This window comes from Agelaius phoeniceus, chromosome 1 (assembly GCF_051311805.1).
Source record: "Agelaius phoeniceus isolate bAgePho1 chromosome 1, bAgePho1.hap1, whole genome shotgun sequence".
NCBI lineage: Eukaryota > Metazoa > Chordata > Aves > Passeriformes > Icteridae > Agelaius > Agelaius phoeniceus.
Window position 1 is genome coordinate 50,832,478 of NC_135265.1, and position 144,179 is coordinate 50,976,656.

A 144,179-nucleotide genomic window follows, 5' to 3' on the forward strand; every position below is an offset into this window, starting at 1 on the left:
GAACTTTCTGCAAGAAGGGGTTTACAAAAACAAAACAGCATCTTAGGAAAAGAAAAAATTAAGAGGCATCACTAGTTCCGTTCTTCTAAATTTCCAAAAGCAACTTTGAGCAGCAAGATGCTTCTATTTCCCCTAATAGCAATCTTTAGCTCTTTTAGAACAGAAATAGCAAGAGTACAAAATGATGACACCCCTCTCTTCTAGCACTGCTCAGGTTTTTTTTTTAACCCAGAGTTCAACTGTAACCATTTCCCTCAAGAGAGAAACATTAGCAACACAAAGCCTGGCTCCTTTCCTGCGAGAAGAAACACTGAACAAAATCACAGTTTGCATAAAGGGTAAAATGACTACAGAAGTTCTTTTCATGATCAAGATTAGAAAATATAGATTACCAATAGTGAGAGCTGTGAGGATGGCAGCATTGTGCTTGTAGCATATGAACGCCAATACTCATTTCATAAAATGTTGTGAGAAGAATGGAATGAGGCCTGGTCAATCAAGGTATGTCTAGTAACACTTTAAAGTATTTTAATTCCCATCAAAGGTTGCATTTAATGGGATTTGTTCTTCAAGAACACACTCAATTTTCTGTTCCAGTCAAAGAAATGGGCAGCCTAAACCTCCTTTGTTCTAGGCAGCATTTATGCAAGGGTGATGCACTTTATAGCACAATGAGCAATATTAAAACCAGCTCCAAGTTCAGATGACCAAGCATTGCCACATATATTTTGAGCATTTTTCTGTTCTGCATATCTTGTGAAATCATCACAAATTTCTTTTATTTTCAAAGTGCAGACATTTCCTCTTCAAAAAGAAGTAACATGCACAGATAATGATAGGTGACAGTATCTTTAAGAACACTTTGTTCTCTGAAGCACCAGAAAATGGGGAGGAAAAGCAAAACGAATTTCTAATAGCTTTCATAACCATTATACCTTTTATTTACATTTAGAAAGATAAGTCATGAAACTTAAAACAATAAAACCAAATGCAACTTGTACAGAAATCTTTTAAATTTTTTTTATTATTTATCACACATTAAAAAATGAAACACACTATACAAATGGTTTTTCATAGCAGATTACACATGGGTCCATTCAGACTCGCTCTCCAAGTGCTGCCAACATGTATAAGTGCTGCCTGTGATGGCAGCTGTTTATCATATAGCCAATGTATTGATTTAAATGCAGTAGCATGCAACCCTTAAATGAGAAGGGTCTGATTCCTTTCTGTTCTTAAATTAGGTTAAATGGCATTGGTGTCCATATTTACATACTTGAAATGTATCAATCCTGAGCAGTTCTGATGTAAATCTGAGACTGGCTGATGGAGTCCTGGTCTCAGTCATTAAAAAGGGAGGTCCAAATGGCAGCAGGGTGGCTGCTATGAAGTTCTGTTGCTTTCATTCTTTCCATCACATACCTACTTGCCGAGTGTCACACAGTCAGGTCATTGCTAATAAAAATGCTAAGCCAAGTAACTGTAGGTGTCCTTCTCACCATCTACACGTTCCAAGTATTCCTTCTCAATGAGGATGTCGATGCATTTCTGTGGGAGGAACAGAACAGAGGTAAGCTGTGGGACACGGGCATAAAAGCCCCCTCTGGGGTTGCTCCAAACTTTGATTTTGACCCCCCAAGGGAGTTCGCTGGCAAACAGAGGATGGGAATAGGCAAAGGACACAAACCACAGCAGTTCACTCTCCTCTTTCTGACCACATCCAAGCAGAAGGCTTTGCTAATCCACTAAACTGAACTGCACTTACTGGATGCCATTCCAGGGGTGTGACTGGGAGATCATCAGTATGCTGAACAACTTCATAGTAAGACAGCAAATAAAGAATTACACCAAGATGCAGAGAGCTTATGTAAGGTCATGAAAGAGCAGCAGCAGTAGGGGCTCTCTGTGTAACTGCCCTGGTGCCAGTTTACGCAACTGCTGTCACTGCCTGTCCTTTGCCTCACCTACCCCTTAGCTGTGGATATAACAACTGCTGGTGAGCTCACTTAAACAAACTGATGAAGAAATTAATATACATAAATGAATAATTAATATAATCAATATAATTATGAGTAAATAATTAAATACAATGCCCCCTTCCCCAGTGTTTTTACTGTAAAGGAAAGCAGGAAACTTCTATTGAGCTAACCCCAAGGCTGTCTGTTGTCCCACAACTGGGAGAGCAGAACAAAAGGTAAGCCTGGATCAAGGGCTATGGTAAGCTGCCACTGATGTAAAAAGACGCAATCTAGCTACTATTTTACCACCACTGTCAACAATGTGAAACACGGATAGTACTCCAAGAGAAATGCAATATTTCTGGTTAAAATATTTCCTACTTGCAACTCAAATCTGTCCTTGCCCCTCCCATCTCCTTAGCTTTCCTTTTTAATTCAGAAGCATGTGTTTTGTCTGTGTATATACTCCTCACCTCCTGGAATCCAGGTTCAGAGATGTGGGTCTCACATACCTTAATTACAGGAACTCGTGGCTTGAACCTTGAGGACAGCTGTGTTAGCACTTCTCCAAGCAGTTGCTGGTGTTTTAGAACCTTCCTCATTTTCATGATTCTCACAATAGCAGCCTGTGCAGCAAAGTTGGGAAGGTGTGTTTAGGAGCAAAGTACTTGTCCCTCTGTGTAGAGCCATTTAACTCCTCTAGATCATGTCTGCCCCTGCAGAAGCACCACCACCACCAACTCGAGCACCAGACAAGGAGAAGCTTGCCCATGAGTGTCAGCTACTCACACAGACTTCAAGAACTCAGAGTCTCCACAGCACACAGTCATCAAAAGTGGTTTTGACACATGAATTTTTAGAACTGTGCTTACAGTCAGTCAGTCATAATAATAATAGCACCAACTGGTAACAAGAGCCACACAAAACTGCTTGTGTAGCAAAAAGTCTTCTTTATATATTTAACCTTACTGTGACACTGTCTTAGTGGTACATCTCTATTTCCTTCCCCTGCCTCTCAAGTGGATTCCAAATGAGCTGATATAAAACCACTGCTGATTTCCTACTACCTGGGTATTACTATTTTTTTATTATTCAGTTTTCACCCAGGACAAGGTCTGGTGAATGTGTATCCAAGGAACCCAAACACTCATCAACATCAGGTTAGAACAATGTGAATGAACACATCCTGTCTGTAGAAGTGCCTTCCTCCAGTTTCTACTACAGATCCAAATCGCCTTTAAGAATATTTTAAATACATTTTTTCAACTCTAATGTAGTTAGAGCAATGTAGTTGTCTTCTATAAAAGTTAGGAAAACCCTACAGAGTAAGCTTCATTAAATGATTACACAGATGTGATTCTGAGTTCATGACAGCATTCTGCAATAAAACTCACCTGAATCAGTAGTTTCCTGTCTTCCTCTATATTTTTGTGTGTAGTTTCTTGCTCCTGCTTCTGTTCAGTCTTCATTGGCACATTGATGTTTACCCTTAATTTTTTGCTGTAAAGAAAAGCAGAAGTTAATGAACAATTAGACTGTTTAAAAACCTAAGAAACACAGAAAAAACTCCAAACAAAACCCAACTCCAGAATAAAAGCCACAGCATCATTAATTACTTTACAACAATACAGGACTTTAGCTCTTCTGAAAACTTCAGATGCTCTTCTTCAAGATAAAAAACTTAAAGTAAAAATAAAGAATAGTCACAACCAACCAATGAAACAAAATACCTTTCTGGTGGGTCCCTGTGTATCTCACAGCTTAGTGAGATGCTTACTCCACCCTAGTGATCTGTGTAACTAGCACTGTACAGTTACGCTGTATTCAAAATATTTCTGTGTGTAGTAAGAAGCTTGGAGTCAGTGAAAGGGCAAAGGAAGTCAACGGGAACAGAATCACCTTTCTGATTTACAGGCTGATTCTGACCATAATGTGGAGAAATCTGTTTGTTCTGTGGAACTGGGCTCTGCCTTTCTTTCAGACTCCCTGGCACTGAGCTGTTCTGAGGGGAGCCCACTGCCACATGTGGCCACTCAAGACAAGGTCCTGTGTCACAAGTGGGGAGCAAACCTCAGCATCAGAGCACCAGGGAGCACAGGGCTCTGCTCAGCCTGTCAGCTGCATTGTTATTTATTTAGCACAGTGCTCTCCATCATAAATTGGGAACCAGCTGCTGCACAATGCAGCAACACTGAGCTGTTTCCATCACTGCATTAATGCAACAGACCATGAATTCTCAAACCTTTAATTTGGTAAAGGGGGACAGAAAGCAGATAAAGGGTGAGGTACAAGAAAAGGTTTTAAAATGTTTCTTTCACCTGAGATCTTATCTTCAGGAAGCACTGAACTCCTCACTGAATTTATGTGTGTTTATATCTATGCTCTGGTAAGCATGATAAGAAGTACCACAGTGCTGTAAACAGCTTAAAATACACAACTGTTTAAAGTAAGTAATAAAACCTACTGAAAATTGTGTTTATTAAGTCTTCAAATCACTGTATACAGTGTGGTTATAAAACAAGCCTGATCTTCTCATGTTAGCAGTAGTGGATGAACATTTATGTCTTTGACCTTTGCTGGTCACTGGACACTACTGTAACCTTATAAAATATCATGGATTTGCTGAGTGCTTGTGAGTAACACCATGGCAAAATAGCAGCACTTGAATAAATTATTCAAGAATTAGACAAGAATCGAGGAACAAAAAGGACACATGAAAATACATCAGGCCTTGACTTTATTTTATGACTTAATGACAAAGTCAAAGCCTAAGGGCTGAAATCACACCCATCCCCCACCACTCACGAGCCCCTTCCCTTAATGCTGGTACATATTGGATCTACATTTGAATTGGCACTTGAACCCCAAAGCTTTCATCCCAAGTATATTAGGTTTCACCCAGATTTTGAAAGCAGAGGATGCTACCCATTACATTGAAGTGATGCATGCTGCTTACTTTTTGTAACCAAGATACAGTTTTATTAAAGTATCAGGTTTTAACTCCACTTCATCAACATTTGCATTTTCATCTTCCAAAACCTGCAATAAACAAACAAATAAATAAACAAATAAATAGTGTAACATATTTCACTGTATGTTAAGGTCATAACAAAGCAAGAGTACTTACAAGCAATTTTGATTTCAATAGTATCTGTAGAACTTGTGCCAAGATATCCTACAAAATTATAAAAAACATTATCAGTACAGATAGACAGCACCTTTGTCTAACTTAAAAACTTCAACAAGAATGAACATATTTAGACTAAGAACTAACGAGTGCAGAGCACTGCAAAATGAGGGGGCAAGAAAAAGCAGTAAAAACTAAGTTCACAGAAATAAAACAATGTCCTTTTTGGGTGTTATGACATATCCCCCTTGTGGTTGGCCAAATATCATAAAATTTTTGAGAAATACTAATTCCAAGCAAGAGATCTTTCCAGTTGCAGCTTTAGAAACTATTTTGAAAGCAGATTTATATGCCTAAGAAATAATTTTTCCCAAACCATGCAAATATACATACCATGGCAAGCTTAAACTTCAGAAAGCAAGCACTCTCTGCTTTCTGATTAACATATTTTTATTTTAACAGGGATCAGTTCTGGTTGCTGTTGCTGGTTGCTCCCCCAGAAGGCTACTGGAAATATTCTGTGCAGGCCTGCAAAGCTGCTCTTTTACTACAGTCTGTAATAAATGGCAACCCCCTAAGACTTCTGGGTTTGCTGTAATCCATCAGCAACAAAAATTTCTAGGTATGCATTTCTAGAAGTAAAGATCCTACTGAAGAGGAATACCTAACTTTCCAGAAGTCAGAGCAGACTTGATTCAAACCAACTGCTAAAGGTCAAATAAATGTCAAATTGTGGGCCACAAAGCCTGCTTGGGAAGAAAAGGAGGGAACCTTTTCCACAGGAGAGAGTTGGCCAATGAACTGCAGATTTACTATGTTCACGTAAAAAAGCCTTGAGATATAAAAGAATGACAGATGCATAGATCAATCATTTAAGGAAAATGCTGGTTTTGCTAAAATGTTGTCTTTTAACATTAAAATGTATGCATTGAAACACTGAAAACTTCTACCCAGAGCTCAGCAGGAAGCTAGACAATTCACTCCAGTCATGAAAAGGCATGTACATGCACTAAGACTCATTAGAAGACCAGGCAGTTATGATTACAGGAAAGTAAACCAGGAAAGTGAATTGACCAAGAACAGAGCACATCTGTCTCCTTTGGGACAGAAACTGGTTCTGGCTCCAAGCATGTGTAATCCAAATTTCTTATGATAGCAGGAAAAGCCCTGAAGACCAAAACACTTGCTCACAAGAGTGTGGTAAAACATGCAAAGTCACTACCATTTTTATTTGAGTACTGTCTGTCAGCTGCTGCACGGTGTAGGCATCTTCTGTGTTGTACTGCAGTAAAATCGCCATCTGGAATGTGGATGCCTGACAAATCCAAAAACAAAGAACAGAGGGGAGAGGGGGGAAATCAAAAAATGAGAACTTACAAACACTTTCTGAATTTGAACAGCCTGAAATACACCAGTAAACATATATACTGGAATATTTGGACAACAGAGAATACCCAAGTGGTGCTAATAAAAAACAAAAATAAAAAATCAAATGTTGCTTTTACAACCAGAACTCCCCCTTCCAGCATTATCTAAACATGAACCCCAGGATTAGAATCATTTAGCTTGCTTCAGACACTCCATCAAATTGTCTATTATGGCATCAAAGTATTGTCCTTTTATTTGCCAATATAGTTTTAAGTTGTTTTCCTCTGTCACTCCAACTCTTGCCCATTTAATCTGCATTATACCCAATATAGACTGTTGAATTCATCCTCACAACCCTCCCAACTCGAGCAGAATAATGAAACTAAATTTATACACCAAGCAGCTATCAGTAGCTTATCCACCTCTACCATCACAGGGTTAACCTATGATGACAAGGTCAAAGTCTGACATTATCTTGTTTCTTCTCCCATCTACTTTTTGAGAGAAAGCAGACAGGAAAGTGTAAGCAGCATGAGATCCTAGGCAAAGACGTTGCATTTATCTCACAAAATGCATTTCACTGCCTGTTTAAACCACAGGCAATGTGCTCCATTTCCTAAGTCCTAATTTTAAACACAGATCTTTAGTATCAGTATAGTAAATAAAATAAACATACAATAAAGGTTCTACTGGCTGCATCCAGTCCTCTAAAAACAACCATCATCAAGTGTTTCTATTGCTATAACTTGTCCTTACCTGTAATGTGTATCTATTTTTGAAACAGTTGGTAACCAATTCCCCTTTGGACAGCTGATACAACCATGTTAATTTTCTGCCACTGTGACGACTGGCATAAAATGCAGTAAATCTCTGATAGCTCCGTTCTAACTGTATAAAAACATCAATAAATAAATAAATTATTATTTACCTTCCTTTACCATTACTACAACATGATATGGAAGCAAAAGGGGATCATCAAATCTGATCACCCTCAACCACCACGTTGTCTAAATAGCCCGAATGGAAACTCAAAGTATTCAAATTTGGCAGACTGGATGAAAAATTTCCCTCTGTTATAGATTTCCCCTTTAGAATATCATTAACAGTACAAATATAAACAGGCATTTAAGGTTCATTCTTCCTTTTATGATACATTAAGCATGGCTAGAAAAGCAATTTGTTTTAACCACCTTCATCCTCCAAGTAACAGCATTACATTTATTTCTCATGTTAAATATTCATGTCTTTTTTCTGGAGAAGCACTCAGCAGAAAACTGATTATAATATCTAAAGATTTTACTGGGCAAAGCTGATGCAATGGTATGAAAAGGTTTCTTAAATTAAGTAAACCCAGAAAAATGTACTAACAAAGATTTGCTTTCGTTGCTGTTGAGTATTTTGAAGAAACATTCATTAACCAGGGAGTTTTCACGGGAAAGATACGAAAACACATATTTCACACAGTTCCCTCCTACTACCTTACTCAATTATCTTGTTCCAAATATCCTCAGGCCAAATAGGCAAATAACAAAGTCTTCTCTGATACATAACAGAATGGAAGGAGACAGCCTTGTAAAAAAATTTCTCTCATGATCATTCCATGCTCAGATGAACCAAGAGCAAGTGCCTCACCTCAGATGGCAGAGCAAATGTACAGGACTGCTGGAAGGGCCACGATCCAGAACTCAGCACTTGGATGCTGAAATCCACTGAAAGAGAGGTGAAGAGGATGAGCTGCATTATCCCACTTTCTCCTAACTCCCTCTTCACACACAGTCCCAGTTCTAACACAGACATGTTTCTGGCTCACGGTCAAACTAACATGGTAAAAAATCATTAAGCACTATTTTATTTTTGTCAGAGCATAACCAAAGCTACTCATGAGAGATGTCACTAAAGTTGGAGAGCAGCGAGTTGGAGAGCAGATTTACTGTTACAGGCACTCAATCTTCTCTTATTTGGAGAAGTCACTACTCTGTTTCTATCACTACAATGAGTTTCTCTTTTAACACAGAAGTGTGAAAATTTTAAGTGTTCATCATCGCTCCACAATACACAACTGCAAGAACAGACCTTTCACAGCTTGTAAGGCATTTTGGTCAAGTATGAATAATACAAAAACTAAGTAAAATTTAAACCTGATGATACACAACTCTAATTGTAATCCAAGAAATAATTATCAGTTCTTGACAGAATTTGGTTTAATGTGCTTCAGTTGAAAAGGAAAGCATAAAAAGGTGATAGGGGCATCTAACAACCTAGAACACAATATACTTTCATCCTTAATACTTTCACATAAATCTAAGTATTAAGCAGCTAAAAATCAAAACTGTTTAAAGAAAAACATCTCTCCAATCAAACATAAAAAAAGAAAAAAAAAAAGATGAGACAGTATTCAATTTAATTTAGTTATGTACCTAAACATGAGCTCTAAAATCAGGAGAAGGCTACTCAGAAAATAAATAAAGAGCTACTAGAAGACAAAGAGCAGACCTAGAATTTAAAGACCTAATTTAAACATCCCAGCTATCATGGTCAGAAAAACACTAATTTGTGGCAGTATGAGTAAGTCAAATATTTCCCTCACACACTTAGTTCTGCAGAAATAAGAGGAAGCTGTACTATGCAACAGTAACTTAGGTAAAGGTGTTACTTACAATCTAATGGTTCTGAATTGGTCAGGTGCTTTTTAAACTGCTCATTCAAATCCTTGCTTACACCAATATCTTGGAACATCCGCTGCAGCTTGGAGGTATACTCAAAACCACAAGCTTGCTGTATTTAAAAGCACAGATACATCAGCAAGACACATTTTGGACACTGGCTAATGACGAGAACAAAGTGTTGGAACTTATTTCCTTAACAGAAGATGTACAAAGTTCCACATTTTCCTCACTCAAAGTGCCCATCCCCCCTGGAATATGTGCTTTACCTGCCATTGAAAACTGACAAAAATTTTGTTTAAAAATTAAGCAAAACACAATGAAACAGACTACTCAAAGGGTAGTCAACTGTATTTTGCTTAACTCTGCCTAAATATGATTAAGAAAATTAAGCTACTTTTCAGTACTCATTCCCTTGAATAATTAAATCCATGTCATACATTTGGCTAAGAATAATTAAGCTTAGCTCCAGCAGGCAGACATGCACTAGAAGTTCCTATGACTTAAAAAAACAAACAAACAAAAACCCATAGGTTTTGTATTTTTCTGTGCATAAAATAAACAAATGAAAGGATGCATGTCAATGCTTTCCAAAACAGTGTGAAGATCTGCAAGGCAGTAGATCATGGGACACTCATGGAATACTCACTTTTAGTTTGGAGATCATGCTTGCCTCAGCATCATCACTAGCACTGTTTTGATGCACAAGTCTCTTTGCCAGCATTTTAGCATAGAATTTTTGAAACACATCCTTATCCTCAATGTACTTGAAGACAACCATCTGGAAAAGCCAAGATAATTTGTAAGGGAAAAATATTTAAACATTTGTCTTGAAAAAGATGTAGCAGAAACTACTTAATTTGCACCTAAATCTTAAAGACTGGGGTTGTTTTTGGCTTTTTTGAGAGAAGGTGGAGGGACTGGTGGAGTTTGCTTTAAATATGGATACTATTTTAAAACACGAACTGTATATTCCACATGTAGAGCATATTATATATATGTGGATATATAATGATATAAAAAGATGTCATGGAAATTATACATTTTATATGCATACACAGAATAAGCAAAAGCATAGCTTCAATATAGCCACTTTAAATCTGCTGTAAAGGGTTTTTTAATAAACAAAACAAAATAATTTTTATATTTTATATGTATTTATAGACATCTTACCACTTGATTGAGTGTATCTTCCAATTCTGCTTCTTCTGGATTCTTTGAGCTGCAATTAAAGAAGTGCATTTTTAATGAGTCCCAAACCAGAATTAAACCAACATATGGATGCATATGGAAGCTTTAGAAATAAAAGAATGCAAATTTGAGTAGTTCTGGGATCAAAGGCTCTTTAAAGAGAAAACAATGTAATGAAGTGAACAGTTGACTGCTCCACCTGTCAGTAATTCAATTCTAAAGTTCCCAAATGTCACAGGCTGAAGTCCTGGACCATGACTTGCTTGGGACTTGCTGGTGGCCTGGTATTTCTCAGGATTTATGAGCTTAAACATGGACTTCTCTCTTCCTGCTGCTAAATGCTATCTTTATCTCTTATCTTAGATAGTACAGTGAGAAGAAACCAGGTCACAGAGCTGGGACTTGACTGGGTAAAATCTCAGGTGGCACCACATTGTCTTCCTCCATCTCACATTTGTTCACCAGGTAAACCCCAAATCTACCCTGCACACAGTCAGTAGTTGTACAGGAGAAAAGAAACCCTTTGCTGAATGAAGGAGGAGATGGGAAAGAGAAAAGTGAGCAAGTTCTCCCATTTTTGGGTTGTTTGGTGGTGGCTTTTTTTCCTCTGCCAAAACAACTAGAAATGGGACAAAACTGACACCAATTCAGTATGAACTGAACTGATACCAACTCAGCGTATGAGCTACTGAATCATTTAAAGCCAAATACCTTGAATTAAAATATGAACTATGAAAGCAGTTAGAAAGCAGTTTTTCTCCTCAATTTCTGCCCAGACAGAAGAAGATATAGAAAAACAAAAGGGGGGAAGCAACAGTTTTAATGGAAAAAGGAAATGTGTATCTCTTTACAAGGTACAACCCAATTTAAGTTTTTCAGTGTAAAAACCCCTACCTGAAACCCCTCCTTCAAGTTTTACTGAAAAACAAAAACTTAAGATTCCTATAAGGCAAGAAAGATTTGCTTATTTCCTCCACTTTTCCTTAAAAAGAGTACCAAACAACACAACGTTTAGGAATGGTCCTACTGAAATTTTTGCATCCAGAATTTGATAAAATTAATTTCTTGCAAAGTGAAGTTGTGCTTCTGAAGACAGTATAAAACTTCATAGGCTAAAACCTTTTAAAATAAAAGTCAACACGAAATAATCATTTGTCTTTGAGGACATACCTTTTCTTTAGTAAAGAGTCACAGTATCGTGCCAGTAGCTCTGGGGATTTACTGGATGATTGAGCCATTTTTGTTACAGCATTATTATTTATAAATCGACCACAAGCCTATAAATCACAAAAGACAGTGAAATTTTGGGAGACAATTTTTTTTATTTTGCATGGAAAAAAAACCCAAGTCCAGTATCTGCCACTACACACACTTACTTTGTCTAGTGCAGCCACGAAGCCAGCATCATTGTTGAATGCAGACATGACTAAAGCGTTGTACTTCTTATGGACATCCAACACTGTCTGTACATACATTTTTGGATCCTGCAATAAGGAGAGACTGGATTTTGCAACCTGTTGACTTTCTGCTTTCGACTTCCTCCAGAATGGAGCAATTCACTGGCCCAAGAAAATTTGTGTGGAGAAAGTCTATGAAGTATTAGAAACATTTTAAAGGTAAGGCAGTACCCAGACTAGTTCAGGTCCTATGTCCAGGACTGACTCATGTTACTGCAAGCTTTCATTTACACCAAGCAGAGTGCAGAGTGTACCACATGACACAAAAGACAACAAAGTATTTACTCAACCACTGCAAACATTTTCAAGGACCTAAACTTGCTTCAAATCACACTTCTGAGAGCTGGACAATCATAAAGTGGCAGCTGCTATAGAGGAAAATCTCTGTAGTAAGAATGTGACTAGTGTAAATCCAGTTGGTACAACTTAGTACAGACACCTCAGTCATTGGCAGCACTTAAAAACGATGTGCTCAGCACCTGGTGGCAGCCAAATGCCAATAAATATCAAGCTTACTGTACTCAGACTGAGTTCTTTGTGCAGTTACTGATCTTTGCTTCTCAATAAAGATGGAGTGGAGGCGAGGAGTAGGGACAATGATGGGCAAGTAAATCATCAGGCACACAGGACAGCTACTACTACACAACAGACCAAAAAAGGCTAAAAGTCTTCATTTTGGAGATCAGAAGTTCTTGTTGGCTAGAAATGGTGGAATATGAGCAGGGTTTTATCAGGATCCTGAAAAACATTACCTGTTGCCACTGAAGACAGACACAGACTACCATGGACCACCAATCTCATGCCACGCTTGAGGCAAAGAACTGAGATTATTGAGAACTTCTGAGATAAGGAATGCAAGTGGATTTGAAGGACATTCAGAAAAGTACTGATTACAAGGACTAAAAAAAACAACAAACAAAAGGCACAAAAAGCAGCCAATCTTCTGACTGAAAAGCAGTCTTGTTAATACAGTTAACAGAGACTAGAGCAGAACTCCTTCTGCATTAAAGTCTAAAATAGGTGAAATGAGACAGGCTGGTATGACTATTTCTCTGCACTGACTACAGAGAAAGTGAGAAGCATTTGTTCACTTGATTATCTGTTTAGACACAGTACAGGTAAATGAGGTTGGGAAGAATCAATCCTAAGTGTGATAGAGGACTAACAATGCAATGATGAATAGCAAATACAGTGGTGTGTGGGATATTGCAAGAAAAGGCAAGATGGTTCCCAAGGGTAACAGCCAGAGATACTACTTCATATGAAAATGAAGAGCAAATGTGTGGAATAAGGAACAAAAGAGAAAGATGTGGAAACAAGAAAAAGTGTCAGAGGCAGGAAGAGTTTTGTAAATGGTTGGAGTCAACTAATACATGCAAATCTTAGACCTCCTCTCTCTGAAAGATGAAATAATTCCTGGAGAAAGAGCTTTCATTTTTTTTTTGGTGGCCTAATTCTTCAAGGCCTAAGCAGGAAAAAACCTCAAGAGTGATGACCACTAGGGGATGTATAAACCATGGAGCAGATCTGATCTCAAAATTCACAGAGACACCTACAAATGAAACTGAAGATTCCTGAGCTTGCTTCAAGATTACTTTATGATTCATAAAAGATCAACACTGCTAAAAAGCTGTGCACTTCAAATGACAGAAAAGAACAACAGACACTACACCCTTCAATACAGATTACTGCTTTAGTATGAAGCTATTTCAAGAACTCTCAGGAAAGCAGTAAGTTAAAATAAACTTTGTCAAAAATCAAAGTTAATCATAGAATCATAGTGTATAGGGACCCACAAGGATCATCAAAGTCCAGCCTCTGGCTCTGCACAGGATCACCCTGAGAATCACACTAATGATGGTATTATCAGTGACAATGCCTGAGAGCATTTTCCAAGCACTTCTTGAATTCCACTTTAAATGAAATTTACCAGAATCTATATTCTATCCTGATCTTGCTTTGTGCCATGTTTCGTTCTTTCTTTTCCCCTGGGAAACATCATATTGTCCATAGAGAAGAAGGCTGGCAAAAGGTTTAAAAAAACTTCATGTTGCCAAGATGAAACCCTAATCAATACAAAATCAAGTTTGAAATTACAATTATGGGATAAAAATTGAAAAAGCAGCCTTTCCAAAGACCTGATCTCCTCCTTATATTGTGACCTTTCCAACCATTTCAGTTCCTTCTTCTTTTTCTATTTCTCATGCTGTTCCAAACAGAATAAAGACATTATCAAAAAACTCAAACCAACAGAAAATTTCTCTAGATAGTCCCATCCAAGTCAGAATTCCTTAAGACAATGAAAAGAATTACAGTGAACTGGAGATAATGCTTCTTGAAACAGTGGACTTTCAGGTGTACTTGTATTGTAAGTGCTGGGTATTGTATTTGCACAGCCAGCTTTCCAAGCAGCATGACATCCTGACAGAGAGCAAAATCTCAGAAGGAAACTCACCCTCCCCCTCAAAACCAAACCAAAAATCCCCACAACCCACCCAAACCAAACGAAAACCAAAAAAAAAAACACCCCAAGATGCCCAAAATTTAAAGAGTAGAAACAGAGTGAGGTAAATTTTGTTTTAAACATTCTATTCTAAACATTTGAGAATTGCCAAGTCCTTACAAATTAAATTAGCGAGAGGGAAAATGAACAAACTGGAAGTTTTATCAGGAAACATTCACTATCCTCTAATACAAGTGGCAGCACACAGAGACTTGTTTTGATGGGATACTTGCATTTAGTGCAGCTTCTCCACATTTCTCAATTGCAGCTAGACCCTGATTATGAATGTGAGTTTCCAAAAGTTTTTTCAGCTCTCCAAGGCCATCCTGGATTCGAGATACAAGGTTATACATGCGACCCAAGTCTGTAAAAGAGGAAAAAAAAAAGGAAAGCTAACATCTCCCATCTGTACTGGCTATTCAAATTCTCATTTACAAGTTGTCAATAGGAGCTAAACATCCACTGTCAACAAAAACACATATGCAACTGCTCCTGTAAAAAGCCAGAAAAAACAACAGTAAACGATTATACAGTACAGCAAACCTTTGCACTCACCTGGAAAGCTAACACTAGTTAAAGAGAAGATAACCTGTTATACTAGGATCTACTTTTTACCTTCAGAATGCAACAAATCTCAAGAATAAAAACCCACAATTTGAATGGCAGAAAATTTACTTCTGATTTTTAGTTTTTGCAGGTTTAAAGCAATGATTTAAAAATAGTGTTAAACCTCTCTTATTTAAGTAACATTTTGAGGTGCTGCCATGAATTTGAGACTCTTATTAATGTTACTGCTGGCTGTGCTACGAGTATAACAGCTGACCACTGTTCTTTAAATCTTATTCTGAACAGCTCAGTTCTCAGATATCTAACTGACTTGTATTCTTGTACTCTAATTACTTGTAGCCCTTTGTATACCAACACTCTTAATTTGGGCAGCATCAGTGGTAACAGTTGGAAATTTAAAGCAAAATATTATGTGTTGATACGACCTTAGCAGGTAAATTGAAACAGTATAAATCAAATTTCCTTCAATAAAGCACTGTCAGTAAGAGACATCTCTTCAAAAAAAACAACTTGGACTGATTACCAGTAGTAATAATTGTATCTGGAAGAAAAAAGAGGTTCTGAAAAGCATTACAACAGAACCAATGACAGTAAAACTGCATGTCATTTCCTGTATGTTAAGGCTTCATATTAAAATCTCACCAGTTTTCAGCCAAGACTTTCCAAATCAATTAGCAATTTTGGAAAGTCTAATACTGAAGAGGGTTTTGGTTTTTATTATTTAGTTTCAACAGGATAGATACTTTGTATTTTCTGAGAGCAGAATTCTTAAAAAAAAAAAAAGCAAACATTGAATTGGCCATAAACCAGGTCCACAAACCTGCCAGTCACCTCTTGCAATCTTGCCCTCACTGAGCAGGCACTCCAGTGAAACAGTAAACAATCAGATTATTTACTGTAAACTAAGGAGGATATTTCACCTTGTGGAACACATGGAAAGGTTGACAGCTGCATCTAGCTCTTCTCAGGTGCAAGGACTTCTCTGAAGGGCTTGTGAGCAATTTATTACCACCAGAGGATTATCAGATTAAACAAAACAGAGCAATCAATGAGCTGCTGCTCTGCCTAACTCTGAAATACAACACAGAGTGTGATGCCTTCTAATACTGAAGGGATGACATTTCAGCTCAGTTAGGTTTCTGTATAACACTTTTCTTTCCTTAAAACTTCATCAAACTTAAACTTGCAGATTTGAAAACGAAACTTTTTTTTCTCTCTCTGAAAAACCATGATTGCAACCTGATGTTAACTTTTATAAGAACATATGAATACCCTACATAATTTTAGAAAAAAGGTAGGAAAATAATGCCACGCATAGATACAATAAGCTGCTGCTGTATTTCCCACAAACAAGTGTTCACAGGTTGGTTTATCAGGATGTCTGTGTTAGGTGAAATAAGGAAGAGATGCTACAAAGTCTCATGGAAGATTTGCATAGTAACTCCACCTACATCATTACAGCCTTCTCCCAATAAACCTAATTATTTCCTACAGCTATTATACTGATGTGAGTATGTAACACATGAGGAATGTGTCCCACAACCTTTATAACCAGTTTATGCATTAGCTGCATAATGGATTAAAAAGTTACAGAACACCAACAGGAGTGCCTGTAATATGATATTCTCAAACACAGTTTGCATGGAAGGACCTCAAAACCAGTGTATTTTCTTTTCAAGAGCAAAGCAATAAATATTTTAATCAAGAGCAACCTTTTATTGTAAGTTTAGGATAGTCTACCAAAGGCTATGCTAGTATATCACAAATTGGAGAATGAACTGATTACTGTGATTAAAGAGTGAATTATCAGACTGGCACTGAAAATAAATTTTCTAATCTTGAAACCTCATGAATCTTAAAAAGGGCAAGGGAACTGCTACAATTTCCATAAGTGAAGCTTGATAACAGAAGAAAAAATATTTTGAAAAAGAAGAAAAAAATTAAGCATTTTAAAGAAAGTCTAGTTAATCTTAGAAATAATCCATATGAAAGTAAACCCAAAGATACAGAACTAGACAGTGCCCAAGACACAAGATACTTCTTTTCTTTTTTACCCTGACAAACTTATGGAATTGCATCACTATGGTAAGTGATTGTACTAAGGGTTCACATAACCTATGAGCTTGATAAAGTAGGAGGAAAAAAAAAGTCTGTGAAGTTGTCCTGTGTCCAGAAAAAACTTTCTTTTTTGTTCTATTGCTATTTCAATTGTCAGAAGTCATTTAGTCATTTATGAAGTCATTTCACAAACCAACACCCATTAAAATCTCTTCCAATTATGGAGTAAATATTTACCAACACAAACAACATCTGACTCAAATACTAGTACAGATTATTTACATTTGAATCAGCCAACTTCTGACCCACTAATCATGCTCAATTGCCCTTTTTGATTTCAAAGCATCTATTCATTATCAACATGACTATTTTAGATAGTAATAATTTGTAGTTGCTATTTTAAGACCAATATACAATGAGACAGAGTCATAGTTACAATTTAAAACTCTCAAATGAACAATTTTATCGTTAGTTACTAAACCACAGCTCTTTCCTTCTGCCCCTTTCATAAGAGCAGTATTTCAGCTATACAGCCATACTCAGACTTAAAATACAGATTTAATTAGTTCCCCAACTGGGAAATCAGAATAGTGATTCATCCTTATCATCTGCATGATCCACAGGAATTAGTTCTGGCTGTTATTTTGTGCTCTCTACAAACTCCTGAAGAAACTAATACAAACCAACACAATTGACAATTCCTTAAAGATACCTAAACTCTGATAATCTTCACTTATTTCAGTGGAAGTGTTGAAGAAGTCTTTATTCTATGTGTTCTCTATGACAACATATAAGAATCATTTTCATAGCCAAAATTAACTCATCAATTAATAATTTCCACCCTTTCCTTGTGCTCTAAATGCAATATTATGTATTTTATATATTCTATTTTAAAAGCTACTTATTTGCATCTACTCCTCTTTAAACATTTCCAATACATACTTCTGAACACTTTGGATTTTAAAATTCTCAGTGCTGACTCAGGAAGATCCACAGATTAAACTGAAAGTACTGGAAAGAGTACTGGTCTGTTTTTCACCTCCCACCTCTCCCACACAAGCTTCAGCTCCTGCTGGAAAAATGGCTCAAGTGCTCTTGAAACTCTTCCAGCTATGTTAAGAAAAATCAAACTGTCTGATTGTGCTGTTCTGCCTTAATATCTGGGATTGGGGTAGGGTCCTTGAAGCAGTATCATCAGCCATGCTGATTTAATTAAAACCTGCTTGTCCATCAGTTTAGTGACTATCTTCTCTCTTACTCTAATTCCTGAACACAAGACATTTAGCTAGCACCAGATTTTACATTATTCACAATTCATCAGGGAGGAGAGCTCTAAGCCTAAAGCCAGCGTTTGAAACTCCTTACCTTCATTTTTGTCAGCATCCAACAAATTCTGAAACTCTGTGTGAAATATCTCCAGATGTTTTTCGATGAGTACTTGCTCACACTTTCGTGCTAACTCATCTTGTGTGCTCTCATGGAGATATACCTGAACTCTACGCTGCTCCTCAAGAAGGCGAGCTTCGGCCTACAGAAACACAGACATAAACATGAAACCCACAGGGAAGGCAGAACACGAATCCAACAGCAGAAAACAGGTGACTGTTCAGTCCATTCTTCTAGAAAACAACAACAAGAAGCAAACTTCTCTCTACTCTGGTGTTGTGAACCACCTACTTTAGCAGTTATTTTTCCAGGAATCATAATATACATTTGGAATTGATGTTTATGTTGATGAAAATACAATGTGCTGTTTAAATGGCGGGGGAGAATCACAGCAGAACTGTTTTCCTGTTGCTTGTGAATAAGGAGTTTACAGATGGAAATCTGCTGTCAGAAAAAGAGAAAGCCTCTGACATGAGATGCTGGCAGTTTTAGGATCAGCAAGTTCTCCAGCTACAGAGGTAGTTTTGTTTAAGACAAACATGAATGTATTTCACGGCTCCACAAAACTAAAAGGCAGGAAACTACAATTTAACACTATGCCCATGACAAATTTATTTGAATAGTCTCATCTACATTCTTTTACACAGAAAAGCTTCCCAATAAACTACAGTCATTTAAATTATACTCGCATTTAATTTGGCATATGAAATGCTACATATGCGTATCTTCCTGGCAAACTAAAATTCTAAATGTCACTCAAAGAATAGAACTTATGCTGAAATGTAAAACTGAAATTGTTTACATAACAATTACCTCTATTTCATTTGCAAAAGTGTTAAGGATTCACATTACAAACCATTTGTAACTGAAGCACATTATTAGGGATAAAGGGCGTATGCCTTCTTATCAGCCCGAATTATTTAAATTAACAACATCATCAAGAATATGGAATTAGGTTAATTCATTGTCTTAGTATGCTAGAGTAACAAGTAAGCATGAAAGATCATATTCTGGACAATAAAAAAGGAACAGCTACACTGCAAGTGCACTGCACCACACATAGACACTTTAAATCATCTAAGTCACTGTTAGCTTCACTTGTTCTGCAATGATTTTGCACTTATGTCCTGTGAAATGGTCCTGGATTACTGTCTCCTAGAGCTAAACCAGTACTGATCAAAAAATAGGAAATGAAATCAGTAACTTGAGAAGGGATAGAAGCTCCAGCTCCAGAGTACTTGCCAATTTCTTACCAGTAAGGAATAACAACTTCCTTACTTAGAGCAAATAGAAGCAAATCTTTCTCATGAACATTGGAACTACTTAGCCTGTATTTAATCAATTCTGTATTTCTGTAGTTCAGGAAATTCCACCACTTCTGATGCTGCTTCTTAAAATATCCTTAGACTTTCGCTTTTAATGTTAATGGTCAGCTCTCATTGTGAACTCTTCTATGAAAAGAAATATTTACTCCAACTTCATGTTTGCTTATACTCTCTGTTTTATTTGGTGTTCTTATAACTCCATTTTCCTTTTAAAGTCACAATTCAGAAACAAGGGAAAAATAATTAGTTCACACAACAGTATCTTCACTTGTGTCAACTATAAAGATGAGAAGTTCAGTGGAACACTATATTTCAAGGAACAGTCTTAAAAAATACTGACCTTTTTCCCTACAGCACATCAGGCTATGCCAGCTTTACTCATGAGTTCTGGCCTGAGAAGAAAAATTCACAATCCTTCTAAACTCAGTAAGTCTGCCTATATAAGCACATACACAAATCCTAGCTCTAGTTAAGATTTCATTAACTATTCTACAAGACACTACCACAATTCTCCTGTAATAGGGTAACAGTCATGCTATGCTGGTGTGCCCTAGGGTACTCCAAGGTTTCTTTTTATTTTGCAATGCTATTTATTGCCAGACAGAACTCAAAGTACAGTGCTCCAATGAGAATGTCAAGTAAGTGTACTAACAGCAGATTACTCTGTTCACAGTTCATGCTTCCATCAGATTACTTGTAAGATCTTACAGCCACTAGTGTGTAAGGAGATGCCAAGAGTGCCCAAATGGCTTGTATACATCTCCAATATATTAATTTGAGCAGATACATAAGGCTACATACACACTTTCCTGCTGAACATTTCCCCTGCTGCCTGCTAACTTTGTATGTGCTTTCAGCATCAAGCAAAGCAAGTTGCTTTGTGTATTTCTGAAGCCTTGAGGATTGTTTGGGGTACTAATCAGTTATTTCTACTTGCCTGTAATCTCTAGTTCTTGAAATAGCAATGACCTTCAGACAGCTTCTTACTGTCCTGTACCAAGGAAGTCTGGATGAGCCAGTCATTCAGGTTCTGAATGACTGAAATTTCTCTTTATACATACATTAGGATGAAAGTTAAAACAAGAACTTGAAAGGGAAGTAGCAAAAAATAATTAATTCAACATCAGAAAAGTAAACATAGGTGGGTCTGGTAATTATTGGGAAACTACTAAAGGCACAATTCCTTTTACAGTGTTATTTCTAGGACTTCCCCTCCAATCTTTTTTTTTCTTTTTGGGTAATTAATTGACTTTAATGCCAAGAGTTAAGAAAGGATGTGTTCTGTGGTAAAAAGCATTACACAAAGAATATTGCAGGGAGGGATGTGTATCTGCACATTACATACTTGAAAATTTCTCGTATTTTTTAACTAAGCTGAAAGGGAATAAAAAAGCAGCAATTCTGAAAGTGAAGAAAAGTACTGAGAATAAAACACATGAAGCAGCACTTGTCCAAGGTGGAAGATGACCTATCTACTACCGGGTCAGTAGGACTGACCTAATAACCAGGCCAGAAATAGCCAAGGTTTATCCTGCTTGCCCTTAGTTGCCCTGTCTGGGATCCCCAAAACTACAGACAGGTTCAGAATTTAAATCTGGCCTCTGTTGATGAGAAGTACTTTGAAGGGGTTCATGACACTAAAATATTCTGAGAGAACTAAAGCTAATTAATGATGTATTTCCTTAGCCAGCTTGCTCAGGAAGGTACTTCAATAAATGTGTCAACACACTGTTCCTTGTACATGAATGGTAAACTTGTGGTATTAAAGCAGAATTATTGTTTTGGTGTCTGGAAGTCTAAAAAAATCTGAATTTATTTTAACTTAATCTTCTGTTTTGACTGTTCAGAAGGTTCCATACTCTCACTGTACTACTAAAATGTGGTAAGGAGACAAACTTCAGACCAGATAAACAGAGAAGCAAATCACTACAAGGAAAAGCTATCTGTTTCTGCAAAATAACCATCATTTTAAGCAACTGAAAATAAAAGCCCAGAATTTATATTCCTTTGTCTCTAGAAAAAATTGGTATCCAGAAAAACAAAAATCACAAAGCAGATTAAGTAATTTACCTTCTTCATGTACTCTGTGACTGGGTTCTGTTGCAAGAATTCAGTACTTTCTCGTGTATAAAATCTCTCTGTGTCAGCAAGAAACTGAGATTCAAAGGATTCTTTATAGACAGTTAGTGTAGGTCCTTTTGCAAATGCATCATCTTCATTCAGCCCCAGCTCCACTAAAGGAAAAAATCACAATCAAACAAAAAAGACCAAGAAATAAAAAAATTGGTTGTTATGAAGTGGTCTCCTGCAAATAAACAAGGACACTCCTCCTAACTTAGATGAAAGAAATCAACTGGGACTGCATCAGCACCACTTTTTAAAAAGTACATTGATTTTGCATTTTAAAAATATCAGCACAAGACATTACTAATGTCAACTACACTTTTAGATACATTTCTTAAATGCAGGATTATGGGGTTTGGAAAATTTCACTATCTCAAATGCTAGTTCAAATTCTCCTTTCATTTTTCCCTCTTAAGAGTTCCAGATTATATGCTTTTGCTTTTATTAATGAAACTAGTCAGTAATTTGGATGGGAATGCTCTCAATATTATACAAAAGGAAAAAGCAACCCCACTCTGCAATGCAAACTACCATCCTTCCCCACTTCCAGATGTAGCTCCTTAATAACTGATTTGGAAATGATGAACACTCTTGTCTATCAGTTGCACTCTCAAGTTTCACAAATACGGTATAATCATCTGTTATTGTATAAAGTATCAGTCAAATGTGAAGTTAAACAATACAGAACTGCATTGACATTACCGTAAAAAAAAATCTTTACTGGACATATGAAGAGGTGGGATATTACTTCTGGGCTCTGATAGGGTACATAAATTTATTTATTTTTAAGAAAGTAACAGAATCTTAAAGAAATCACATTTACCATAGGATTGTACAACTCCACTGATCAGCCTTGTATTGATAGTTTCACCATTTCTTTCCTTTTCAATCAATTTCAACACTGCATTTGTTACCTTAGGAAACAGGGATTAAAAGTTAAGTCAAGCACAGAGAAAGCAGCTGGTAGATCAAGCACCATACTTAATTAGGAGTCTATTTCCATATTCAAGAAAAGTCAGGCACCTTGGGAACAACATTTAAGGAGATCTGAACATATAAAGTTCCTACAGAGAATGATACTCCTTTAAGTTATACAACATAATTACAGCCTGATTAGCGGTAAGGTGTATATGGATATTACAGTGCTTAGTATTTTTTTTTCTTTAATTTCAAAAAAACACCTTCAAAGCCAAACTTCTCTTCTTTTTATACTGTAGCAAGACCTGAGCTAACCACCTGTTCTTTGGACAAATAATCTGCTGCAACCACTTCATCATGAAGTACTGACAAGAAGTGAAATTAATCTACACATGTACCCAAGACTTGTGATGGAATGCCTTGTGTTGTATTGTGCTGATTCACTAATTTTAAACATTTAGCTGACCTGAGTCTCCCAGGCATCAGTGTAAATTCAACAACCCACAGTAAAATCCTGGCCTGTCCCTATCTGTTCTCATCCAATCCTGACTCCCAAACCTTAAGACATGACTGTCATCAGCCTGTACTCCTGCCTAGCTTAGTAACCACTGAAATTGCTACTTCAAGTCCCCTTACCTTTAAAAAAAAAAGCCAAGGGTCCTCTCAGCAGAGAGATAACAGAACAGTCTTGGTATCAAGGTTCAATCACACACACAAAGGCTTATTCCTTCAAATGTCTATCTTTTTTTAGTATCACAAAGGAGAAGCAGAAGTCTCCATTTATTTTCCAGGTCTGTGCATACCCTCATCCCCCCAGGCTCCTTGAAGCAGTTACTTACAATATATGAAATTAACCCTATAAAATAACACTAAAATATATTAATATACACATACCTGCTTATTTAATGGCCTGAATAAGCAGTCTCTCCAGGTCACCAAGGCAAGCTAGAGGTAAAAGAGGGGAGAAGGAACATGGAATGAAGAAAATATTTACATATACACATATACATGTAGGGTAACTCCCTTTAGGGAAAGCTGATGTATGCAAGTATGCAAGCTAATGAGAACTTCTAAAACTATATTTTGGCACACACATTTCTCAAGCAATGAGACTGTTTCACAATAAAATTACAACTGGGTTTATCACTACCTTTACTAAGTTGTTCCTTTTTCTACCAGGGGATCCACTGCCAGCTCTGGAAACTAACAAAACCCACTTTGAGTGACTTTGAAAACACACAGCTTTTTTTGTTGGCAGTTTTCAAGCTGACATAGTCCCTTAGCATTAGGCTGCTAAAGTCAAGAGAAAGGGAACTAAGGATACAAACTGATTTTCTACCATATGCAGAATTATGAAGTGAAGCAGGAAAACAGAACAGCACTTTCCTAATGCTTCACCAGTAAGGACAATAATTATCTCCTTTATTTAAAAAAACGCCTTTTAGTTATCTAGGATACAGAAGTACTGTTAAGTTCTTATTTATATTACCTCACATTACAAAAAAATTATCAAGATCACATATCAATCTTTCAGAACTGCACCAAAATAACTTACACTACAAACCAAATGTTGTCTGAATCTTAGCAGCTTGGATGCTAAAAAATTTGTAGAAATGTATTGAAGTCAGAAAAAAAAATATTATTTACTGCTTCATTTGGTGTTTGAAATGCTTGGCTGAATTTTAAGTGGGATGACAAGGCCATGCTGAGGCACACAGATAACACTAAGCAGCAAATTCAGACATTTTAAACATTCAGACAACCCTCAATAGTCTACTGCTGAAGTCCCAACAAGGCAGATGAAACATCTCACAGACTTAGACCCTGGAATTTTTACAAATATACCGAGGTAGGAGTAGGGAAAGGAGGGAGGATGCCACTTTCCCCACTTCTACAGAATGTCTATGCACCTCCTACAAGATTCAAGGAGTGATCTATAGAATGGTAACGCAAACATGGCAGATGGAATGGACAAATCACTCAGTTCAAAATCTACTTACTGAATAAATTTCATATATTCCTTTACGACCTTCATCGCACTCACGACGAACCCAATGTCGATTGAGGTAGGCACATATCCCATTCAATACTTTGCTTGAAAACCTATAATCTTCCCACTGTTGAGTGTAGAATTTCAGCACACTCTCATCCATCAAATCTTCACCATCCTGAAATTACAAGTTTATTAGTACTGTTGCGTGATTTTAAGGTACAACCAAGGCATATCAGGGTATGCAAACTGACTGTGTAATAAACCCACACCATTTACAGGAAACACATTGCTAATACATTTAGTTCTACATTAGTAAAGCACAAAGCCAGTATGAGATTTTGAAATTAAAAGGCTGGGAAAAAAATGCATAGCACAGATGAAGCTCCAGAAAACATCCCCGTCCCTCTGGATGCAAGACAATATCTGGCTCTATTAGTAGTTTATTTATTAAACTAAAATAAAGGCTACCATCGGGCATTTTCAACATGACAGGCATCCATTTTTTCAGCATTCCTAATATGCTGGTTAATTGCTTGGAAAGCCTAGCTATTCTTGCTCAAGTGCAGGACAGCTTAAGATGTCACGTAACATTACTTCTATAAAACACAGGAATGTTGTTTTGGCTTGAAGAGGAAAAGCAGCTCACAGGTGCAAACTTAGGGACTGATCTATGTCTGAGGTAAAGCCAACAAAACATTCTAATGGCTATGGAGACAAAAGCACCTTTTAAGATTATTCAGTTTACTTCCAGCGGCTGCATACACCTCTAGCCTTACAACTTTTCTTCTCACCCCAGTTTATGTTACTACAAGTGCAGATCCATCTCATACCCCATCTTACCTTAAGGAGATTAGTCAAGTAGTTCTTCAGAAATTCTTTTAGCCGTTTGTACAATTCCAAGCCAACAAACTGAGCACCTCCAGGTGTCTGGCCCTTTTTCGATTTAGAAGGAGGTACTCCAGCTCCCCGTGCTTGATTAGATTGGTGTACACTGGTACAGTAGTTATAAACATGACTGACAGGAAAGTTAAGGAATCCATGTGCCACCATAAGATTAAAAACACAATTAAAAAACAATGCTAATTTCAATAAGCTATTATCTATACAACTGTGAATGACCTAAACATAATGCATTACAAGATGCACTAGCCTACATCAAATCAAATCACAGCTAAGAAAATTAAGTAACTTTCAGCAGAATTATCTGCAGAAAAATTGTGTCAGACTGAGAGCACTGCAAGTACTGACCCCAACATTAAATTAATTTAACGCTTATTTAACAAGACCATCAAGAAAACAAAGCAGTGGAATTTGCTGATAAGATTATTTAAATGGAATTTATTTGATCTATTATACTGGTCTTCTATAAATACATAAGCTTTCATTTGAACTGAAAGAAATTTCAATACTAGCCTCAAGCAACATTCAGTAGTTGAAAACACAAGAGAATACTTTTGCATTCTTTCAAATACCAGTCTCTATAAAAGATTTGGCCACTTAAGATTGGCACACAGGAGGAACCTGGAAAGCAGTAATGGTGAGACACACACACATTTAAACACACATCATGAGATGAGATTCACTATAACCCAATTTTAGATTACAAATTAATCCCAAAATTTGAGTGTAAAATCACAGAGTCATAGAATTGTTTAGATCAGAAAAGACTTCTAAGATGAGTCCAGCCATTAATATAGCACCACCAAGTCCACCACTAAACCATCTCCCTAATCACCCGAAGGGTCTTTGAAATACCTCAAGACATTGATTCCACCACCTATCTGGGCACATCATTCCAATGCAGGACAACACTTACAGTAAAGAAAGTTTTCCTAATATCCAATCTACATCTCCTCTGATGCAACTTAGGGCCATTTCCTCTTGTCCTGTTGCTTATTACATGGGAGAAGGACATGACCCTCATCTTGCTACAGCCTCCTTGCAGGTAGTTGTAGAGAGCAGTGAGGTCCCCCCTGAGCCTCCTTTCCTCCAGGCTAAACACCCCCAGCTCCCTCAGCCTCTCCTCATCAGCCTTGTGCTCCAGATCCTTCCCCAGCTCTGTTGCCCTTTTCTGGACATACTCAAGCCCCTCAATGTCTTTCCTGTTGTGAGAAGCCCAGAACTGGACACAGGATTCGAGGTGCTAAGTATAGCAGGGTCATCACTGCCCTGGTGCTGCTGGCCACACTATTGCATATGATATATGCATACATATCACTGTATGGCTGATACAGGCCAGGATGCCATTGGCCTTTTTGGCCACCTGGGTGCATACTGGCTCATGTTCAGACAGCTGTTAGAGCAGCACCCCCAGGTCCTTTTCCACATGGCAGCTTTGCAGCCACTCTTCTCCCAACCTGCAGCACTGCCTGGGGTTGTTGTGGTTGAAGTGCAGGACCCAGAACTCGGCTTTGCTGAACCTCGTACCACGGGCCTCAGCTCACTGGTCCTGCCTCTTTGGACCCCCCTGCAGAGCAGATCCCCCACACACTCCAGCAGATCAGCACCCTCAGCCAACTCTGTGTGCTCTGCCAAACCACTGAGGGTGCACTTGATCCCCTTGTCTCAGGCACTGCTGAACAGAACTGGCTCCAGCCCTTGGAAAGAAGGCTTGTGACTGGCTGCCTGCTTGCTACCTTGCTGCATGCATTCATACAAATGCACTTGGTTGGGCTTTGTTGATCCCACCATCTCTTTTTTTGGCTAGAAGCCCTAATTCTTATGTGACCAGGCAATTCTGTGTTTTCTAACACAGGGACCCTTTTTTCTTTGCTGCCACATGGATCTCCACCACCTACCTTCCCTGAGATATCAGATTGAAGGACCTCACTAGCACACCATCCCCCAAACACTGGCATGCTTCCCCCTGGTTTTATCCCTTTTCCTTTTCAAATCTCTCTCTAGAAGACCTGGTAACTCTGGTATCTGCAAAGATATGTTTCCCTTTTTGAGACAGGTGTACCATGTCTGTCACCAGCAGGTCTGATGCCATATAAATCCAGCAATAGGTTGTTTAAAAAAAAAAAAAAAGCCACTGACACCAGGCTCAGAGCCAAGTATTGATCTTTCAGCTCTTCCTGTTTATTCCTTCATCACTTCTTGGAACTGGAAAGAGAAAGGTGTGAAAACTACTTCAACTTCTGATCTCTTAACCAGTAATCCCAAGTCCCTGAAGTCTCTTGATTACCTTTAGAGTTCTTGTTGCAACTTCACTGCTGTCTAGCTGAAAAGTCTGAGAATTGTCCCAGGGTAGGAAGTCTGCTCTTTACACCTTTAAGCCAGGTATCAGAGATGCAGAAGATGACCCTAGCAAGTGGCAGCAATATTTTTTCCTCTTATACTACTATAGCCTGGCAGACTTGCTGTAACAGTAATGTAACATTTCAGGAACATATTCTGTTTTCTGATCTAAAAAACTCAAGCATTCAGAATTCTTCCAAAGTAGTAAGTGGAAGTCACATTGCCCCAAATATTTCAAATAAGAAGGCATCCTTAAAGAAGCTGCATTCCACAAGCAAGAAAAATAAACTAGCTAGGTACCACCTAGATTGAACTCAATGAGAACTCAGATCTGACAATCAAAATCACCCTAGTGACTCACACAAACAAAAATCAGCCAAAAGGAATGAAGCTACTGAGTGCTCACTCTTCTACTGCCAGTCCAAGGACAGGCTTTTAAGTCACATCCTTGTTAGAAAACATTGTATCAACCATTCAAGAATGTTTAACTTGGCTTTGTGTTTCCACAAAATCACTAGGTTGGAAGAGACCTTCAAGATCCAGTTCCACCCATGCCCTAACACCTCAACTAAACCATGGCACCGAGGGCAACATCCAGTCTTTTCTAAACACATCCAGGGATGGTGACTCCACCACCTCCACCAGCAGACCATTCCAGAACTTTATCTTTCAATACAAGTGGACCCAGCTTTAACCACTAGACAGGTTTCCTCCACAGCACACGATGAACTAGGAAATTAATATATTGCAGAGACTTGACTTTCATCTTTCCCTTCACAAAGCCCAGCACAATAAAATGGCAAGACATCAGCAAAAATAAATACCAAGAAAATAAAAAATAAAAAAATAAAACCCACAAATATATGATGCATTACAGTCATTATAAACAGATTGCTTCTAAGTAGTAAAGCTCAAGAATTGTCTCCAAATATCCAGTTAACCTCCTTGTAATAATTTTATAAAACACTTTGTAGACAAAACATACCCTTAAACTGGGTTTAATGATCAGAGTATCCTGCATGCCACCAGGAACAAGGCTCAGGGTCTTCACATCAAACTGCATGGAAAGCATGCTCACAGTCTATATTTACATGCTTGTTTATAAAGTCACTGCATTCTGTGCAAAAAAGTAATGCTCTTCGCCTAAGATTAACCCTTTTTGAAAATACACAGGGTATGTTTATTTCTTATCTGTTACTTCATCCAGATGCCAAGTAAGTAAATTTCTCACAATGCCAACCAACAACATAAAGACTTCATTTGTATTGAATTGAAGCAACTGAACTTTTAATCAGCCTCTTATCAGCCTCTTATCAGCCACTAATTTCCTGGACATTAATGATTTCTTCCACCTCCTAATCATTTGTTTGGTCAAATTCCCTGGCACTGTTGCTACTTTTACTATCTACACTTTGATTTCAGAATTTTCTGTTCAAGTGAAGAACAAGAACAGCACAACCATTTTCCTCAAGATATGCAACTTACTTTCTTGCCACAAACAAGAAAAGCAGGTTAAGAAAAGCAGGTAACCTGTTACCCAACAGGGTAATTTTAAAATAGCTAATATATAAATTTCTCTAAATTGTTTATGGAAAACCTCTCCATCATGATACTAGGAAATCAGGGCTGATTCACAAATACCCCCTTGACAGTCTTGCCTCCTTCCCCTCTCTTATCCCAAGTGGCTTTGAGCAAGCCTGAAAATAGGAAGATTGACCAGATAAAGGGTAATTCTTGCAGTTTTGAGAGTACTGCCTGACAAAAACATTTTATTCATCTCTACAAACAATCAAAACAGCCTTCAGAAAAATAAAAGGCCAAGATTAGAAGACATAAGCCTTTTTCTTACCCCATATATTTTACTATTAAACCCAGGATTCATTGTAAAGTAAACACAGAGACTGAGACCTTTTGTCCATGTCTGACAGTAATCACCTCAGAGCTGCAACAAAAGTAATTCCAGTAATGCTCATCTTTACCTTTTATTCTGACTTGAGATTTGCTAGCCAAAGGGTCCAAGACAGCACTGTTGAAGTGCTCTAGTTTCATTGTTCCATACAAGTCAAACTGAAGTTAGTTTGCAAGTGTAACTCTTTGACATATTCTACATAAAGCATGCTCTCTCACACTTTGTTTACAATCTGTCCCCCCATCTGCTGGAGCCAGCAACTGACAGAAAGACTGACATATTCAAAACAAAATCAGATTTGTGCTGCTTACAACAAAGTGTATGACAGTCCATCTGAGAATCACAAGGGGAATGCTATGAAAAGAATTCCTAGTTGCAGAAAGGAAAATAAATCCCTCAATGCATGGTATGCTGGAAGTTATATACATATGCAAACAGCTACCAGGAAACATTTTTGGGGGTGTTTGCACTATTCTGTATAGCAATTTGCATACCAAAACAAGCAGAGAAGTTAATTCATCAAAAGAAAAGTCTGAACTAGAGCGAAGCTGTGCTGATCCCCAAGCTTCGGGCTGCTGAACTTCAGATTTGGCCCAGCAGACAAACCACTTACAGGAGGAAGAGATCAAGATCAGTTTCCTCTAACCTCTACATCTTCCATACAGTGAAGGAGAAATTTCATTTACTTTTCTAAAATAAATTTGAGGTAGAAAACTGCAAGAAAGTTTAGAAAATGATTCAGCATTGTGCTGTTCAAGATGAAAAATCCTTTTCAGAATTCTCCTCCAAAAGTCTTCAAAACAAAATATAGCCAAAGACAAATTAATTTTACCACCTCTGCCACCAATATAATTTACACTACTTTTGACAGCCTTGGCTCAGTTTCTAAAGATAGGCAACAGGAAAACAGAAATCCCATGCTGCCACACCCTAAAGGATTTAAGGCCTTGTGCAAGATCACTTCCACTGGAGGAAAGGGTCCTAACACACAACGCAGCTGGAGAGCTTCCTTGCCACCTGGTTTCCAGCAGCATGGGGGTTCATGCAGGCCGTCAGTCATGAGGACAGGGGAAGGAACCAACACTACAACCAGTGGTGGTCCCTGGCCCCACACCCTTTGGTAAGCAGATCTGAACTTCTGTGCCCACACTGGGGAAGGGAAACAGGCTCTTTCAGCAGCACTGCATACATTTTTTGAGCAAGTATACCAACAAAACACAAGCTTGAGCATGCCATGGTCAACTCTCATCTACCTTCTGCCCTCATAACGTACCAAAGTAATCCATACAGGTTCTTTCCTCCAGAAGCAACTGCAAACCAAAATTATATAAGAAAAACTATCCCTTGTGTAATTCAACTCACAACAAGAAAGCACTCAGACTCTACAATGATGAGATTAAATCATTCAGTTTTGCTTAAGTTTTTAAAAGCAAACAGTTCTGCTGAGTTAATAAGTTATTCACTTTTCCCCAACACAGCCAGGTCCCCAGAGTTCTTTCATTTTGCTATGAAAAATTAACATAACTGGAAGAAGTCTGTGTGAGGAACAGAAAGTTCCTTTAATTGTAAAATTAAAGGAACTGAAAGGGAATTAACAGAACACGGAAGAAAACTACAATGCAGAGATGCTCACAATAACACAAGCCAAACAACTGTCCAATCACAATTTCTCTCTCATTACTTCTAGTCTTTTTACTATAAAGATCGGTTTTAGGCATAAATTTGCTATTTCACAGACCTTAAGCAGTAATTAACTTCAGGCTCAGTAGCTGGCCTGCAGGACTAAATTGAGATTAATTCCACTTTTGTAAAAAATCTGTATTTTCCTAGATTACACCAAAGCCATGCAAGAACATCATACAGAGAATTACTGCAAACACTGACAGGAAAATTGCTAGGGAAGGATACAGAAGCTTTGTATTATTGTAGAACTACTTCTAATACAAACAACACAGCTTATTATATTTACTAAAGAACAGCTTTACATATTTTCTTCAAAATTAAAGCCACTGAAGTCCTGGTGAAATCCAGAAGATTAGGCTGGATTACCCCAGACGTAAGAGAACCTAAGAGAAGCGGACATGCCTACATGACTTTTAATGTTTTGTGAGTCAAACGGATGAAGGAATTTTGCATGAGTTTTTGAAATTATAAGGTTGTAAAAAAACCAATCACTTTTCAGAACAAGTGCTTTGAACACTCATTTTAGCTTTGTGAGGAGCAGCAGTAAAACAAGCACCCCAGAAACCTTCATTCTTTTCAGGGAGGTATCAGCAAGAGGTTTTTTCTATGTTCAGCTCATCATCCAGTAAGTAAGGGTTACCCCCACAAAGCAATTCAGAGAAAGCAAACAAACAAAATTAAGAGCCTGTACCCAACCCCACACATTCACCACTTGTGATTAAGTTTCAATTGATATATTTTGATACATTGATACATTTAAGTCTTTATATTTGATACAACTGCTCAGCTAAATCACTCCATTTTAGACAAACCATTTTAGTCAAGGAAGGACTGAGGCAAGACATTGAGAAGCTATTACAGCATCAGTCATGCAGCTGCTATGAAAATCCAGGCATAACTCAGCTCAAACAGGTTTCTACAAGTCTGAGATCAGAGACACTTTCAGCAAAAGCCATCTGAAGACTAATAGATAACTTCTTGTTTCTCTCTCTACAGCATAAACTCATGTGCATCACAGAGAAACACTGAGTTACAAAAGCCAAATGCAAAAACAAGGTGTACAGCCTTTATGCCAGGGAGCGTAAGACCTTCCATAACTGAGGCTGCTTTTAAATTTCTTTCTTTGCATTGACAGAGGCTGGTTCTGAACAGAATATTATTGGTTACTATAAAAAGCAAGTAGAACAGCAAGCCGTCATTGTGGAAGAGTGCATAAAGAAAGGGAATGATTGCACAAATATAAACATATTCTGCCCTTCTTTCAAACTGAAGATGCAATCTTTGTAAATACAAACAAATGCATACAATTATATGTACCTTTCCACACAAGAAAAGGTCTATTATGTACCCTTTGAACATATCAACAAATAGATTTACTTCTGCCTTCATGTTTCACACAAACACTAACTGGAACATGAGAAGTCCTATGAAATAGGATATTGAATATATGCAGGACTAATACTAGCAGACAGAAGAGGCTGCCTTGATGTATCCAAAGTGACCTTAGATGATTTGACATTGAAGTGAAAGGATGGCTTAGAGTGATTGAATCTTAAGAGAAAGTGGAACAGTGTCTGAGATGTAAATAAGAAGCGCATGCCCTAACACCTCAGTATCTTTTCTGCATAAAAAGAGCATAATAATCTGTGCAGAAAGAAAAAAACAAGAACATATCATGCTGCCTGGTAACAACAGATTCATGTGATTAGAAAATGAAATATTTTCACAGTTTTAATATGCATCTGCTGATCTAAAATCCTACTAAAATACAGAAATTCAACAAGGAAAAAAGATTGCAATAGAAGCAACTACAGAAGATCTTGGGAAAGGATGTCAGGAAAAGGGCTTAATGGTTTTGCTTTTTTTTTTGGTCAATATACTACTGGTGCTGAATCTACTCACAGGGAGAAAAAAAAGTTAAATATATTTACACTTTCTATTTTATGAACAGACAGATTATCCTGAGTCATCTGGTATTTTTGAAGTGCAAGCACACTACACTTTATTTAATGTTCAACACAGTATCTTCCTATATCAGTTGCTAATGTGTGAGGAAAAAAAATCCCATTTTATAAAATGATTACAGTAACCTTTTCTGATATAGAATTACTTACATTTGATCCAACAGTTATTCAGTAGCCACCGTTTTGTTAAAATAAGTGAACAAAATTGAATCACAATAAGTAAGGATTTTTCATAAAATAATGAAATGTGACAGAACAGCATAGCCTTTACCTATCCTAGACAAACTTCAGGCAATTATTTTAAAAATATTTACAAATGATGGCTAATAATGGAATAATGTAAGAAACACATTTTTAAGATCAATTTATTGGTGTAAGACTTGAGCAAATTTTAAGTAATAATAAATTCAGTCATTTTCTTCAAATTTCCACATAAGACCTATATGATAATGATGCCAATCAACTACTCAAAGGTATTCTAGGAACCTGTTGAAATCAATAGTGTAATTTTTATGTATATAACATTTGAAAGGCCTTGAAAGCCAATCTGAACACTGCAATCTGGACATTGCAACTCATATCTTAGTTAAACAACCACATCATACCTTCCACAGTATCATAAACTCTTCTTACCAATGACAACATTTTAAGATATTCTCACGCAGATATAAGTCTCATCTGCTATAAATTAATAACAACTGGACTCTTTAAACTTATCTTATTTTTCTCAAATTTTCTTTAAATATTAAATTTGGACAAAAAGATTAATCTGTTCTGTATGGGCATAAATCAACTAGATTGTTTAAAAGAATCCCTAAAAATGCTTCTCAGGTTATGTTTTGTAAATCAGGGCAGTGAAAGCATGAATTTATGTCAAAATTTTGGCATTTCAAAGAGTCCACACGTACAAGAGAGAAGCACACCACTAACCTTTCCATTCACCAATGCTATCTGAAAATTGTTGATGTGTGCTTCTAAAAAAAAGTAATATTTTAGCAAAGTTACTCAGCTCTTTGTCTAAGTCACTGTGAAAAATTACACTACTTTGATACAGTGCAGCAAAGTTTTCTGACATTTTAGTACTTGGCCTGAGAATCTTCTTAAGATACATAAAACAAGAAAAGTCACAAACCCCTTTCATTCTCTCCATTGAGTTTTAATGCAAATGTCCAGCAAACCCCCATTCATTCTCTCATACCATGAGGTTTGAGGAAAATAAATTGCAGGCTCACTATACAATTAGTTTGAAAAATGGGAATCACTTTCTGCCAAAAGAGAAGAAAATAGCACAAGATGTATGAATATTTTATCACTGCCAAATGGAGTTAAGAAGAGGTGGCTATAAAAACAAGTGGCCTATAGCAATATAAATAAGTTGAATAAGAATAATTCTAGTAAACTAAGTAATAAGTTTTCAACCAACAATTCAAAACAGAAACCCAAAACTTGCTATACAAAATACAGTTTTCTCTTGGACAGAGTAATTGAAGTTTCCTCCAAACAGACTAAATGGCACCAGGAGATATTCTGTATACATATACCCCTAAACACTGACTTTAACAAGAGAGTCCTGTGGATCACAGCCTCCAAACTCATAATCACTAAATGGAAAACAGGGTGAACAGGCCCTTCCCTCACAATATTAGTAGTGCTGTTAGGTCTATTGTCCCTAGAAATCTAGTTAATTTTATTGGCTATTTCTCTTTTTGGCATAAAGTCAATGTTTGACATGTAATTCTGAGCTAGCTTGTAATACTGTTGTCAGATGATGTTAATTACTGTTATAGGAACGACTAGGCTCTTCAGTACTAGAAATTACATAATATCTGAGTAAGGAACAGAAAAACATCTAGATTTCATTTTCAAGAATCTCACATGTGGGGGGAAAAAATGAAACACCAAAACAACAAATCACACAAGAAGGAAATACTTGATCATCTGATCTCATAAAAAAAGGTACCTTGCAGTTAAAAGCACAAATAAATCTAAATTACAAGAAGTACAGATGAGGACCTTGGTAACCACCATTCAGAAACAAAATATTTTGTTCACGTCTTCAATATTCAGATCTAAAAAACTCCTGGAATAATCATCATGTTTCTGCTCCCTCTGAAATGAAGGGGAAAAAAACCCACCTTAAGCACAGGCTCCAGCCTGTACTCAAGAGATGAATTTACTGTTTCACAAAGAGACCCTCTGAACAAAGAAAACAAGTGCAGGTGTGACAGAGGTCTGAAATGCTTGAATTGCATACCTATTCTAATTATTTTCCAGAGGGACTTGACCAAGGCACAACAATATCTTCCACATCTCCAATCAATTTTGATTGAAAATTGATAGCAGATATAGGACTGAATGGGATATAGGACAGATATAGGACTTGCTTATATGCATGGTTCCCCCTCTTATAAATTAAAGGGATGAAATGAAATCCACATCAGGAGCAATATCCTGGCAAAAAAAAAAAAAAGGGGTTGGATGGGGAAAGAGAAAGAGGACAAAAGAGGATGAGGAAAGACTAAACTATCAATTATCAAGACATTCTTGTAAGTACAGCTGATCTTCAGACCAATTACAGCTGCAACTGAAACTCAACTGCAGCTGTTCTGCTTTCCAAACTAAGCTGGTTGATAAGCAAACTTTCCTGAAATAAACATCTACCCGACTACAAGACTTGCTGTACACAAAGACTGGGCAAATATGTCACAGTTACTGCTTTGAAAGGGGTGTAATCTTTTAAGCACAACTTTTGAACACATGTACTTGGTATAGAATGCAAAATGCATTGCTATCTTCACAGGAGATTAAATACTCAGCTTAACCAGTATCAAATATTCTGGGTTATCGAACTATTATGTCCAAAAGCTTGGACAAAAAAATCCAAATTGACCACCAAAATTACCCCCTAAATTAATTCACTTAAGAAATTAACATAAACAGTCCTTATTTTCATACCAACAACTCCTCAAAGCAGAAGCAAGGAGGAAATGAGTAACTAATAGAGAGCATATCCCTTTTACAGCTTCATTCTGAGCATCTTTGAGAACATCAGGAGAGGAAAAAAACCCATGTCTAACCATTACCCTTATAATCAGTACTTAGTCTTCAGCTATCCTGCTTAACAGAGCTCCTGAACAAGAATATATTAAAGGCACTCAGAAGAAAAAACTCTCAGAGCTTCTACTGCATGTCAAATTTCTATCAGACATTCAACTTTTACAGAGCTATTTCACTGAGTCAAAACCAACGTTGAACCTAGTGCTGCAGAAATCACTAATTTTAAATCTTAGGAAAAGTACTGACCCTATACAGATGTTATTTCATCTTCCCATTGCTATTAAAGAAGTATCCTAGAAACACTCAGCAGGCTGCTCAGGGCTTCTCCCACCACAGCCTGGAGCATGGATTCTGCAGGCACAGATAGAAAAGATTGCATGCTGAGCTAAGATTACATATACAGAGAAACTTTTCTACCTCCTTAGAAAGTCCAGGGAACTACAGAATTGACTGGTTTATAGCCTTCAAGCTCCTTTTTCTTTTATAAAAGCTCTGTCCTTTCAAAAAAATTATTACAGACTAAAATTTTACATGCTGCAATTCCAAATCAGTGCCAGCAACAGCTACAGAAATTAGTTCAGAATAATAACTTCATTAAAAAAACTCAACTCTAAATACTGATAGAGAAAAGTAGCAGAACTACTTAATGATACGGAATGTATATTATCATTTCTATCCTATGTACAGCAAAGTGTGTAGACCAGCACCTTTTTAAGCAGTGCTGACTTTACTGAGCAATACAAGCTTACAAGAGTCAAGGCAGAACAAAAGGTGCAAAACAAAGGTCATGCAATCCATTTACATGGCACCTTATAGGCGAAATAAAGAAGAATTTCCTTTCTAAATGAATCCTAAAGTCAAACACCTAAGCTGTAATACAACAAGAGACATATTTCTGCTACATATTGGTTTGAAAAAATCCTTATACACTACCTGATAGAAACAAGTTTCCTACAATCTTCCAAACAGTACCTCAGTGCATTTGAACAAGGAGGTTAACCGCCTTCCAGCATCTTATAATAACACCCAGAATGTATTTTCCAGAGATGCTGGAAAATAACTCTCTGATGCAAGCTAGGAATTAAAGCAAAATCCACTGGAGACATTCTCACTCCAGCTGGAAAATTACACAATCAAGTCAAGAGTAAAGTATTACATAGAGAATGACAACTGAAAAATTTCCAGGTAACTGGACATGATTATCAGTAACACCTGAAGCATAATGCCAGAGATTAACAGAAAAAAGAAAAGGAATTTCTGTTTTCTTTGTGTGCATTGTGGACTCAAAATTCAACCTAATAATAAAATCTCTTTAAACATGTGCTGTATTAAAGATAACAGTAATCAAACCTGAAATACAGAGGTAGCCTTAATAATTATGGAAGCCAGTTTTCCAGATAACAAAATGTTCCTGCTATTTGCCAGTAATAAATAGAAAAGGCCAATCTTCAAAACAAAACCATGAATTCTTAAAAGCCATTAAGTGAAATAGTTATGGAGCAATTTTCTGTCTAAAAAAGTAAAAAGCTATCTGTAATCTACCAGCAGTGAGAACACTAGCTATCATAGGCACTAGGATACGTGTAGAGTTCCATGTATCTGGATTTTGCCATACTTTGTCTGGTGTAAACCTGTTGAATTCCAGCTCTTAGGTCATCCCATATCTGGTCAAGACCAATCTGTTTAAGTCCATGCGGGTTCTGACTCCTATTCGATGACATTTTGTATTTCCTGTAAAGTCTTCCAGTGCAGCAGCCTGAGCTTTTGTTATTCCTCCATCAGAATCACAAGTCAAGTAACATTCTAAACTCAGTTGCAGCACCTCAGCAAGATATTCTTTATACACAAAAAATGATGTTTCCCAGGAGGATAACCTGCAATAGGAAAAGAAAACATACATGTTATATGACAGTCTAAATTTATCCACACTAAAGACACAAAATTTATTATTTCATTGAAATACTGTCATTTACACAGATGAGAAATCCATCTTAAGATGTGAAATACCAAAACTAAGAAACATAATTTAGCAATTCACCACAAAATGAGACAGTTAGTACCCAGAGTTATCCAAAGATTGTAGGTACTTAGATCAGTGCAGCTGACAACAGAACTCTAATACTAACAACAAAACATGACAGCAAAAAGCTTTCGAAGCAGCAGACACTATTTACCAGCAAGTGTAAATAGTTCCTCCCCATTCAACAGTAAAACTCCAGTACTTCTGAGCAACTCTGGGTTCTGTGGTAGCTCATTGTTTAACAAACACCCTTATGGGTATCGAAGATTAACCAGAAGATACTACAAACAAATTTTTCTTCAGTTATCAATAACTCTTCCAAACTTGTACTATTACAGGCAACCTGAAAGACCAAGGCATTTTGGTAGCAGAGAATTTTTCTATCTGGCAAGCATATGCTTACATTTATTTCTTTGCTATGTAGAAGAACACCACTTCCTTCAACATCATTTTACCAGCAAGAGAACATACAGTCAATAATGGTGGGAAGAAAGAACACAGAATAAATATTGAATGAATTGTGAATGAAACAAACAGAAAGTAAGAAAATGCACTACTCCCATGAATTTTAAGTGAACAAATTTTGGCACATAGTGAAAAGATGGCTACCAATTCATTAGCCTCATGATATTATGGTGAAGGAACATATTCACCTGGAAAGGTCCACTGAAATCTTCAAGCAGAGATGATCCATTTTTACACAAGTCCATAAAAATACATTTGCAATTTTAACATGTCTTATCCTCCAAAGCAACAAAATTAAGAACATAACAGAAAATGACAATGTAAAAAATTAGCCCACAAACAAGAGAGCTGTACTAAGGACCAACCTAATCTTACTGGAGTCTGCCCATTCATATGGGGAGCCTATAAGAAAGATGGAGAAAGACTTTTTACTAGTAACTGTAGTTACAGGAGAAGGGTCAATGGTTTTAAATAAAAAGAGGGTAGATTCAGAGTGGATATAAGGAAGAAATTCTTTACTGTGAGGGTGGTGGTGAGACACTGGAACAAGCTGCCCAGTAAAGTTGTGGATGCCTGATGTTGAAGGCCATGTTGAAAGGAGCTTTGAGCAACCTGATCTAATGGATGGTGTCTCTGGCCAAGACAAGGAAAATAGACTAGATGATTCCTTCCAGCCCAAACCACTCAAGTCATTCTGCACCCTAGAGTTCACTGACTGGAATACTCAAACCACAGTGAAACATGGCTTTCCATTTTTCTACAGACAATATAGCCTTATGATAAATCTGTCATCCAAGGTTCATATGAACCCTTCCACAATTTCAAGAATAGTATAGGCTGAGATCAAATAAATCCTATTATTTGTTCTTGGTCTCTGAGCAGCAGAAAATAAAATATATTATTTCAGGACCTATAGTTAAGTCATAGGTGCTTTGTCACAGCCACTTCTAGGCTATTCCATGTTCCACTCCAGGCTTTGCCGTTTTGAAAATTAAGTATTCTGTTATACACTCCCTGACTTCCACCCAGTTATCTGAAGTTCTCTTCTGCCTTTTCTCCTGAACCCTAAAAAGACCAGCTGAGACAGAGACATTTTTTCCAGTCAGTCACTATCTTACTACAGTAACACAGAAATTACCAATCCTCGCAGTCCTTTGCTTTCCCATTACTCATACACACTTAAATCTCCAACTCTAAGTAAAAACACCAAGAAGTATTTTTATTGTGTGAGTCTCAGCAACAAGTACTGTCTCATTTTAATCTGACATACAACTGATTATGTAGCTAGTATTATTTTTTACAGGGGAAACAGTTACTCAGAGAATTAGGTGGAAAAGCAAGAATTCAATCAATATACATCTTAGAAAACACATACCTAAATTTCAACCCTGCCATTTTTGTTTCTCTAATCACAGCAAGCTAGTTATTAAAGACACATGACAATCATGCCTCATAATGCTGAAGTGTAATCTAGATCATACCTTGCTTGTATTTAACTTCTTTAATTTCTGGAAACTGAACCTGCTGCAGTACTACTGACGATGGACTTTCAGGACTGAGCAACAAAAGCCAGGAAGAACAAAGGTCCATGAGTGGCCATTCACCTCCACTGAGGGAAATATTCTGTGCATGTTACACGCCCACAGTCTTGGACTGTGATCCTTAGTCAGCATTGCAATAAAAGCAAGAAAATTAATTCCATGTCTACAATCCAGGAGAGCAGAAACACTTTTATTTCTTAGAAGTAGTACTAAAGAAGACACAGTACTGAATCTACAACCCTACAAAAACAGCAGTATGTATAAGAATTAACTGTCATTTGCTAATTAATCTGCCAATAGCAAACAGCCTGAGCTTAGAGTGCATTTGTGTAAAACACGTTTTGGTGTACCTAACACAAAATAATTAATTGCTGTATAAGAGCTTCTAACAAAAGGCCAACCCCTTGCTAGCTAGCAGAAAGCATAACGGGCAGATGTTGAGTTTCCCCTTCTATGATGATGGAAGTATTTAACTCTCCTCTCTAACTAAACATCTCCTAGTTTTTATGTACCCTGGTGCATCTATAAATACTACCTATTCCCAGAATCTTTTCAACTCAAGGTGTTCCTCATTCACCCTCCCTTTCCCCTAAAGGAAATCTCTGTATTCAAGTCAGGATGTAGCTATTAAAAATGCTATGAAAAAGAACTTAATTTTGGGGTTTTTTCAACATGCAGTCCACTATATAAAAATATTAATTATAAGTCATAATTCCACTGCAATTGACACTACCTCACTATCCTCTGGTTGGCATTCAATTTGAATTTTGCAATTAAACACATGAATACAGAATGACAGTACCATCTTGCTAACTTCCTAGACTTAAACAACTTACTTCTTCCAGTTAATTACTACTTAATATTAATTGGAAAATAGAGGAATAGATGAATAATTCTAGAAGCCACTATCAATTTCTTCCAGATTTATTTATCTGCAGAAAAACAGAAAGGTAATTATTAATCTATTACTTTAAAAAGAAGAGAATTTCAATATGTAACAATACTTTACTACAAAAGCATGTTTATGAAAAGAACTACTTGTACTTAGTGGTTAAACTAAATTATGGAATAAATTTATAGAAAGAGCAGAGGTAACACAAGGCTTTGTTACTTGGCACAGTTGTTATTATACACAAACATATGATATTCTATTTCATGTGAAAAGTGCAATTATTTGATTCACACACAAAAACCCTTTCCTAGGCCAACAATTCTTGAAGGTCAAATTGAGTCTGCAGCAGTTACACTGCGTCTCTTCACCCAACATCCCCACTGCTAAAAAGAGGGAGAAAGAGTTCCTAAGGCAGATTTCTCAGTGCCCAGACTGCGAGCAACTGCCTGAATTAAAACCTCACCATTAAGTCATGACCTTTCAATCAGTGAGGTCTCTCCCTTGCAAAGTGCTCTTGGCAGGACTGTGCACAAGCTGGTCTTGAACTGACCATCACTGCACTTTCTCCCCCTAACAGATCAGACTTGCTGCTGACCTGCTTCAAGGATAAAATCAGCTGCCTGAGTTGCAACATCCACTCTGCAGCTTTGGACCAGAGAACCCAAACTTCATTATAGCTTCAAGAGCAGCTATATTTGCATGAGAAATATCACCCCTGCAGTTTCCGGACAATATATGCACAATTTGATGCAGCAGGATGATAGTGTTCAATGCCAGCCAATCTTTCAACCCTCACTCAAGTACTGCAATTAAAACAGTCTAAACAAAAGGAGGTAACACTTTTGCCAAAACTTTAAAACAGCCTTGAAGGACTTAAACATTACTCCCTCTATTTCATTACTTAGGGACACCCATCATGATAGATAAACATGATATGCGAAGGAAGAACACATTGCATTAGAAAATACTGGGCTTGTTTTTATTGATAATCTAATAATAGTCTTTTTTAGATATCCCACCTCTTTGGAAAATAATGTGCATGCTGGAAGAGGCCTTCAGGAAAATGTGAAAGTTAACCCATCTTTTATCTAAAAAACGTAATGGATCCCACTGGCTTTTCAGCATCCCAAGCCATCTGCTGGAGTAAATACCTGATTTTTACATCCTAACACAACACAACTTTCAGCTCTACAGCCCCAAGGCCTGTGCATCACCTGTTGTTCTCCCACAACCCCTTATTTCTAAATTACATACTTCAAGATAGTTTACTTCAGTAATTATAGATAGAATTTGAACTCGTCAGCTTCTTGCACAGTAAGAACTCAGAGGTTCAGAGCAAGGTTTCCCAGCTGATGCAAGAGCCCAGATAACACTGGTTTAAAGATGCAATAAAGTGGCACAAGCTCTAGACTTATTTTAACTCCTGTCTAACTTCAAATATGAGGAAAATTTCTTGTGATGTCTAACAGCATGAGTTTAAGTGACCGGAGTTAATCACACTACACCCAAAACCATTTGGGAAGAGAAGCAAGTTTCACTAATAAGCTATGGTGGAACGAATGTCACTAAAAATAAGTTCAAAAACCTTTAGCATTATGAAGTTTCTAAAGTATCTTGACTTCAGCTGATGCGTTAGCATTATGAGCCTTACACTGTAACATTGCTTAGCTGAGCCATGGTCCTCACATATAGCACTCACATTTCTGTCCAGAATTATTTTAGGCCACTAAATATAAAGGCTATGAGCTAGGTAGACCATTTATGCACTTCACATGACACAATTCTTAAAGCAAGACTAGGAACAAGCATAATGTCCTTGGCACTTCACATGCTACAAATGTGTAATTAATCAACATCTGGAGAATTTGCCTATAGCAGACATTTTCACTGTGCCCCAGCAAAATAACACAACTATTGTAAAAAATGGTTATTCTAGAAATCAACACCAGAAGAGAAATACTAGAATTTTTTCTCCCTTTTCAACAAAGATATTTAAGAGACAAATGACAAAAATTACAATGTTCAGTTCCTCTGTATTATTATGAAACACTGAGCTACATGTAGTGTGAAAAGCTTTAGCTCATCTCATTTTCAAGGAAGTCAAATTCAGCTCATTATGAGAAAAAACAGAGATGTATGCATGCACTCATCCCTTCCAAAAGTTGTGTTTGGGTGGTAAAAAATTCCGTACAGCATTAAAAAAAAAAAAAAAAAAAAGCAGCAGCAAGTGTGTGTAATTTGGCAGTAATGTAAGAACAAGTTGTGTAAATTTGGTGTAAATTTTGAGAGGTTAATACTGTACCTCCCTAACGATGACTTCATTTTGGGCTCCAATGTTCTCCCCACGCCCCCTCCTCTGTGTTTTACAGCTCTGATCAATGATATCTAAAGCACTGTAATTAATACACTCCTACATTACTTCATGTGCCAACGATACAGTTGCCAGCTGAACAAATAAAGCCTGGACGTGCTCTTCACAGCTAGAAAAACTCTAAAATTCAATTTTATGTTCAAATTTAAACACAATATATGTAAGTAACTTGGCATTGCAGTTTTCATGCTTTTCTTATTTACTTAAATTATCCATTGCTGTCTTCACTAAAAGCCTTTCTAACTCATGTGGTTGGTTTATCTGTATGCCTGAATACAAGGATTTTTCTAAAATATTAATAACTATTCATCAGAATAAGACCAAGAAACTTGGAGTGTGTCACTTTTTCTCTTTGCCTATTCTTTCACCGGCTCCTTAACATTCTTTATTTCTTCCTTACAGCTTTACCTTTGTCTTCCTCGAACAAACAATTCCAGCAGCTTTTGACAGGTATCTCCCTACAATAATGCCACAGCTAATACAAAAAACCCAAACAACCCACGCCATAATCCAACATATACATGCTGCCTCATGAACAGAGAGTAGACAACCCCAGCCAAAGTAAACTCTGGTCAATATTTAGAATCCCACAAACAACAGGTTTTATGGTTGTTTTACTGCATCAACATCAATTTGGAAAACAGTGCAAGGGACGACATCCTTAAGTACTACATAGGTAAAACATTTCAAGTTTTGGTTGGCCATCTTCAGAGAGAGTTCACTTTGTTGTTGACGAAATAATCCTCATGTAGAAAGTTTGCAGATTGCTCCTAAACTGAATGTCCTTTCTAACCTAAGGTCTTGCATATTCCTGTGTCAAAAACAGGACAGAGACCCTACAGTATTTTTTAACTGAACCTGCAGTTAATGTGCTTCACAGCTTCTTCAAACACTCAGTTGTACATATTGGAAAAAGGAATACTGCAGATTAGAAAAAGTACAAAAAGAATCAAGTCAAGATATGGGTGCACTGAAGAGAAGGGAGAAAGTTTTACAGAAGTGTAGTGGGTTTGTGTGGCAGGTTTTGGTAGTGGCAGGGGGAGCTACAGGGGTGACTTCTGTAAGAAGCTGGCTGTAGCTCCCCACAAGTCCAAGAGAGCCAATGCCAGCCGGCTCCAGGATGGATCTACCATTGGCCAAGGCTGTGCCAACCAGAGATGGCAGTAACATCTCTGTGAGTACATATTGAGAAGGAAAATAAATTATTGCACAGATGTAATTGCACTCAGAGAAGACAGGAATGAGAATATGTGAGAGAAACCGTGCAGACACCAAGGTCAATGGAGGATGAGGCACCAGAGCAGAGGTTGCCCTGCAGCCTGTGAAGACCATGGTGAAACAGCCCTGGCCATGCAGCCCATGGAGGAACACAGGGATGCAGAGACCCACTCACAGACCACAGGGGTGCAAATTTCCACCTGCAGCCCATGGAGGAGACCCATGTCAGAGCAGGTGGATGCCTGAAAGGAGGCTGTGAGCTCATGGGTATCCCATGCTGGAGCAGGTTTCCTAGCAGGACTTATGACCCTGTGAGGGTATCCCATGCTGGAGCAGGCTGTGCCTGAAGGACTGCACCCTGTGGAAAGAGACCCACATCAAAGAAGAGCTGCAGCCCATGGGAAGGCCTGATGCAAGATAAGTTTATGGAGAACTGTCCCCCATGGGAAGATCCCATGTCAGAGCAGGAGAGGGACTCTCCTCCCTGAGCGGTGGCAGAAACAGCCTGTGGTGAACTCACCATATCTCGGCCCCTGCCTCCCTGCGCTGCTGGTGAGGAGGAGGTAGAGCCAAGAAGGACAGAGAGATGGGGGGAAGGTCTTTTAAAAATTTGTTTTACTTTTCATTAACTTGCTCTGATTTTGATTAATAATAAATTCAATTGATTTGCCCAAGACCAGTCTGTTTTGCCCATGATAGTAATCAATGAGAGATCTGTCTCTCCTGTCCTTATCTCAACCCATGAGCCTTTCATTGTATTTTTCCTCCTCTGTCTACTTGAGGGGAGTCATGGAGGGGCTTTGGTGGATACCTGGCAAGCAACCAGGGTCAAACAACCACAATAAGATAAAGAGCCTTGAATATTCCCACTTTTCCTCTGGCTTTAATCATATATATGATACAACCTACATAAACCCAGACAAAAAAACAAAACAAACAAGAAAGCAAAAGACCAGACAAAGCCCAATGAAACCCAAATAAACATAAATAATGAAGGACAATGCACATGAAGATGCATTTCTTGATTCAGTCAGGAAGATGGAGAAAAGGAAAATGAGGGAGGAAAAGCCATGAAAATTGCTAGATACCCAATGTTCCAAGCAGAAGACAGCATAACATACCTTGTTTCCTTAGAAAGGGGGGAAAAAAACCCAAAAACCCCACAAAAAAACCCCAACCAAACACCACTGCAAAAAGCCACAAAAACAAAACAACAGCAGCAAGGAGTTAAATCCAATGCAATTCAGAAAGAAAAAACACAGAAGGGCTGGAAACTCTGAAATACCTTGGGCCAGTTTAGAGACCTTAATGATCCTGCAAGGAGAATTCTTACTCGTAACTGTTTTCCCAAAAGACCTTACCAGACATCAAAACTTGAACTAAATCCAACTTAATAAGTTGAAACATCATAATCCTACTGATCTCCACCAAGAACACAGCATTGTCTTACAGTCTGCTTCAGACACAGCATAACCTCCACCAGAACATCCAGGTCAAGCCTCTGAACCCTAACACAAATCCCCCAACATTATAACAGAACTCAATGCACCACAACACAGACTTTCACACTGCGCTGTAAAGACACAAACAGGAATTTTCACCTGCAATAATATTTCCACAGTTTTTCCATGCTCTTGGAAGGCAGCAGTTCTTACCAATAACTTTTAAAAAACCATTAACATGTTGCTAACAAGCAAAAACGAATTCTGGCTGGAATCTCTTCCCAACAGCTTGCTAATTTTACAACTTCTTCCCTCTTGTTATTTGTGCAAGAGCTCAATTGATCAAGGCAATCCAGTTTGCCACTTCAATTTATAAATAAAGATGACGGTCACACAGATTATGAATCTTGTGAACAGTCTGGTATTTTCAGATATTTGAATGTACTACAAAAGTACAGCTTAAATACTGAAGAGTTTCCTCCCATAATCACCTTCATACTAATGTTTCATTCTGAAGTGACAAATAATGGATAAATCAAGGACTGTTGCAGTTACTTACATTCATTTCCTGCATGTGACAAAATCACGACCTGTGAAAGCTGCTCCCTCTTTATTTTCTTATTTTCCTTTTAAATCGTGTTTACATTAAGTGCATGGATTGATCTTGATTCCTACTGTGGTGTAATGCTGCAAACACTGTTGGCAATGAACAGCACACCTCTCATATATTTCACTCCAGATGCCTAAATACAGTCAGCCCAAAAAGAATGAGAACTTTCTCATTAAAATCTAGAAAGGGATTTTATGTAATTCTTCTGGTTCAACTACAAAGTCTGAATTCTAGCAGCCTTAACTTACAGTAAAGAATTTATACCTAACAAAAAGTTAGTTATGCTTAAATTTAGTACCATTTCAGCAAATTATTTATCAGTTTTGATCTCTAATGACTGCAACAGGCACCCTTGGTATAGAAGTGAAGCAATTTAACTTAATTTTGTAAAAGTTAAAATTGCCACACATCCCTAACACCCACATTTAAATCCTCCTTCTTGTTGATTAAGCTTGCACCATTAAGTTTTAAAGCTAAGCCTGCATTAGAATCTAACAAAATCAATTCAACTACTTAAGGATATAAACTTTTATTTTTATACAACTCCTATTAGTGACAGCATCCTAGCATAGGCACACTTTCAGAAACAACAAAACTTCTTCAAAGTTATCTCTGAAAAAAAGAGAGTAAGAGAACAGTCTGTTTTCTTAAAAAAAAAGCAAACATTCTAAAAAAGCATTTTCAATTGTACAGTGAAAAGTTTATCCTTTGGCTACCCAGAAGCAGAGCATTTGCCCGTGAAATTACTACCATGAAAAGCAAGATGAAAAGACTAACAGCTAACAAACGATGAACTATTTCCTAAAATTCTCTTTTTTTCCCTAATTCAGTCCACCAAACTTTAGATAAAACTTTCAAGTGACAGTCTCCACTGCCTGTGAGACTAGAAGAGCTTGCAAATTTACATATGAAATTAAGTTTAAATTACAGAGCAAAACAGGGTGAACTAAGGTCACACCACAGCCTTAGTTCTGAACTCTAATCCACATTAAGTTTTTGTCCAACCTGAAACACAGAGGAACAAAAAGCCAAGTTACATCAAATGCATATTAAAAATACAAGAAGTTTCTGACTTCAGTTATGGCTGAAATAGCCTTACTAATAACCCATATTTTTTAGCTCCCTGCTTCAAATTTAAAAACTTAACTTTTTTTCTACTGTGTTTATTAAGGAATCAAATACATCCAGGTCCCAGTAGCGAAGCCACCAGTCTCCAATAAAATAGGAGATGTGCATGTCTTCAAAAGATAAGTACATTATCAGAGCAGAGTGAGAAGCTCCCTGCACTGCAGAAACTTTCCATCACCATGATCCTCACCATCCTACATGTAAATCCATTTCTTCTGCTCAATAACACCAAGCTTGAGACATACAGCAACATAAACTAGAGCAAATCTAATCAAATCCAAAGACAGAGGATAATTTTATATCAACTTTAGTTACTTCTAGTTTAAAGAAAAACAGAAGTCAATGGTATTGAACTGATATTCAAATCTAGTGCATAACTACAAAGATGTCAGAGATTTCTTAATCCTTTATTCTTAGTCCTGCTGTCAAGCAATGACTTGTATTCACTAGACCAAACTAAAGCACGGAACCTTTTGATTCCAAAACCAGAACAATCCAAAGGGAAGAAAAGGAGATAATAATTTTTTTTTTCCCTTAGATTTTGGAAGAATATCACATTGATGTTATACTGTTTATTCAAGAACTATGGAACAGTTTGGGTTGAAAGGCACCTTTAAACATCCCTAGTAACCACCCCTCTGCCACAGACAAACATCTTGCACTGGATCAGAATGCTCAAAGCCCCATCCAGCCGGGCCTTGAACATTGTCAGAAATGGGGTATCCATAACTTCTCTGGTTAACCTGTTCCAATGCCTCATCACCCACCAAAGTAAAGGATTCCTTCCTTATAACCAATTTAAATCTACCCTCTTTCCATTTAAAATTTGTGTCCTTTGTCCTGCCACTACAGGCTTTTGCAGAAAGTCTCTCTCCATCCTTCTCATAATCCCCCTTCTTTAGGCACTGAATGAAAGCCTCAATAAGGCCACCCTGGAACCTTCTCTTCTCCAGGCTGAACAACCCAACTCTCTCAGCTATAGGAGAGGTGTTCCATCACTCTGATCACTTCTGTGGCCCTCTCTGGATCTGCTCCAATGACTGCATGTCTTTCTTGTGCTGGATGCCATAGAGCTGAATGCAGTGCTCCAGGTAAGAGTCACCAGAGAACAGAACAGAGAGTGGGAATCACCTGCTTCTTTTTACAAGTTCAGGATACTACTGGCAAAGAAAGTAGTGACATTTTGGAGAGAAAGAGACACCAACTCTGGCAAAAATTTACATATGACTCTACATCCATTCCCTGAAGTGCAAAATGAAATTACTATTTTCCTATTTTCACAGTAGCCTTCATTAATTTTTCTAAGGTTCATAGGTAAAGAAGGAGTTGAAAAACACTACATTAAATAAAGTGGAATGTAATCAATGTTTGGTTCAGTTAAAAAAATATGTATTTGACTTGTATAATTTATAAGAGGAAAAGCAGCAGCAGGAAGAGGTTCTCTCTTGTGACATCAGAGGTTCTGTGGGTAAAGAGAAAACTGACAGAGAACTACCCACTGGGACACAGATTATTTCCTAAAGCAGTGCTCTTTCCAGAAGCTGGGATAACGCAAGGAGTGTTTAAATCTGTGGTTACATTAAAGGCTACAAGTTACAGCACTATAGCAGGGCACGTCAGCTCAGAGCAATTTTATTACCAAGTCATTTAGTCATGTCTGTAACAGGTCTGGACTGCAGTGCCGTAGAAACATGAACAGCCAATCTGTTCTTGTTCTAGTAGTTCGTCTACTGAAAAACCTACAACTCTTACAATAAAACAGTAAGTTACTCATGTAGGCAAACTCAACATGTCTCTGTAATTTTTCCAATAATTATATTTTCTTACTGAAAATTTTCCTTTATCAAGCAAGGGAAACTCAGTGGTCTCCATGACAAACCAAAAAAAATAGCTGTTTAAGTTTGCACGCTGAATAGATTGTAATTTGTAACCAGGCCTCTAAATGTTGGTTCCAACAACCACTTCTTACATGGAGGTAAGCTTGAAAAATACAGTTAACTAAAATTTTCCTTTTAGTGTACTTTTACCTAAAAAACATGCTAGCACCTAAGTATTTTATTTAAAATGAGATCATGCATTCGTAAAGCACAGGCAGAACTTCCAAGGCCAAGTTTTCCATACTCTTCTTTTTTCCAGGTCTGTGCAGCAGGAAGACTGCACCAAGCTGCAGGCTGCTATGACTGCCTGTGCACATCCTCCTGATATCCCATCCAAGTGGGACATCTGCCCTGTTTTCCTTCTGATGCACAGAGACAGACCCTGTTGGACAGCACAGGAAGTACAACAGCAGAGTTCGTAACACACTGACCTCTTACTAGGAAATTCCTCCCTTCATGCTCATAATACAAATTTTTGATGTTGAGAGTGGTGTAAGTGCAAGTGGAGCATCTTTAAAGCTGTTTAATTCACTAGAATTTTGTGGGGGTTTTGATTAATTAAAAAAAAAAAAATCAAACTTCATGGCAAGAGAGAAGATTCCAGGTATTTCCAATCCATACAACCACTGGCACCTGGGATATGACTCATCATTAAGTTAGGCCCTACTGAAATAATTGTAACTACACAAAACTAGGCACTATCTAAGAACCACAACAGATGAAAAGCAGTACTCTGAGATGTTAACACACAAGTTGTAGGATACTTCTTAAGCTGAGTACCTGAGAACTTTCTCTAAGGACTCAGTATTGTTTTCATAATAATACATCTAAAATCCAAGAGCTTGCACCAAGACTACAAATAAGCTAAATCAAAAAAGAGGCACCCCCAAAGCAGTATCCAAATAAGGGTGTGCATTCATTTATCTTAAATGAATTTAGGTTAATTTAAAGCAATGTGATTTTCTCGTGTCAATGGTTCAAGCAACAGGCCCAAGTTTTAATGCCAGTTCAAACCAGTGTACAAGGGAGCAAGGTGGAAGAATCATTTTGCTAAACCACCACCACTATTTTGTCAGCCAAGGAGCAAAACACATATGCCTAATTTAGGTGCCCAAACTAGGACTGTTTTCTACGTGATCCCTGGATAAGCAATGGGAAGTTTCCTCCAGAGATGTTGTTAACACAAGGCACTGAACTCGGATTCTGAGTTAGGTGTGCAAATTATTCCTGAGATCTAATGTGTTCACCATGCCTCCATGGGGCAAGTGTGCCCAGTGCTTAAACTGCACCTCAAACATGAGGTCATGAGATGAGTGTGAAATGCAACCAAATCTTAAGAACCAAAGCAACTAAGACAGACACAAATTAAGAAGTTGGACAACAAACACTGAAAACAAAAAGCTATGAGTAGATGGAAAAGACTTCTTTCTGGTCAAGTCACCACCAGAAACACAAAGTGCTGATGCCACACAGACACGTAATCATCAACACACAACATTACAGCAGTTCACTGTGAGTAAAAACTACATACTGAGGTACCTGCATAGTATCTTGCTACTTCCCCAAAGAGGAGGCATCCCAAATACACTCAATTTCAACTAATTCACAATATGGTATTACAAACATTATTTAGCCTAATTCAAGCTATATAGCCACCAGGTATGTCTAGCCCCCATGGACTATTGCTCCCAGTCCTGCCAAAAGGATTTCCAATAGAGAATTTTTTCTCCCTGAGTAGCATCAGGGCATGTGTCCGTATTAGGGCTGAAGTATGTAATTATATATGAACACATATATCAAGGGAAAAGTTGCTGAAGAAGTCAGTAAAAAATCAAAACAAAATAAGGTAAAACAAATAATTAATCTCTGCCCTTTCAGTGTTTAACTCTATGCCAGCTGAAACCAGAACACAAGTATTCAGATAACCCAGGGTAAAATTCCTTTCTCCTCAAAGGCATAGCTAGAGGATTTAAATACAAAGTGGGGGAGACAGCATTTGAATCTACAGAGGAAAGGAGTATGGGCAAAGAAAAGAGTATTAGGTGAGATCACAAAGAAGGTTTTAATGACAGGAAAGTAAGATCAGAAGGGAAAAAAAACATGAAGAAGGAAATGGTTACTGGGCAGAAGAAAACTGGAAGGGGAAAGGTAACAGAGGGGTAATGACAGTGCTGGAATATAACTTCAAAAGGAAACAAGAAGGATGGGGAAAGGATTCCAATCAGGACACACTTAGCTTGCATTGGCAAAGTTACAGGGAAACAAATGAGCTGGTTATTTGAAACAAAAAAATGCAAGACTAGTCATCTGGATAGAGACAATAAGTACACAAACAGACAAACAAAAGGTTATGGGGGCACCTTCTCTGCTAAGGCCACAACAGTAGGTGGCAACAAGGGGAAGCCTGGCGCACACTCCTTGAGAGCAAGAGAAACCTAGAGAAGTTGACCGAGATGAACTATGGCAAAAATCCCCCAGCCACAATGGTACTGAGAGCACTAGGGAATGTCTCTAGGTACAACCAAAAAGCTCCTAGACAGACCTGACTATCACTAGGGCTGTGGGGATTGCTGGGATGAACAGGGTGAAAGGAAGCAGCACAGGAAAGGACAGGGAGGACAGAGAGCAGGTGAACTCCCCAGAAGAGTGCCCGGTGAGGTTACAGACAAAAGCTCACAGGGAAAAAAAGAGGGCAGAGGCGTGGGAGGAGCAGGGCCTGGGATGGCTGGGGTGGGCAGTCGCGGGGCCGAGGAGGGCACAGCGAGGGCTGCGGGAGGACGGGCCCGAGGTCTGAGAGCCGCCGGGGCGGGACGGAAAGGCTGGGGCAGCCACCGAGGCGCCCTGGCCATGCGGGGGCCGCGGTCACGGGGGAAGGACGGGGACGAAAGGAGGGAGCGGGCAGCCGGGCAGATCCTGCGGGGCCGGGCAGCCAGCGGGGCGCTCCCGCACCCCGGCGGGGGCGAAGCGTTCTGAGTGCGCAGCTCGCGGCCTCCCCGCTCCGGCCCGGCCCGCGGCTCCGGGGCCGGATCCACAAGCGAGCCGGGCAGCCACCACCGCCGCCCCCGCGCTCCGGGGCCGGGAGCGCGCTCGGGAGAAGAAAGGCGGGCAGGCCGGCCGGGCCCGACCACCCCTTCCCCCGTTCTCCGCGGCGTGACTCAGTGCCGGGCCCCGCGCCGCCGCCTTCGCGTCCTGCCGGGCCGGGCCGGGCCGGGCCAGGCCTCGCTGCGACACAACGCCGCGGCCTCCCTCCACTCACCAGCATCGCGCGTCCCGCAGAGTCAGGGCCACGTCCGCCCGCCCCTTCCGCCTCCGCCGGGCCCGGATCCGCCGCCACCGCCTCCCCCCGGCGCGGCCCGGGGATCGCGGAGGCGCCGCCCCTCGCAGCCGCCCCGCCCCGGCTCACGGCGGGCGGGGAACCGGGGCTGCGGCTGCCCGCACCGGCAGGGCCTGGTAGGGTTGGGCCTCGGCCTCCGGCGGAGCCTGCCCGCCCGCATGAGCGGCTCGGCGGGAGAGGCCGGCCAGCCGCCATCTCCTTGGCTGCCAGGCCCTGCCCTGCCCGAGGGGTCGTTGCTCCCACCCCTCCCCAAGTTAGTCCAGTGCCTGAAGAGCTGAAGGATGAGCTGAAAGACTTGGAAGTGATGGTTGATGAAAAACTCAACGTGAGCCGGCAGGTGTGCGCTCTCAAGCCAAAAAGCCAGTCGAACTTGGGCTGCATCAAAAGCAGCATTGGGGCAGCAGGGCGAGGGAGGTAATTCTGCCCCTCTGCTCTTCTCTGGTGAGACCCCAGCTGGAGTGTGTGTACAGTTCTGGTGTCCCCAACATCAGAAGGACATGCAGCTGTTGCAGCAAGCCGAAAGGAAGCCTCGAAGCTGATAAAAGGACTGGAACACCTCTGCCATGAACACAGGCTGAGAAAGCTGCGGCTGTTCAGCCTGGAGGAGAGAAGGTTGTGTGGAGACCTCAGCAACCTTCCAGTTTCTGAAGAATCCTAGAGGGAAGCTGGAGAGGGGCTCTTTGTCAGGAACTGTAGTGATAAGACACAGAGTAATTAGGTACAAATTCAACAAACGGAATTTTAAGTTAGATACTTGGAAGAAGTTCTTTACTGTGAGCGTGGTGAGGTGCTGGAACAAGGGAATAAGTTGTCCAGGGAGGTTGTGTATGCCCCAACCGTGGCAGTGTTTAAGGCAAGGGAAGTGTTCCTGCACATGGCAGGGGATGTTGAGACTAGATGATCTTTAAGGTCCATTCCAAACCCTTAACATTCTATGATTCCATGTGTTTCAGGATGATATTAGACATGGTAAGACTTTCCCCCATCCATAGCTAAGCAACTGCTTCTGCATTTATGAGAAACACAGGTTTCTAAAGTGTCCTGGGCACAGTGAATGGCACCACACCAAGTGTGGGAGCCCAAATGGATGGTACAGCTGTGAGTTAACAGTGTGTCTTTGTCAAGCAAGTGTTAAACCAAACTGTGAAACTTCTCTGAGTTATTCACATCAGGAATCATTGCCTCTAAGTGCATGAACATTGCCTTGAAAACTTTGATTAAAGTGTGGCTTTTGTAAGAGCATAGAAATCTTTCTGTAATTGTGAGTTTCAGAGTAGCAGGAAGACAACTTGGAAACAACACTGCAGAGAGAAGAAGAGGGTAGAAATTGAAAGAAAGGAAATGACATTGTTCAGCTGTGAGCTGCTTGGAAGATGTGTGATGGTATTTGCTCTGACTTATTGAGGGATATGGAATTACATGGACCTGTTTGTAATCTGCAAACAAGTTAAAGCAGAGCTACCTACTAGGTAACTTTAATGTATGATAATAAAACATGAACCTCCTAGCAAATTTGCATCTCTTATATGCGGATTGGAAGTGGGGCAGTTATTTTTTCTTACTAAGAGTATGAAATTGATGATACAAAATCATACCAAAATTAGGACAGGTTTCAGAAAAGTAGTATTTTGGAGTCAGTTCTGTCTTGTTTATTCCTGAAGACTGGAATTATATTGCTGCAGCAGTGTTGCGAAGAAAAAAACCAAAGTTTGTAAAAGATGTTGTAAAAAGTACTTTTCCTTTATACTAGTATCAAGAGTTAAACCTGTGAAATTCAGTAGCTTCATGGGAAAGGAAAGAGAAATGGGGAAGCAATAGGAAGAAACGGAAGATTTTTTTTCTTTGCAAAATGCTTCACTTGCATTCTGGTTCTACCTGCTGTTCACCTTTTCTGAAAATTGGCCTTCTCAAAGCTAATGCTCCTTAGTCATGTTGGTGCTGGAAAAATTATTTCCCTGTATAATAATGCCTTCCCATGGCCCAGCCTACTGAAGTGGACACAAGCAAAGTCAGTGACAAAGCTCTTCCAATGAGACAGTGCTGACTAAGGAGCACTGTCTGAGGAACTGGTTTAATGTGTAGCAGGGACACTGTCTCAGTCAGCTGGGTGGCATCACGACGCTTGTATTTTGCTTATGTAGGTGTACTTTGCAAATACCATTCCTGGGCATGACTAAATTTCTGGTTTGCTGACATACATGAGTTGTAGTAGAGGACAGTTTGTGTGAGTTGGCATCAGCGTGGCTAGTTCTGCATGGTGTGTTCAACACTGGGACAGGGAGGGCAAACGGAATAGTCTGTGGGGCACAGGAACCAAATCCAAAGGATCTGATCTTGAAAAATAAGAACTGATTTTTCAGTCTTGGAAAGTTAGGTTTTGGTGCTGTATTTTACAGCAATTGTCTTTGCAAGAGGTAAAGGATCATTGTTTTGAAGCCTAAAACAAGGGGACAATAGAGCTATAGATAGCAAGAAAAGTGAAAAAAAAATGACAGGAAAGGAACAAACCAAGGGGAGAAGGAAGACCTGAATTGGCACCATCTTGCACTAAACTGTATTTTTTTTTTTTTAGCTTTTGTGATTAACTGCAGTACAAGCCTGAGATTTGACAGTTTGGAGTATCGAAATTTATTTATCTTTTTCCTCAGGGCTGCATTATGATTTGTGCTCACTTTATAGAGGCAAGACACAGTTTTCTGATTTTATTCATGGTACTGGTAGTTGAGTTGACACTCTGAAAAGGTAGGCCATAAAAAAAGCCTCACTAGACAATTCTGACATGGTGCATAACATGGCTTCTTCGTACATCCATTGAAAGAATTCCAACAGCAGGGTAAGTGATCACAGAGAGCAAAGGGAACTGAATGCTGGGAATTGAATGCCAAAATACCTGTTACCAAGTTACTCATAGCAGGATGGCTCCTGCATTATAAATTGTCCAATGGAATTTATGTACTTTGCGTGAAAGGAGAGAAGTTTCCCCTAGAGACTGAGGCAGCCAGAATTTCAAAGACATACTTCATGAGAGAAATCCAGTCTCTTTTTTTTTACTAAAATGAATTTGTGGTGCTGCTGAGAGGGGCCTGTTTTCAAAATAACTTGCAGGTCTCACACTTGTTGCATCAGCAATGAATCAGCATACACTAAGCAAGAAAATTATCCTGACAATGTTTGCTGTCAGTTTAAGTGAGTAGCTTCCTCAGCAAAGAAGAAAAGCCTGAGTCATTCAAAGACACAGAGTTGCAGCAGCTGCTAGTTTATTACTACTGTCAGGAGTCTGGGCTGATTTGGAGGGATACCTTCCCTGCTATCATGTGCAGTGATGATCTGAAAACAGTAAATAATTATATCACCCCCTCCATGCAGCCAGAAGGACAGGCTTGGTATAGGCAGGGTAGATGACAACCAGATTTGGTAAAGGTTGCATGGCTGTATTGTATATCTCTTGTTTTTTTTGGCAGATTTGTTTTCCTTGGTGTTTTGGTAAAGAATGTTTGGCTGAGCTCCTAAGTGGTGGTTCCCCATTTAAATGCTTCATTCCTGGTTTTGAGTTGAGCCCAGTGTACTCCCTAGCTCTGAGAGCCTTTGTTTTTGAGCTAGTGAGAGGCTGCAGGCATGCTTTTCCTCTTACTGTTTCTTGGGAGGGTTGCAAGCTAAGATACAGGAAATAAAAAAAACCATGTTTGTGAAAGGGATATATAGTTCTGTACAGTATGTGAGCATACCACCATTTCTTCAGCTTTTTTGTTGAGTAGAAAATTTAAGTTTCAGGATTTTCCATGATTGCTTGTAAATCAGTCTTGGGCTCAGTCTGTCATGCACATTTGTATAAAGTAACTGAGAAGAGCTATCTTCTGTGCTTCCAAATTCAAAGTTGCCCAAAAGAATCTGTGAATGACAGATGATATTCCACTGCTCTGCTGCTTCTTGTGCTGCGAACCTTTGTGGGAAGGTGGAAATCATTTTGCAGAGATCAAATTGTTCTTCACAAAGGCCAGTTCCTGCATGTGTCAGACAGGTAGTGCCAGGCTCCTATATTGAATAAAAAGGCAGCCTAGGAGAGTTAACAAACATGGTAACCTTTGGTTAATCTGCTCCTTTTATAAGCAAAGGTCAATGTTTTTATTGTCAAGCACTCTGGCTGTATCACCAGCAGGAACAATACAATGTGTGTACAACTGTGTGTATAGAGGGCACATGACCAGCTCTCCTCAAGCCTTTGGTTTTTTCTCTTCTCTGACATGTTGTCTGTCACCTGGATGATTGATTTTTTTGGAGGTTTGCAGCAGTCTGAATTCCAGCATTAGAGCAGAGAAGAGAAACAGAGGAAAGAAAAGTTGAGTTAGAAGGCAGCTACAACCATATTTTGCTCCCATGAGCATTTTGGCCTAATCACTTCCAACAGTTCTGACCTCAAATTGGGATGTGGAGATATTATGCAGAATAGGATCACAAGAAGTGAAGCATCATTGCCCATTCAGAGCAAAGAATATTAATGTCTATTTGGGTAAAAAATGAGCAAATAATCACCTTGTTGTCAACTTTAGGATATTTAAATTCCAAAATGGAGAGTATTTGTTCATACATCTAAAGGCACACATGTGCTCTGGGAATTCATAATAGAAAGATGGTGGTAGTTTTTTTGGTTGGTTGGTTAGGTTTTTGTTGTTTTGTTTTGTTTTTTTCTTTGCAGTAATTTCTAGACTACAAGCTTTCAATCAAAAATGGTGTCCTACTAATGCCTCTGCTATCTACTGTGGCAAATAATGAACTGATCCACTGCCTTTTCTTTTTCCATCCTGTCCTTCATTGGGCTGAAGATTTCTCTTGGGCCTGAGATCCAAGACTTGGCATTGGTTTAACTCGTTAAAGCTCTTTCTTTATAGGAGTTTTTACAGACAGAAAAACAACCTTGGTTACGCTTCTCTTTTTTTCTTTTTTAAAATTTGAGTAGCAGCTAATCTGCTGCTAATGTAGCAGAACTCTGTTTCATTGATCTTTAGTAAAGCCAATATTCCTTTTGTTTGTTTTCTGTAGTTATTTGATATTTTGTGATGAACAGGCAGCTGTTCACAGACACAGCATGCGTAATGAAGGAAATTGATGTTCTGTATGAACATTTTTCATAGAGGAACACTGCTCTTTGGGCTTAACTTGTTTCTCACTATAATTTTACCTGAGGGAGGGAGAACAAGGAAGAGCAGTGTCACCGGAGCAAGCCAGAGCTCGGCTTTTCACATTCAGCATATTCAAAACAAGAGTTTATCCTTACTGCATTCTTCCTCAAGCTGAAACTTCAGACCTTCCAAGGCCCACTTTCCTTGGTTCGAGCCCACTGAGATGCTTCACAGGACACATTCTCTTGTAGGGTATTTAGATTCTCTCTGATCAGCATTGGGTCTAACCTCTGTACACAGAATTCCAAAAAAAAAAGGAAGGTCTAGTAAAGAGCATGGCAGAAGATTTTTTGTAGTGTATTTAAATACTGACAAGCTTCTGATTTTTCCTTCAGTGCCATGATACTTCAGAGTTTATGTGCTTAAACCTTATGGTTTAGGTCTTGTTGAGGTTTTTAGTAAGAAAATAGGTGGAGGAAATATTTGTATGCTAACTTCTCACTAGCTTGACAGGTAAACCTAGTGACTTGTAATATATTAAATATGTGGGTACAAATTGCAAGAGGGGAAATTTGAGTGAGGTATTAGAAAAAGGTTCTTTACTTTGAGGGTGGTGAGGTGCTGGGCTGCCTAGGGAGGTTGTGCATGTCCCAATCCTGGCAGTGTTCAAGGCCAGGCTGGATAAGCCCTGGAGCAACCTGGTCTAGTGGGAAGTGTCCCTGCCTATGGCAACTGGGTTGGGAGTAGATGGTCTTTAAGCTTCCTTCCAATCCCTTAACATTCTTATTCTAAAACAATCTCTAAGAGAAGGATTTGTAGTAAGTTAATGTATTACCTGTACATGTGCATGGCATCAGTGCATGGCATCAATGTAAGATTAATGTTGGCAGGAATGGTAAGAAGACAGGTGGTTTGTGTGGTCAGGAAATCAGATGATGCCTGAAAAGCTGTCTGAAATGTAGCCTTTGCCACAGAAATCTCTGCAAGTCCCTGCTTTTGGTATTTGTGTTTTGGGTCTGTGGGTACCTATGACAGTGACAGGAGCTCCAGCACCTCCTGGGGTTCTGCAGGCTTAGAAAATTGCTCTTTCCATGAAAAGACCCTTGCTGTGGGACTGACAGTGAGGCTCACGAACAGACACATCAGCCAGTGCCAGAGGACACCAGTCCTTCACCTGGCACAGCAAAAACTCAGCAGTGCTGCCCTTTACTGAACATGTAATGTATTTCTCTAACACAGAGATTTCAGTCCTTTGCTTATTTTCCCCCATGCCCTGGCTCTTCTCCCAGCTAGGGGGTTACTATTTCTTGAGCCTTTACTTCTAGGGTTGACCCTTTTCTTTCAGTCCTAATTCAGGACCTCTCAGGGATTGGAAACCAGCTGCTCCTTCATGGTTTCTGTTTCCTGCCTTTGCTTATGAACAGCTCTTGCAAGAGCTGCTGCTGCAGCTTCTTCCAGCTTTGCCTGGCTGCAAAGCTCTGCTGTCTCTGATCCTCAGCACAGGCCCTCCATTGCACTTGGCAGTGCTGCTGGAGTGTGAGGTTTGTTTGCACTAACTCAGGAGCTCACTGGAGGCATAGATACAGGCTTAGGTGTAGATGTGTGAGTGTGTGCCTGCATCTTTTCTTCCTGGTTGTTTCTAAGAGATCATTATGCTTGTTTTGTACCAGGAGTGGGCAGAGGCAGTAGCATTTTCTGCTGCTGTTTTCAATGTGAATAATGGTGTTTTGCCTAAAAGAACAGTTTGTTCAGACAGACACAAGTGTTTCCTCATTTCAGATAGGAATCCATCTGTCTTCAGTAGCTTACACCAACATCTCCAATGACACACTGGGTGGCTTTCCCTTTTCCCCCATAGACCACTCAAGAAATAAACCTTATGGAGGAGAGACCAACAGTCCTTATGCATTCCAAGGGTGTGAACAAACTTGCTGGGGTGATATGTTCTCAAAGTCACAATTTCTATCCTCTATACAAGACCCTTTCCTTCAGTGATATTTATCTGAGGTGTTTTAAACTGATCTGCACAACTGAGTTGGTTATTTGTTTTCCTTGAGTGTTGCAGGGAAAACCTTTTCAGTCCACATGACTTAAAGCAAATTGGGATCTGAGTGCTTTACTGATCTGTCAACAACATGAAATTAAGCTGCAATCAGTGAAGTGCTGCATTTGAGATCAGCAGTAATAATACAACAGGTAAACTCCCAAACTAGACATATACTCATGTTAATGAGCACCAGAAGATTCCTAAACCCCTTCTGTAACAAAAGCAGAAGAGATTTCTGAAGTGCTCCAAGCCTTTCCATAGGAAAGGTGTGGATTGTGTAACGCCCTAGTGAGAACTCATTTATACCCATGGTATAAATTCCTTTCTTTACATAGTCTGGATCTCCAGATGAATTTACAGGGATGCCTTGCAGCTGTACACAATGCATGGCCTCCAAGGACAGGGATGGCCTCCTGACCACAGGGACTTGGTCTCTAGACTTTAAAGGTTCAGTAAAGTCAAAACCTTGAATTAATTTGCTTTATTGAGGTAGTATATTTGGACTAAATGTCCAAAAATAGTTTGTGTGATTCTTGTCTACATTGCACAGATTTTAGTGATTTGCCTAATGAGAACTGCCAAAATGCCTTAAATGTGCCTATCTTAGAAGTCTGAGAAAAACCTGATGAATCTTTATAGCTTGGAGACCCATTCTGCTGGCTAATAGCAGCTATCTTCACATCATTGCAAGAAAAAAGTGGTAGGCTTAAACTCAGTACAGCAAGTAATGTTTTACCCTTGGTTTTTTTCAGAGTGAAGTACACAAAACCCAGATAGTAATAGATGATGTACATTTTTTCTTAAAATGGTAAATTACAAGTCAATTTTGGAGGAATTAAAATTGCTGTTGCAAAATAAACCAAGTACCTTGTGTTGTTTATGACTAATGCTCTTAGTTATTTGTCATGATGTTTGCTTTTTTAATTCAACAATATACAGAGGATTTTGTGCATATCATTGCAAAATTAGCCCACTTCTCTGGATAATAAATGCTCTTATCTCTTTGCTAAACAAAAGACTACATAAAATGAATAATAGTAGTATTAGTATGGGAAAAATCTAGTGCTCCAAAAAGCCATTGTAAGTACACTTGAGCAATAATTACAGGCAACAATGCCTCCACTCCTTGAAATTCATCATAGAAATTGTGATAGCACTAAACTTGACTAAAATCTGGGACAGTTTAGAATGCCATCTACTTAGAGTCATTACCAAAACACATCTACCCCTGTTAGAAATAAACACACAAAAATAGCCCCAAAAGCTGAAAATGTGCTCATTTATCTCTGTTTTTGTATTTTGGTTTCTGGAAACAAGGTATTCCACATAATAACAATAATCATAATAATTATTATTATTATGACTGCACCTATCTGTATGAGCCTCATGGACTTCAGTTATACAAAATAGCAAGACAACAAAACAAAATGCTTTGTCAAGAGCTACATGTAGTGTTTGGGCTCAGGTGCTGTATCCAGGGTAAGTGTTATGCCACTACACACACCCCTCGGCACTATGCAGATCAGTTTGTAATTCATGTTAGCTTTATTTTTTCTGCTGAGGACACAAAACAGCATAAATGTTGACCTTTTAACACAAGTTTGGCAATATGCTTGGGAAGGATTACTTATCTTTAAAATCATGGCAGTTTTGTTACATCAGAGTGTGAGACTGATGGTCAGAAAGTACACTACCCCCACCTCTGCACCAGTTAAGGCTATCAGTCAAGATCACGCTATGTCAGTAAGGAAAATAATGGTAAATAATACCAGTGATTCCCAAGGCAACTAATCCCTGGGGGACAACATATGAAAACATTTGGAAATAATTCTAATGACATCAAAGTCAGTAAATCATGCAGGTGCTTTGTACACCCTCACAGTACACACAGTTGACAAGCTGTAGAGTTATAGGCCGAACACACATCAGCTGCTGGACTGCAGACATTTTTCCTCTGTTCTTGCAGTAAATATGATACTGATCCTTTTGTTTCCATTCTGTGTAAGAAGACTTGATAAGCTGGGACTAATAATTACCAAGATGCTCTAGACAGCACGTGCTGGGCTTGCTGCTCGGGGTTTTGGTTTGTTTTTTTTTGTTTCCATGTTCAAGAAATGTGTCCAATGGATTTTCTAAAAATATTTACCATGCTTTAGAACACATAAGTGAATAAAATGTTAAGTGTGACTAAGTTTTTCATGTGAATAATTTTGGTTTTGCCAGATATTTAATATCAATGTTATTGGTCAATGTCTGGTAGTAGCTAATGCATCACTACAGCCAAGCTCCACCACAAAGCTTCTATGTACTCAAGCATGGCAGCTGGTGTAAACATGTTTGAGATGCTAAATATCACTCCTCTTTGACACAAACGTGAACAACTTTCCATTTAATTTGAAACATCCCAAATACCAATTGCTTACTATTGGAAAAGCAACCAAGATTTATTTCAGTAGCAGAAGACTACCATTGCCAATAGGCTCTACTATTACAGAAATCTCCAGAACAGCTATTACTGTTCATATGAAGTACACACAGAGAGATTTTTAAGTGTGAATCTATGTTCTTGCACCTTATTTTACTGAAGTATTGTTAGTTATTCATCTGGTTTTCAAAATATTCAGAAGCTAGCACTTAGCAGAACTATTAGTTAATACTTGTTAAACTAATCTCTAGTGAGCCAAAAATTTTCATTTGCTCAGTAAGTGACTCAAGTGATCCCTGTCATTAAAGCCTCCATTACTTTGGAACTGTGATCTGTTCTCACTTTACTTCTGATTCAACAAACAGTAAAATTATCCTAACTTAATAAAGTGATTCATATATCAGTTGTTTTTTTTTCAAAGCAATACTGATCCCTTATAAAAATCATGTAAACTCAAGTGTCTCCTATTTTGTAATGACTCCTCAATTTTTATGGATTTGAGGAGCACTATGACAGTGTTATTACTGTAACTGTCTTATATTAGCCTCATTCCTCCTTGTTAAGATTTTGAGAATTTACTTAAAGGTAGGAGTTACAGACCTCTACAGATCTTCCTCTATTAAGTTTGGGCAGGCATTTTTGCAAAGCATTACAAATTACTTAGAGATGCTTGAGTCCTGGCTGCTTCACACTGCTGAGGCTGGTCAGAAGGCTTGTGTGATCTTCTTCAAGGACATGTGGTGGCTGTTGTTTTTGTTTGCTGTCCCTGACATTTCTACCCTCCAAAATTCCAGGCATCAACAATCACTCTCATTAACTTCTTGCTAAATAAAAGCTGCAAATGCAGCAATGGGAGGAGATGATGGGTAGGTGCTGAGCTCTGGCTCCAGCACAAAGCACAGTCCCTATGTGCCATTAGGCAGTGAGTAATCTGCATATCTGTGGGGGCACATGGTGAAGAATCAGGACTCCCTCCCTCTCTGTTACTCCCGTGTGCTGGTTATTAGATTATTTTCATCAAAGAGGTCATTTATGGGCCAGTGTTGCTCTATTGGAACTCAGTGGTGCCCAGAATAAGATGGTGCATATGCTTCCAAAGATAGTGGATTGGTTGAGGGGGAGGAGGAGGAAAGGAACCTTTCAATAATGGTATCTTTACAGGCATAGTTTCTATTTCAGTATAGCTAGAGGGGTTTGAAATGCCCTACTTTTAAGCTGGAAGTATATTGTATAGCATAGAACAACTCTTCATAGCTGGATTAGGTATATTGCCTTATATTTGTGCAGCCAAACAGCATAGAGATTGACTTTTAGAGGTGCTGAGGAAATCTAAGTTTCTATGCCTGCTGTTGGTTTTCAACACTGAAGGAGCTTTATAGAAGTGCCAAACAATTACGGCTCCAAGTTTGAAAATGTGATCCTTTATAAAAAAGCACAGAAACTTAGCAAGATTATTCCATGACTTCATAAGCATAGTCCTTGGTTGCAGTGTGCTTCATATAGCTGTTGTGCCTTTTCAGCTCTGAGTATTGCTAGTGGAAAGTGCAAAATTCTATGAAGCAAGTTTTTATAGCAGCTCATGATGGATTGAAAAGACTTGATTTCTCTTAGGGGTGTGAGCCAGAGAAAAACTGATCAGTGAAAGAGTTGAATACATAGTGCTAGTTGCAGGTGCAGTCTGAATTTCTGCAGTATACATATAAAATACCAAAAGTATTTACAGAAATATTGCCTAACAGAAAGCAATCAGCTGGTCTGATTGAAGCCATCAACATACCAGAATAAACCAACAGCAGGAACATCACAGCAACTAAAAAAGCATGTTAACATTGCTGTTTAATTTATAAGATCCTGACAAGAGAGAATCTAAGAATCATTCAGTCATAATTTTGTGCAATTCTCTTCAAAGTGCATCCATGTTGTAGGGAGGTACTATTTTTGTAAGAAACTGCAAGAGGCACTGAAATTTTAAGATCCCATTTTTCACATCTAAAGATGAAGGCAAGTACACAGGGAGATTTCCCAAATCACATGGGTTCCAAGCCCCTCATGCATTAAAAGAAAAGTTAGGCATGGACATGGTGTTAAAAATACTACCTGAATTATGATTTGCAAGTTGAAATAGATCAATTCCTTTTCAAAAGCCTGCAGGAACTGATTCCCTTCCTCTCATTTCTTTCTTTACTAGCTCTACAGAATTTGCTCTGGGAAAAAAAATAGAGAAACCTTCAGTACTGAAAGCATTTGAAAAAAATATGGTGAGTCAGAGGAAAAATGTATTGCAACCATTGGCAAGTGATGTACTGGTAGATGGAGGCAGCATAGAGTATGGGACATATTGAAGTAACACAGAATTGTCCCTTTGCCTGAATTGTAACATGCTCCCAGCTGGACAGAGATGGGCAGGGAGCTGGTATTTAACATCACAGGCCTTTCAGTACCTCATACACCACCAGGAGCTGTTCACTGCCTCTGTGTTTAATCAAAACAAAAGCAAATATTTATGAACTGAAACACCACAACCTGTGCAGAGATTACCAGATGCAGGAATGTATTTCAGCAAGGACTCAGCTACTTTGTGAATTGAGGTTGTTCTCCATTTTATAGCTGTCAATGAACTGGGCAAGTTTTTAACCTCTGTTCTAACCAGTGATTGCTGAGAATTTTAGGTAAACACATACCAGTGAAAGCTGAGTGTGGGTGCAGTACAGGAGAGACAGGCACCTTACCTTCATGCTGCTAAAGTAATGTAAATCCCACCGACCCTGCCCAACAATGGAGGTGCTCGAGCCCTGCTATTGTCCTACCCTGTTCTAGCTCTGTGAAATGGCATCAAAGCCAGGAATAGGAAGGGCAGTTCCTCACCAGAACAGGACAGATATTGCTGGCTGTGAAGCCAGCCCATTTTTTGTTTTCATGGGCAATTTTAAGCCTTCTTCCCTTCGTTGTGAACTCTGTCTCTTGTGCTGGGTCTAGCACAGTCGGACAAGAAAACAATGACATCTGTACTTGCCCAGGGAAATGAAATGCCCAGGGAACTAAATATGCCCAGGGAAGAAATTTGTTTGAGACAGAAGAAGATGAAAAATTACAATATTATCTCAGAAAAATACTGTTCCTGCATTAATATTATATTGAATATTAACATTAGAACTATATAGTAATATTATTGCATTAATAAGGTCAAGTTTCTGCATTTTTAAGAACATGTTTAAAAGTTATTGAATTATTGTTGCACAGTAATCACAGAATCTGCTGCAATTACTTTATAATATTGTAACATTCATAGGTACTGAACAGTGAGGATTTTATCTCTGAAAAGCTGAGGAGTCCCAAAGCCATTACAGCTAAACTGTGTAGTAATCATGACTTTTTAAATAAGGGCTGATGTCCTTCTTTGTAACTTTCTCAGTCTTTGCATTTCTATCATTAAAAAAGCAATATAAGTCACCACAAATATTTTCTTTTTCCCTTCTCTCCATTTTTTTGGTCTTTCTTTACTAATCTTTCTATTTCATGACCTCATTTTTTTTTTCTATTTAAATCCTAAATGTTTTAATAGGCTATGTGACATTTTCTGTTAAAAAGCAAAGAAAAGCAAATCAAAACAACAAAATTGTTTCTGGACATTTGTCCTTGATTTTCTGGATATTTTTCATTTCTGAACTTTTCCTCTTTGGTATTTTGTTGCTCTTATGAAATTTGAAATTAACCTTTTGCATTTTGCTCATTCATATTTATCTTTTCCAGTTATCAGTGTCTTTCTTTTTACTGCCTCTTTAGTCTTCCTAACTTGTTTAACTCTGTCTTCTGTCTGGTTTACCTTTGAGAATCATGAATGATAATACTCAGAACACAACAGAAAATGTTCAGGTTGACTTCAAAGACTGAAAGTCAATCCTTGGAACATGAAAAAGAGAAGATATCATTGGTGTGAAGAATAGGCTCAGGGGACAGTTTCAATTGATCAGAAAGTCCTTGATCTTGGAGAACCACAAACAGAAGATTAGCAATACACAAATTTAATGGATGTGTTTATTAATGCCTTTGGTGAATCAGGTTAATACCCATAGCTCCATTCTGCAATTAAACACAGACAAGAAATATCCTATTCCTGGTCCTAAACTTGATATTCATCTAGGCTTTATATGCTTATATAACATTTCCCAAGGGCAAATTTCATCAAAACAGAGAACAAGGTTTACAAAGATGAATTTCTAATAGTGCTGAGATGTATCTCAATTTAGTAACCTAAAAGAAAAACGGCAGCCTGATTATCAGAATTATTGAGTACCCACAGTTTTTGCATGGCTTATATGCAGCAACTAAACTCAGTGGCTCTGGCAAACAGACCAACTTTATTAGAGTATCTAAAGTCAGGCCACTGGTTTTGAAACATTTATCTGCAGGAGGTTGGTACAAGTAGCATAGAAAACCTGGGAGAGCCATCATTCAGATCTCGGGTTTCCAGATGTCAACTCTGTTCATTAATCATGGGTCATCCTTGGGTTTTTTAAATATACATAGTGCAATGGTACTATGGTAGTGTTACAAAATACAAACAGGCAAATAATTTTTTATGTGGCATGCCCAAGTTTTCATAGAGTGTCTCTGTCATAAGCTCTGCTTCATCTTGCATTCCTGCAGACGTATCATTACAGAAGCTAGAGTAACATACCTGGCAGAGGCCTATAAGGATGTGGCTGGGTCTGTTTACAGGTTGCCTCCATATCATCTGAAAACTGGATTAAGTCTATGCATACACAATAACCTCTTTTGGCAGTGCCTATAGCTGGCATCAATAACTCCTTCAAATTCCTCCCCAGATCTCAAAAACATGGTGAAAAGACCACAAGTATTTATGAAAGGCAGAAATGAGATCTGGAGAAGTGGGGTGGTTAGTTTGTGCTGCAGCCAAAAGCAGATGCTGAACCTGCTTGTCCTCCTGTTTCTGGGCAGGTCTTTGGCCATGGTGCCTGATCTCAGCAGGATGACTGCCTGGATGAGTGGCAGCAGCAGGAAAGAGGCCAGTATGGAAGCAGGAAAGCTCAGTCACCTTTGATATTACAGCCTCAGGAGAAGAGGTATTGCATTTCTGGGGTTCAGCAGAGACCTGTGTGAAGCCTCCCTAAGAAAAAGGAGGGAGAGAGGCAGCAGAGGTTGTATCCTTGCTGTTCAACAATGGCATGTCCACTAGCAGCTGCGGAGTGGAAAGGAGGAGCTGACCCAACCTGAGCTGATTAAGCTGTTCAGGGGGATTGAGACTGCAGGAGGTGAGACTGAAAAAAATGCTAACATGTCAAAATAGCATCCTCTTAATTTTAACTGGCTTTTTAATCAGATTTGCTGTAGAACAGAAAGAACACATTGGCTGCTTGGGATTACCTTAAATCAATTAAAATAATGCTTAGAAAATACTACAGAAGATGCTTAAAGAAATTGAATTGTTCACCTGCAAGATTCCTGTCTGTTTTTATCTTTTACAGTGATTTCTGCATTGTGATTTAGAAATGGAAAATTATGGATTTGATGTGATTCAGATATGGAAAATTATTAGCATAAGTTATATATGGTCCCCCAGCTATGAAGATAAAACTAATGGCTCTTCTGGGGTGCTTGTTTTTATTAGTAGGAGTATTTTGTAATAACCCAAGCATCCTGAGCAGGGCAGATGCTGGGGATGCTATCATACCCAGGTAACATGGGACAGACTGTGATCTGATTGCCACTCTAAGCCTTGGCTTAGGCCATGATTTAGATGTTGTGGGTTTGGTTTTGCTCCTCCCATCTGGAATGTTGCAAATAGAAATAAAATTAATCTTATAAATCCAAATAAAAGCTAACATAGAAATACTGAGGTCCTAAAGATATTGTATATATGTACATTTCATACAATCTTTCATGAAAATTTTTGTCTCCACAAAGACATGCTCCAGCTCACCAGGAAGGTCACAGCTGGCTTCTTCAAGAAGAAGATTGGTTTGTTCTTGGCTGTTTCCTCATAGATGTCAACATTTCAATAAACTCGTTTAAAAGATTTGCAGACAAAATTTTTTCTTCCCCCCTGCCCTTTCCTCCCCTGCCCAGCTGCTGCTTTCACTTCACAGCAGACATGGTGCTATGTCCCCATTTGGAAATGGGAAGTAAAATGACCATTTTAAAGAGGTGAAACAACCCACATACTAGACTGTCTCCAAACCTCTGTGCCCCACAGTGGTACCTGAGACATTGACAGTGTCAGCTTTTTCAGCTGCTTGGTGTTTCTAGGTCAAGTCTGGCTCAGCAGAAGAGATTGCACCCATGGTGCAATGGTGATCTATGACAGGCAATAACCTGGTATGCATATCTGTTCTAATAGATCTGGAAAGCTCCTCAAGTGAAAGAGCTCAGGGAGAGGGAAGATATTCCAGATTTTTTTGAAAAATGGTTCTCATTCTTGAGGTTTTGCTATATCTAACACTGACCTTTTCAGTTCCCCAATTCTAATGGCATATGTTGTAACCACCTATGAATCTGATCCTAAGGAAGAAGACAAAAGGAAAACACACTCATAAAACGGAGAACAAATTAATGCCTAAGCAGTTTAAATAAATGCCATGTTAAAATAAGCAATTTCAGGTATCATTCTCATGGAAAAGTTTTAAAAAAATTCAATGAAACTGTAACAGTGTTATCTCAGTAATAATTCAGTTCATTTCTTCTCAGTATAGCAAATATTTTGAACATAAAAATGTCTCCTCACATTTCTAAGGAAAAATCAATAAAACTTAAAAAAACAAACAAAAAAAAACCACCTCACCCTACACAGCTCTCAAGCTCTCAAATTAAAAAAAAAAAAAAAAGAATTTTTTATCTTTATTGCACAAAGACTTTGAAACACATTTGCCTAGAAAATAACATAGTAATTCATCCAGTCAGTTGCACAAGTCAGGTAAGTCCAGTCCTTTATATGATGAGTGCACCAGAAGGTATTAGCAGAAATTAAGATGCCCCAGTTAGAGTACAATGAAAGCTCTTGATGGTCACACTTTGTATCACAGAGCCTTCAGTTCCTTAAGTTTGTTTCAAGATGCTCTTGAAGTTTCTCTGTTCATATTTTAGTTGCATTTAGGAACAGACACCATTTAATTTTTTTTTCAGTTAATTTGTTCAAGAATCACTGCTCCTTAACTTTATATAAGTATCCGTACAGTTATTAATTAAAAATACTGCAAAAGAATTTATATATTGTTTTTACTGTTAGCAAATACTTTGTAACATGTAATTTTCAGATTAAAAAAAAAAAAAAGCCAACCTGTCATCCTTAGTATCATTATTTTTATTCAATCTGAAGATTATTAGCTGTTGACTTCCACACCTTAAACCAGGTGGACATGCTCCAGGATGCACAACTGGGTACTGGAAATCTTCAGACGCTGACACAGGAAGGGAAGCTACAAAAAATATTCTGGTGAAAATAATAGATTAAAAGTCTTCCTGTTGACATAGGGATGCGAGCGAATCAAAGTCACTACCTTTAAAATGCTGTCAGAAAGTGTAACTGGCTAAAAAACCATGAGCCAGTGCTCCATTAAAGCAGAACAATTTGGGGAGGAATATTTTCAAGTCTCCATACTTCATATTTGGTTGCAATTTAATTTAATTTCATCATTTAACAAATGCTAGGAAATGGAAGTAATGACCTCAGGTGTGTGTCCAGCCAGCCCCTGGACTAAGAGGATACTGGCTGCTGCTGTGGCTAAGACCAGCTCCATGGATATCTTTTCACTGTCTCCTTCTGACTTCTGACTGGAGACCTGTCACCTACTGTTAGGACCTATAAAAGGTCTTATTTGCCCCATAAATTCATGTTACTTCCTATCTTGGAAGATAAAATGTGGGCTTTTTTTTCTCATTTATCCAGAAGCATGAATTCTCAACAACAGGTATAGGTGAAAGGTGAAAAAAATGCAATTTTCATGGTGCTCCCAACGCAAGAGTTACTTCTTAGGATACTGTGTAAAATAAAAACAAATCAGCAGCAATGTTGATAAAATAAATGTTAATGTTACATATAGGGCAATTATTTTCAATTCTAGATGGAGGGAAAGACTATGATATTTTTCAGACAGAGACATGGGTGTGAGTTTATGTGTAGTTATCAGTTTAAAATTTTTTCAAAGTATTTTTCAGTCTGCTATGAAAGAATAGAAGATGAATAGAAAGATGATCAGCAGGGAAAGACAAACATGGGCTGACTTCCAGTTGTTTCTTGTAATAGCAACTGTTGGTCAGATGCAAGTAATATATCTGTATTTTGCACATGCACTTCCACAGAGACAAGTAGGATACTTTTGGTTTAATTCTCTCCGAGCATAATCTCCATTCTGATCTGGCCAGAGTCCCTAAATGCAATTTAGATAAATACAGATCATAAAGAATTTTTGTTAACCTTATGTATATATGTATGTATGTATGTATTTATTCATTTGTTGCAGGGGGATATCTCAGAAGTATGTTATTATATTTCTGAGATAGAAGGAATAATGAACTCTTTCATCTCCTTGGGTAAATTCTTTGGTCTGGCAACAGGAAGCAAGAACTTCTGCTCACCCTTAAGTACTCTGCACAGCAAATACTCACCTTCGGAATGAAGTAGCATCGGTACCAGGTGTTTTCAGGTCATTGTGTGTGGCAGAGGACAAGAAGAAAATCCAACTCAGAGGCCATTCTGCAACCCTCTTCCACCTTTCCTGGCTTCATTGACACGAGCTAGAGCATATACCTATAAAACATGTACCCTGTTTACAAAATCCATCATGGTCTCTCTTTGGTTACTGCTGCTTGGAAGAAGCAGTTTTCCCAAACCCACAGGAAGCTTCACCATGAGGAATCCAGGCTGGGTGAGAAATCAGAGGCATTTTGATGATGCCTATTGTTTTGTTGGCAACTCATTGTCACTTCATCGTTCATGCTATGTTTAACTGTAGTTTATAGATTCATACAGAGAAACTACCCCTAAAACTACCTTGGAACAGTAAGTGCATGGCTGAGTACATAGCTGACTATATGATTGAGAAACAGATTGGATTAGTAGCAGTGTCATTTGGTTTAAATGAAGCAATAGGACTGATGCAAAGTATTAGCTTAAGATATTACCAGTAGTTCTGAAAACAAAACTTGACTGTGCTAAGAAAACTGAAAGTCTGGGAGTAATATTTTTAAAGTGGGCCAGACTTGCCTGCATTGTACCTTCTGGCTGAGCAAAAGCTGGCTTTGAGGGTCTGTAATAGGAATATTGCAGGCTCCAGAACACTGTCCTACAAAGTGTTTTCTTCATCACTGATGAGTATAGTACATTGTTTTTGTTTATGAGATCTTCTGCTTATAAATATTTGCCTGAAATAGTCCATTCTGAACCCAATTTTTGTGTACATGTATTTTAGTATATGCAAGTGCCCAAATCTTCCTGCACATGTATATACACACATAGGTTCTATGCACACATGAGGACACACACAAGCTCACATTATAGACACATACTTAGAATCACTTATGGTTTGGGTTGGAAGGAGCCTTAAAGCTCATCTAGTTCTAAGCCCCCTGCCATGAGCAGGGACAACTTCTACTGGAGCAGGTTGCTCAAAGCTCCATCTGATCTGCACTTCTGATGGTTTTTTGGCCCGAATATGTTGCTGAGGAACTCCATGGTGTTACAGTATAAGTGGAGGTACAATTTAATAACAGAAGCCAAGCTGATGAGAGAATGTCATGGGTCACAGCTTGGGCATTGATGGAGATTAGGCATGCTGTAGATTAGTTGAAAGTCATCCAAGTGCCAGGAGTACCTGCTGTAGAATCTAAAACCCTTCCATAAAAATATGGCACTACCTCTTGTTTGCTTCCAGGAGCTCTTTATCAACAGCCCTGGTCTAATGTACTTAGCAAGGCTACCACACATAAGAAAAATAGCCATCAGACCATGGCTGAACTACCATGGTATTTGCCCAGGGGGTTCTTTCATGCATCATTACAAAGTTTAAATAAAAGTCTAAGAGAGGATGCACATTGTTCACAACCTTTTCTGAAATTTCTTCAAACTGTTTGGAAAGTAACAACAGCCTAATAACTTCTACACCAGCCCATCTTTCTAACCCCAAAGGCACAATTTGCATGAGAGTTATCTTTACAGAATAGGCTAGAAAAAAAGCACTCCCAGGCAGCTGATATAATCAGGACAAAATATCCTTGCAGTTCCTGAAATGCAGAAGGCAAGTTACTATCTGCTTTAGATCTTGTCTTTAAAATATTATATTTCCCTTTCATTCACAATCAATTCCCACAGGAAAGCACTGAGGGGATGAACTTTGTGCAAAAGTTAACTTTGTGTTGTGACAGTGCATGTGGGTCCTGTACCTTCCCTAAAGCTGATCCATCCAGAACAGAAAAGCATTTCATTTCTCAGAAAGACTGGTCCAGTAAAAGAAGGCATGTTTGGCAGTAACATGGTGAAAAAAGCTGATTCTATGAATTTATGGACATTTCTGATATAGTCAACTATCAAAGAACCATTAAAATACAGTAAGTATGTCTATAAATAATGTAACATGATGTAGCACAACATGGCATAGCAGAATCCAGAGTATGTATTATATTCATACTATATAACATGTAATGTAATATGTGGTATATGTGGTATTCAATATGCTGTATATCATACACATCTTCCATTGCATACTATAGATATGTGAGTGTGTATATGTAATATGTATAGATATACATATTTAATGGCAGAATCAGTTTTGATTAACCCAGTGGACCTATCACTCCTGCTCACATCCCTCTTTTCCTGGCAGTGCTTCTACATTTTCATAGTGACTGGCAAGAGCTTTTGGTGCTATAAGTGTGAATTCAGCTATGCATTTGTGATATATTGCAGGAAAATTTCTAATACTTTCAGTAATATTAAAAAAATATACTTCTAAATGAACTTTTATGCTAATTTTACATGTCTGTATTAGCAGTATAACTGGAAAATAAACCCCATCCTGGAGTCACTTAAAAATATTCAGGGATTATCAAGTACATGTATGAAAGCTAAATCAGGTATTTTTTCTTCAGCTTATTAGATGTTCATCTACAGTTTATAGTACTTGCTTTAAATGGTTTTAATGCTTTTTTTTTTTTTAATCCTAATACTAGCACTTAACCTCCATCCTGTAAATTCTCTTAATTCTTCGAGGGCAGAGGAAAAGTCCTTTGAATGTAAGACAAGCATGGCACCTTTAAAAGCCAAGCTGCAGGAGAAATAATTGAATTTAGCAGGAGCTACAGTTTCTAAATTATTGTGTGGTAAATCACAAAAACCCCATGACAACTGCTCAATAATTCATTCTTTGACTGCATCCACATATCACACAAAATATTTAGTTCATGACATGGCAACAATATCTTGTGATCTTTGTAGAAATACAGTCTAAACTCACATAGTTGGAAATAATTTACAGGCTTTGGAAAACTGGCACTGCAGAATAACTATGTTATAGATTAAAAAAAATTGTGGAAGTATCTGTGCAGAGACAGGCTTTGAGTTTAATGTCGAATCCCTCTCACTTCTCTGTATGTTACTCTGAGTCCCAGGTCAGCTAACCGGGTCATCACCCAGGTCAATGGTGATGCTACCTGTAATGCAACCTGTAAGTTCAGGATGACTGTAAAGCTTTGATACACTCTAAAATTATTAAATTATCATAGTTATGAAATTATTACAATGCTTTTGTGGAGGCTGGTGTATATTTACCTTCTGCATGTGTGAGAACGTGTTTTTATTAACTCTCAGTCCTGTATACTTAGGCAAGGACGCTGAACTCTGACAGCATTCTTATCATGCTTTTTGTTGTTAATAGCCATGCTCCAGACCAAAATAAGCCCTCAGCTACACCCAAACACCTTTGCTCCCTGTGTTAGCTTTGCACACACCCTGGCTGAACCTACACTTGGGCAATTGCTTGCAATTTTCCTGAGGAGCCGCAGGAGAAAGTTAATGCCCAGCTTAACTTTGCCATTAAAAGCAAATGTGTGATTTAGATGTGATTTACATGCTCTAGAAGCAAAACAGTTGTTGAAAATTTTTTCCCTGTTATTTTACATGGTTGAACACAGGATAAATCCACACTTCTGGACAAATTTTGGCATTGCCCTAATCGATTCTCACTTCTCTGCTTATGTAAATCAGTCATCACAACCAGTTCAACCAGTCCCTTGAGACATCCCTTTACATATGGAAGCGAGAGTCTGTTGGTGCATTTCCACATCAATTAAATAATGCTCTGGTCAGTCTCTCAGCTCGCCTGCCATGCTCTCACCTACCATGACTGCCTTGCTCTGCCACCTTGCCCAGGGCTGGATCTTGAAAACAAGATTCATCTGAAGATGAACTCAGACTGCACCTTGGTTGTACTGTGCAAGCCAAGAGCATAAAATGCAATGGCTCATTTCCATAGCCATCAGAGCAATTGCTTGCTTGCTGGTTAATTTTGTCCTAGTTTCTCTGATTGATGGAGAGAAAAGATAATAAGTATTAATAAGTATATTTTGTGCTTGGTGACCTGCTTGGTGAGACAAATTTGAAACTACAACTTCCTTGTGCTGGAAATGAGAGCATGGAGGAGTAGGGGATGAAGCAGCGCTGCAAATATTTGATATCACTCCTTTCTGCAAGAAAAGGTTATGGTTGGAGAGGATAAGCTGAATTTGATAGTTCATTAAAACTTCCTAATATAGAAGTGTTTTAGAAGGCCTAGGGGTGAATAAAAGGAAAAAAAAAAGAAGGAAAGACAAGGAAATGGGCTTGGGCATATGCTGGGCCTGACTGTGGCTGATGCTTTGGACATGAAGACTCATCAGCAGATGCATCAATCATTTGTAGAAATCTGCTCAAGGTTCCAAATCTTTAATGTCATGCTGTGGATATCACCCAGGCTGGGGACAGCTGTGTCAGGACAGCCCAGGAATTCAGGGCAGGTAACTTCATAACTCCATGCAAAACATCATGTGGATGTGCCCAATAACTTGATTGCTGCTGGTAACCAGTTTATCTGTGTTAATGGCTGCTCTGGGTATGTCTGCACATACTGCCCTGAAGGTAAATAGGAGAATAAGAAGGACAAAGGTAGGAAGAGGAGAGCTGGAAGTAGCAGAAAATCCACAGGGGAGTTTTTGAAAAATGGATTTATGGTTTCAGAGACCTTTGTTGATGATATGACAGATTATTTCCCACTGTGGTGTTACTATTTGATCCTGCCCACTTGATGGAAACATTTTTGTTTCCTGTAGGCCCCCAAAAGACTTAAGTCTTCATATTCCACTAGCACTTATTTATATCAACTGCTTTGGACAGCTTTTCTTTTCATTTACTTAACTTCTCATTTGGTTCTCCCGTGTCGCTGATGAGTAAGAAACATTACAGACTCACCAGAGGGCTGGTTTGCACTGCATTGCAGCTTTACTTTGGATTCTCCTTTTTGTACATTGTTCCAATACAGATAGACCTGACTGGCAATTGATCAATGCATTTCACCTGATTGGCTAATTAACAAAATGCCTTTCTTGGAAACAATCTTTGAGAAAAACAAGAAAACAGAGTAGGAAAACAACACTTACAGGTTGTTTATAATAATAAGCTATCATTGTTTATCTTCAACTCCTAAAGTCTCACAAGCCAATGCTGGAAAAACTTACCTAGTTTTCTTGCTCTCTGACCAGGTTGTCACATCCACACTCTAGAGCAATAGAACTCATCTCCCTAAGGTTTAACAAAACATAACTCCTTGGTGTCTCAGAAAAAATCTAAATGGCAATTGCAGGAAAGCATTATAGAACACCAACTCAGATTGTGTTATGTTTCTGTGCATGTTACTATTTTGAGTGGGGCAGAGCATTTTGAAACACACCTAATCTGTGTATTCATCTCCATGGCCCATTAGGGCAAGTCAAGGAAGAGTCAGCCATACCATTGATTTGCTTGGGATTATTGGTCTGAGGAACTCAGAGCAACAGCCCCTATAAGGAGGAGGTAGAAAGGATGTCCTTCTGAGCCAAAACAAGCAAGTAAAGCTTTCATCCCCTCAGGATAGCTGAAATTAATCAAAAGATGCATGTTGTGACAAGTACCTAGCAGCTCAATCAATGTGTGCAGGATAGTGGATGAGGGTTCATAAGTAATTTATAGATGGTTCAGAGAATGGCTTACTTCCTCTGGAGGTTCCTCTTCTTCTTCCCTACCATTGCAGGCTTCCATCTGCAACTCAGACACCAAATACTCTTGGGACAGGAAAAATAACATGGTGGCAATTTCATCCATAGATGCTTGTGACCTCTGGTCTACTCTGTGCTTCTTCAAATGGTGCAAAATGCCAAATGATGCCCTCAGAAGATACCACCTGAAGGACACAGGATTTCTCTCCCCATCCAAGCAGGTTTTCCTCCTGTTGTAGCCAGCTTCTATCAGTGGTAGAGCTTCAGAGTCAAGCCTGTAAAGAATTCACTGCTTAAGCTGCCACTTTCTTTCCCATCACTTGTGTGCCAATGTACCATAATCAAGAAAGCAACACTTGGAGCTGCAGGGGGTAATTGCTGGAATAAATCATCATGGGGTAATTCTGAGGGAACCATTTCCACCTTTTCAAGCTGTGAGTGTTGTGGGGGCAAACAGAAAAAAACAAACCCCAAACAACCTGCCAATGTAAGTTTCCATATACTTCTGTGTGTGCAAATACCAGGTTTTTGTAAACTGACAGCTTCTGAAAAGTTCTTGTGGCTTTAAGACGAGCTGAATTTTCTGCCTTCATGGCTTTAGTGGGGAAGGGGAAAAAAGACCTTCTCCTAGCTATAAAAGTCTTAAATCCCACTAGATTTCAGAGCTGAGTGCAGTTTGCTGTGTTTTATCACGTCTTATCAATTATTTTGATGAAAAGTTTTCTTTCCCCACAAGAGGCAATGTAATCTGCTGCTTGGATGCCCTGGAACTTGTCCCAGCAGCCCTGCAGGTATTGTGGGAGGAGGTCAGCTTCCCCTTGGTGGGGACAAGCTGTGCTTGGTACTTCCACATGCTCCTGGCAGAAAAGCAGCTTGTGGTTTGACAGAAAAGGCCTTGTGATCTTCCCCAACACCAACAACCAGCCTGACACACCAGGCACATGTGGTGGCAAGGGACTGCAAAGAGATGTGCAGGTCTGGAAAGAGAGGTGAAACATGGGGATATTCAGCTCAGAAAGTGGGTCCTTCATTTTCCCCCCCCATAAATAAAGCTTCTGTATATATGATCACAGCATCAGAAGTCTGGTTCTCTGGCTGCTGCTCCTGTCTTGTCAAGATTTTCACTGCTGTTCACTTTTCACAGCCTGTTCAGAAACATCTGACTATGAAATCTGTGACTAGCACCTTATTTTTTGGGTACACAGTGCCATCTAGCCCCTGACTAAATAAGTTAGAGAAGGATTTTCAGAGTTCCTGAAATGCTGTTCATTTTACAGGAAAAGCTGCAGGAACAGCTTCTGTTCAGACCAACATTCAAGCCTTGCTGCACTTTTCTCCTGTCCATAACCCATCCACATCCCATCATCTGCTGGCTTGACTTCTACTTCTTGCAGGTTACCTGCAGAAAGCTCCTTAAAGTTCCTTTATCTCTGTAGCTGTCATGTCACTTCAGCTAGTGGCACACATTTTACTAAAACCAACCACTTCACCTGCTTGGATGCCCCTTCCTAGCTGACTTCACTTCCACCCCTTCTAATCCTCCTCCCAGGACTGTTACTGCCCTATTCCAAAGGATAAGCTGGCATGCTCTGGTGGCTGGCCAGACAGCAGTTGTAATCAGCAAACAGCTTGAATCCTGGTACATCTCTCAAAAAATACAGACCATGTCTTCTCAGCATGCAGCAGATAATCATCATGGTGACAGCCTGTGGCCTTGTCATGGTGTGGAGCTGAATAGATGTGCTGGCAACTGAAGCAAGAAACCAGCAGAGGAAGACAAAGGAGGGTCTTGCTACTTGCTGTCACCCCTCCTATGCCTTCCTGCAGTAGCCCAGGAAAGCCTGCCACTCAGAAGGGATGCCCTTACTATGGCCAATGACTTGGGCACCTTCCCCATGGCATTCTGCTTCTCTGCTGGAGTCCCTAAGAGGGACAGTCTACCCTTTCCAGTGGTGCAGCCATGACTGTTGCAAAATCTGGGAGGCCTGCCCTGCTAAGCACCTGCAGAAATTTTCATTACCATGACACTGGACCTGGTGAGGATTTTTTATGCCTGGACAGATGTCAGAGGACTTCTGTTACATTTTTCTTCCCGAGATTTTCAGTGACAAAAGCTCCATTTAATGGAAACCAAACTTTGTCAAGAAAATGCTGTTTTGAATGAAGCTGGCTTGCTTGGAAAATATTTTGAATGCCAAATTCTGCCTAACTGAGAAAGTTTCCTTTCTGCCATTCTTTGAAAAGGAATGTAGTTAGCATTAGTATCTGATATCAGCTATTAACTCCTGGATTAACATTTATTGAGGTAAACAGGGCAGTTCTCACATCTCATCTAAATCAGGATGCATGAAAAAATCAGGCTGGCTCTAGGTATAAGCTAATCTTGCTTAGTGAGTGCTGGTGCTGGTTAACAGCTCCACTGAGCTGCTACTTCCTACCTTCCATCCAGTTCCCCAGCCAGACACTCCTTGCCTGGGAGAGCAGCTTTGCTGCACAAGAGACTCTTGGTCACATGTGATGTCTTCATTATTTTTCCAGTCAAGTAATAAACTTTGATCTGGATACTGATTAGGTTTTTTAGGGTTGATACAACTAAGGGTAGCAGAGATGCTGATGTGTTTCCTAAATGGAGCCTATTGTGCATGCAACATATCTGGGCCTGAATGGACCAGCTCTCCTTCAGGAATGAATATGCTATCCAGATTACAGTACTATGTTCTCTGGGCTGGCAGGACGAGATAAAGTGGTTATTATGTTCTGCAATATCATAGGAAAAAAGGAAAACATCTGCATCTGAGTATCAGTGTTTCAAAAATCATAATTTAGGAACTCTAAGATAATAAATCTGGACCCATCATGATTCAATAACAGCATGTGATGCTTGTGATATGACTGGCATTTAGTTATTTTTTCAACAATTGCTTATGTAAGAGCAACTATATGACATGTATGTACTTTGAACCAAGAACTCAGAGTATGCTGATTTAATACACAATGATCTAAGTTTCCCAGGTAGGTGGATAAAGGACATTTTAAGATCCTACTTTTTGTATTTTCCTCAGGCAACATACAAAGATTTCCTTCTCTTCACTGGAGGTGTTTGGCAGTAACACCCTCCTTATATGTGAATGTGGAGTATTTCACACAGGTAGCTCATGATCTTGTACCATCACAGCTGCAACAAGAACTGTGTAACAACTACTAAAAGTACTCCAGGTCAGGTGAAAAGTCACTCAGTGCCCAGCTTGAGCTAGTCTATAAAAAAACCCAGTCCACAGAAAGGCATTTAGTGGTGCTTTAACATACAAACAGATATTACACAAGATGCATTTATACAGGTTTCAATTTGTTATTTGCAGACAGGCAGCACCAACCTTAGTGCAACACCCTGGAAACCCCAGTAGGTTTTTAGTCCAGCCAAGAAGAGAAGAGGTGTAATGATACTGTGACAAGCTTCAGAACTGTGAGTGACTAGGGAAGAGTAATGGGGGCATAGAGGCAATTTATGGTCTTTATGCTTGGCTGCAACCTGCTATTTGAGCAGCGTGCCAAACAGCAATCCTGAAGCCTTCCCTTTCATTTCTGTGCTTTCAGACAGCCAATGTCTTGAAAGCTATAGGTGTACCATCACACAAAGCACATCAGTGCCAGTTTAAGCTTGCCTTGAGATGATAAACTGGAAAGTAACCTGAGAACAAAAGGAAAAAATAGTTTTCAATGTTGTTGACAGCAGAGCTGTGGCACTGCTGGGTGTGCTGGCCCCTGTAGCAGAACTCCCAGATTTGGGTCAGTCCCAAGAAGAATCTAAAATGGTCTGAGATGCTGAAATCTTCATATCATAAAGCCATCTTTGTGCAGGAAACCATATCCAGCACCCAAATTTGCTGTGCTTACACATGCAACTTGTTCTTGTGAGCAGTAGATGGCACTCTGGATTAAATTGCTCTGAGAAATTTTTATATTAATAAAAACAGGCACATGTACATGCACACACAGACACAGAGAGAGATATTTGGTTCTCAGAAAAAAAGATACAACAAAAATCTGTTTGTCTGAAATTTTACTTTAGGCATCATTTAAAAAAAGCCCAAACAAAGTGAGAAAGAACAAAGTCTAATCTAGTTTCCAGGATTTTGCCATTGCACTGCATGATTTCCAATGTTCCCATCTCTCTTTTTAACTCCTTAGTGTAAACAGACACCTTCTATTTCCATCTTGTATTCCAATAACACCTTTCAAGGCTGCTAAATTACCTGCACAGATGAACATCCGGTGCCAACATGAGAACCAGCCTTTCTTACAGCTTTTCCCTAATCCCAGTGTAATAATGGGATGGGATGATAAATTTTCTCCTACTCTTTTTAAAAGTGGGAAGGCACAAACTCACAAAGGGCTGCCTACATAAAGCCGGTCCTGCTTGGTCTCTGCTTTCCCATCTCCTATTTTATCTTCCTTTTCTGGACTCATCCAATGGGCTACATGGAGGCCCTGCTGTTTTGATAAGGTCAGGGAAACTCCAAACTTCAGCCCTTGCTCTCTGTGCTCATAGAGAAGCACTGTGCTTGTTAGAGTTCATAGGAAAGTAAATTGTGTGTTGCTTTTGCCTGGCTTTATTTGTTTTTTGCTGTATTGTTTTGGTTTTTTGTTGTTTTTTTTTTTTTTTTAAATTTCATTTTTGTTCCTGAGATTCTCTTTTAAAAAGCTTTTCTGAATTCACAGCAAGCTCCACCTGTGGAGCCTTCTGACTCTGCTGAGGTCGTTGACATGATGAGATATGCAACTGATGCACTGTAATTCCTGTAAATCCAAAGAGCAGATGGCCAGCCCAGTTAATTTCTTTCTGTAGTAGAAATTTCTGTGGATTTCTCTCGGAATTGCTGTGCAGTAATACAGCAATAATTGTGTGACAGAGTTAAGGAAAACCCTAATCTGACACTACAGCAAATCCTTTATGCACATCAGCCTGTGCTGGGGATAGCAGGGTGCCAGTCACACTGTGTCTGTGCTGGGGAGGCAAAGATTGTCATGGCAGCTCATAGAGTAACTAACTTGGCATCTTGTTTCACTCACACCTACACCAGGTCACAAACACTCTGATTCAGGTGCTCCATTGTACAGCAGGAAATATTTTGGAAGAAAATGATTCATGGTGTTTCTTTAGAAGCAGAATCTCTTTGAGACTCTGCTGGCAGTTTGAAACCCCAGTTCTGTCACATGGATTTATAGACAGGTAAAACCATTGAAAAGAGAAGCTGGCCAGTATGTTTTATATACCAGGTTTTACCTCCTTACTCCTTACCAACCCTTGTAAGAGATGGGAAGAAGGAGGACTGTGTCCTAAATCATAACCAGTCAGTCAGTGCATAAAAGATAACACTCAGATGCTGTTAACATATTAACTTATGATGGTTGTTTTGTTACTGGAAGCTTTTAAAATACTTTCAGTTCAGACTATTTTTTTAAAACAGCTCTAATTATTTTTATCCCCCAATTCTTCAGATTCCAGTAATAAAATGCAATTCCTGACAAAAGTCCAAAATGCCATTGCTGTTCCACCATAAATCTCAAGGGCACCCTCTGCAGCAAATGGAAGAAGTGTGATGTAGAGAACAAGCTGGTAATGTTTACTGATGCTGAGTCCCTAGTGACAATACCAATCATTAGTGCTAGAATCCTACCATTTGGATGATATGAGGCGTCCAGGGCACCCAAAGTCTCCTAAACTGACTCCAGATATTTTGGCAGTTCTGTCTTGTCTTCCCTGCCCTTTTTCAAACCTTTCTCATCTCTTGTTGTGTCATGCTGAATGCTCCTCCTGAAACTACAGAATACCTTACACTGCCATCCACAGCAACCTCTTCACCCAGGAAAATGGCTGCCGTTGTGGTTTCCCATCCTTGATGCCCTTAAAAATGAAATTATACTAACAACTTGGGCTCACCTTGCCTTCCATCCTTGTTTCTCTCTGACCACGAGCTGCTGGCTGCACTGCCTGTGATAAGTGCTACTCTTCCATGCTCTGTGCTGCCTTCCCTTCTTTCCCCTGTCTCTGCCTGCCAGATGTCATTAATCACATTTGTGATGGGCCATAATAAGACTTTTCCCCATTCTTTTAGCTCAAGTTCCTACCTGTGTCTCCTTGGTGTAGCCAGCACTGAATTGCCCTAAAAGCAGTTCAGATCTGTAGAAAAGAAGGAAGATATAATGGTCCTTCACAGACTTTTCCCTCCTCCAACCCTTTTCCCTTGGGTAATTCAGTCCCTGCTGTGACACTGTGAGTGAGTTGTGATTGCATGCTTCATCCCAAAATCAATCGTACAAGTAGCAGTAGAGGAAAAAAAGGAAAAAAAAGTCAATGCAATTTATTGCAATTTATTGCAATGCATCAGTGTAATTCTTCTTTCTGTCAGCATGAAAGAGTCCTTGTGGACTTCACAAATGAGAGAAAAGTGGGAAGGTGAAAGGAGGGCAGTCTAGAAATTTGTTCTGGACTAAGGAAAACACCTTGCTAGGTCTGAAAGCCCTAACACTGGTCAAAGAACCCATTGCCTCTCTGCATGGTGCAGTGGCTTGGGCTGGTGCCTTGTTAACCATCCTTTAAACAGCTCTGGCCTTGGCTGCTCTGGGAGCAGATGCAATTGCATCCTCAGCTCACAGAGATGTGTTTGCAGCTGCTGTAGTTCATTCACTGCCAAGTGAGCTGTGGGAAGCCAGCAGCCAAAACCTCCATCCTACTCCAAAGGTATAACTGCTGTATGGGAAAGGGAGTAGCCAGCCTCACTGGGCCTGAGTTAGAATTGGCATCCACTGAGCAGAGAAAAATGCATTTTTGCATATCAACAATATCACTGTCCATCTGCAAACCCTTCTTCTGGGTGGCAGGAAGTGTCAGCAAGGTTTTGACTTATTTGCTTCCATTCTGTTGCCTACCTGCAGGCACAGCCCCATTTTAAGATGCCGTGTGATGAGGTCTCTGGTGTTGAGATGACCCCAAGGTGTCAGAAAGTCTCTTTTTCCCAGCCCCATGACCGAAGAAGAAGTCGGGATTCCTCAGCTCTGGTTCTCAAGGTTGTTTATTTTCTCTTATCTAATACATTGTCTTTTTGACCCACTGAGGTCTGTCTGGCAGGTTGGTTTGTGCCACACTGACTGCCTTGGGACTGTGTTATCTTTTTATACTAAAAACTACGTGTACATTATTTACAATAATTTTCCAATACCTATCACCTATGTTAGACAGTTTGTCTCTGCTCTAGACCAATCTGAAAGTGCCAACATCACAGCAGAAAATGGAGGACAAGAAGGAGAAGGAGAAAGACTGGATATGCCCAGATTCCTCCATTTTGCCTCCTGAACCCCCATTCTAAAAACCCCAAAATTGTACTTTTTCACCCTGTGATAAATTCACTATCATTCTACTCAAACCCTTGTGGCTTGTAACTCCTTGCACAAAGTTGGTAATTGTTTCCAAGGGCTAAAATCGAAGGCACAGGTGTCTTTGACTCCGTGCCAGGGTCTCAAGTCCTCCATGGCAGCCAGAGAGGTGTCCCGGGTGGTTCTGACAGCTGTGATGCTCCTGCTGTGGTGGGGACTGGGTATGTGCCTGCTGGTAACTCCCAGGGCACCCTGCTCCTCACATCCAGGTTCCTGGGATGTGACACACAGGTTCACCTCTTTCACAGCTCCCTGCATGCAGAGGACAGAACAGCTTCCACACAGCTTGGTGTGAAGACTGGTGGCTGGAACAGGGTAGGGGACTGACCATGGCAGTGTCAACGCCTGCAGGAGGTTTCTTACAGCAGGTCTTCATGGACCACTAGAAGAATCATCTATAAAGCAGGAATGTGTCTTAGTCTGAGAAATGGTTGGCCAGGACTGCCATTTCCCACTCTTTCAGAAAAACCCCCAAAACAAATGCAAAAACCAAACCAAACTGTGCCCCCACCAAAAAAAAAAAAAAAAAAAAAAAAAAAAAAAAAAAAAAAAAAAAAAAATCTACAGCTCGAAACACTGCCTTTTTAAAAAATCTTCTTAAATCTTCTTTCAGCACAGTAGAAAATATTCCACCCAAATCCCTTACACACAAAAGTAGCACTTTCACTTCACTTCTTATCCAGCTAAATGTGCAGGCATCTGCAAATGGAGAAAAGCCAGTAATGGTGAGCTGCCTACAACGTCCCATCATGAAACAAGTGAAGGATTTGGAGATTAACAGGCTTACCCAGCACAATGCTGCAGAGGGATATCCTGTCTCATTGACTTCTGAGGCTTCGTGTTTGATAGGATTTAAAATGCTTCTTTGCTATAGTCCCTATAAATCAAATCAAGCAGCTAAATCCCTTGGTTCTACCCTTCCCTTCACTGTATCCTGCTAAGATATTTAGGAGTTTGAACCTGCTGTATCTATGCAATTCTTTGCCTCATCTTAGTGATCAAACCATCAGTAAAGAGGGTGTGGGAGCCCTTTTTTTCCAGCTAGTGAAGATTCCCTTCCTAAGGCTCCTGGAATAAAAACCAAGCTGACCTCCCTAGAGGAGCAGGCACTGCAATGATGCATTTTCAGCATTGATAAACTTCATGCCAGTTGGAAGAAAGGAGTAGCTGAAACTCTTTCAGGATCTTCAGGATTTCCAACTGTGTCCTCTAAAGACAGAAGATGAGGTGCATTGTTCACCGTTTGGGGAGAAGCAGTGTTCAATCTGCTGTGTGCTTGTGGATACTACTGAAATGGAGAGGTACAAAACACTGGGAGAGGTAGTGGCACAAAGGCTGGTGGGAGAAACAAAGCTGTCAGAGTTGCTCTTTTTCTCTCCTCCTGGGGCTTTTGACTTCACAAACCCCCATAGGGCACTGCAATACTTGAGGGATTCACACAAGAGTGGTCAAGATGAGGTAAACCCCTCCTCTGGAAAGAGACTGCTGAAGAAATACATCATGAAGAATCACAGATGTAATCCATGAGAATGGAGAGGTTTGGAGAGGTCAAGTGCCTCTGGCTTTTCTTGGTTTACATGGGATCAGGACCCTGGGGTAGCAGTGCCTACAGCTCTTCCTGGATGTGAATATACCAAAGGTGCTTTTCCATCAAGTAGTTAGGTTTAATCTAAAACCAAACTAGCACAAGGGAACTTCTGAAAACAAAGAAAAGCAAGACAAAACAACCTCTCAGCTTTGATGGGTGATTCAGAGGAGAAACAAAGCAGGTCTTTCCCTTGTCTGCATTGCCTTCCTAGGCCAGCCCCTTTCTTTGATCCTTGCTCTCAGTTCAATGACTTTCCAGGCCCTCCTGGGCTGCAGCAAAATTAACAAAGGCTCTGTCAGGGCCCTAGGAAAAAATCTTTCTTTCTGCAATCCCTGAAGCTTGTTGTCTCACTCTTCCTGCAGCAAGCCTTCCAGCCCTGGTCTGTACTGCCTCTCCCTGCTTTGAACTCCTTGGATAGGTCACTTCACACAGGTCCCCCTGCCCCTCTCCCCCAAAAGCTGCTGCTACTGCTCAGGCTGGAGCTGGCAGGGTCAGGCAGCCTGCAGCCATGCTGCTGGGGCCTGTCTTTGAACAGGGAGAAAAAGCAGAGTGTCTGTCTGCCTGCCTCTCATGCAAGGAATGTGACTCTCCATGAACAGTGATAGATGAGGAAGTCACAGAAAATAAATAAATCTCTAGAGCAGGATCAAGCTACAAATCTTGTTAGGTGGTGATGGGAAGTATCAGTCAGAAGTCAAATCACACAGGGCTGCAGATTTATCTGGGTATCAGGGCTGTGCAGTCTGTCCTCAGTGTAGCATTACAAAATACAGTGATCTTTGTTGGCACATGCAGGGATATAATTGGAACTGTGCAGAACACAAATTAGATTGGAGAGATTTCTTTTGCATCTCTGCTTTAAGTCATGGTGAGGTTGTTTCATTAGCAAGCAGCAATAAAGAAAGACTCCCCTTCTTGCTCAGTTGCTGGTGGGTTTTTAAAATTAAATAGCACAGCAATTCACAGGTTTGAAAGGACTAGAGCTGTGAGGAGATCTCACTTGTTCTGCACGGGCACATGGCAAGTAGATTTGAAAGAAATGACTACACACATAAAAGCACCTTTGGCCCCAAAAGTCCTTTAGCTGCCCATGGCTGGCAGCTGAGAGGTTCTTCTGAGGAAGCAGGACTTTGTGCTGTGGACTTGCCTTGTTATTGTTGTCCCTAGACATCTGCTTTTGGGCATGACAAAACCAGGCCATGAGATGAGGCACAGGTTTGTCTGACCTAGCCTGGGCTGCATCCTTCAGAGGCTGAAGGCACCTCCTGAGATTCCACTGGGAAACCAGAGGGTTGCCAGAGATGAGAATCCCTCTGCCCTCAAGTCTCCAGGCAGACCTTCTTTCTCTTGCTAGATTTCAGGGAAGGGCTCACATGGTGGCCTGAGGCAGGAAGAACTGCCTGCAATTAGGAGCCAGCTGAGGAAACCCAAAGACCTTGCACAGAGAGGCAGCAGGCCATTGCATCAGGAGTATAAGTGTGGCTTTCTGCTCCATGGGAAGCACTGGCATGTCTTCAGTGCTCCCAGCTGGGCTGCACACAGAGGGACAACTGGCAGGAGAAGTAGGAGTAGAAGCCCATTGTGTGCCAGAAAGCTGTTGCTGGTCTGCATGGGGCCAGGGCAGGAGGATGCTTGCAGGGAGAACAGGCTCTGGGATGTCTGTTCCCTAATGAGCAGCTCCATGGGCAACAGTAGTCATTGTTCAGTGACCACGTGTCCCCAGCCTGTGGCACACCAGCTCTTGCTCTGAAGGGGCCTAAAGCTTCCTTAGATCTTTCCCTCATTAAATAATCAATATCTGCATGTGCATTGGTCTGAATTCTTTCTATTGATGTTATGAAAACATCTGTAAAAAATCTCAAGCCAGTCAGTAATGTGACCAACCACTTTTGTTTCCAAAAGAAACTGGGTCCAAATTTTTCAGAAGTAAAGATTCACCTGTTCCCTCCATAGAGTCACTGTACACAGAACTCTGAAGAGCCCTCTGCACTTTATCTCAAGCTCTTACACATAGTCTGGGTATTTTTTCTGGGTATTTTATTTTATTGGGGTTTTTTATTTTCTTTTATTTTGTTTGGGTTTTTTTTTGTTTTGGGTTTTTTTTTTTTTTTTTTTTTTTTTTTTTTTTTTTTGTTATTTTTATGTTAAATGAAGATGTCAAATATTCCAAAGGAACCACACACGCACACACACACAAAAAACCACTCCTGATCTGGCAAGGCTCTTTTAATGTTGTACTTTTACCAAACCACAGTACATACTTCAAATAAGGCCTAACAGATTATACTCTTTATAAATTTACAAACAGTTTATTCTCCTTAAAGAGATCATATTACTTTTATCAGTCTTGTGTATTTCAATGAATTATATGTTTATTCAAGCATAACATAGCAAATGTAGCCATAAATCTTTTAGACTAAGTGTCTATAACAGAGGAATCTCAGATACACTATACTTTCAGATTAGGATGTTTTTTAATATACACATTTTTGTTTAGTTAGGGTAACCATCATCTCCTGGTTATGCATCCCATGGGAAAATTGTGCTCAAGAAAGAAACCTGTGGACTAGAGTAACTGCAAACAGAGAAGGTCTTGGTTCACCTGACAGGAAATTGGGCCAGCTTTGTAGGCACATAACCCTGGGATTGGCTTTCCACCTGGTTTGGAGGGAAGGGGTGAGAGGCTGCTTTTGCTTTCCCAATAGCTAATGGCCCTGGTCTTTTCCTGGGTACAGACTGCTCCACAGCAGCAGGAACTAGATCAGTAAGAAAGGACAACTGCATTTCCATCCCTAAGCAACAACCCAGGTTATTGAGAGGTGGCTGGCTGGTAGAGATTAATTACTCAGATGTGGCATACAAACAGTACTTAAAAAAAAAAAAAAAAAAGAAAAAGGGAGCAAAAGAAGAAAGCAAGTAAAATGACCTGCTTCTGTAGCAATTTTCACAATCTTTTGCTACTGCTATGTGTATGAATCTAATTCTGAACCATCATTCTTGTCCTAGTCTCTGCCGATCCCTTTTTCTGCTCTCAAGGCAATACCCATAAAACAGCAACTAGCTGTTGCTATATCTTGTCAAGCAAAGCCAGCAGAGTACCTCACTATGCTGTGAAACCCCCAATAGACTGCTAAAGAAACTGTGTTTTGAGGACCTCACACTGAGCAACATCACAGGCTGTGCAAGGCAGGTGTTTCTGAAGTGTTGTATGGCACCAATGGCTTCAAACCTTCTCTCAAAGACTGAGAAATAGGTTCCTGCTTGAGCCCAATATATCCCTGCCAGAGAACCAGTGAGGAAAGGAAAAAAAAAACCCAACACTGAGACAAAACCCAAATCCAAACCATGCAAATTATAGTTGAATAATAAAAACCAAAATCCAAGCCCGTACCCAAAGTGTCCCTTGCAACAGAGACAGCTGATTGCTTTCTAAACTGCAGAACCAGCCATTTCTGTAGCTCCTAAATAACAAGTTTGGCAATAGTTACCATGCACAAAGTAAAGGCCACTTATAAAACATCTCCATAAAAATATCTATTTATCTCTATATCTCTATTTATATATGTCAGTAAGAAGCATCAGACTGAGCACAGCCCAAGCACTCCATAATGGGGGGGAAATCTATTTAATCTCCATGAAATTAAGCACTCTTAGTTAGGATTGGCATCCACATGTAGGATTAAGTCAGTACAGGTAATTTCCATCAGGCTTCTCTTAATTAGCACTAGTCAAACAGGGTAGCAGAATTGCTGGGGAGCTGAAGCCTCTCAGGAATATTGTGCCAAATCATGCTGTTGTGTCAGAGAACTCCCTGGGCTCTGGCTGCTCAATGTGTGAGTCAGCTCATTAGGACTGAAGATAATTTATGTGATACCTGCCCAGCCAGCTCACTGATGAGTCTTGATCCACTGAAGAGCAGAGGAAAATTCCCCTTTGCTCGTGTATGACTGAGACTGACCATGCAAAGCACATCTGTGGAAAGCCAGTTCTCTGTGCTTCAGAGTTAATAGCAACCAAGTGATGCCTTAGCCTTCTTTATTCAAGTGACTCTGATCCCCTCTCTTAAGCAGATGGAGCTTCAAAAGATCAGATACAATGCAGGAGTTACAATAGGGTGAGTGTAGTGTCTCAGGTGTTCCACATACAGAAGCACTTTTCCCCCTCAGAGATGCTGATCCAATGAAAATGAAATTATTTAATAACCAGTGTTGAGAGTTTTCTTGGATGTGTTCATAACAGAAACCTGTAGGAGTGCTGACTTGTTGGCCCTGTTGAGCTGGACCTTTAACACTCCAAGAGACTAAAATCACTAGAAGATTTTAAAATATAATTTTTTGGTGTCCTACTTTGGAGATTACCAGCAGCCTTATACAGCTGCTACAAAAGCACAAGGGAAGTTGATGGCTGAGAGCTCAATCTGACATCTTGTGGCCCTAAGAAAAATAGATGCTAGCTTTTGCCAGGCATTAATTTCATTATTGATATCTCTTGGGAAAATCTGAATCAAGCAATAGAAAGTAACCATGCTGAATGGAATGAAGTGCAGCTGCCTAATTTTCAGACTCCCTCTGCCAGGCAATGCTGTGATTTTGGAACAGATACAAACAAGTTATAAAATAATGCTGCAGATGGCAGGAACCAAACTTGCACTTTCAGTCACTGAGTACCATGAACAGATAAAAGCTTACTGCAAATATAAAAGATGACAGGAATGGAGTGGCCATAACCCTTCCACTACAATGATTACATTTTAGGAAGGTGAAAGGCTTCACCTCAATGTAGCAAGCATGACTGGGAAGGAGTTTAAAGGTGACAGTACAACGTAGTAAATTTGTCAGTGAGAGGGAACAGTTCTAAAGTAGAGAAAGAGATGTGAAAAAACCCAGAACTGTCAGCAATTTTCTTTCCTTGGAGTAATGGGTAGAGGGGTTTGGAAAAAAGGAAACATTAGATGTCTACAGAGATCTTACTCCTTACTCTTACCAGGAACCGTGTAGTGAAAGGGACTTTACACTGCATTTCAGAGTGCGCAGCAAAGGCAATTCCTCTTTGTTACCTTGCCCTCTTGTAGTAGTTTATGCTCCAGGGATAAAGGTCTCATTAGTGCAAGAGAAAAACTCTGCAGACAGACCTTGATTTTACAACAGAAATAACTTACAGCTAGCTGCTGATACTGTGTCCAGTGTTTTATGATGGCAAACCATAGATCTACTTCTAAACGTTTGCCCAAAGGAGTTTTTCAGGACAAAGCAGTGCAGGGCTATTTGTTCAGCTTGTGAAGGATTTATTGCCTGTGGCAAGGTCAGACTCCTGCAGGGATATGCACACTGTAAGCACGAGAATGTGCACTTTAGAGAGCAAACATTAGCATACAGGGGATGGCTACCTTGTCTTTATTCAGCCAAGTTTATCTCCCATACTTCCACACAGACTTGGCTAGTTGCTCCATTGCTAACCAAAGCCATGATGAAATGAAGGACAGCTCTTAGGCTGGGAATGCCCCAGATGAAGCCTGCTTCCACCTGACTGAAATCAGGTGGAAGATTTACTGTTTTCTGGCTGATTCAAGAGTTTGCTGCCTTGCTCCAGTGACTCTATCTGCCTTAAAGAGCCTGTTGATAGCCTACTACCCTGGAAATGGAGTCAGTGGGAAAAAAAACATTATGACTGGAAAGGATGCTAGATTATCTCATCTAGATTCCCTTTCCCACAAAATGTTGGACCAGGAGGTGTTTTGTGGTCCCTTTCAATTTGTGATGTTCAATAAATAGGAAAAAGGTGACAAAAGACAGGGTCAGGCAGCAACACATCTGAGACTTGTCTTCTAAGCAGGTAGAAGAGCGTGGGTCTTGTGACTCTGTACTCTCACCAGCAGTCTAGAGCAGCTTGTTTAAGTTTGACATCTTCAGCTGTACTCTTGGAACAGCCTATTTCAAAGCATGTGAAAGAGGGAACTCAGATATTTTGGCCAAAAAGGCAATGAACATGTGGCAATATATAACTGGCCACAGCACTGTACCTACTCCAAGCTGCTGACTGGAAGGCAAGAAACTCTTTCTGGTACACTTTGTTTTTCTGCATGCTAAACATTCCCTCAAATGGTTTCAGCTCTGGTGTCTGTGAATTCCAGTTATTTACATTTCTCACCTGTCAGAAAATGTCATCTACCCACCTTCTCAATAAAGTAGAATTTCTGAGAGCAGTTCTGTGCTAGAATACAGAATGCCAGTCGCTGAATATTATCAGTATAAATACCTTTGCATTATAACAATTAATATGGTGATAGTGCATCTCTGACCTTTGGAGATTGCAGAATTAAAACTATGGAATCTGAGGAAATAACAATTTTCTCTTTCTTAATATGCTATTACATACCAAGTGAGAACATTAATCTATGGTAAAACTAAAGGTACACACTTTTATGTTTGTTGTTTAATCCAGATGGTCTTCCTTAAGGAAACAACAGCAGTGGGAGTACAAATTATTGGACATTATTGGAAGCTGCTGAATCACAGAAGAAGCAGGATGTACTAAATTTGTTATTTGCTTATATGTATATTTCCTGAATATATCTTACCCCTGAAGTGGTTCTGGTTGTGCTTAAATAATTGCTCAACTTCGCTCACATGATATTTTGAAAATAGAATATTAGTGAAAAGAAATAATTCTCTGTGAAAGAACCTGTTGGTACCAATTTTTTTTTTTACAGTAAGTGACTTTTTAAAAAAGATTTCTTGTGTAAAAAAGCCACAAATTGGCCCCTTTACTTCCTGATTCTTAAGCTGTTGGCATAATAAGTGTTTTGAGCATAGTGCCTCAAGAAAAATCTGCTAGATATGAAAAGTCAGAGTTAAAAGAACTGTGTTACAGATTGTTAAATAACTGCTTTTCCATCATCAGGTCCAAATCTTGTCTCATTTGAGGCACCATATGTGCCTGCTACTGTAGGGCACAGCCTGAGTTTATCTTAAAAATTGCACTTAATTTCAAGAGCAAGTGATTTTGCTAGCACTGCAGACTCATGGATTTGGAGCAAGTTTGGTATCTTATTCACCCCCATCATGGCAGCAATTGTCCAAGTGGTGCAGACATTGTATCCTGAACAGCCTTAGGTTTTGGAGGTGCAGGTGCGCACCCACATGGCTGCGGTGAGACACGTGGCAGCAGAAGGGAGCAAACTCTTCGTGTCACAATGTTCAGGTATCGGTCTGGCTTTACACTTGAACCTTCACTCCCATCTCTTGGTCCTAGAGCTTTTCTATAGAAATGAGAAATATTCCTGCATAAAGTGTGCCTCTCCTTCCAGGGGTTTCAACAGTCAGCACAAAAGAATGGTCAGAACGTGGTCTGACCTCATTCTGAACACAGAATCCCACCAGGACTTTGCCAGTGCTATATTCCACAAAGGAAGTGAAGGTCTTGGATGGATCCAGGGATTTGGTGGGTGGTTAAGGCAATGCATGCTGTAGACAGAGCAACAGAGCCTCTGACTCAGGTGGTTGCTGCACTGATGCTTCTTTGCCTAGGTTTCACACTCTCCCATTCAAGTGCATTTAACAAAGTTCTTTTATAAAATGCTTTGTGTCATAAAAATATTTTAAAGCCTGATAAAGTAGTTTATTAAAAGGAACAGACACAAGTCTGTTGAGCTGGGCATACATTGTTCTTGATGGTTTCAATAAAAGGCTCTCATTCATGAAGGAAAAGACAGAGTTATGATAGCAAAGGAAGGCAAACAACCCACACTCAGTCATTTGTAGTATGTAACCCTTGTTAGGCTGGCAATGCCACAGGATCTGCAGTAACAAATGTGAGCAGAACTGAAAGCAGACTGCTTGCTGCTATCTGCAAAATGATCAGAAAGGGAAAAAGCAGAAAGGCATTAAATTTCTATCCAAACTCTGCTCTCAGACTCTCTACCCACCTCAACATGTACAGATGTTCCCTTGTAACAGGGAACACTGATGCAAGAGGAACATACTTGCACTTCAATAAATCTTCCCTGGTTTTAGCACCCTCTCTTCTGATCTATAACTGCATTCTGAAGTACCTTTTTTTTCATGTACAAGGGGTCTTTTCTTAAGAGGCCTTTCTGACTTCTGTCCTTTCCAAATTGATTTCCTGGTACTAGAGATGTTAAAAATACAGGCAATGATAAGAATATACAAAGCATGAGGAAACAGCTGTCATGGTGATTAAAACTATTTCAAATGTCTTTTTTTTCTTTTTTTCCCCTCCTCTTTATTTACCAATCTGTTTTCTAATAGAACTTTAGTTAAAAGGAAAGACATTCACAGAAGATATTTTTGCATACAAACACACTGCCCTTCATTCATTCTAATTTGCATGCTGTTGCTGTTAGAAGGCAAGATTTCTGTTTAATTTCTCCAGGATGGATAATGACATTTGATTACCAGAATTTAGGTTCTGCTTTTCAAGAATGACACCCTTTCAGGATTACCATGCTTGATGGAATGTAAAATCATTCATGGGACAAACCATATTGAAAGCTATTGCTTGTCGAACTTTGCTTCTCATTTCAAAAGATACCCTGGAAATTAGATGGATCTGCCATTAAAGGACATTGTTTTAATTAAAATGAATTCTTACCAGTACAATAAACTTGTACATATACACCACTGCTTTGGCAGTCTTACTAAAACATTTGTGATGCCCATCCTCTCACATTTGTCATGCTGCCTAGAGCATGACCCTAAAATGCTGCTGTAGCTTTGAAGTGGTAACTGCTAAAAGATATAAAAGGTACAGGTAAAGCTTAAGACACAAAAAGTACAAAGCAGAAATGCTCCAGTACAAGTTAAAGATACATATTCCTATTTCATACATCTGAATTTTCTACTAGTAAATATGGAATAAGCAGTGTGTGAAAGACCTGATTCAAAACTGCCAGACTGGACTGTGGATTTTCCTTGAGGCTGGGTTGACATCAAAATAAGTTTTCCATTGTTTTGGCTCCTTGGAGCTCTATGTCTCATTACCTGGTGGTTTGCAAGTCTTGTGAATGAGAATCCAAAATATTGCTTACATTATTTCACTAACACTGGGAGCCCTGATCCCCAGCCCAGTCTTGCTCTCCTCACTGCTGGTGGCATTTTTGCCATTGTTTTCTGTGGTGTCAGGAATGATCCTTTAGAAACACAACTGGGATAGTTTGGTTCCCAAACCAGTACAAGAAGCTACATTTCTCTGCACAGTTCAAATAGGTGAAACAGCTACAAAACAGGTGATAAAAGACTGATTATTTTAATATTCTTTGGGGAAAGTACAGAGTTTTATAAAAGCAGGATCCACTCTCCCCTCAAACAGATTTTCCCTCATACCTGTTGAACAACATGGATTTTTGGCACAAGTAAGAGTGGGTGAAATAAACTATGGATGTTATTTCAGCCTTCAATGATAGGCTTGCAGTGGAAGAAATTCTGAGAATAGATATAGTGCTAGCAAAATATACAGGCTACATCTCTGAGTGTGCTCCTGCTTCACTGCCAGGATGCTGAATGACCAGTGCCTATAATTAAACATACACCATTCTCAGAAATGAAATACAAAGCAGAAAGGCAGGAATTCACCCAAAGTCACCAAAGCCCTCTACAGAGACGGCTGCTTGTTGATAATATCATGTCTATGGTCCGATTTAAGGAGAATCAAGAATTCTAATATTTAAAGGTTTCTAGGTTATGCAAGTGACTGCATTTTAACACAACACTAATGTATTTCACAGAAAAAGGTCCATGGTGTCCAGTCAATGGAGAGGTGCAGATGACCCTGACTTGATTTCAGAACTTTAAGCTGTTTTTCAAACCTAAGACACTAATTTATAACTATTGCTTATGCAATGGTCAAAGGTTATTTCCCAAAAGTTCTCGCCTAATCTCCCAGGGTTGTGGGAAATTAGCTGGTAAGTTTTTTAGAAAATCAGTGAATAGATATCACAGGTCTCACTACCATAACTATAACTGTCTCTTGCTTTGCCAAGAACTTGGTTAGACATGAAGATCAAGCCATCTTTCCCTTCTAATGCCATGCTGAGGCATTTGGCCTCAGCACTATTTGCACTGTGGCTGTTAAATCTGTCTCTCTCCCACACAAAGTAACAGAAGACTTTAGTCTCTCAGGATACAGAAGTCTGATCTTCCTCACAGACATTAAATTCAGATAAGAAGTATTTTTTTCTGCAAATCAAATCCCAGTCTATGCAAATGATGCTCTGTTCACTTCTCTTGGTAGCTTGAAGTTGCAGGCAAGGGTGTTTTTCAGAGTGGACTAAAATACCATTGAAATAAAATGAAACATAGAATCATAGAGAAAAGATAATGCTCTTTCAATCCTACAGAGACATCTGTGATTGCTAGGTAGTTGGCTGAGTGGTGGTACCGGGTAGATCCATCCCCTGCTGATATTCCCCAAGGTGAGAAGTCTTATTTTACACCCATGATTAAACCCAGGACTCATCTGCTTGATTACAGACAAGAAAGGCAGAGGTTAATACTGGAGGCAAGGCAAAAGACTGCAGAGCACAAGAGTAACAGAGGTAATTTTTATGCCTACCTGAACCTCTCGGCCATGTATGTTACCTGAGAAACAGTAATTGCTTTTAAAACTTTTAAAACTGGCAACTTTTTTGTATGCTAATTTCAAATCCATAAATAGAAGAAATTAATGGGCTTGATTTGCTTTGATATCTATGTTCAATGATAATGTTCCTCCAAAACAGGACTTTAGGCTGTTTACCATCCTTAAAACCCAAACTACCTGGCCTGACTTTCTGACAAATTGTGCTTATCAATGCCTTGTCTGGTAAGACTCCAATATTTTCTTTCCCCTATATGATTTTTTTTCCATTTTTTTAAGTGTCAATTAGAATAATGAAAGTTGCAACCAAAGAGATAATGTAATCAAAAATGCCAGCACTGCTCAGTGTAGTAGATTGCATGTTTGGGTGAAAAATAAATCTTCCTTGTGCAGAAAAAATTAATTAAACTGTGCATACTAAACCCAGAAATATTAAAGACAAAGCAAATCTAGGACTGTCAGAAGAATAAATACTTTTAAAGAGAAATTCCTGGTATCGAATCTGTTCTTTCAGCACATGGCAAAGTCCTGCAGTATATTCATTCCTTCATTCTGTTCCACTGCAAAACCCATCCACTAAGGCCTTAAATTCTTATCAATTCAGACCATAGGAGAATCATGCTTCTCTACAGACACCAAGCTAAAGCTTTGTTAAATTATTGCCACTAAAGGATATTAAGTCTTCAGGCTGCCCCTTTATCTTTCCTTCTAGCTGCCTGCCTGCTGTTCAGGTGACACCTAGGACACTCCTGATTTGAGAGGAAAAATGGGATGCAATGCTGTACTTGGCATTGGCCTTGCTATTCTTAAAAATGCCCTACAAAGACAGTAAAATAGTTGGGGTAAATCTCTGTATTGAAAAGTAACTCTCCCCTGTGTGGTCTGTGTTCCTCACATGCTCTGGAGGCAGAGTTTTCAAGCCTCCTTTGCCTCACCTTCTGGACTGTGCAAACACTGCCAGTGGAGGCTTTCCTTGCAATGGGACTGAAACAAGGGATTTAAGGAATAAATTGCTACTCTCAAGTTGAAAAAAAAGGGTGTCAAGTCCATGGGTTCAAATGCACTGAGTAAAACTGTACTAATACTTCTATGACAGCCTATTAAGAATAAACAGAAGGAAACAAAGTCTGGCTCTAATTCCCTACTACAATGTACAGAATATGCCAATATGCCACAGGCAGAGCTGAGTTTAACTTGGCACGTGCCTCAGGTGGTGACCTGGTGCCATAGACAAAGACACAGGAACAGACTAGGTCTACAGACTCACACAGCATCATCCTCCCTCAGAGACCAACAAAATAATACAAAAAACCTTTAAAGCCTCCTGTGCTTTATGATAATCCTCTTTAGTAATAGTAGTCATAATAACAGTATTTTTACATTGCTGATGAGAATTGCACACAATCAGTGAAGTGCCTGGGTCAAGAAGATGGGTCCTGCCAGGGCTGACATGGGCTGATGAGATGTTGAGAAATTGGTGAATAAGACTTGCATTAGTTCTCACCCCCGTCCCACCCCCTGGATCAATGTCACCCAAATAAATGGTGACGTGGTCACAAAGGTGCGGGGCTGAGGGCGGGCAAGTGGCCAGCCAGGAAGGAACACAACGTCAGGAAGAAAGGGCTGCCACTTGTTCTCAGGACAGAGCCACCCACATTTTAAACAGCTTTTAAAAATATAAAAAACCAGCCCTGTTTCTTGTCACAGGTATCCAGAACATCTCTAAACACACACAGAAATAGACAGGTATTACTGAAAATTGTAACCAGTGCTGAAGCTGCAAAACTGCTCTTTGTTGTAGTTGTTGGGATACAGAAGGGGCAATTTGCTGTAAATAAATATTAAAAAGTATTTTTTCTTAAATGCTTGAGATATTCTTTTTTTTTTTTTCTCCAGTCTCAGTGGTATTTTCCTGTCACTTGCTCCTCCAGTTGTGCTGATCTTTTTATCCTATGTGTGCTCAAGTGTCCGACACAGAGTGTTCTCTCTCCACTGCAAGAGTCATCCCAGTCCCACCCTGGCCCAGCTCACATCCCACCCCAGGCCCCATCCCCGTGGGCTTAGATAAGCCATTCCTTCTTGCTCTCGTCGATGGTCTCCGTGAAGTTGGGGTCGTTGTTCATGATGGCGGCGTCGGCGCTCTCGGCTGACTCTGCCCCTTTGGCCTCGTTGGTGTGGTAGGTTCCCTTGTGGCGGAACATGTAGCGGATCAGGAACACCAGGGTGCACAGGATGGTGAAGATCACCACCGCGATGACGCCTGCGCACAGGAGGGAAGAAAAGATGCCCCCGGTGAGACCAACTGCAGGCTTTAACACAAAGAAAGGACCCCAAAACTCCTCTGAGCTGAGCTGAAGCTACTTGGGCACGTGGGCATCACCACTACTCCACACTACCATTTTTATATGGTTTCCACTATATACAGAATGCAGCTCCTTGAAGGCTGCTGGTGACTCTCATCCCGTAGGTAAAAACTTCAACATTAATACCTTTATACAGACCTAAGCTATGCTGACCGTGAGGCAGAGGGTACTGAACACTCCCAGAACTGTGGGGTGTATTGGTGATGTGTGGGCAGCTCTTGGAAGGTGGAATCTTGATGTTCTCTTTCCAGTCAATGGCTGTAAAGACCTATCCTAGTTCCTCTACATGTCCTTGAGAATTGGCTTGGTTCACTGTTGGCTCACACCATCCACTAAGCACTGGCTCCACACAATTGCAGATGTTCCCACTTTATCATCAGTTCTAACCTTAATTGCTCTCCCTGCAATGGTCTATCTTGGGTTCAACCCTGTTATAGAGAAGTCTCATAGTGTTACCCCCTTAGGCATAGGTATCTGTGTGATAAAACAACACTGTTCCTGTTTGAGCCCTTCTCTACAGGCAAAGGAATCTTTCAGGATGAAGATGTTATAAAATTTTCAGAAAAAAAATATTGTTACCAGCCAGAGTTATGTTATGCCACTTTGCATTAACTGATGCATTGGGCAGGTGAACTGAGGCTATTCAAGTGTGGCCTGAATTTTTGTGAGGAATGCAATGCTATCTTTCCATTCTTGTAAAGTTTCAAAGTATTAGGAAAAGTTATAAGTAATAATAAAATATAAATTAGAAAGGAAAGATTACACAGCAAACCAAGACTAAAGCAACAAACCTAAACCTGGATATAGAAATATGCAGCCTTATTACCAACTGCAATTCAGCCATCAGAGACATATACTGCAAAGTGTCTTGGAAAAGTAGACAGTTTTCTTACCTCCAATAATAGCTGAGTTTCTGTTAACTCCATCTCCTATAGCTTGACCATTGTATGGAAAATCAGCACTTGCTGTAAATAGAGAATTAAAGATTCAAGTTGTAAATAGCAGTGAAACTTCTGTAAAAGTCCAGAAATACATTCAACATCCTCAAATACAACTTAAAGAGATACAACTGCAATCACTAGATATTTATCTACAGATTAATAAAAACCAAAAAGATCTGTTAATATTGTCTAATCCCACAGAACTACTTGCTTGCTCCTCATAACAAAAATAAAATTAAAATAAAGGAGATACCTTTGGTGAGGATTGCTGTTGGCACAGGAAGACATTTTGTCCTTTACTAACATAAAGTCAGTAAGTTTGAAGTGGTAAAAAAGCACAAAATGAAACAAACCCCTCTCTTTTAAAAGTGTGTGATCATACTTATCATTACAGAGATTTTTGCCTTTGTCACTGCTACCTATTAAAGGCTTCAGAAGCTTCCAGGATTTTGTAACCACCATTGGGCACAAATTCAAGCTCCTTGAAAGAAAAAACTTGAATCCCTTTTGCTGCTGCACAGCCCAAGGTAAGAGAGGGGCTGCAGCTTCTGCTGGTCAGAGCCACAGAGCAGCCACCCCTCGGAGCACATGCCAGCACTTTTTTTGCCATTCTGGGAGAAAGCCCAGCAGGGCAGCTGGGCCACTGCTGGAGCTGCTTTGGTGCTGAGGAGCAAGACTGTGAGCTGGAGGAGCTGAGGCACGGGAGGCTGTGGATGAGGAGAGCCTCCAGCACACGGGTAAGGAGAGGAAGTACAGGCAGATGTGCCAGCATTAATTTGCCAGTGACCTGAAAAGGAGAAAATCCTTGCAGCAGAATTGGATGAAATTGGATCGTAGCCTTGGTTTTAACTTCCAGAAAGTATCACAGAGGTAATCTTATCAATTAAACTTATAAGCATTCTCTTTACAGTCAGACATAGCAACTGGACACTGCAATGACTAAGCAAGCCTAGGGAGCTGGGTGAGCAGTTGCAATAATTTCCTTCTTTGCCCCTGGACTCAGACATTGATTTTGAAATAGAGAAAATGTTGTTAAAAGTGTGTTAACTGGAGAAAGTTAAAATAATCAAGGATATGAACTGCTTCTCTGAGCAGCCTTTAAAACCCCACTGTATTTTCTTTGCTTGATGGACTAGGTGATACTGTATGAAAATAATCAGTTGCCTTTACAGACCAGTGATGCATTCAGTATACCAAAAACTGGCTCAGGGAATTCAACTGTCTTTCTGTTACCATGGATTAAAACCCATAATAAAGTTCCTTCTGTATTGTAAAGCAGCTGCACAAAAGAATGAATGGTTTCAGCTTGCCACATGGCCTGAAAAGAGGTTTGGGGCTAGAGTAGCCCACTGTGTGCCTACTCTGGGAGAGAGTTGAACCAGCTGTGTGTTCAGCAGCTGGTTTTTGGCTGGCTGCCTGGGGGACAAACAGGAGTGTGCTTCTCAGAGCTCAGCAGAGGGGCCCTGTCCAGCAGTTTTTGCCAGCAGCACTTGTGCCTTTGACATTTGTTGGTGCTCTGGCTCCCAAAAACCTTCATCTGCACCCCTCTGAAATGAATCAAGCTATAAATTGTAGAAGATAAATAAATACCTGGTTCCGTATCAGTGGATTTTGCTCCAAAGAACTGTGCCAGGACCATTAATGAAGACATTTTGGCACAGGATCTATAAACATACCCTTGCAGTGCTAAAAGGGAAGGGCTGGCAGTGGGAAATCCTACTTCTAAACCTGCCCTCCCTGCATCTCAAGGAAAATCCTAAAGCCAAATAATACTGTGGGGAAAGCATCAGTTTGCCAAATCACAAGGAATTCCTCTCTGCCATTCTAACCCAAAATGAGGCCCCTTGTCATCCGAGCAGAACCACAGGCAGTTAACAAGTCCTAGTGTTTGCTTTAGAGTTGGTCTCCTGTGTCCTCACACAAGAAATCTGAAAATCTACAATGGTCACAGTTCCTCCTTTCCTTACAATTGAATATTATATTTTATCTTCTTCTCAAAGGTTATTTCAAGAACAATGGCACTAGTGAAGTGTGAAGAGAGAGGAAAGATGCTGTTCATGGCAGCATGATCCCTCTTGAGTTGCCACATCACACTGGCTGTGCTCCAAGGGATTCCTGGCAGATGGAAGACCACAGTCTGTGATGTTCAACAGGCACTGAAGCACACTGCAGGATAAGGAAGGACATGATGCAGGATGTGGAGCTCCATCCTTGATCTTGTCTGAGAGCTGCTGCTAGGACTGGACCCAATGCCTCCACACACAGCTGCTCTCCATGGCACCCAGACATCTTCCACACTCAGGAGGAGCTGTCCATGGGCTCAACAAGCACATGTGATTCACTCTGAGACTCTCACCTCTGACAAGGAGGGAACAAGAACATGTGTCTGGGAGCAGGGGACACTAGTTCAGCAAGAGCTCATCATCAGATTAGCAACATTGTGCCCTGCTGCAGCTGCTGGAGCACCAGGTGTGCTGCAGGAAAAAAAAAAAAGGAGCTTAGACTTTCATGAGTCTTTTTTTTTAAAGCACTTGCAGTAGTGTTGGCAGATATTATCACTGTAATTCATTAATTGCTGTTCTATTATTCTTGGGCCACCTAGACACCTGCTTGTCTATTATGGGGATTTTTTGACTGAAAAGTATCTAAAATCTCATCCAAGTGTGGGGTTATAGAATATATTTTGCTGCAAAAATATCCATATAATTTTTTAAATTGAAGTATTACTATAGATGTATAAAGAAGAAAGAAAACAACTAATTAGTTTCCTTTTTTAACAGGACATTCCCTTGAAATTCTTCAGTAGCTTCTCAAACTATCAGAAAGAGCTATAGGTCAGAGGTCTAAGAACCACAAAAGGGCAATTCCTGCCACAGCAATTAGGCAGAAAAGAACATATGAGGGTCCTTGACCCTCCAAGATGAGCTTAACAGAGTCTTGTGCCCAACCAAGTGCAGGTATTTCAGACAGGAGTTACATCATTCAAACACATGGGGAATCCTCTCTGACCTTACTACAGTCCCATTCCTTGGCAATATTAAACCAAAAAGACAACTAAAAAGAGTTTTTTTTCCATTGCTGCTGGAATTCAGGAACTAAAAGAGGAAAGAACACATTAGATCATACTGACAAAGGGACAGCAGTAATTCTGATCCTCTGGTAAAAGCACAGAAAACTATATAAAGTGCTGCTCATAGGCTGTAAAGAGCAATTCCTAAAACAAATCTTCCCTAGGTTTCTCCAAGTAGCCATGGTCTCATGTGTGTGATTCAAAACACGAAGAACGGAGCAAAGAGCTTTTTAATCTATCCTGGGAAACAGAAAATCTATCCTGAGAAGCTAAATATTGACCCAAGAAATGTCCTGCCAGCTGCCTGAAATCCTCTGCTCACACAGCTGTGGCACAGAGCCATCAGTTTGCTGTCACAGCACACCAAAGACCTTTTCCTAAAACCTGCAGCTAGTGCAGGGACAGATTGCTCTGTACCAGGAGATGCTAAGCTCCTCTGTGGCTTAGGAACATCACTTTGTCTGCTTCCTTTCCAGGATCCAGGCTGGCAGATGCTGTTCTTTGCATTGCTGTTCTTTGCATTGCTGTTCTTTGCTGTCTTCCCTCAGAAGGTCATCAGGTTTGCTTCAAACACCACCATCCTGAAGCTAACTTATGTAAAAGGACACAGTACACTTTGCTTTCTCTTTCTGTCATGGGTTGCTGTTTACAAGGCCATAGTTTCAATAAGCACAGAGTAAACCTACAGAGTCTGTACTTATGTTTTGCACTTTTCAACTTTCTGTTATTAGGGTAAATGGGGTTGAAGAAACTTTGCAGCACCTAAGAGAGTGATTAAAGACTGACTGCAGGCAAATTCCATATGCTGGCCATCATTTTAATGACATTTGAAGCTTTAGAAGACCACAAAAATGCAGTAGCAGACCTACCATCCTTCAGCATGCCCAGCATGGTCATTGCCACAGTCAGATGCAAAACAGCAGCCCTCAATGAATGGAGAGGGAAGATGGGACTGGATAAACAGAGCACAACTAGGATTAGATGTTAAAGATGACAGATGTGCTTGGTTTAGCTGAGTGAATTAATTCTGCTTCATTATTACAGGCATGATTTTGCATCTGCCATTTTCAGATGGAAAATGTTTTACAATGGATCCCACACAAAAGCCTTTCGCAAATTCACAAAATTGAGATAAAAAAATGACCTTGGTAAAGTAGTCCAGAAGGTGAGTGTGGGCTGAGAAATGACCAAAAGGCTGTTCAGTAAAGGCAAGGGCAAACCCAAAACCAAAGCAAGGTAGGAATTTTCAGGTAAAGAACAGTATCAAGAAGTGCACAGTAAAAAGGCAAATTTTGTTTTGAGATACATTAATAGGAGTGGTTATACATAAGTCATTGAAAGCAATTTTTTTAACTGAACTTTTTTCTGAGTGGGCAAGTCTTGGTTAAAATATACCACACTACAAAGGCATATACAGCTTTTTAGATTTGCTCCACAAAAGGAAGTGTGAGAGTTATCACAGGTCTAAAATAATCAATTAAATGTGAAATGCTGGAAAGTGAGCTTGTTCAGACTAGATCTTATGTGCTGCAAGACTTCTTTGACCTTTCATCTTTGCAGATGTACACAATCTTGAGAGGTGTCCATCCATTACTAAAACTTTTCAGGGTTTTCACATAAATATGAACTGAAGGAGCAACCAGAACCACCAGACCTGGTGATCACAAGGTACATAAAACTCACATCAATCAAGGCATTGATTAGAAGCAGAATAGTAATATAAAATAAAAGATGTGAACTATAACTCATCTTCCCTGATTCTATTTTGCAGCCAGTATCCAAGAATTGACTTTGCAATGACAGCAAATGCTCACTTACATGTTAAGATTTTGAGAAAGTGTTGGACACTAGATCCATTCACTAATCTGGTTCTCCATAGGACCACAGCACAGAGAAAAATAAAAGCAAGCTCTCTGGTGTCATTCTGTAAATTATGTCAACTCTGCTGGTCAGGTGAGACTGTACTGCTATGGCTTGAAATTACAGAGCTCTCCTTATTACAGACTCTAAGTACAGAACCTAATTGCTTGACTCTTGATAGTAGAAATTAATGTGCAGTCACAGCCCCATTCCCCTTCCTGAAGGGACTGGATCACAAGTGAAACTCTAAACACAAGCACAGAAATGATGGAGCAGGAGTAAACAACGCCATTACACAGTCCTACATCAACGGTGAGCAACACAACCCTTAGAGTGCCCTTTTGTGCTCATCCCACTACCTGTGCCCATCCCATTCACTTCTCTCCTCCTGAGTCTGGCTCTGTGAAGAGCTCTCATGGCACATAAACTGCAGCAATTCAGCAAAATAAAAAAAATTCTGAAGCAGTATGAAAAAAGCTGCCTCTTTTAATGCATATTTTTTGCGTCATTGTATTGAAAGTTCATATGTTTTTATCTTTTAAATTAATGCATCTATTTTTTTTTCCTACTTATCAAAGCTGAAAACTCAGACATGAGGAAAACTACCCTACTCCTGCTTTTCTAGGCATTTGAGAGCAGATTCTGAGGGAGGACTGTTGAACATTAAACTCTGTTAGCAGACTTTACTTGAAGTCCTACGAACACCAGGTTAAGTGTTAACACCAAGAATTTGGCTGAAGAGATTTTTAATATTAAACACCTCCAAGTTTAAAAAACCCAACCTCACACTTACCCCCCCAAAAATATCTAAATATATTATTAACCATGTTGTTTGTAATAGGTCAGCTTTGTTCTAGCATACTATGTGGGGTCAATCATCACTCCTTGAATATTTAGTGATGCCTCAAGTGTAGTGTTAGAGGGTTATATGTATGTCCCCATTATGAACCACTTTCCTGAATTTATAGAAATAGAAATCTTCACAGTCACTGACTTAATAAATTCTTTTTTAGCACAAGTTACAGGATATTGGAAAAAATACACCCACTTAGCAATTCTGTAACTACCAGAACAGACGTGCAGCTTTGAGGGAAAATTGGGGCTTTTAATTTAAAAAATGTCATCTTCTTCTCTCTGTTGCCAATAATGCTAATTATTTGGAACATGAAAATCTCCATGTTGGAACAAAAATCACTAATTTCTTCAGTCTTTTACGTGACATTTGAAGCTTTACTTGACTGGGGGGGACAGAGAGGAAAAAATCCTCCAGTGCATTAGTGCTATTTGGACCAATTACTTATACTAAGTTTTGTCAGGTATGTTCAGTTAGATCAAAAATATTTTGAAAAGTTACATTTTGTTTTCCCTAAGAACTTTTTGTTGAATCTCAAGCGGTTTTTATGTCAGCTTCTGGTGAGTTCTGCTGAGAGAGATACATGCACAGAGATAATGGAAAACACAAAACCTGTGTGTTTACATTTCTAGTGGGAAGGCTCCCCAATCCTGTCTTTTTATTCCAATATAAAATGAATATAAATTTAAAAAATCCTCTTAAATGATGGCTTAATAGAAATGTTGTCCTCTGAACACCCTTCTGCATGGAAATGCCTTGGACAGTGGGAAGGTAAGTGGGGATTAGAGAAGAAAAGTGTTGTTGGATGTTACTGTAAAAAAAAGCATGAATTTTAGAATGAACAATGGAAACGCTAACAATGAACAATGGCAGTGCTGGGAGAAAAATGAAGTGAAAGCTCCCTGGTCAATGAACTGGGACAATAAAGACTCTCAACACTAGACAGCAGACAACCTAATCAGCTAAGATAGTTATTTATGAATTGCTGTGTTACCAGCTCTTTAACTTCTTTCTGCAGGTGAGCTTTGCTGTCCATACTCTTAAGGAGAGGAGGAAATGGAGTTTTACCAATGGCTTACACTAAGATAATTGTACAATAGTCTTTTTTTTTTTTTGGTCTTGAAAGGCAATCTTCCTAGTAAAGGGAATGAAACACTTGTGCTTTATTAGGAGACCAATCCTTGCAGCTCAAACTCCCCCAGTCAGTCCTGGATGAAATACAAAACAGGGAAAACATTCCTGCACTGCCTGTTGGGATGGATTAGGTGATTATCCCTTGCTTTCCCCTTTCCATGATTGCTCCACACCTTCTTTGGCACACAAGCAAGTAATTGTGCAAAGTACTGGTAAGGCAAGACACGTCGTAATACTAATACCTGGTCCATGTAAACTATGGAATTTTATTCATTTAAAAATGAGAACAGGCATTTAACTTTTTGATTTTGTTTATCTGCTGTTGAACTTCAGCGAGTTGGATCTCAGAATTAGTATTTTGAACATTTTCTCTGCCAGATTTCCAATTGATTTGCAGCCCATTAGAGCACCCTCATCCATCAAAGACCTAAACTTATCTATCTTTTAATTCCTGATAGCAACATCTGTTTGACACCGAGTCTCACTATGACTCCAGACAAGAGTCATGCTGGCCTAAGCTATCACTTCCATGAAAATTTTATGAGCAGTGCTTACATTTCACCTGTTAAGGAAGAGTCACAAATATTTCCTTTTATAATTAATGTGGAAGATGAAGCGCTTTGGTGCTCTCAAAGGAACAGTGGAGTTAATGTTGGTCAAAGCCTGGCTGTATATAGCTAATCACTGAGAATGGACCCAGAGGGAATATGTGAAAGAAACACCCCTCTCCTCCCTCCCAAAAGCAAGAATACCAAACAAACCTGCAAACTTATGACAGCTACAAAAAAGGAGAAAAAAAGAGAAAGACTCAGACTGGGGATAAGAAGTGGGTCAGATTGGAGAGTTTAAACCTAAAAAACCCTTTAATAGCTGTAATGACCTGACTGTAATCTAGAAGAACCTCTTACACAGGAAGGAAGTGTGTTTCTGCCTGAGGAAAGGAAAAAGAAGCAGTCACAAGAAGTGCTCAGGTATCTAAATTTACTAAAACACTTCATCTAAAATGGACTATTCTCTACTCCATTCTCCCCCTAATTTACACCATCTCTATATGCCTAGTTAAGATTAGTACTTGTGTAAAAAATAAAGTCTTTGCAGAGGGTGGAAAAGACTCTCTTTTTAGTATTAGCACCTTCTCTTGACATTAGGTAGCAGCAATTTTAATATTCAAATCACTGCTTATGAAACAGCTACAATACTGGTCTGTCAACGAATGCCAGAAGAATTTACAAGCTTGGCAGTCTGCCAGCTGTCTGATACACTAGACAGAGTGTCAGAAATCCCACACAGAAATTATATAGCCTTAAAGTCAAGAGAAAGCTATGCATAATTGTGTGAAGGAGCTATATGAGACTGAGGGAGGCATTTTTATTCCAAATCAATAGAGAGATTTGCAGTAATTCAAGCACCATAATTAAACCCTTTAAAGATGAAGCACTGATTGTGCCAAATTTCAGACAGATGCTCTTCCTCGTTAGCTGTTTGATGGGCAGGAGAAAAATAGAAACTGTTGCATTTAAATGTTCACCACTTACCCTCTTGTCTGCAAGAAACGCTTGGTGCTTAGAAACTGAGCTATGAGTTTCTGCTAGACTTAATCCCTCCTGACTGACTGACAAAAAAATGCTACCTTTTTGTTTGAAAACAACTCAGGTCAAGGCCATGGACTTCTGAGACAATATTTATATTGGGAGCATGGGGGATGAATGCTGGTCATTCTCGACAGAGTAAACAATCACAGAAATGCACCAGACTGGCAGTGGAAGAACCTGTTGACCCACAGGGCAGGTTGCAAGTGCATCTTCAGTCTCTTATATAAGGAGTATAAATATTAAGCTACCTTACTGGCAGACAAACAGCCTCCCAATGTTTACAAGCCATGTTAATTAAAAAAAAAACCAAACCAACAACTCTGAGTAATCAGTAACCCCGAAGAGAGAATCCGGCATGATTCTCTGATTGCAGTACAGGTTTGCTACGCTTGAAAAAAAGAGGAGCATCATTTTATTCTAGCAAATGCCTTCATATCTATTTCTAATTTTGCTAACACTAGGAGATCAAATTTAGATGTGTAAGGCTGCATCATGAACAAAAGTGGTGAAGCTCCTCTGTGCCTCCTGCCTGGACTTGCATGCCCATGCAGGAAGCCTAGGGAAGTGACCCTGATCTCCTGCCATCCCCTAAAAGAGAGAATGAGCACTTTGTCACATGTCACCACTAACTTAATGCTCATGCTCTTGAACTCACTGATGTGTACAGGACTCTTTCAATGCCTGTGGCCAGGAGAAGAGTGTTTTGTTCATGTGTTTGTGACCTAAGACAACTTTGAGGGTTGCATTGTCACCTATCAGCAAATAACGCCTTTGATTCCTCCTTCCCACTGCGTCATTTATAACAAGCCCTTGACAAGGGCAAAAACCATTTTCCATCTTCCTAGCCACATCCACAGCAGCACACATCTGACCCAGCTTCTCCTCAGGTGCTGCTGCTCTGCTCTCTGAGATGTGATACCAGTGGTCAGAGGGTGAGATGTGACTCAACCCATGGCATCTGAATCTGGAAGGTGACCTTCAGTACTGCCACCACATAAGTGACACTTTCTCTTGGTGCAGAAATTGACTGCTCTCGTTCACTTGACAAAGAAATTAGCTGGCCAAATAGGTGAGCTTGGATGTGTGGCCAGTGCTCAGTGCTGTTGCTCCCTTCTCCTCCCATCACTTGTTAAAGGAAGAGGGATGAATTCATAACAAAAAGAGAGTGAATCCTGCAAGCAGCTGTTTTAATATTGATGACAGTGGTACATGATTTTGCAGGACATGCTCAATATAGGTATCAAAGTAAGCTGTTGATTCGTAAAAGGCAAGACCTTTCAACTATTACAAAAGAATAAAGAGCATTTAGGGTTTAAACACACAAAGTCAGAAAAAAATCATGCCTCTTGAAGAATGTAGAGATGTAGCATTTAATCCTGCTCCATTTAATTTGTAATATGTTGAAGCTAATATAGGTTTAACTAAATCCTATGTTAAATACTCTAGATGCCATTCTGTTCATACTCAGAGTAAATGCATCTTGCAGCTACAGAGCACTATGACAACTTAGGGCTGCTAAAGTTTGCCAACTATTGTGTGCATCTTGCCTTTCTGGATCTCCTGCTTTTACTAAATTCAAGATTGGGTGGTTTGGCAAGGTGGAGCACATTTTACGTGAAACAGAGAAGTATATCCATGTAATATGTTTCTTTTATCCTTTATTTATATGAATAAGAAAACTTCAGAGATGAGATTTCATTAGTAATTGGCAGAACCTTAGGTAAAAGCACCCAACAACGTCACTACAATAATATGCAACTTCTAATTTGAACTACAAGGCATTTTAGGTGTTGAATTTTTTTACTACAAAAATAATAATGTTTGGGCTTTTTTCTGCTTCTCTACAATGAACAAGGTGTCAGCTATCATTCACCTATATATTAGCTAATTTGAACTGAGAGATATTAAAAACCCCTTGTGATTAGCTTTTTTTTTAACCTATGCAGCAGCAATAGATATTAAAATGCATACCAATACAGTTAAAGGCTATAGAAATTAAAACTTTTGTTTTGAATTGCATGCCAGACAGGTAATTCAATGGTTTGGACAATATATAAAAGTAGATATGTTAATTGATCAGGCTCTTTTTAGCCTCTTTTCTACACTCCTATTGATGTAACCAAGGCAAATTGGATTGTCTGACATGAACTGAGATAATACTGATGGGAGGAAAACACAGGAAGTGAACTATATTGATGATCTGCTTGGATGTCGTTATTGACCTTTTTCTTTTAAATCACTAGAAAGTCACGTTCCAGAAAAGAATGACTTGTTGAATTCCTGTACTTCATCATCACGAAGAAAGGATCACCATAGCAACAGGAAAAGACTATGTATTGTGAGAATACTCACAAGCTGAACAAGATAATGGTTTAAGAGAATGTCCCAGGAGCATGGCAAAATGCCAGCCAGGGGTGGGGAGGGAGGGAAGTGGGACTTCTACAAGAACAAAGGAATTTAAAAATATCTAATATTATAAATGTAAAATATATGTGTACTCAAGGCTAACAGAAAGTGCAAGACAGTGAATATGACAAACTGTACAGCCCATTTGTCAGGGGAGAAAATCAGCAGGGCTTCTTATTGATAAATCCCTGAACTAGTTTTTAAAGGTCAACTGCCAAGTGACTGATGTGTGTCATTATGATTTTCCCTTTAGCCTCTCTGTTAGGGCATCCAAAATGTTTTGCAGCTAGCAGGAGATGTTCATGCAGTAACTACACAGAAGAGTTTAAAGAAAACATTTCATGTAGGTCATCCATCAGGCAGAACCTGCTTAACTTCTAGTAATTATCTGCAAAATCTGATCCAGCACTGTAGTTGAGAGGTGAAAGGATCATTACATTTGTCATCTGGTGTATCTGTTCTATTTAGACACTTATCTTTGATTCCCTCCTACAACATTTTTCAATCCTCAAAGTTCAATTCCACAATATTTGAGAAACAAAGCTAAAAACCTAAGATTAACTCAAAATATGAGTCAGGATGAGTTCAGAGTATGTCATTGAATAAAATTTAAACCATATGATGCTTCCCACAAATTTTTTCCTGACTGTTTTATTTTCGCTATGAAACATCCATCCTTAGCTCTCATGTTTTGTTAAGAACTATTTAAAATTAAATAGGTAATATAACACTAAAAATTACAGATAAAAAAATGCTGAAGATGAGAAACACTGCACATAGTAATTGCTGCTTTCAAAGCCATGTTATTTGCAACCATTTCTTTGTGGCAAAGTGTGAGTGGCTTTTGCTTTAACATCACTACAAGTGCTTCTGTGAATTTCAAAGCTGCTTTTTGTCTTTCTCCCTTCAGCCAGTTTAGTAAAGGAGTAAATTCACACTGAGAAAACAGAGACTATTCCAGTTCTGGAGCCAATAACTTATACCTCTGATTCCTCCATTTTGTCTCTCGACATAATTTGTGTTAGAAAGTCTTAAGTAGGGTTTGGAAAACACAAAAAAATCCTCAGTGGAAACTCCCAATTTACTACTGCAAAGTGACACTTAAACCCAAGCATTTTAATTTAGATGACGATCATTTTGATGACTGACAGGCTATGACTTTGATGACTCAAGGTTACACAGTCTACAGAATACATTTTTCCTGTGACTGAACTATCTATGTCAGACCACCACTGATACTTTCACAAAGACTCAGCTGTTTTTACTGATATTGATAATGAGTTGCTGAGATACCGCCTCTTTGCGCCATGGAAATGCCACCCACAGTAGAAGCCAGACATTGCTCACCAACACCTGAATATCCTTTTACTCCTGAACCAGTGAAATGCCACTTCTTTGCTGTGAAATTTATTTCTACAATCACAACTCACCTGACATTGTTGCTTGCTTTGCTGTACATCAGTCCCTCACTAGAAGTCTTTGAAGCAATATGACCTTCTTCCTCTGCTGCTGCGGATCACTAGAGAGGACAATACAAGGGATTCCTAGCTCCCAGTCTTCCAAAAACTAATCATTACTGAAAATGAAACTGGGTCTCTTGAGCTTTGTCTGCCCATGACTTGAAACAGTTAAGTCTGGCTGTGGCAATGAAATCTATTTTTTACTGACAGAAGTTAACAGAAGCTTGAGCCAACCTACTAGTATGCTGCATGTTCCCTGACATCCTTCATGCTGTCTCTGTGTCCAAGTACTACAATTTATCCAGAAGAAAAAGTGTAAATTGTAATCTGTCAGGTCAACAAAGTTTACAAGATGAGATTGAGCCAACACAAGGTCAAGCATAATAGCATGTGCCAAGGACAAACAGGACCTATTTTTGAACTGCAGGAGATATTAGGAACTGTGCAAATATCCTGAGCAAATCCCACCGTAGTCTTTTGCTAGCTTGCACTGAAATGAAGTGGACAGAAAAGTAACCAACAAAAATTAACGACTAAAGCCCATTAAATGCCCATGATTCACAGCAGCAGCACATCCTCAAGGAGTTCATGGCACATTTTTTAAAGACATGAGCCAGTGCAGAATCCTTCAGAAAATGTGTATAGAAAGAGGAGTACAGACCACAGCCTTCAGGTACAAACAGGCTGAATAATTCCAGAGAAAGAAGGGACTACTAATTTATGATGAAAAAAATTCAGGTAGAAAAGTGCATGTTTTAAGTGGGGAAGAGACATACTGAAATCTTACAATGGCATGGCATGGCAGCAAGGAGGGAATGACAGGTTTTAAAGAATGATACTGCTTGTATTAATGTGTGCGATCCTCAGCTCTACAAGGAGCTTTGTCTCTCCTTAGAAACAACTGCCCTACTTCTCTGCTGAAGAAGAGATGAAAGGAAATGCTGCAAGGACTTCCTTGACACTGCAAGGAAAAAAACCCTAAACAACAACAACAAACCAAACCAACCAACCAACCAAACACCCACAAAAAAACAAACCTCAAAGGTACGACTTTGACATGTACTTCTGAGAAAGACATATATACCTGCCTGCTCTCATTTAAAACCTGGCATATGGATGCATCCCCAAACTCAAAGACTAATCATTATCAAAATCAAGTTTTTCCTCTAGCATTTTAATTTTATACCACTTCATACAACAAATTTGCTGGGACAGGTTCTAATTTATGTTCTACAATTGAAATCAGAATGAGGACAAAATGCAAGGGAGGCATCAATGTATGCCTGATCCTATAAATCTAAAGGTAAACTGATACTCAAGAAGCAAAAGAGAGAAAAAATCCTCTAAAGTTAGCCACAATGTATATTTTCAGGGCCTGTCAGTCACAAAGCAGGGTGAGATTGCTGGGATCTGCAAATTGTTTTGGCTTCCAGCATTTTCAGCACAAGATGAGCACCACCATGACTAATGGGATTTTCTATTAAACACGGCCTACGGAAAGTAGACATTTCAGAAAACAAAATCAGCACTTTACATAAATGCATTTATGCTTAAAATTAGATTTACTTTTTTTTTTTTTGGTATGAAGCTGACTGCAATATACTCACTTATTAGGAATACAGCATAAGAAATGCTATTGTACTTTATTTAGATGTACTTGAAGCTTTTTGCTGACTACAGAGAAAGTGCTATTGCATCAGTTAGGTCAAAATGCTACATTTAAATAGCCTAAGAATTACAGAAAAGAAAAATAAAATAGAATATTAAAAAAAAAAAAGAATAAAAAAGCAAAAGAAAAAAAAGCCTCCTCTGCAACTGCATTTAAAAGTAGTGGCAAATCTCTGTCATTCCAATTTTGCATTTCCTACCTTGATTACAGTCCTAGAGTCACATATCAATCACTTAGCTCTCATTTTTACTTTTCTTTACAGAGGAAGGCAGACAGGTTTCTTCTCAGAACTGCTCCAGTGAGTAATGTGACATGATTGCCACCTTACCTGAGTCTAAGTGCCAGGGGTCGGTGGCGGCCGACATTGGTGGGATGGTGAGTGGAGACGCTCCGCAGTTGGATTCCACCAGTTCTCCTTGGATGTGGACGTGGGAGGAGGCGTTGGTAGGTCTCAGAGCTGCTTTGAGTGGAGCAATCTGGTTGAATTGGACTCTTGATAGGCAGCCAGTGAATCCTGGGGTATTGTATTTATATATATCTTGGTCAATCTTCCCAATTTCTACGGGAAATTGAAGAGGGAAAAAAATTAATCAAAACGATTCATTGCTTGGGAAAGCACAATTAGTCTGAACACACTGATTCCCAGAGCTCAGTTCCCAAGTCCCTCTCTGAAGGAGACTGAGATTGTGTCAGACCCTGACAGGTTTCTTTACATTTCATTACAGATTAAAGCTGGAAACCTTCAGGCCTTAACATGACTCGGTTTCACTGCTATGCTATCATTAAAATGAAAGGCTGGCATGAAGGAGTCAGTGAAGGAGTCATCAAAGAACAAAAGGCCAGGAAAAATTCTGAGAAGAGTATTGGAAGAGAAGGCAGAAGGACAGTCTTGGCCAAGGTCTCTCCTCCCAGCTGAAGCCACTGCTGTGAGAGATGCCCCTTCCTTAGCCCTGGCCCATTGCCCTCTCAGTTCTCCTGGAGGGGCCGGGACCACTGGTGGTCACTCCTGTCCCTCTCCTGTCTCCTCATGAGAACAGCAAGTGTCCCTTCAGCAGGAGACCAAAGGTGAAGGGACCTCCTGGATCCCTTCTCCTAGGAGCCAAGCATTCCTTTGCCAGGAAGGAAGGGAAAGGAAGCCAAGCTTCCCTTCACCAGCAGGCCACGTGTTCCTGTGGTCTGAGGTGGAAAACCATCCATCTCCAGTCTCCTTTCTTTCTTCCCCTGCAGTGCTGAGAGGGAGCAGGACCTCATCCAGCCCTGCTGAAGGCTGTGGGAGCTGAGACCCTGCTGCCAATCACTTTACTGCTGTGGGCTGACAGATCAGCTGGCAGCTGGTATCCATGAGCTGAACAGAGGGCTCTGCCACCACTCTCTAAATCAGCTCTTGTCTTTTAAAGTTGTCCCCCAGATAGCTGTCTCCCTTCTTAAACACCAACTAAGATGACGCCAAAATCATGTAAAATGCCTTTACTACCCCAGCTGTTTCAATTCTGCCGGGACCTGTTGGAACAGCCTGAGTCACAACCAAATCAAAACTGTCCCACTCTGTCAGCTGTCTGCATTATGGGTATTAACATTTCAAAGCCTCACTGCAGTGTCTAATATAATATTTACATGACAGTGGGGAATTGGCTTCCTTTCTTCTGTGGTAGTGTGGAGTGAATGGAAAGGAGACATGGAAGCATCGTGTTTGTGCTGTATGAGGGACTATTGCTCCAGAGGCACCAGGACACTTCCAACCACCTTTCCCTGGGTTGTTAGGTTAATTCCTGGCCCTTGAAGTCACTGGAAAAAGTCATAGTGAGCTGAGCAAAGAAGTAGAGGGACAGAGGGGCCAGAACAGAGGGAGCACCACCACATTATTCAAAGCACCATGCTATTCAAAGGCAACCTTTACAGATAGGAACAATGAAAAGCATTGAAAATTTTGTTTTTTGTAGAAAAAAAATGCCTGTAAATTACAAGATTGTGTCATCAAAAATAAAGGAAGGAAGACAGAGGTGGGAAAGAAAAGCTTCTGAGAGGTGTGAAGAGGAAGTGGGAAAAGGCTTTATTTTAAGAGTTTGGGGTTAAACTGGGAACCAAACTACATCTGGGTTTGAATTTTGCTACAAAAAAAAAGAAAAAAAACTAACTAAAATTATTAGAAAATGCATTACTAATCTTTTGGAAGTGTCTGTATACAGTTCTAACCAAATCAGGAACAATTATATGAGGTCTGAGCTGTTTAGTGTCCTTAAAAACTAGCATGATATATATGTCAGTGCTATATTCCTAAGCATACTGAGGGCTTGGCATCAGGGATACACACATGGAGTTCCAAGGCTACAAACCAGACTAACCATTTAATTTTTGGGGTTTACACTCTAAACGTGTAGTGTGAGAAAACTGGTGGAATAGGGTCAAATCTAGAGAATGACTAAAACAACTTCTTGGAATGTATGGAACTAAGCTACCTTTTCTGTCTTTGCAATTGTGTGGGAATGAAAAACAGGCAATTAAGTCCCCCTCATACCTAGCACAAGGGCACACAACAAAGATGGATAATCTGAAAATTACTTGCATTAAATAATTATAAAATTCACTATACAGGAACGGATTTTCTTGTCCCTGCATTTTCCCTGCTCTTTCTCACTTGAGAATGTCTTTTCTTTGCTAGTGCTTATCCAGCCTGTATTAATGCTGGCATTTCATGAGCTGGCAGCGAGCAGTGACTGCCATCTCTGACAAAGTGAACACATCCTCAGGACTCAGATAAGGACTAGCTTAAATGCTTACCATAATTGTATTAGTCACAGCCAGCTCTCCTTTGAAAAAGTAGTTTGACCAAACCATTAGCAATACCTCCTTCAAAAATTTGATTGTAAGTAAAAAAACCTCACCCTGTACATGTACATTTTCCATAATTAGCAGAAAAGCTGTACAAAAGCTAGTTCAAGCATTTGAATGCTACCTGCAAACCACATGACTCAGACAAAGTTCCTTTCTGACCACAATATTCACTCTCTCTTACTTCAATAAAATATTCATGGCGTATTCAATGAAGAGCTGCATCTTTGAATAATCCTTATAATCTAAGAAACAATTACAAGACTCTTCAAACACTGTAACCACTGTTGTTAACAGTTTAGTGATTTCACTCACATTTTATCTATTCAGTGGAACTTCATGCAGAAGCTAATAGCCTCCCACACACAATCCTGACTGACAAGAACAAAGATCCATGAATATGACTCTGCTAATTTAACAACTTCAGCGCCACGCTTCTCTAACTCCATAAATAAGTGATGGATTAGATACTGAAAGAATTAAATAAACAACAACAAAACTCCCTAACCTAACAAGGCACTTTCCTATAGACCTGCATTTTTTGTTTAAAACATTCCACAAGCGATGGCTGTGGAAATCATCCCATGCAAATTTCCTGCCGGCTCACATCTCACCAGTGCTAGAACAGTATAGATCAGCTTCCATGACTGTGAACGTGTTCCTGCCCCTGCAAGTCCCTTGGGGCTCAGCACACTGATACCCTCTGATGTTAGGCCATTACACTTTGTTTCCCTGGGCATTTGAGCCTAATAAACCCATTCCTGGGGAGTGCAGTGATTGCAAAATGAAATATGTCTTTGTTCTCATGACTAAAATTCAATTTTCTCCCTGTAACAAAGAGGGGAGAAAATCAAAAGATGATTACAATGACATTATTTTAAAAAAAAGAAATGTACAATGCACCCACTTTGCATTATTCCAATTTTCAGCACATAAGCTGGTGCAAAGTCATATAAATATTACAGCATACAGTATTATCATTACCCAGTAACAACATTTATATTATTGCTTTCAGATCGGATGCAACAATCTCCTGCTGGCAACTTTCCCTCAGGTGTTTCTGTAATGAAAGACTGCAAAAAAGTCACTTATAAGCCCTTTTTTTACTTCAACTGGTTTTAACCATTTTCTGCCTTGACCACACAACCTCCTGACGTGAGATGAAGGCCACGATTACACAAGACCAGTCGGGTGAACCCATTCCAGCACAGATGCATTGTGGTGTACAAATCCTTAACACTAAGCATTCACACAATAACTATGCAACTGCCCATCCACATTACTTAAACATTTTAAAAATCTATATAATGTGCACACAGTATGCCAAGAATCTCACTGATGTCACCCCATGTCTTGTGTGTTATCACTCACCGAAGATGTCTTTAACATCAATTACTTGTTATTTCTGTTTTGCTGTTTCTTTAACAGTAAAAAGATATAGGAATTTAATCCTTAGTTGTTAATTTTGATTTCAGGACTTATTTCTCATGGCTGTGGCAGAAATGTGCCACATAGTGATGAGCATAATACTATTTTTCTCTTGGAAATTATGTGCTACCACTTGAGAAGTACTTTATCCACTAGGTGAAAAGATGCAAAGAACATCTATTTTCAAGCATATTTCACAGAATCACAGAATATTCTGAGTTGGAAGAGACCCACAAGGATCACTGAATCCCACTCTTAAGTAAAGGCCCATATGGGGATCAACCCACAACCTTGGCACCATGTGCATCCAGTTCTAACCAACTAAACTTATCTCATCTGTGATACAAGACACCATTAATAAGTGCCCAACATGATGAAATTGATTATTTTATAAATCTAGAAGAAAACAAGCAAAAAAAAATTATATTGAGGAAGACATTGTGGCCGGACCAGTGCATAAGTGACAAATGTATAAAAATAAATTATACTGAGGAAAACATTGTGGCCAGACCAGTGCATAAGTGACAAATGTATAAGTAGCACCCAGCAATACTAGTCAGTGTAATTAGGTAATCTGATTTTTAAGCCTTTTTGCCCTTACTACATTACCTGTAGGTGCAGCATTGTGGCTCCTGCCTAGGCACTATTACAAGAGAAACCAATAAACACTTTGATTCAGATTATTACCCAAGTTGACTTAGTCAGCATGCATCTGATGAGCTACTTGCAGAAGTAGACACATTGCCAAATACACTTTTTATCTACTTTCTCTCCCTTTTCTGCTTTCCATACTTACCCATTAAAAGATTTATAGAGAAGCTTAAAGGGCCATAGAGCTTCTAATAGCACAAGAAGTTACTGCACTGCTGGAGAGGTCTGGCTCCACTTAGTTCTACCATCTATTTTTTATATATTCTTGTAGAAACACTTAGAAAGACAAGAAAAAACTGAGAGCATGATGTAGCAGAAAACGAAGATGATGCGTTTGGTTCCACTGCTCTGAGCAGGTTTTGCATAGATGAAGAACACTTCCTATTCATGTAAAGTTCCCTGTGTGAGGATCCTAGAATGTTTCACACGTACACAAAGCTCTGCAGCACAAAGCTGTGCAATCCAAACCAGTATTGCTGTGCCACATGTGGAAAGATGGCCTTAGACTATTACACATGGACCTTGGAAAGTGACAGAGGAGAGAGAACCAGCCACGAGGGAAGTAAACCTACCAAAAATGTTTTTATTAATTGTATGTGCTGAGTATCTTTGCTCAATACCTTCTTGCTATGTAGCTGATCTGTGCATTTTTTTTTCTTGATGGGCTCTCAAATGCATATCAATACAGAAAGTTATAATAAATTCTGAACCTTGAACAGTGTTTCTGACATATAGAGACCAAGACATCTATTTATAGTAAATTGTGTTCCATTAGGAAGGAAATGGAGAAGAACTTGAAGTACAGTTTGTGAGTATGTATTACAACATATGAAAAAATATCCTTTTATGAATTCCCTTGGAGTTTTCCAATAGAGCCCTTCAAAGTAGAAACAAGGCAAAACCAAGGGTACCTATTCTAGTTCAGCAAAGCTGTCAGTAAATGTAACAGCCATCTAGCCCTTCTTTCTTTATTGGGTGTGGGAAAGCTCTGCCCAAAGTAGCACATGGCAGAGTAGGGAGAAATAAAGCTCTGTATACTGGTGTGATTTTGGTCTTGACAGAAGATACCTTTTAAACAAAGTGAAGTCTCAGAAGCACAACCAAAGCCCTTTTCAATTCAATTTGCTAAAAAGACTACTTCTTACACAATTTACACAAGACATCATTTGAGTTTTGAAAATGGTGAAAAATCTAGCTGTTTGGATTTAGGACAACAGCTCATTTATATGTGCCCATTTATGCTCAGAAACACGAGAGCTTAATCATTCTGGAAAGCCAGGAGCCACATCAGCAGTGGGAGAAGTTCAGCTTTGCCATATGGTGGTATTTCTGGCTGAACTACCAGGCTGCTCTGCTATTTCACTTAAGAACAAGCATCCACTCAGTGGGTAGGCAGAAGGTAATCCATTATCAATCTCCACAGCCCTTCCGCTAGCGGTACTACATTGAACTTAAACTGTATCATATTTTAATAGACTGCACATGAAGTCACCAATTCAATTTAATGAACCAATAATTGCTTTGGGGTCAACCTTAGCAATAGATTTTCTCCTAGAAATAAAGTACCACGTGCCCCCTTGTCCCCTGTACTCAGGAAAGATACCTTGTTATGTCACCCGCTGCCCAAAGAGCAGCTCAATCAGCATCTCAAGCATCTCTCTGTTATGGCGTCAGGCTCCACATAATAGAAAGCAGTTTAAACTCTGCTGAAAGGAAGCTATTGATTTCAGGAATTCACAGTCCACAGAGATTGCTAAAGTAGTTTCACTTACTTGAAGCCCACATGAGCCGTTCAGTGCAACATCAAACGGTAGCACATGCCAAAACTTGAGAACTGGCATGGTGTAAAAAACCCAAGAGAATAAATTAATTAGTTTGGATCCCAGACATCAGGAGGATGTATCTGGGGTGGCATATACTTGCTAGACCAAAGGCACAGGACTAAAAAGTCCATGTCAGGAGCAGTTACTGCACATCCAAAAGAGGGATAACACCAGGGAATGGGAAAATGACATTCTGACACATTGTCTGGGTCTTCTGGCGAATATCCTCCAATGTGAAGAGGGATCATCTATAGGAATGTGCCCCCTGCTTATAGAATGACAAAACTATCTTTTGTCTCCCAAAAAAGGAAAAAAGCCCAGAAGTTTCTTTCCTCAATTAGGTAAAAAGACACCTCACAGGCCCTGGGGGACTTCACCTCAAACTTAAGGATAGCCAGTTGGACAGGAGCCAAAAAGTCCTGCCTAAGCAATTTACTAGGAAAAGAAGAGAACAAAGGAACGAATTGCTTTTCTGAGGTGTTTTACCAGGAGCAAGAACCTCTTGCACCTCGCTCAGTTTTTCTCTGTAAAGAGTTTTGTTATTTTGCCTTTTATTAAAACTTTTCTGTTTCCAGCACTACCACAGAAGCCATCCTGCTGATTTTATGCCTTCTAAGGTAGCTGAGTTATCTTGGGTTTATGCCTTCTAAGGTAGCTGAGTTATCTTGGGTGTGATATAGATCTCCAAGAGTTTATGAGACCTGGCTCGAGGAGACCATATATCAATCATCCATTTGCTATCTGGCTGTTTATATCTCCTCTGTCCTAAAAGCAGCAATTTCTATATTAAAAAACCCCAAAACATGCTAATACCATTTAACTGCGTAGACAATGTGTGATTCTAGAGATGCTAAATACTCCCAGCACAAAGCAGAGAAGCTTAATTCTCAGAACTACATTTAATGAGCTGTACTTAATGTCAAACCTCAAGATGTATGGGGACTGAACTGAGCTACTGTAAAGACTCTTCATGGCCCTCAAATGTCCCTGGCTTTTAATTTCAGCCTCTGAAGTAAATTTCAGTAAGTAGTACAAACTAAGCATAAAACACTCTATTTTGTCCATTACCCAAAACTGAGCTAGTGCATGCTGCTTTCTGGACACTTGTACCAGTGGAACAAGATGCTCATTTATGGAGAACATGCTCAAAGGATGCTGGGGGCACAAAAGGGTGAGTGAGCAGCCCCTGAAAATGGGCATCTGAGCTTCACAAAACCCAAATGCAAATGGCTACCAAGTGCTCCTATACAAAAATTAAAATCCTGGGCAGCAGATGGACTTTTTTAGTCCACAGGTCTGCAAGGGCCAGGTGATATCCAGGTGCCTCCTCACCTGTCCCCTTCCCATCAAATTAATGCAGTAAAGCTGCAGGTGGCCTCCAGCCCACAGTGTGTTGGGAAAGCCATCCTGTCACTCCCTCTTCTGGCACACATCATCTGTCCCCTACTCTTGCAACCATGATCAGACCCTGAAGTCAGAGGCCTCCAGATATGTCTACAACTGATTGCTTTCCAGAGCCTTAAGGTTTCCCTCACAGTGTGGCCTTATCCTGTGACATGATCCTTCTGTGGCAATTTTAACATCTGCTTTGTAAATTTATTTCACTTGTTGTAACCCTTCTGATTTCATTTCATAAGATATTATAGCTTGCATGGAATAATTTTGTTTAGATGGTTTATATGTAGACCAGCAACCTCACTGACTGTGCACTGACACACAGTTATTTATGGTCTGTGAAGCACTGTGCCAGAAACAGAGGGATTTAACATTAACCCAGCAGTGCCAACCAACAATGTTGCACAGCATATGCATGGTGCTTTCATGGTGCTGTCTGACATTCAAGAAATGGCCTTTCCACCTACAGTACAAGCAAGAGGAAAATTACTTATGAAGACTGTAACAACTCAGTGCACATTTTCGTTGCACCAGTGGCTTTATTAGAATTGCCCAAACAAAGGCCATTCCTTTATGAAACATTTCTGACACTTTCTGCACAAGCTAAAAATCATTGAACTGCATGAAAAATACACAGGATTAGAGAATCTGAGCTGGCCTGGAAGCTGTGCTGCAGCCCTGGAACTCTTCCAAACCCCAGTCCCTGGCAGAGGAGTTACAGCTTTCGGGTCATGCTGTAATAGAGACAGTAAATCACTGACATGAAATACGCTCCTATCAGAGTCCCATTATTGCAGGAATAATAAAGACTAGTGCTGGACTGCAGCTCCTCTGTCAAAAAAGGCACTGTGAAGAATGCTGTGAAATGGAGATGTTATTTGACAGCAGCCTGTTTTCACATTGCCACAAATACAAGGGGTTTGAGAACAAACTGGATGTTTTTTCCCTGCTCTTTTGTACTGATGATATAATTACTGAACGTTTCAAGATTTTACACTGGATGTATGATTTCCTGAAATCTTCCATTTTAAAATGTCATGTGTTAGCCAGCAACAGTTATTGTTAAGAAATTCACACTGTTTTTTAACAAAAAGGGAATTAACTGATGCTGCAGGGTTCTTAGCAATTGCATTATAAATGCCACAAGAGCAAGGCCAAGAGTAAAACTAAACATCTTTTTTCCAAGGAAACAAGTAATTTTTCCACATTTTTTGCTACTGACTTGCTGTACGACCTTGATTGAGCCACTTCAGATATTCATGCCAAACTCTGTTTCTCCCTCCTAGTAGAACACAGAAATTCCCCCAACTCTGTAGTTGAGATCTTTCTCAAGGTGTTTTGAGGCCTAAGTAAAAAAAGGTATGGGCATTGCTTTTAAATATGGAAATAAAATGAAATAGTTTTCTTTTAAACACACCTCAAACTTCTCATGACTTTGTATGGCACATTTACATAGATAGAAAAGAAAATTCTCCCAAGGGTAATAAAACAATGCAAAATCAGAGCAAAAGAGAAAAAATACTATGTTTCTAGAGATTCTTTGTTGCCAATGAACTATACCCAGCATACAGATATCAGATGAAAGTCTTGAATTTGGCAGAGCCTTTCAAGTGTTCCCACTCAAGAGTGGCTTCTGTGAAGCGTTCAGCTGGGGCCAGAATCTCAATGGGAGCAAACAATCAACTCTGTGCCAATGGGACCAAAATTCCCACTGGTTTTGTAGAAGGAGTCACCTCTCTGTACATCACCCATTATAACCAATGGTGAGAGCTAATACAGTAATTTCACACATTTCTCTAGCATTCTATTCTCCTCTAGAGCACTAATCATTCTCCTTGGGCACCAGAGGAAAAAAGCTCAGGCTCTTGTTTAAAGGAGGAGTTCCAAATGCAGGGAGAATTAAGAAGAAAGGCCATTCCCCCAGATGATGACCTGAGCTGATAGAACAGAACACTCATATTGTTCACTCGGGCTGCACCACATACCTTGGCTAAAAGCCCTCCTGAGAGCTGATGGAAACCTTTTGATTGAGAAGAAAAGTGCTCAGCACACATGGGTTAAGCCACCAAGCAGCAGAAATCAGCAATTCTCAAGGCAACACTGTGTAAGAAGTACAACAGTTTGCTTCTGGAACATTTTTCTTTTTCTACCCCATCCTCTATCCTTTTGACATGAAGCAAGAGCAATCAGATCATGGGTTGAGGGCAGCAGAAGAGCCACCACCAGGTGTTTCATCCACAATAAAGAATTAAAATGTTTCATCAGCTTTTTTTTTTTTCTTTAGGCAGGCTCTAGGCAGAGTGAGAGGAAGTGGATGATGGGGGAGCAGAAAAAAATATACAGACAAAATTTCTTTAAAAAATTCAAACAACAAATTTAAATGACGGACAAAATAACTAAATTTTGTCATCATAGATAGCCCTATGAAAAAAAGGGTTGTTATTACAGACAGAATATCCTCAGAATTAGCTGCCACCCTGTATTTCAGTAGGATTTATAAGCCCATTCTAATTTATGCTCATGATAAATAACCTTGACAGCATCCTTCATAACTCTTAGAGAAGGCTATAAAACACATACATTTTGCATAACTATGCAAAAGAAATATGCATAGTTTTATTAATATCATTTGTCTAAATGTGCTTGTATGTCTTAGGGAAACTGGCTGCAACACAACACAGAAAATTCTTTTCAGGCCAGAAAGTAAATAAATAATCAAATAAGTCTTTTGCAGCCTGTAGTCAAATGTAATGTGTCTTGGCCAAAGTCCAGTGCATTTAGTTATACAGCGCTTTGGTTACAACTCTATTAAAATTAGGTAATTTCACTCTTCCATTACTTTGCATTTTAATGGGTATTCTCCTATGACTACCTGCAAATGACCTCATAATATACTTTTCACTCTATATCACTAGCCTCAAATATCTTAGGAAAACTGCAATGTCATCAGAGTGGGCAGGCTGAAATTCCCTCTCTTGCCTTACTCCCCCCTTGCTCATCTTAGTTTCACTTGGAGATGGTAAAAATGCTAGAATAAGAAGATTTGAAGATCCATGGTATGCAACTAAAACTAGAAAATAATTTTTCAGCAGGATATTATTTTTATTTGTGCATAATTTATGCCTCATATTAACCTTATATAGTCATAAAAGTTGTTGAGGGTTTTTTCTTTTTTTTTAATAATTAGAAAGGTAAAATGTCTGTAATCTGTTAAGAAACCACTTTTAGGGATCTTAGTATGACAAAGATAATACTTCTTCAACAGTTTCACAGATTTTCTTTATTTAATTTTGAAGAAATCCATTGCTATTGCACCTGTGATGTTGGATTTCAATCCAACATAATATATAAATAGAAGTTTTTTCTGGAACTGACATTTTTCAGAAGATATACATACTGCCACATTATGAATAAGTAAAGATGTTTTGAAGTAGTGGCAATTTTAATTCAGTTACCAAAAGCCTGAAAGTAGCAAGCAAATGAAAAGCAGAATGACAGCAAGAATAAGAATGCTATAACTTAGTAGGTATTTTTTTCTTCCAACATTTTCCTTCTCTTTGGTTTACTTCTTTATTGGCTATTTAATTTTTCTCAGATCAGAACATCCATGTTTTTGTACAGACAACACCAACCTAGCTGTAGTACTGGAAACCATTTTAACAATTCAAAAAATACTGTGGTAAAAAATAGAAGGGAAAAAGAATTAATTTAATTTCTTAGAAGCAATTTCTTTTATAGTTGGGTTTTTTCCCAGTATTGTATGCCTCACACTTGAAGCTGAACAATTTATATTTGAACAATCTCTATTATGTGCTTCTTTTCTTTGTTACAAGGATAAAATGCACTTTTCGATTTCCTCTGCCAGAACACGCTTATGTGCAATAAATTCACTTCTGCAAAGTATTACTATTTGATGCACAAATTATCATAAAAATTTAACAGCCACATTAAATAGATCAATGACTTATCTAGTTAATTGTTCTCCCTCAGAAATGAAAAGTGACTGATATTAGCTGATTCACAAGTAGTAAAACAGCATGGGGCATGTAAAACGATCCTCTCCCACAGCATCTTTTCAGCTTCCCATAAACATGGGCTTTAAACCTTTCTCAGGATGAAGGTTGCATCTTGCCTTTTGCATTTAGCTACCAGAACTGTGTCCCATGAGCGTGCCCAATCTTTTCAGAAACCATTAACACTGCCGACCTTCTCAGCTTCCTGCAGCAGTGAGTGCCAGTGCTGAACTACTCACTCTGGGACAAACAACCTCCTGCAGCCTGGCAAAGGTAACTGAGGGTCTCGGTTTCTTGTGGTTGAGAAAACCACTGCACACCTCCTCCACTATAGGACTGTCCTGCATCAAAATTTGGGTGGACCAACTCTATCAACTAGAAAGAGAGCTCTCAATCTTTGGTTTAAAAGAAACCTTATGAACTTCAGTTAAGAGTGTCAAAGCTCAGCGTAAGACCCTCTCCACCTTTAGGCAGTGGAAATTATGATTTCATAAAGAATTAAATGTAAAAGCATTACATAATGATCTGGAAACCAAAAATGCTTCCTTATTCAATAAATACACTGGAGATTATAGAAATAGGTGGAGTTTGATGCCAGCCAACAAATTTCACTCTATGAAAAACAGTAAGAAATATATATAATTAAACTGGACCTTTATTGCTTTTGAAATCACATCCAGAATATTACATGCCAGGCATGCTCAGTGTACACAGCTTTTTAAATTTCTATGATCTGCTCATCCAGAGTCTTATTCAGCAGGTAATGATAACAGACATTTTGACAAAAAGTCAGAGCTGGGTGATGATGGACAAACCTGAGGAGACAACATGCATGGACTAACTCAGTGATTAATTTTGCATCTCATCAGATGGTGTAAACTGAATACTTCTAGGTGGGCTAAACCAAACTGTGCACTATCAATATGCTTTATCATTATTATTACATTGCATCCAAGCACGGAATGATGTGCTGGAGTAGTATCTGAGGACACAATGCCATTTGCAGTATAATGGCTTTGTTAGCAGCTATAGCATGTGCTCCCACCTAAATACTGAAGCAGAGCTCTGGGTGTTTCACATCCCAAATATAACGGAATTATTTAGAGGGATAGGTAAACCTTTGATCAAGCTGCAATAAAAATAAATATAAAAATATTGGAATTCTAGGATCTTGTTATGCTTGCTCTAGCAGACAAATGCATTAAAATAGGACATTAAGTTCAAGATGCTATACTGATAAAATACTGCCATTTGCCTAATTTTCTTCAATGCTGCACATGATTAAACATTTCGTGTCGCATCGGCTGGATCAGACAGCAGACACGTCTAACACAGGACTGCTTATTAACTTGCTTCTTTTACAACCACATCGTATAAAAAATAAGAAAAAACTTACAGGTGGATCGCAGCACCAGCGCCAGGAGACGATCTACATCAGATCGCCCTTCTTCGTCCCTTCGAGCTGCCCCTCTCTCCTCCCCCAGCCCCCGATTCGGCGGAACCCCAGGCAGGACAAGGTCAGGAATCCCCAAACCCCAGTCGGGCACCTGGGCCCCGCCTCCCAGCTTTGTTCCGGCGCCAGAGGTGCGCTCACCTGCTCCGCGGCCGGCTCCCGGCTCCCGGCTCCCGGCGCACGCTGCCGCGGGACCGCGTCCCTCCCGCCGCCCCTGCGGCTGCGAGCCGCCGCCAGCTCCTCACACGGGTGTGCCCTCCCCGCAGGACGAGCCTCCCGCCCTGCCCGCCCCGCTACCTGTGCTGTGGCCGGCGCTGCCCGCCGGGCGCTCCGCGGTCCGGCCGGAGCTGCGGGAGCGGCCCCGGCCCCGCACGGCGCGGCTGCGGCTGCGGGGCGAGCGGCGCAGAGCGCGGAGCGGAGCCCAGCGCAGCTCCCGGCCCCAGCGCTGCGGGCGGGAATACACGGACTGGATCCACAGGGGGAGTGGGCGGGGGCGCCGCGGGGTCCCGGGCCTCCCAGCGCCCGGGCCGCTACAAGATGCTGCTCCCCATCAAGAGCTGGTGATGTTAAATAGGGAAAATGTGGCTTGAGGTCATTGTTTTGATAAGTTTTGAATGGTACACGGTAAAAAATATATTTGCTTTTAATTTATGCACATAGAAGAGTGAGATTGCTCTTGCTCCCTTTTCAGATGGCAGAAGGGATACTAAGCATCCTGCGTACAGGGCACTAGAAGAAGAAGGGGTCAAAAATCCATCTATTAACACAGAGATTATGAGACCACCTATTATTCATCTATCCCTATCATCCATCTAATACAGAAATTTTGATGCCACCTATTTTCCAGCTATTTGCACAGACATTATGAAACCTTCTCTTCATTCTCTCCACTTGGTCTCACAAGTGCCCCTTGCTCTCTCCTCCTCTCCCAGTTGCACCACCACCTTCCTATCTCCATCCCTGCTCCATCACTCATGCTACCCAATGGAGAGAGGGTCCTTGGAGGGAGGGAGGGAGAAAGGCAGAAGAAGCCTTTGGGATTGGCGTAAACTGGGAAGAGACAACAACAATTCAGGCTACAGCTCACTTGGAATGGCTGGGCTTGGCCACTGCTGTCTGCTGCTCTCGTCTGTGAGCCCCAGTGTGGAGGCAGATGCTGCTTAGCTTGAGGGGAAGGAGGCTGCCAGCACTGACTCAGGCCAAAAGTATCACTGCAGCCAACAAAATGCACTGACCAGAGGGCAAATGGGGCCTGCTCAGCTTTTTCCCCAGTGAGGAGCTAGAAATGAGTGAGTAAAGCAAAGAAAAATTAGCACTTAACCATAAATAGGCACTTAACTGGAAATGGGAATAATTAATCTTGGAGGAACCAGGATAAAGGAAATGTAGGACCAGAGTCTTGGAATACAAGTTGTACAAGCTGTCGCTCCAGAAGTAAAACAAAAGATAATAGAACCTTCAGCAGGACCTTCATCTAAGGCCTATATTCAACTAGCATGGTATCACAGTTAGTCACATCAATTTAAATCACAACTTCAATTTCAGTATCTTGTCCCTGTCTTGGACATTTCTATATTGTCCAGAACATCAAAACTTTCACAAAGCCAAGGCTGAATCATTCATTACTTACTGCTCAAGAAACAGCCAAAGTCTCTGAAATAGTTTAGACAGAATATTTTTTAGATATATTCCAGAAGAAAACAGTTGTTTCTCCTTTCTGTATTTCCAGAGATACAGCATTGCTTGCATATTCTTGGTGGGTTTTTTTGGTTCTATCTTTTCACGTGGGTTAAAAGTGGAACACTCATTTAAAGCACAGTTTCAAGTGTGAATTATAATTCATAAGTGTTTTGTAAAAGGAGTCTCTTCAATATGATCTGTTCCCCTCCCCTCTTACTTGTGCTGTGTCAGTAAGGATATCTTGAGCAGTGTTTGCCATAGCATTTCATTAACACCAGCACATGCACCAGCAGGTACTTTCCTCACTAAATGACCATAACATCCATATATTTAAAATTCCTTGATGCTCAGCTCTTGAGTAGAAACTCTGAGAGAAAACAGCAGCAGCTTGACAGAGGGGCTTTTTCCTATTTGGATTTATTAAATGATGATGTAGAAAAATGGAGGGCTTTATTGAACAGAGCTGGCATTGACTGTACATGCAATCTATGTATTTCTTTGGAGAGTGCAATCTGAGACCTGTAAACCAGCTGTCAGCACCATTTTACTGAGGTCCATTATTATGGTTGTTCTGAACCAAGCCAGGTTTGGTGTAATAAAACTGGATCCTCTTCTGCACAGGCACACAATGTACTGTTCTGTTTTAGTATTTCTCACAGAAAACTCTGAGAGCTCCCTCAGTCCCCCACAAGTAATGCATGAACCTGCTAATTTTCCTAAAGGAAAATTAAACAAGTAAATGAGGAATCTCTAACTGGTGAATGGTCATTTGTAATAATTCTAGCAGAGACAATGTGCAATTTATGTGAGAAGTAATTCAACCTTAGGTAGTGAAGGCACTCCCAACCCAGCTCACCCAGCAGTGAGCTGAAGGGACTCTCAGCATGGCAGTCTGCAATTTAGAGATGTTCAGACTACATGAAATGAGCTGGCCCAAGAACTAGAAGCAGTTTAGCTGCAGAGAGACAAAATTCAGTGCAGGGTATTTATTCCACCTTTAGCCAAGGAAGACCCTGCCAGAATCAATTTTTAATTGCCTGTATTCATAAGCTCAGAATCTGAGATATAAACAACGGGAATGGAAATTTCTCACTTATAATTACATTCTTGAGAGACAATTTTCTTGACAGGAATGTTAATTACAGAATGCTGAGGACAGCTTGGTAGGGAAGAAACGCACCACTGGTGGATTGCTGTTGGTGAATAACTTAAACCAGCGTGATCTTAAATGTAGGTGTCCCAACATGTTTGCTAATGAAGTTAATGAAAAGGGGGTGATAGGCATGTTTGGTGTGTGTGAAAAAAAAAATGCCCTCATTCTCGTTTCCTAGAAACTTCAATTTAGAATGTTTATGCTGGGATCTCGTGCAGCCAGTAGTAGAGCATCATTAGATTATTGAATTTTTTTTCCCTAAAAATTTTACTGACTATGACATAAGGTAATTAGTTTGGACTTCATTATGATGAGAAAAGAGGATTTAATCACTGGCCTGGAAGATGGTGGTTGCCTAGGGACCAACAATCATAACCTGATTATGTTCAATATGTGATGTATGTGCTTTAAAAAGACTATCTGGTCATAGCTGAAGGAAATAATGAACAGCAGGGAGAGGGAGGAGAGACAGGAAGAACTCTGTGGATGAAAGTGGATGTTAAAGAGCAGGTTGTATCTCAAAGAACAAGGTTCCGCACTTTATGTTTGTTTTATATGAAGATGTGACAATTCCTTTTAATCAGAAAAAAAACCTGCCAAGTAAAATCAAAACCACACATCAAGAATCATTATTGGGACCAGTATTGAAGATGCTGTTTAGCATCTTGCTTAATGACATAAATGAATGTATCCAGTGTCTCTTCAGCAGATTTGCAGGTGACACCAAGCTGAGTGGTGCAGTTGACACACCTGAAGGATGGGATGGCATCCAGAGGAACCTGGACTAGCTCAAGAAGTGTGCCCTTAGGAGTTCCATGGGGTTCAACAAGACCAGGGCAAGGTGCTGCACCTGGGTTGGGGCAAGCCCCAGTACCAGCACAGGCTGGGGGATGGACAGATGGAGAGCAGTCCTGGGAAGAAGGACCTGGGGGTGCTGCTGGATGAGAGGCTGGACATGACCCAGCCATGGGCACTCACAGCCCAGAGACACAAACGTGTCCTGGGCTGCCTCCAAAGCAGCGTGGCCAGAGGGTGAGGGAGGGGATTCTGCCCCTCTGCTCCTCTCTGGTGAGAGCCCACCTGCAGTGCTGCATCCAGCTCTGGGGTCCCAGCACAGGAAGGACATGGACCTGATGGAGTCAGTCCAGAGGAGGGCCACTAGGATGATGGGTGGGATGGAACACCTCTCATACAAGGAAAGGCTGAGGGAAATGAGTTTATTCAGCCTGGAAAAGAGAAGGTTTTAGGGCAACCTAATTGTGGCCTCCCACAAGAAAGATGGAGAAAGACATTTTATAGAGCGTGTACTGACAGGACAAGGGGAGATGGCTTCAAACTGAAAGAGAGTAGGTTTTGATTAAGTAATAGAAAGAAGTTCTTTGCTATGAAGGTGGTGAGGCACTGGGACAGGTTGACAGAGAAGTTGAGGGTGCCCCACCTCTGGAAGTGCTTAGGATCAGGCTGAATGGGAGTCTGAGTAATCTTGTCTAGTGGAAGGTGTCCTGGTCCATGGCAGGGGCATTGAAACTAGATCATCTTTAAGATCCCTTCCAACCCAGGCCATTCTATGATTCCAAGAGTCTATGCTTATTTTGATGTATCTGTTAGTGTTCTCTAAGAGCTCCGGTGTGTAAAGTGTGTGTAAAGAGATTACTCTTTCTAAAGCATTCCACAGATCTTTAAGCACTGGAGAGGTAACAGAAGAATGGAAGATTCCTTAGCTCCTTCCAGGAAAACTGAAAATGGGTTAAAAAATCATATGATTAGCTATTGGATAATAAGCCTAATATCACTTTTCATAAAAGCAGTGGAAGAAACATTGTAGAAATCTATAAGTAACAAATAAAAGAAAAAATGAAGTGAGCATAGGAAATCTTCAAATAAATTATCAATTAAAAATGTTTCCTTAAATGAATTTCAAATTTCAGGTTTTGAGTACAAGTTTCATCAAGCTATATAACTCTTTATATAACACGTTTTAGAAACGTGTTATATAACATGTTTTGGAAACGTGCATGTGTCTTCAGGGCATGTTGAATTAATTAAGTTAGAATCCACAATATCAAAAAAACATGTGTTTAGTGGAAGCAAGTCCACTAAATAATAAGCTAAGAGGCTCAGAAGGTACCTAAGAAAGTAAAAAGAGCTCTTTAACCAAGCCAAGAAAGGCATAGCAAAAAATCAGCATCTGTCAGCAAAAGCCAAACACATTATGGAAATAACTGCAGTTTTTGAAAATGTAGCAGACTAATTGTTGGAAGAAGCAAACCAGGGAAGTACATTATGGTTCCTGTTCCAATTTGAACAGTTCTGTTGTGCTTCAGTACAAGCCTTAGAGTTTTGTGATACTATTTAGCTTGGTTCCCTCTGACTTCCTATATTTAAACTGTTGGCTGCCCTAATTGAAGGGAGTGGAATTATTTTTGGGACTCACCACAAGTCCTTAGTCATTTTGCTAAATGGTCCAGTCATTATTAAATCATGAGTACCCTGTAATCACCTGATGTTGTGTTGCATTTCCAGAAGCATGTTCAGCTTTTCCATCAAGCATTTGAATGTGAGAAACCTTGCTTTCAGTATTATTTTTGGCACCTCTTTCCCGTTACTGGAATATCAGTGCCTGTCCCTGGCTAGCTCGTTACCAGCCTTTGTTGCTTGCTTGGCTGGAGTTGAAGAAAATGTGTGCAAGTTCTCTATTATTCCATGTGCCATGCATGAGGGAAGGTGCCCCAGCTGTTTATGAAAACATGATGGAAAGACACCTGCAGAGGAATGCTTGGAGCAATACAGCCCCACCACCCTTGCAGAAAAGCTCTGCAAACACACTCCTTGAGACACCCAAATTCAGCTGATGCCAAAGGGCAAAGGCCCACTGGCTTCACTTTTAAGGTGCCCTTCTGAGGACACCTCCAGATTGCCCCCTCTGGCCCCATCCAGTACCAAACACAGTCAGTGCCATCTGCCAGCTAGAACTGGAATTGCCTTTTTAAACTGCTGAATGATCAGTTTGAGGAAGACAAGTCACTTGAACGAATCTCCTCTAAACAGGTATGAGAATGTTCACCTAGCAAATTTATAATTATTTAATAAAAAACCCAACTGACTGAATCCCCAGGAAAATTGCCATTATTTTTTGTTGTTACGGATACAGAAATTTACAAAAAAAAAGGAAATCTGTAAAAATTGACCAAAAAAAAGCTACATGGATACCCCAATTAATCTGGGTTAACATAGCAATACCATAGTTGAGACTTAAATCTAAGCCATTCTCTGTTGTGACAAAGAAAAAACAGAAACATTATCTTATTTCATTCCCCTGAATGAAAACAGACAGTGATGCTTTACCTTGGCTCATTAAGTTAAAACACCAAGTTATATAATAGGATACTGAGCTGGAAATGTCAGCCAGTGTCTTGCCTGACAAATCAGGAGCAATCTTTGGATATTTATAGAGATGAATACCTTTACTACTCTGCTATCTGATCTCAAAAAGTAATTTTCAGTATTGTAACAAGACTTACTCAAAATTTATTGCAAGCTGGTTGAATCTCTCCCAAAAGGCTCTCAAGCATCTGGGGCATCCTTGTGCTCCCATGCTTTAGCCTTCCCTGGGAAGCATATTTTCTGAGGTCTGCATCCCCATGGACAATCAAGCATTTTTACTCCAGGACCATGTAATAATTGAGTAACACAAGATATCTTGTTATTATGTGGAGACATAGTCTGGGAAAAGAGACACAAAATGCATTGGAAATCATCTTTAAGGAAAACATCTCCCTGCATTATATGTGACATATGCCTCCAGTAATTGGTTAATACATTAAAAAAAAGAACTCATCAATCTTTTTAAGCACTGGTGTTGGACCATCAGTAAATCCTCTTTGCAAATACAACCTTACAATAACAATTGTGTTGATGTTAAGAGAGGTGATCCTAAATAATAAACTCAGATTCAGGCAGGCTCCTTTTGGAAGCTATAATCTCATGGAAATCTTGAGCAAATTGTCACAGATATTTTTTTTATTTTTGGGCACATGCTTGTTCCAAAAACAAGAACTGTAGGTTGAAGGATAATTTTGTGGACGAGGGGGTGAATGTGAGAACACTGATACATGTGGCCAAACTATATTGCTCTTGGCACACTGAGGACAGTTTTGGTAGCAGATAAGGCATAATTCATAGTTCAGAAAAAAGTATGGAAAAAGCTCTCTGACCTACAGAATGTGGGCATTCTAAATAATACCTAAAAGGATTTAGCTAAAACATTTTTACTGGAGGCTTTCCAGTACTTTGTTTCACATCTTTACAAACTTCATCACTAAAATCTGGAGCCAGAAAAGGAGAATGTGCATGTTACCTTAACTCCAAGCCTACTCTCCAACCTGGTTTTAAATTTTAGGGATTAAGCCATCTTTCATATGAAAGATACATCTCACTTGCTTGATTATGTGTGTTAGTCACTGAAGAAATTGTACCTTAAAGTTCAGCAAACAGGGAAAACGCAGGAGTCTCCTTTTCTTATTTCAAGAGTGAACACCCGGACAAGAAGGTTGGCATAATGACCATGGCACAACAGGCACAGAGGCTGTGAAAAATCAATTTATTTCTATGTTTGCAAGAGAGAGGAGGGAAGTGTGCTTCCATTCCTTCCTCTATTCCCTCTCAGATAAATGCAAATCGTTATGGAACAATTGTAGAAAAAGTGTGTGTCACTCCTGTTGAAACACCTGCTCTTCCTCTGTATGTTAGAAAATGAACACTACAAGCATAAAACCTATTTTGTTGTTGAAGAACAAGACCATAAGTGAAGGAGGTGATTCTTTTGTCCTCTTGAAGGGAGGCCCTTAGTGCCAGCAAAAGGACCGGGAAGGCCTTTTGTGTATATTTCACTTTGCAGATCTCACGGCATTCATTCCACTTGGTTATTTCTGCCAAAGTTTCAATTCTTCCACTCTTCTTAGGGAGGACTGGCAGCCTGGTGGTCACTCTATTGGTGATGCTTTTGTTGCACAGTCTTTGGTGAAGGTCCCTCTCTGAAATGAGTGTAGCCCTAGTGCAGCTTTTGCACTATTTGGGAGCAAGATTATTCCTTGTCTCCCCAAAATATAGACTGCCACTGGAGTTAATTCTTGACTGCAAAGGTTATGAATAGAAATGCTATAGCCAGGTTTTACACATTTTACTTAAATTACCTCTTTAGCCAATGCCCTTTTGAACACATGGTCAGCGATTGATTAGAGTGAGCCATGCACTTAAGCACTCTTACAGAGTTCACACTTTATTTTGGGAAATAAATATGATTACCCTGTCTAGTAGAATTTCCTGGTACCACCTAAATATAAGAAATAACTTGATCCTTTATAAACAAAGAAAAACAATTACGGATTACCGTGATTTCATTGTACGGCTTTTAAATTTTCTGGCTCCTTGCTAGGCCAGTAGGCTTTACAATACAGTTCCAATGTACTTTCAGTATATACAAATAAGAGATCTCAGTTTGAACTTTTCATGCACTTATCAGGACTCTAAAACTGAATTACTGTCATGGCTAAAAGCTGATGTGTTATTCATCATCCAGTGAGATATCATTGTAAATAACAACCATTAATTGAAGCAAACACAAGAAATATTCCATGAAGTTTAGGGTATATTTTACCCAAACAAAAATAACTTTAGTAGTCACTGACTGGATGCTACAATTGCGAAAGGAAGATACACTAGAGAAGGAAATTCAGATCTTAATTACTGGGACATGATGATTCAAGTGGCAATAATCACTCCCCAAAAAAAGTTCCAGAGATCTGCTGCAGGAATGGAAAGCTAGCTTGTCATCATTGCCTGCTAGGAAGCCACTTGATTTTTCACTGCAGCACCTGTTCAATTTGCTGTTCTGCAAATCACTGAATTTAGAACAATCAATCAGTGCAATTTTGTCTTCAGAAGCACTCTGTGTTTCCCTCATATGGAGTATTAGTACGTCAGAGAACAGATTTTTCAAGAGATAAAAGGAAAACAGCAGCCATCATCTGTTATAGGAAACAGACTAATGTGATACTCATCATATACACACACTTTCCTGTTTTATTTGCCTGACAATAATTTTCACAAGCTAAGATAAATCAGGACACTGAATTTCTTTTGCTATTTTTGGCCTTTGTGCTGTACCAGTGTATCAGAGGTAAATCTCTTGGTTCCTTGTGCTTTGAGCATTTAGTAGAATGCTGAGTCTTGAGAAGTTTGCCCCTCCTGATGGAAAGACATGCTTAATTATCTATCCAAAGAGTGGAGCATGTTTGCAGAGGTCACACTGCTCAGGCAACTTACACAACAGTTTTGCTACTCTGCTTTAAAAGAATTTTAGTATTTAAAACTGAAAACCAGGTTGCCTCTATAAATAGAAGATAAAAGAGCCAACAAAAGTGTATCTATAATGTTATGCATAGTTCATAAAAAGACATATATTTGGCAGTAAATCAGGAGTTTGCTTTATGCCTTTCCTGCCTTGAGTCAGAAAAACTGAACTCCAGGGATCTCTGTCTATGCAGTATGTTGAAAATTACAGAAATGAAATGTTCCTCCTGACTAGAAGTAAAGAGAATCAAGAGTTTTATTGTATCAAATAACTCATTAAAAATAACTATTTCACATCCTATTTAGGTAAAATTTATCCCTGAGACTGACAGTGCAGAGCAAACTTGGAATGGAAGGATGCTTACAAATCTGCTGTGGTGCCTCCACAGCTCAGGCCAAATGGGCTGCACGTTTCTTTGGTCAGTCAGAATTCTGCTGCTGCCATGGTCTTGTTACTCCTGCAGGTTTGTGCAGACAGATGGCCCTGTGCTATTTTGAACCATTTCTAAAACCCTGGATCTGAAATCCCAAACTGGCAGACTGGTTTATTTTCCACTACATCATTCCAGTTGACACTCCAAATGCACTGCACAACTGCCTTCAAATCCTGCCAGCAGAGTCTCCAGCACTGTCTGTCTCCATCCTGTTGAGCATATGCTGTCTCTGTAACACGTTTATCAGGACAGAGACTGACTGACTGTGTGGATATTTCAAGAAGCCTTTAAAAGCCCCCCAAACAGCCTGATTAATAGGCTTTGCATGTGGAAAATAGAGATGCAACCACAGAGGTTTGGATTAGACCATTGCATGGGCCATGCTCCAGTTGAACAGCAGAGAAAAGGTGAAATAAAAGCAGTAGATGAATGTGTAGGGGCCTAAAACTGCAAAACAGTCTCTATTTTTATGTCAAATACTGATCAGACTGCAAAAAAGCACGATACAAGGTCTCAGAGACTTACTGAAGAATAACATTTGCCATGACTCAAAACCAGGCTGGTGGTCAGCTGTCCTATGGCAACACAGGACATTGTGCAAATACAAGAAGCTTTTGCCATGGATATTTCACCAAAAGAAAAGGACACATAGCAGATGAAGAAAAAATTAAACTATTGCCCAAAAGCAGAAATAATGGGAGAGGTAATGAAATGACAACCCGCGAAGTACAAATATTCCTGGCCCTTCCCGACTCTTCAAATATAACTCATAGAATACAAATATTTTGTGTTGGTAAAAAACCAATGTGAAGACAGAGCACAATCTACTTCATTTGGAGTCACTGAAATTTCTTGACACCCTCAGCAAGTTTGCCAACAACAGCAAGCTGTGTGGTGTAGTTGACCTGCTGGTAGGTCAAAGGATGCTATCCAGAGGGATTTTGACAGGCTGGAGATGTGGGCCCATGGTGGGTTACATCAAAGGCAGCATGGCCAGCAGATCAAGGGATGCGATTTTACTCTTCTGCTTCACACCTCTGAAGACAGGCTGAGAGAACTGGGGTTGAGAAGAGCCTGGAGAAGAGAATGCTCCAGGAAGACTTTAAACAGCATTCCAGTACCTAAAGGAAGCTACAAGAGAGCTGGAAAGGGACTTCCCACATGGGGCTATAGTGATGGAACAAGGGGAAATGACTTCAAAGTGAAAGAGGATAGGTTTAAGGCTAGATATCAGGAAGAAATCCTTTACAGTGAGGGTGAGACACTGGAACAGGTTGTCTGGAGAAGGTGTGGGTGTTCCATCTGTAGCAGTGCTCAGTCCCAGGTTAGATGAGTTTTTGAGCAGCCTGGTCTAGTGGAAGGTGTCCCTGCTTATGGCAGGAGGGCACGGAAACAGAGGATTTTTAAGGTTTCTTCCAACCCAGGCCATTCTATGATTTTATTGATGCCCTTTCAATTTTAAAACAATGCACTGAGGGTAAAAAGGGGTAAAGGATTATTGTGAGATACTAATGAGAAGAAAATTAGATAATTAGAATAAGAACTTCTTTTAAATAATGAATATATAAAACAGTATTCCCTTCCTCAATGAATGAATTTATTCTTTTCTGTCAAAAGGGTAATATTGACTAAGCTGGAAAAACATTAGATCTGAATTGGAGACCCAGCTAGAAAATTAGATATTTAATTAATACATACAGAGAGGCATGAACTGTAAAATCTCTGGAATGGAAGAATATTCAGATAAGATTTCACTGGAAAATGAGAAATAGTATTTGCATTGATGAATTAGATGCAGTGTTAATATACTGAAGAAGGCACACATTTTAAGAGGAAAAAAATTTCTTTCTACATTCTGCTTGGTATCACTGTATTTGAAATTATTTTTATCTTATATATTGATGCAAAAAAAAACAAAAACAAAACCAAAAACAAAACCAAAAACAAACAACCCATATAAACCCAGCCCCTCTAAGATTAAGATTAATGATTAATATTAAGACTCTTTAAGACTTTAGGATTAATGTGGTAAGTAACTTTCAGTAGCAATATATACATATGTTAAATCATTAAAGCAGAGAAGCTAAATCCTTGCTATTCCAAGGTGCTAAATCATTTGCAGTATGGCTAAGAGAAGAACGCCAGAGAATTAATATTAGAAGGAAAAAATCCAAGCCCTAAGGATTCACAGAAAAAAGCTCTCCATATAACATGCAAAGATTTTTGCTAAATCAGCTTAAGCACTGAAGATTTTAAGTAGAATTTGATGACTTACCTGGAGTAAAGCTTATGATGTTTCACTAAATGTTTGGCATTCTATGTCTCAGGGCCTTTCTGTTCAAGTATTTTATGCTGATTATGTGATACAAGTCACCACCTATTGATTATGGTTTTCCATTCAGTGTTTTCTTCCTATCCTCTTTTTTCACCACTTTTTTCACCACTTTCTTTATTCTTATTTCAGTTGTTTCCTTATTTCCTGTTTTATTCCAAATATTATCATCAGTCATATCCCTTATTCTATTTTTACATCTACCAGTTCCCCTCTACTGTTTTTCTGGTGGCTTTTATTTTTGACAAATACTTTTCCTTGAGACTTTCAGCATCAGGGTTGGTTCATGCCCCTGGGTGATGTGGATTGGTAGACTGAGGTGGGGTGATAAAAAAGTTCTTGTCAAGACACCTGTCACAGACCACAAGAGTTCTTTACAGAAATCTGGAAAAATTGCCTTTTTTGAAAAGCCTCAGGTACTCCAAAAACTTAGGCATCTGTGAGAGTTTCTATACTAGGAAATCTTAGTGTTGCTCATCACAACCTCTGTGTTGAAGCACTAAATCCTGTAAAATACAATAGAGTTCTTCCACTTCTCAATACACTCTTACAGATTGAAGTGGTTTGATGCAAGCTGAGGAAAGAGCAAACCACTAACGATCATTTTGCCCTAAAAATCTTCTCTCTTCACCCATTCTTCCCCTCTTCTGAAACTGGCAAAAAGAAACGCTTTAAATATTGCTGGTAGTTCCTATCTAATAGTGAGCTTTGTGACAGTCACACTGTCACACGTCTGACAGCATTGAAATGCACAGAGAACACTTAGTCTGACACATCAACAGATGTACAGCGAGGCTGAAGTATTCTGGATATGCTGAATTTGCTGGGCATAACATTTAGCTGTGCATCTGTGCATGCAGCCACAGCATGTTCCAGTTCATGGCCTGTGCAAAGCTGAGTTTAATTACACAGGCACAGTGGTGAGTTATCCAGGATTTCTGAATGATGAGCAGCCCCCACAAAGTGTCTGCTGAGTGGCTGAGTGGATGGGAGTCAGAGGAAGAGCTGGAAAAAAGGAATGTGATAGGTGACCTGTAAAAGCAATTTGTGTCTTTTAGCAGCTGCCAGGCTGGTAGGTACACATCTGCAGAAACTCTATATGTGGACTGTATCTAAGCATGCTCAGCGCCAAGCTCTGCAAGAGGAGCTGAATAATGGCACAAGAAATTTCCAATATCCTTAAAAAAAATACTTGGTATTTTTGTGGATGAGTCCATCTGAAAACTGGTAAAGATTGAAATCAACATTTATTCATTTCATTTCTCCCTGTCTCCAGTTTGTTAGTAACAGGAAGAGTTTGATTCAGGCAGCAATATAGATAATAAAGATGAAGGCAAGATTGAGATTGCAGGAGTTTAAGATGTAGAGAACTCTGTCCTTTTGTCTTAGGAAATCTGTGGCTGGTTGGTGTGTTTACCATAAGAGGCTGGCTGATGTGTTTGTAAATCAGTTAAATAGCAAAGCAGCGAGGTTGCTGGTCAGAGAGGGGCCTTCTGTCAGCATCTCAAACTGAAAAGGTCACAGCAAGGTCATTGATCACACAATCCTGTTCATCAACTCGTTCTTGCATATGGAGAGGGAGAGCAATGTGCTGCTAATTTGGTCCCTGACACCAAATTACTGTGACTGGAGGTCCAAGAGGGTGGAAATGAGCCAGCCCAAAACTTGATGCTCTCTGTTTGAGATCTCTGAAACCAGCACAGGCTGAAGCCAAAGTGCCACATGCTCAGCTAGGACAGTTGTGCATTTTGACAAGAGATCTGACATGTTAGAGAACAGATGCCAATCGGCAATAATTAAGAAGAAGCAGATGGGTGAGGTAAAGATATATATGCTCATTTCTTTGACTCATGGTCAGGCAGTAAGAAAAACTCAAACAAGAAAAACTGGTACCTCCTAAGGGCAGCTGATCAAGTGCCATTTCCCAAGCTGTCTATTCCACCAATCTGGCACCAGAGAAGCAGGACATCCTATTTGATCTGCATCTGGCATCAGCCTTCTTTCTTGCTTATCAGCACCCTTGATTTGTCATCACCATTTTGTTCCCTATGTCTGTATTTCTCACAGCTTTTTCCATGCATGGAAAGCTGTGAGAAATACATAGTCTTAGTCCATTAGACTAAGGACTAAGGGACTCCTTAGTCCCTTTGGATCTTCTTTTTTTTCCTCCCCTCCAGAGGCATTTACCCAAATTTGCAACAAGAACTTGAAATTCAGAAGGCGCCCCAGCTTCTTCAGTTTCGCAGAAAGAAAATGATCTAGCCAGTTGATAGTAATGTCTATCAACTGTTTTCTCTATCAATGTCTATTTCTTTTCAAAATGTGGACTTGTTTGATGATTTCTGCTTGAGCTCTGGAAGAAAGAAGGAAGGGGGCACAATTTGGTCGTGCTGGAGAAAGCTGACATGCAGAGCCTTGCCACTACACCACGGGTGTGAGTGCCTGGGAGCTTGAGGGCCACTGAAATGTGAATGAGCAGAGGAGAGAAGGAGCTGGGTCCAGAGCAGCAGAGACACAGCCCTCTGAATCCACCTGCAGCAACAGGATGCAGCCTGACCTGAGCATTGCTGAGATAAAAGCTGCCTGCTGCAAGTTTAGATGTGAGCTGCAGCCAGAGGGAAGAACCAGGCAGAACAGTGAGGGGAGTCAGAGGATGGGAGTGGGAGCAGAAGGGAGGTAGGGCTAGGCAAGAGGCCTATAACAAATGTGTGCATGAGCAGAGGTCTCTAAATTCTTCTATTTTGGAGATTGATAAAGTAATTGAAACATTATTGAAATGCAGCACAATTTTAAGTTAAAAGAGGTGTCCTCAGCCTGTTGTCCTCACATGGGGCTGTGGGGAAGCTCAAAGGCAGGCAGGCTGGGAACTGGGAGAGAACTTTTGTACCTCTCTGGTACATAAGGGAACTTTTGTACCTCTCTGCCCCATATTATGATTTTGTTTGTGTTTAACATCGCTTTTAATTTGACTAAATACATTATTTTGACACTTAGGTACAAAGTAAATTTCTTCTAAAAAAACCCCAAAACAGTAATAGGTGAGTCTTAAGGAAAGACTGGAAACGGCCAGCTTGGAAGTAACAGAAATTAATTTGGTGTGTAAATGCCATGCACACCATTGGAAAGCCACAAAACCAGTGCAGAAAGAGCTGGGTGTGCAGCACTGTTGGTAAAGGAATCACACTGGGAATAGAAGATAGCGTCTGAATGCTGAGGTGAACATCTTAAAAGATAATTCCTGATGAGGGAAGCTAGAAAGAGGGCAGATTGAGGTCTGAACACAAAAAGGGAGTTTGTCAAGCTCATCATGTCCCACTCTTTCTCCCTGTTCTCCATTCCCTCTCTGATCCCCACAGAATAAATTGAAAATGCATCACAACTCTAATATTTCCCATTCATTTATTTTCCTGCATGAGGACAGGGTGCAGCCTGTTATTCTAATTCCAGAAAAAAAAAAGTCCTTCATAAATTTAGTACTCTGGTTTCAGTGCATCCCTCAGCAGAAAGGAAGTGGCACACCACAAACAACACCCAGGAACCAGATGCAATGCAAACTGAGCTGCCAGCCAGGCATTCCTTCATCCCTGGAGGGGACACTATTACAAAGTCAAGATAACAGACTTAAGCAATTAAGATATGCTCTGTGCATTAATGGAGAGAAATCTGTGGGTTTCCTGCAAGCTTGCAGGCACTTAGTGGAGAGCTGCTGCCTCGGCTCCTTTCCCAAGGTAAAGGAAGTACCGGAAAGTATGGCAGTGTAAAAATCCTTTTGCTCCAGCTGATATAATGTTACAACACCACTTCAATATCCTGCCTTCTCATGCTGGCCCAGGAGCTCAGCAGGGTCTTGTGCTCCCTGATATAATCACTCAGTTCCTTTGCTCTGAGCAAGACAGTGCTTGGGTTTGCCTAAGGGAATGTAAAATGCTTTGAGAAGCTGTGTTTGAAGTTCTCGTCCCTCTCTTTCTCCTGTAGGCTTTGCAATCACCAAGTTTCTGTACTTCTAGAGTCAGATCAGTTTTAGCCACTGATACTCTGCTGTTTTTTCCTCCATATGCTCTTTTCTCCATATGTTGGTTTTTCTCCATATGCTGTTTTCATATATAGAGGACAGCTTACAGAGATCTCATTAGCCTTTGCATGGCCTTCATAAACTCTCACTCTCATCCTGTGATTCCAGGAAATCAGATTTGGCAACTAGCTTATTAAATGCTTAGTTTTGTCTACATTTATATTAGTGGAAATCTTAAGATGTTACCTATGAAAAATGTAAAGGAAATGTTTAAGTCTTGGTCAAATTAATAGTAGAAGAAATAGTAGGCCATTCCCAATTTCATTAGTCATGTCATTGACTGTCTTGCAAAGAATCCCATGTAAAAGCAGAAGAAGAAAACCAAGAAGATGCCATTGCTCCAGGGAGACTGACAAATATGCTAATGTTATGTTGAGTGAGCTTTTACT

The 144,179-nt window shown here is 39.6% G+C and overlaps 2 protein-coding genes across 2 annotated transcripts in view; both read right to left on the bottom strand.

Annotated features, from left to right (window-relative positions):
• Nucleotides 1-1,006: 1,006 nt before the first annotated feature.
• CUL1 (cullin 1) lies at nt 1,007-53,449 on the bottom strand. The gene is made up of 22 exons (XM_054629503.2): nt 53,312-53,449; nt 38,073-38,365; nt 25,479-25,653; nt 24,646-24,813; nt 23,540-23,590; nt 22,551-22,641; nt 21,674-21,837; nt 18,258-18,420; nt 14,501-14,631; nt 11,684-11,791; nt 11,478-11,584; nt 10,290-10,338; nt 9,766-9,897; nt 9,111-9,228; nt 8,086-8,162; nt 7,210-7,341; nt 6,308-6,400; nt 5,086-5,133; nt 4,915-4,997; nt 3,353-3,458; nt 2,471-2,584; nt 1,007-1,548 (listed from the first exon to the last, which is right to left on the bottom strand). Exons 2-22 carry the CDS (start codon nt 38,210-38,212, stop codon nt 1,468-1,470), a joined length of 2,331 nt encoding a protein of 776 aa, XP_054485478.1. The 5' UTR covers nt 38,213-38,365; nt 53,312-53,449; the 3' UTR covers nt 1,007-1,467.
• Nucleotides 53,450-88,443: 34,994 nt separating this feature from the next.
• CNTNAP2 (contactin associated protein 2) overlaps nt 88,444-144,179 on the bottom strand; it is a 1,030,166-nt gene continuing 974,430 nt past the window's right edge. The window contains exons 22-24 of the mRNA XM_054654380.2: nt 114,505-114,735; nt 100,085-100,156; nt 88,444-99,088 (exon numbers count right to left, since the gene is read on the bottom strand). Of these exons, the coding sequence (XP_054510355.2) occupies nt 98,889-99,088; nt 100,085-100,156; nt 114,505-114,735 (503 nt within the window). The 3' untranslated portion in view covers nt 88,444-98,888. The remainder of the gene's footprint in view (nt 99,089-100,084; nt 100,157-114,504; nt 114,736-144,179) is intronic.

Coding starts and splice junctions, on each gene's coding strand:
- CUL1 (XM_054629503.2), bottom strand. CDS start 38,212: ATGTCATCGAATAGGAGTCAGAACCCGCATGGACTTAAACAGATTGGT. Junction 22,642..23,539: donor TCAGGCCATTAAATAAGCAG/GTATGTGTATAT, acceptor CTGTTTCCTAAG/GTAACAAATGCAGTGTTGAA. Junction 7,342..8,085: donor CATTTGCTCTGCCATCTGAG/GTGAGGCACTTG, acceptor GTTTTTATACAG/TTAGAACGGAGCTATCAGAG.